Source organism: Rhamphochromis sp. 'chilingali', assembly GCF_963969265.1.
Source record: "Rhamphochromis sp. 'chilingali' genome assembly, chromosome: 2".
NCBI classification, from domain to species: Eukaryota; Metazoa; Chordata; class Actinopteri; order Cichliformes; family Cichlidae; genus Rhamphochromis; species Rhamphochromis sp. 'chilingali'.
The window spans coordinates 49,617,926-49,741,361 of record NC_137930.1 but is presented as its reverse complement, the minus strand read 5'-3'; the positions used below and the strand labels follow the sequence as shown (position 1 = coordinate 49,741,361).

At 40.0% G+C, this 123,436-nt stretch overlaps 2 protein-coding genes across 4 annotated transcripts; both read right to left on the bottom strand.

Moving 5' to 3' along the window:
• Positions 1–3,521: 3,521 nt before the first annotated feature.
• Positions 3,522–105,858, bottom strand: peak1 (pseudopodium-enriched atypical kinase 1). The gene is made up of 7 exons (XM_080876279.1): positions 105,663–105,858; positions 87,248–87,346; positions 54,596–54,672; positions 28,222–31,753; positions 17,964–18,208; positions 11,262–12,079; positions 3,522–8,104 (listed from the first exon to the last, which is right to left on the bottom strand). Exons 4-7 carry the CDS (start codon positions 31,623–31,625, stop codon positions 6,749–6,751), a joined length of 5,823 nt encoding a protein of 1,940 aa, XP_080732405.1. The 5' UTR covers positions 31,626–31,753; positions 54,596–54,672; positions 87,248–87,346; positions 105,663–105,858; the 3' UTR covers positions 3,522–6,748.
• Positions 105,859–111,472: 5,614 nt separating this feature from the next.
• Positions 111,473–121,979, bottom strand: hmg20a (high mobility group 20A; the record flags this gene model as incomplete). Of its 3 annotated transcripts, none has more annotated exons than XM_080876419.1 (9): positions 121,823–121,979; positions 119,780–119,869; positions 119,412–119,621; positions 118,197–118,329; positions 116,101–116,138; positions 114,998–115,070; positions 114,510–114,725; positions 112,185–112,317; positions 111,473–112,000 (listed from the first exon to the last, which is right to left on the bottom strand). In XM_080876419.1, exons 2-9 carry the CDS (start codon positions 119,843–119,845, stop codon positions 111,997–111,999), a joined length of 873 nt encoding a protein of 290 aa, XP_080732545.1. In that variant the 5' UTR covers positions 119,846–119,869; positions 121,823–121,979. The 3 variants fall into 3 exon arrangements, with proteins under 3 accessions (XP_080732545.1, XP_080732543.1, XP_080732544.1); XM_080876417.1 differs by having other exon boundaries at positions 114,998–115,073; positions 121,823–121,978; XM_080876418.1 differs by lacking the exon at positions 111,473–112,000 and having other exon boundaries at positions 112,181–112,317; positions 114,998–115,073.
• Positions 121,980–123,436: the final 1,457 nt, after the last annotated feature.

Sequence of the window (123,436 nt, the reverse complement as noted above, 5' to 3'; positions counted from 1 at the left end):
ATGATTCAGTGTGAAATTGCATAACTGTCTGTGCTGGAGGCTGGCATGGTGCAGTAATGAAACCTCTGATAAGAAAAACATGCATCAGTCCTCATTTCCCCCAAATAATTCTAATTAAACTATTTCCAACTAGTGTGCACTCACTACATGCTGCAGTCGGTTTTAATGAGTGAAATGCTGCAAAGACACAGCTCATATGATATGTGATTTTTTTTTTAAATGTTACTTTACAAGCCCAACATTGTAATTACAAACCATCAGCTGGTCTTTAAAACATTATTAGACACAAATAAAAGTAATTTTAATAACTGAGCTGAAAACTAACCCAGACAGTTCTTGCTGGAAATAGTTTTCATTCATCTCAGTTTTGCATATAAAATGCTTGAAATATGAAATAAGATCAAAGTCTGAATCTTAAAGGGGACATGCTTCACTCAATCCCAAATCCTTGAGTCCCATGCTCCACAGTTCAGACTACATTTTACTCATACTGGGCCTTGGCAAAGCTGTATATCTACTGTCAGCCTTCCAAAAAATGAATTTTAGTCCTTTAAGCAAGCTTTATTCTGATTGGCTGCCCCACACAGCAGTTGCCCAGAGCTGTGCGGGCTAAAACCAACACATAAGGTGTGAAATTAAATGTTTTTGTTTTACATGTGTTAAAGTGTGTAACAACACATTCTTTTCAATTTTTTTTTAAAGATTCTAAGAGTGCGGGATATTAAGGCTCTCTGTTCTAATCAACATCATAGAGCGCCACGATTAGAAAACTATGTTTAAAGCAGCTTGAAGCCATGACATCCAGGTTATGCGAGTTTCTATGCTCATGGCCACGTTTAATATGAACATCCATCACTGGAACACACGTGACAAAAAGAGAATAGCATAAAAGATCCTTTTTAATGCCTACACGATCACCTCGAGGACCTTCTATTTGCAAAAAGTTGCAAAATCCACTTTTGAATTTGCAAAAAGTTGTGGAAAACCTGCAAATTCCAGCTAACATCGTATAAAATAATAGCTATAAAACCGTTAAACAAATAACAAAACCCATAAAGGACAATTTAGGTGTTTATTCAGCAGTTTGGACAGCTACACTTTCCCAACCGTATAATAACTCTAAATTCTGGAGGTGTTGTCATAGCTCACCTGAATGATTGGTCAAACGCATGCCAAAGGCCATCGCCGCAGGATCCTCTGAGCACCAGACTGACCTCTTTGATCTCATTCAACTTGATTCAAATGAGCCAAAACTGTGTTTCAAAAATCAGGCGGAAATGCTATGTTTTGATTTGACCACCCACAGGACACACATACACATGCACCCACATCTTTTGTGATTATTCGCTGATACAGATTAGACACTGTGAGGGACCAAGCAGCCAAGGCATAGAGGACACAGGCAAAATCTTCAAAAAACTTTCTTTATTTTAACCCTCAAAAAGTTCAAAAATGACAAAATTCAAAAACATAATTAGCAGGCCCATAAAAGAGGTCAACTAAATATAACTCTGCAAAAAGTAATTTCCAGAAACTTAAATAAACAAAGTGGACACAACTTAACTCACAAACTGACCTAATTACAAAGATGCATGAGGGTAGCTTTTATAGTGGTTTGGCCAAACCATTTACACACAATAGGGGGAAAACAAACATACTAATATTACCTAAGCACAGATTAACCTAAGTAAACCTAAAACACCCCTGTTCCTGATAAGCACATGGTCTGTCCTGCTGAGCAGGCATTTTGCTCTCAGAGTCCTCAGCCACGCCTTTCGCCCAGACAGGAAACAGCCACCGCCCAAAACCAGGTAACTCAAAGAAAAAGAAACATAATTAATATAACAAAACATTTTTAGAAAAACCACACAATATTATGTGCGTGCCTCATATTATCAGGGGGTTTAACCAAATGATTAATGAATTATATTAATGAAGAAAACTGCAAACCAAACTCATAAAGTGAACAAATGGACTGATTTACCCCTGTGTGGCTGATGCCATCACAGACACTCAGCAGTGTGTTGATGAAGAACTGCAAAGTTGTTATTTTGGCCCAAAGAGGTGATTTAATTTGTTTATGTAATGTAAATACATGTACTTGCAGGTATTTACTCCTTTTCACAGCTTCACAGATGCTTGAATGTGGTACACACTACTAAACAGAGTCAGCCAGTAAAGAGATTTTGAACACTGGAGAGCAGTGCATGTTGTTGTTCTTTAGCATGCCGCCATCTGGTGGTGAACATTGGCAGAGAACTACATCTTCTTATCAGCTAGTTCCTTCAGGGGTCGCCATAGCAGATCATCTTGCTCCGTCACACCAACCCTCTGCATGTCAATACAATCTTCACTCCATCCATCAATCTACTCTGAGGTCTTCCACCTTACCTCCTGCCTGGTAGCTCAATCTCCTGCATCCTTCCAAACATCCACCATCCCTGCTCTGCACGTGTCCAACCATCTCAGACTTTACTCATTAACTTTGTCTCCAAGCTGCTCGACCTCAGTTGTCCCTCGGATGTCCATTGGAAAAACTTAGCATCTTTAACTCTGAAACTTCGAGCTCGCTCTTCTGTCTGTGTTTGTCGGTTTCACATTCTTTACACTATACATCATAGCAGGTCTCACTGCCATGTTACACACCTTCCCATTCACTCTTGTTATATTACAATAAAAGCAAAAATTGGAGGGGATTTTGCTTTAATTAATTCTGAAAGCTATCACGGAGGCAAGCAGACAGTACCAATACAGGCATTTGGGATAAACAGAAACTTGTTTAAAAAGAAATGTGTTTATTCCTTAAAACCACTTTCAATGTGGTTTTTAAGTAACAAAAACCTCATTTAAACACAAACTGCTGAGTACTTTACAGAGTAAAAAAACAACCCATGTTTCCAGTTTTATAATGCCCACTGTAAATAATTTAAAGGCTCCTTATCAGCATTGAGCTTGAGGACAATTCTTATTTTGCTGATGTGGCCGTATCAATTCAGGTCAAGAATGACCTGAAATAGCAGCACGGTGGCGCGGTGGTTAGCACTGTTGCCTCACAGCAAGAAGGTCCTGAGTTCAATTCCACCATCAGGCCGGGGTCTTTCTGTGTGGAGTTTGCATGTTCTCCCCGTGTTTGCGTGGGTTCTCTCCGGGTACTCCGGCTTCCTCCCACCGTCCAAAGACATGCAGTTTGTGGGGATAGGTTAATTGGATAATCCAAATTGCCACTAGGTGTGAATGTGAGTATGAATGGTTGTCTGTCCTTGTGTGTTAGCCCTGCGACAGACTGGTGACCTGTCCAGGGTGTACCCCGCCTCTCGTCCTATGACAGCTGGGATTGGCTCCAGCGCCCCCCGCGACCCTGAAAAGGATAAGCGGTAGCGAATGGATGGATGGATGGAATGACCTGAAATAACTATCCTGATTTCCAAGAAAAAAAAGTAATAAAAACTTTGGCAGAAAGACTGAAATCCTTCCTTTTCTAAACAGTTAAATCAAGCAAAAATGACACAGAGCACAAAGAGTATATATAAAAAACATATATTTATTGTTCTGTTACTGTTGGTTAAATTGAACAACAATAAATGGCTGCAGGCCAGGAGACATACTGTACACATACTTAGAAAGCCCTGGAGAGCTTCCGTTTTTAGATTCAGTGGCAGTTAACAATGCAAAAGAGAAAACCAGAGCAGAAAGAGGAACAGAAAACAACGTCCGCCGTATTCCAAACGGCGGATGAATATTATGGTTCAGTGGTGCGTTCAAAAGTCATCCTTCAGCCAAAGTGGTTTTTCTCCTACGCAGGTAACTTTACAAGAGGGGTAAAAATACTGTACATTGTTCTTTGCGTGGATGCAACTGAATGATTGGGATCTTTTACAATTGATTCTTTGTATAGGACAGTGATAACTACTCACCTTGTTCTTCCTCCAAAACATGCAAGGTGGAAGAAAATCAAGTAAAGCTTTTAAAAGATAAAATGATTATTAGACTCTCGTGACAGAAATAGAAGTGCTCCGTACGCCACAAAATAGTGTGGATTAAAATAGATAAAGGTTATATATATATATTTATACTATATTTAATATATAAAGGCTTAACTCTGAATACAAGGACAGCCACCAGTGCTGTCCCACACACATTCCTCAGTACACAAACCCTTGAACACAGTAACAAACTTTAAACCTGCTTTGTCTCGTTTTTTGCTCCAAGGACCACAAAGTTTTTGCACATCTGAAATAAAGTAAATTTGCAGCACCAGTCCTCCAAGTATTAAATTCTGGGATACAGATATTATTCGGGGTGTTTTGTTCGACACATTAAATTCAATGGTAACACTTTATAATACAGCCGCTGACTGAGGGCATACTTCCCTCGTAATTGAATGGAATTGTAATGTATTTATTTGAAATGACAATGTAATTATATTTAGATACAAATACTTCAAGATAGGTGCACTGGAATAATGGTGTAACACGTTAGGTTTTTATAGGAAACAGAAATAATTACACTGTAAGTACTGCATAATTTCTTGGTACTTTAATAGAAAAACATTATCTTACATTGTAAGTACACTGCATTTTCTGGGTCATGGGAGTGGCTTAACCACGCCAAACTTCTAAGTATTTTACAGCGAAGGAGACATAATGAACATTAAGGGTGTAAAAGGCGAGGTTCAGTCACTCCATAATACAGATACACTCCGAGAAGTAGAGCATACTTATGATGTAGAAAAGGAAAATACTGTTTGTCTGCAAAATTCACAGTTAATTACATATTGCCTAAAATTGTTTCTCCTGTCCTGTAAAAATATCTGGAAATTAAGCAAGGTCAGGGCACTCCATAACTGGGCCATGCCCTGAAAAGTACAGAGCACCTACGGTGTAAGATAGAGAAATATTGTTTGTTTTTACAATTACTTACAGTATGAATACTTCTTTGTTTCCAGTAAAAATCTAACTTTTTACCCCGTTATTCCATTATACGACCTTTTAAATATTTGTATGTGGATATAATTACATTGCAGTTTCAAATAAAATATGTTAAAATTCCACTAAATTACAGGAGAATTACACTCTTAGTTATGGACTGTGTTATAAAGTGTTACTGGTTGAGGCTTCTGTACATGTCTTGGTTTTACTGACTCCAGACTGGAAAGTCAATAACACAGAGCTCGTTTAATTCAGAGTGACAAGCAGGAAGCATCAATACAGGATTTACTCTCCTACTGGTAGAGCAAAGGGGGAAAAGAGAAGAGGGGAAACAAACAATATAGGAGGAATGGAAGCAAGTGTCAGTGGCTGTGTAATTAGTTTCTCTCCAAGATAGAATTTATACATGAAACTAGGTGGTTGAACTAAAAAAAGCACATTTGTAGAGCAGATGAGAACAAATGTCCGTTTCAGTCCACACAAACGTTTACATTCCACACGCTGCAAAACACATCAGATCCAGCTCCTCAGATTCACAGGAACTTTATTCAGTCTCACCGTGTGCTCCGGGCTCCACCGAGGGGCACCAGCGTTCCAAATGTAAATGTGCAAATGTCATCCGTAACGCAGAACCGTTCAAAAACAACTCGACAAAAAGATAAAACGATCGACAAAGAATAACTTTTTTGCAGTCCCTGAAATATCCCATCTACTATAAGAAGTACTTTCCACTGAACTTTACCTTGCTTCTTAAGTTGCAGGATTGAAATGAAACTGATCAGTTTATGTGCCACAAAACAAAAACAAAGGAAGAGAGTATTAGTAAAAGACTGCATAATGCTGTTACCTCAAAAAGAAATAAAAGACAGGTATTAATTGCACATACGCCAACAAGAACCCAAACCAGCAGCCAGGGTGGTCGAGCCTTTTCCAACTTCGAAGCGTAAAAACATTAAATGAAAAGCCAAGTTTAGCTCAGTGTTCGTCACCCACCTCTACAAAGCTCTGTGCAGAAATGTGTTTTGATAATTATTTATGTTTAAATTTTTTTTGTTAATTTCAACTTCATACTGGCTTTTGAATTTCGAAAAGCACAATGAGTAAATGAAGAAGTCTCAGCTGTGCAAATGTCAAGACTAAAATATATTAAATTCAATGTTCAGCCATGTCCTCATGTCTGGCAAAAGCTTGTTTTTCCTCCACTCCCTTCATTTCAAATCCTCCCTACACTCCCCTTTTTTCTGATTCAAATAAAACTTGCTTATAATACAACACTGCGTAAAAAAAAAAGAGTCAAATTATTGGGATGAAACTCCAAATTCTCAGTTTCCTTTCTAAATTCTGACCGTGGTATCCCTTTAGATGTCAGACAAAACTTGCAGAATATCAATATGCATCACCGTAGAAGCTTAGTTATTTCATTTCACACTCCCTCAAACCCTGTAGACAGATGGCGTGAAAATGATATTTAACACTGAGTACTCACAACTCTCCAAGTCTGGAGACTTGTCTCAGAAACACAAAATCTTAAAATAATTCCTCACACGTTTGGTAAAATCCTCAGTTTAGTACTGGTGGAGTGATAAACTCATGATATGTGAAGACGCGGGGCATTGATGACGAGAGCCAAAATGATTTCAATTAGCATAGCCGATTCAGTCCAAGAAGAAAACACAGACACAGCACAAGCAGCTGTTTTGTTTTAGGTGAGCACTGTGGAGCTGACTATTAGCTTACATCACACTTTTAACATCAGCAGAGGGACCACACAGGGGGGATATGTTGGCTCTGTTGCCATAGTAACAGTTGGGCAGAGAAACTCAGAGTGGCTGCGAAGGAGTCAAGTGAAAGGTGTGTGCTGGATGTATTTGAGTTTGGTTCTGTGCTGGGTGCACTGGCTGGTTCTCATTCGGAGATGGGGGATGCTGTTGGGGCTGTTGCAGGATGTGCACCACCCGGCCGAGGGTCTCTGTGGTGGCGAACGCCAGGTACTGGCAGCACAGCCAGTCCTCCAGGCTCACGCCACAGGCGTTGTCCAGCGAGCGCTCTGCGAACTTGATCATCATCAGTGTCCGCTTGAGGTCCAGCCAGTTCTGCAGGGTGGCCTCGCGTTGGCCCGAAGTGGCCCCGGACATAGGCCCGGTGCTGCTGCAGCCCAGCGCCTGAAACAAGTCCTCCCGAGGTCCCCAGAGGAGGCACTGGAGGCAGGCCCGCGCCTCGGCCATCCGGATTCTTTCGGAGGGGTTAACGGTGAGCAGCAAGCGCGCCAGCTGCTGCAGCCCCTGTGAGTAAAGCGATCTCACGGGCAGCGGTGGAAGGTCGGCCCAGGTGTACTCCCGCTCCTTCAACTCCGGCGTCTCCTCAAAGGGGTTGGGTCTGTGCAGCATCTCATAGATCAGAATCCCAGTCTGGAACTCATCACACTTGCGGTACTGGGTGGCTGTGATGATTTCGGGTGCCAGCCTCGACTGGTCGCGCAGCGTGCCGGGGTCAGTGGCCATGAGAGTGGTCTTTTGTTTCGCTTGGGAGAAGTTGCTGATGATGAGGCGTGCGGGGCAGGTGGAGTTGGCGGCAGCGGTGGCTGCAGCGCTTGCCCCCGAGCTGCTGCCGTTGCTGTTATTGTTGGGCTCCAGTAAGTCCAGATTCCAGGGGTTGCCAGGCTGGCATTGGACCAGCAGCAGGTTTTCGAGTCGCAGGTCACAGTGGGTCACGTGGAAAGGTTTCATGTGCTCCAGCCCGGAGCAAAGCTGCAGCAGCAGCAGACAGACCTGACGCTCATACAGCTCCGGGTTTTGAGTGTGCCGGCTCATGCCTTCTCTGACAAAGTCGGCCACTGTCTGGAAGGGCACCTCACGTGTGATCACCACCACTCGGCTCCTCAAGCGGCCAGCTGTGTTCATGTGACCCGCAGCCGGGACTTCATCTAGCTTCCCATTTGGAGAAGGCGATTTTGAATCTGCCATCTTAGCCTCTTTGTCCTTTACTGTCGGCCCCCCTTCCTCCTTATCTGCTTCTTCCTCCTCTTCTTCCTCTTCCCAGGGCAGCAGGCGGGCAGGAACATCAGCCAGGAAGTGGCCACAGTCCTGCTGGATGTTGAAGTGCACTGGCAGGCTCTGCCTCACTGCGAGGCTGTGGAAAAACTGCTGCTGGGTCTCCTTCACCTGGCTCCGACAGATCTGAAGAAGTACAAATAAATGTCAGAGAAAAATCACTGTCAGTCCAATGTCTTGAGTTGAAGATGAGAATTCAATCACCCTAAAGTCATTTTCAGATCTTATTTGTCCATATATCAGCAATGAAACATAGGGGAAACTTCAATGATATTCTAGTTTTCTTACTGTCACGAAATAACCCGACGATTCTGTGACACACAGCAGAAACGACACAAATGAGCCACACTGTTACCCTTAGTGTCGGCAAAAACGTCGGCATCGTTCCTTTATTTTGAGTCTCTGTCACATACACTGTCCTGCTGTCAGAAACGCTTACAGAAGCATTGGATGTGTATCGATCCATGGCTAAAAATACACCTCGAAATGCACCCCTTACCCCTGTCAGTGCACAGTTTGGTTAAAAAAAACAAGATGCTTAGCTGCTTTAGGAAATAACTTCGAGGTTTTAAACATGAAACCTGTCACAGGCGGGGACAGGGTTGTATATTTTAAGAACAAACACTTGGTTGGTTTCAGTCTTTTCATGAGATCTGTTCACAATATGATCATAAACAATGGTTTTACTGGGATTTATTTTTAAAGTAAATCCGTCAATACCTGACCTTTTGCCCATCTTCCTGTAATTCCTATATACTGTGTTTTCATATGGTCGCTGGTAACTAAATTAGATTCATCTCAATGAAATAAAACGGGGTCTACTGGCAGCAGAATTGGCCTTTTGGCTGCTGTGGGCGACCTCCAAACAAACAGCGACCTTCTGCAACACCAGGAGAAAACACAGAACATTTCAGTGGAGAACTCAAAAACATTTTCTGTTTCTTTCGAAACTCTCTGTCCTGCTCGGTTTCTCTCAAACAATGCAGCTAATGATACACAGCTGAAAGGGCAGAAAGCCGAGCTGAGGCTGTTACAGACAGCACTGAGAGTGTGTCTCTGTCTCCTAAAGCAGTTACAGCCTCCATAGCTCTCATTCTTAATCTTTGATCACAGCACAGTGAGAGGTGAAGCCGAGTCAGAGACAGAATCAGTCTGTGCAGGAAGCATGATGTATTAGATGTCTGGGGTTGAACAACATTCTGTCCCCTTGAAAATGAATAGTGTGGTTTCATTAATAATGATCAAATTTAACCTGTTTGTCTTCACTGATGTGCAACGTTTGCAGAAATTACTCTCAGAAATTTAATAAATGTCCCCAAAATACAAAATGACTCAAAGATGTTGTGAGGACAAGTGAGTTTGCTGTAATGCATAAGACTAAACAGTGAGTTGTAAAGATGCTGTAATGAGAAACCTCTGGCAGGTGTCTAACATTTGTTGTTTACTATTGTAGAATCTGATTGTAGTGTATGTATGGATATATATGTATATACGGGAGGGCAAACCTGGATGAGACTTTGTATGAACACCGCCAGACATACAGCGATTAACATATATATATATTAATATCTTTAAAAATATATACTATAAATCCCAATTGTTTTCATTTTCCTCCTATATATTATGCAAATTTCATCATCCCCCTGTGATTGTGACATAAGTTCTTTGTTTGTGTTTCCTGTGGCACTTTCAATGTATGTTTTAAACAGTAAAAACAATAAAAATCTACATGTAAAGACGAGATGCTGATTTTTCAAAGTGGCCAAATAGTAACACTCTAACGTTGCTGTAAGATAGAACTTGAAAAGTTTTCCATCTTGATAAAGAATATGTAAAAATATTACAGCCTTTTATTAACTGTATATAGCTGCAAAGTAGCTAATAATTATAGTACTTAGCAACTGAGTCACCCTTGATATAAATCAAGACATGGATTATGAATTAAAACCTGAACATGTTTTTATAACACAACGACAACCTCAGTCATTTCACTTTATTACTTCTATTAAAAGTTTAAAGTGTTTGTTGTGATTTATGTAGATTTGATTAAACTCTCATACAGCATGAATAACCGCATCAGTGCACTCCTTTCAGACGCACCCTGTAATTGTTCAGGAATGTGCAGCTTCACTTGATGTTTGTTTGAGCATGATGGCTCACGATGACTAGACCTGCCTACTTCACTTTCTTTGAAGACATCTGCAGATTTTCAAAACTCTGACACCGTACTCGTGTTTCTGGTTGTAACACAATCCTGCAAATTAGTAGAAACTCACTGCTTTTATTACCACCTCTTGTCTCCTTAATGTCGACTCTTCAGTGATACGCTAGAGCTTTAAAGCACAGTGAGGTGCTCACTGAATTCTTTGGAGAGCTAAAGTGAGTAATTAGCACAGAAGTAAAATATGAAAGTTCAGATGCGTCATCTGCACATAAAGGGTTAAAGGAAGGCAGGGGCATAGCTGGGCTGCATTCAGACAGAGTTGGGGAAGGTTTAATTGGGAAGTTGGGGCTTGTTTCTACTGCTTCTGGTTGCCTTATTTATAGATGAGCGTCTTTAAAAAAAACAAGAGTCTCTCTTAAGCCTGCTGCTAATACGAAGGCAAGGCTTTGAAGTGGTGTGGCGCACAGTGTTTCATATCCTGTGAATAATTTAACCTTCATCCATATCTGCTTTGTGTTTAGCGTCAGAACTCTTTCGGCAAGCTGTGCCCTCAAACCACCACATGCATCTCCATACACACTGAAGACAAAGCTGCTCCTCTCGCACAATCGCACAGAGGCGAAGAAAACAAACAAACAAACACAACAACGCTCGTTTTTATTGCACAAGGTCATGCCCTAAGGGATCAAAGTTTAAGTGCCAATATTTCACAGCACTTCAAGAAAAGAGGGGAGGAGATTCGTCAGCATAAGCACAAGGATTTTATGAATCTACTGCAAAGACAGCAGCTACCAGAGAAAGATATCTACAATACTTTTGATGTAGCAAGAATTCAAACCAATCCCCCACAACAAATAAACACACTAATTAAGAGAAAACTAAGAACAAGCTGAACAAAGAGATGCTGAAATATTTTACTGAGATCAGAAAACATCACTTCTTTTGGGGGGGGGGGAAACAGCTTTGACTGTAAAATAGGACAAACCTTGTTTTTCTCTTCTTTCCTACAAGTCAGTGTTTAAGGTTCTTTCGAGGTTTTAGGGTTTAAATATTCAACAGAATATGTAACACAAAAGAAGCTGTATTCATTTAACACCAAACTAAAAGAAAGAATCTCACCTTGATGGCATAATTGACCAGTGGGTCCTTGGCATAAGATGCAGTGTAGTAAACGGCGTCCCCCGCCTCACAGCAGGGTTTCCCAGTGGTCAGCCTGAAGTGGGACCAGCTTTCAGTGCCAAACCTCAAATGATCTTTCTGGCCAGCCATGAAACGGTCCTCGCATTTTGCTGCCAGTTTCCGTAGAGTGTCTGTGTGGAGCCCGCGGATCCTCCCCACCACCTCATCCCAGCTGTCCAACCCCCTGTAAAGAGCAGGTCTCTGGGGTTTGGAGGCTGCGCCGCCTCCGGCAGCTCCGCGACCCGCTGTCCGACCCCTTCCAGCCAGGGATTCTGAACTTGGGTAGACTCTCTTCTCTTTGCCGGGGGTTGCGCTGGCTGCAGCAGGTGAAGGCTGAGGGACCAGAGAGGACACGCTATTGGTCATGCGGGCCTTGTTGGTAGCTGTGGCAGCTGATGACCTCTCTAAGGAGTCACCGCTCTCATGGTCGTGGCCTCGATGTGGTTCGGAGCTCAGAGAGGAGCTCTGACTAGCTGTTTCCCAGGTGGAGTCCAAGTCATAAAGAGGGTTGGCTACACTAAGGTTGGTGCCCCCCGGTTTAGCTTCAGCTCGAGGCCTGAGGCCTCCCACTGGCTCTTTGCCTCCCAGGATGGGTTCAGTACTGGAACGAGGAACTGCTTTTTTGGGTAATGGCGGTGGTGTAGCTTTAGGGGCTGGCTGCTCAGCGAGGCCTTCGATTTCGATGGAGGCTAGTGTGTCATTGGATGCTTTCATGTTTCTTGGCTGTTTAAGTGGAATCATGCTGGCTCGAGATTTACCTGAAGGAAAGAAAACAGAAAACATTCATACTGCATAAAAAAGATCCAGTGAAACTAAAAGACTGTTGGGACCCTTCATATTGAACGGAGGGCGTAATGATATCCAGTTCAATAAGCAGGAAGAACAGCTCCTTCAATTTCCTTGAATTAAATTCACACAATAATCTAATGTTAGTATACAACAGACTTTATATGAAAAAATTAGCCCGTTAACTCCACAACAATGATTTGACAGCACAGTTATTACCTTAAATAACCTGCAGACAGAAATTTTATAACCAAAATCTAATCAGTCAATGAAAGCATTTGCACAGATTCAATATTTCACGTATATGTATACCTTTAAATACTCATCCAAATACATTCGATAGTTTGTCAACACCATTTCTGTGTTGTTGTTTTTTTAACTCCACACTCTGATCAGTTAAGACACCAACAGAAACATCGCTCTCAAGTTGTTTTGGTTTGGAAGGGAGGTGGGGAATCTTTGCCATGGGAAAAAAACAACTTAAAGACCCAGATATCAGTAAAGGATACATGAAAAAAATAAAACGACACAAAAGCTGCAATTCGATAAAACTAACGAAAAATCCCTCGCCACAAAAACAACGACACACCCTTACAGCTAGGGCTTGCCCTTTGCTCTCTGGCGTTTCCAGAGAACCACTAGCTTGTTGCGTCTCTTGAGGACAAAAGGATGACATGATGATGTGTACGACAGCACGTGATAGAGCTGGTGGCCCTGAGGCCACAAGCTGTTTCTATAACCATCCAGCTGCCTGACTCAATCTGCAGTCCTGTTCTGTAGTGAGGCTTAAAGACGCAGCATGGAGAGCAAATTTAGAAGTGGCTTGATGTGACCTTATTTTTTTGCTTGGATGGTGGAAGGAAGAATCCAGAAGGTTGGGAGACTGATTGGATTCCCTCAACGTTCTGTGGGGTTAATGACCACCGAGGCACACGGGTCAGAGGCAAGTGTGATAAAAGGAAAAGGCGGCAGGGGTCGTGCTGTTTGCATGATGGGAACAAAGCTCCCTGGTTTTTCTAACAAAGTGTGCATGTAGGGTTACAGATAACTCAACGTCGCGGCTTTAACTCACCAGGGAGATCTGAGTTCATGTCTTTCAAAGTCACCTCCTTCTACCAAATTACTTTGACCGTTCTTGAGGCAAATGCATGTTCGTGAACAAATCATTCCTCTTTGTGCAGCACAAATACTACTGATTATACATCGTTAAAAAGTATGGGCGACACCTCATGTGCAAGTCATGCTGACATCATCCTAAGAATGCAGGAAAAGCCTTAAGATAGAGCAGTCAGGATGAAGTAAATGAGTCTTGGTAATCCTCCGTGGAACGAATATATTAAATGTGTTCCTCCACCAATCTGCAGTAATCCATCCAAGAAAGCAGCCGTCTCCCACTTCCAGTCGTAGGGATCTTTTATTGCAGTGTGGCTGTGACTTAACTCAATTACATAAGACTGGGATTTTTTTTTTTTTTGCATGTGTATGATTAAGCAAATAAATCTTTAAAACTACATAAAAACAATAAAGAACACACTGTTATTTATGACACAGTTAATGTTTGCAGCTATTAGCAAAGTAGCAACTCTAAATCCCAGAATGTCGTACACCTACTGTAAAGGAACAGGGTAAATAGTTATTTGTGCATTGCAATTCAATTAAACCAAGGCCTGTGACGGTGCTCAACAGCATGCTTGAAGCAAAACCACAATTTGAAAAAAAGGGGGAACAGAAAAAAGCTGTGCACAAACATGACTACAAAGTTGATTTTTAATCATTTAAAGTCCACTGCTGTTAAACTAAACTTCTTTTACAGCAACATGAAGAACCTGATGTGTCTGAGCCAACTGCTCTGTTACTGCTCTCAGTCCAAATCCGAGTACCAGCAGATGTCAGTTCAGAGTCTCTGCTGCATCACATCACACTGTCAACAATCAGTCTGAAAACAGCTCAACAAGTGATAAATATATACACGCAAATTAGAGCACATAAAGCTAACAGTTAATATTTGTAATATAATGTGAAAACTCACAAATGCAGCGACTGATCCAACCGTTGTTCTTAAAATATCATGTCAGAGCCGTGCAGTCAAATTTCCAGGGAACAGCATTCATCAACTGGTTTGATGAATTCTGACTGGTTGAGGGAACTTGTTGCCATAGCAGAGCGATTGCTGCTCAGCTGCCTCCGAACTAACTCTGACACGTTAACAAGAGGCAAGCGATGGATGGAGGAGGTGGGTAGAATAAAGTAGAATAAAGAGGACCGGGGGGGTGGAATGGAGTGAGAGCGGTGGAGTAGGCGGTTAGAGGTGGTAGAAGTGGCGGTTGGGGTGGGGGGAGAATTTCAAAATAATAAATAAATAAATAAATAGGTGAGGGGGCTGATGAACAGAGAAAAATAAATATATGACAGAGATAAACACTGAGGAAAACGAGGGAAACAAGCTTACCTCAATTCCACTAACGCCTCAAAGTTTTTAGAGAAACGTGGTGCAGTTACAGCAGCAGCAGCAGCAGCAGCGCCCAGAGGCAGAATAAAACGCTGTTCTTTGCTTCCATCCCTGAGAGTCTGTGAGGAGTCGCCGGTGCCAACAGACAGGCTCAGCGCTCCCACCAATAATGGAGATTTCTCACTTAAAGGCAGCGAGCACTCTGCCTCCTACCGCCTGATGCTCTGATTAAAACCCGAGCGAGACTATACTACATGACAGTGAGTGAGTGAGAGAGCGAGAGCACGCAAGAGAGAGACACTTTCATTTAAAAAGTGAACCTGATTCCTCACAAAAAAAAGAAACGTGTGAACAGCAAATGTAGCCCACAGTAGTGAAAAGCAAAGCGATGCTACGGTAACAGCAGGAAAAACAGGAAACTCAAAGCAGGCGTTACACTGAGCGGCTGTGTGTCTTAGGTCAACACTTGTTTGTGTGTGTCTCAGTGTGTGGAAGGCCACACACCTCCTCCTCCCAAACAGAAACGACACGCTGTTCTGTGCGATGTTTGACAACACGGATACACAAACTTCTATCTAGCCCCTCATTAGCAGTATGCAGCAAAGTTAAATTAGGCTGCAGGCAGCTCGCTGCGTGCATCATCCAGGGAGCTTTTAACACAACCCATCCACAGGGCCCGTGTGCATTTCAAGCTTCACAAACAAACCCGTGCAAATGCTGCATTCCCAGTTTGCACATGCCTTCTGAAAAGAGAGGGAAAAAAAGGCCTAATTAGTACAACAGTGCCAGAGCAACACAAATATTTTGTCACTGCTGAATCCTTAAACAGGAAGCTGTATAGTTTAATTCTCTTAAACATCACACGTCCACATGTGCGACGACGCAGCGAGGCACCTCAGTTGCACAGCTGCTCTGCAAACCCACACTCTCTAACCCTTTCGCTTTGTGTTTCTATTTCTTGTTCTTGTTCTCTCACATGCCACTTGATCACGGAGAGATCCGTTTCCCACACAGAGAGCTTCGTGTGTTAAGTGCCCCGACAGTACTCGACAGCTGTGCCTACCTCTCTGTTATAGAAGCTGGGCTGTATGTGCTTATTGTCAAAGTGAGAGAAAACTTGTAAAGCGGAGCAGCTAGCAAAGTTGAAATGAAACCTGTCCATCAGCAAGACACTTTATTATCATGGAGTTACAGGAATGTGATGGACAAAGAACCTATTCAACTTCCTGTTAACACAGATATCAGCCAATCACATAGCAGCAACTCAGTACATTTAGGCATGCAGACAGGGTCAAGATGACCTGGTGAAGTTTAAACTAAGCAACAGAATGGAGCAAACAGTCCTGAGAACCTCAAAGATGGTTGATGTCGTGGGATTTTCCCACACAAGCATCTCTGTGGTTCACAGAGAACCTTCTGAGGTCACAGAAGAATGGCCAGGCTGCTTCGAGGTGACAGGAAGGCAAAATTAACTCAAACAGCTGCTTGTTACAACCAAGCTACACAGAAGAGCATCTCTGAATCTACAGCAGCAGAAGACCACACACGAAAAGTGTTGCATGGTCTGAATTTCTACTGCAGCATTCAGATGGTCAAAATTCTGAAACATTACAGCTTGAAAGCAGGGATTCAGTCTGAACCACTGATACAATAGCTCAGGCTGGGGGATATTTTTCCTTGGAAGATTTTGGGGTCCTTAATACCAACAGCATCGTTTAAATGACACAGCCAACCTGAGAATTGCTGGTGCTGATCAAGAACGACCATTTCTGATGCACAGAGTGTGAGTATCTAATATGTCAAAATAAAAAAATAAAAAAATTGTATTTAATATTCTTTTCTTTTATGATAAACTTATACTTTTATTTAAACTTATACTATACTTTTAACATTTCAATTTTTTTTTTTACATTTTCTGGCACTTATTTCATGGTTCGGGCATTAAAGGGTTTATGCCCACAGTGTGCCCATCCTCTGATGGCTTCTTCCAGCAGGATAATGCTCCATGGCACAAATCTCAAACTGCTATCTTGAATATCACAGTGAGTTCATTACACTGTGGCGTCCACAGGCAGTCTGCAGCAACTGTGTGATGCTTCAAGTCAATATGGATTTAAAAATGGAATCTATGCTACCAAGAATTAAAGCAGTTCTGGAGGTAAAAGTTCAAAACAGTACTAGAAAGGAGTACCTAAGTGAATGTATGTTGTCTTGTTCATGCAGAATAACTTTATTTTTTTTAAGTATCAGGGAGCAAATCTGCAATGTGCTGGCTGAATTTTTTTTCTGTGAAAAGAACATCAAGGCCTCAAAGAATTTGTTCTTGTGCCTCCCAATTGTTTACCGATGTCCTGCTGTTTCTAGGAAATGGGACAATTTTCAGAGAAAAAAATATCCAGAGATATTTTTATGCCGTTTCTTGGCTACAAGACATGTGATTTAAAAAAGAAAACATAAAAACTCCCCACAATATTTATCCTATTAACAGTACTGTGGTTAGCCATGTAGTCTATGCTCTTATACTGTGTGAAAGCAGCAAGGCAGGTAGCCCTATTACAATCTTATCAGTCAGTCATGATATAGTTTCAAGACAGAGACACAGGATATGAGAAAAGAAAACAAAGAGGAGGATTGTGATTAAAATGGGATTTATGCAGGTCCCTAGGGTTCTCAGTTTTGATCACCATCAGGAACTGAACCAGCTTCATGAGTAGGATCAATAACCCCAGGGCAAAGATTCTCCCACCTCCAACGGAAAAAAACAAACATTTTTTTTGTAATATGTTATTTTAGGCACCGAGCTGCAGGCTGTGTGTGAAAAGATGTGTCGAGATTTCGGGCTCCAGCTGTTTTTGCAGAGAATAAATTATGCCCTGTCACATGAGAAAGTGTGCTGATACAGGAAGAAAGTAAAATCAGCCACTCAGGAGTAAAAGAACTGCCAAAAAACACAAGTTCACCGGTTTGGCAAGCTTACAGCGACAGCAAAGGAGGGTCTTATACACTGACATGTCATACTTTCCTGTTTTTGTATTTTTTTTTATATACTAATTAGTGCAAACAATGTTGAATTCAATAATTTTGGTGTATAATCCATATTTTATTTGCAGATTAGCTTTCCTCATTACGTTATCTTCAGTTTTTGTGAGCATTGTGATGTGACAAATCCAGAATAAAAATCAGTTGAAGAATGCAATAGATGGATGCGTCTTAAGACATCAGGCAGAAAAATCTGTCACACACAGTCAAAACCTACTTATGTAGACAATTCAATCATCCTGACTAAGCCTACGCACCACAGAAGGCATCATCTTAAATTTCAGGTTTCTCCAGCACTAATATAAACATGAGTTTAAAAAAACAAAACAAAAATCCTTCTCTATCCATCTTTCATATTTCACTCTTACCCAGATTGCTGTAGGTGGCACTGCACTGGCTGGAGGCAGGAGAGTGAGAATAATGAGAGTGAATCCCGTCGTCCTCAGGCTCTCCCAGGCTGGCGCTGCCCTCACTGGCCGCGGCTGTACTAGCAACCTGGTTGGCATGGCCCTCCGCGGCCTCCCCAAGCACCAGCCCCAGATTCACTTTGGCAGGCAAGGAGGTGGCGCTGGGCAGCTCCCGATCCCTGGCGCTGGCACCGACTGGTACCTGGCTGCACATGACAGAGAGAGGCATGGTTCATTTAGTTTCTTCATCTACTGGTCTGCCTACACGTGACTGCACTTGCTGACAGTATTTTTTCCCAGTGCTTCCATTGCCAGACTCGACAGAGTAGCTGGTATTGTTTTAACCTTGTAAGTCTGTAAGTGCTTTTGTGTGAGCTCATGGCGCACTCTGGTTCTTTCACATTATGCTGTAACAGCGGATCAAAATGGAGCCCAAAGTCCTGAGATGGAGGTGTACTCAGTTATAACTCTGTGTTATAAAAATACCAGAATAAATACGATGATGAAGTTTAAAACAAAAAAAATCTTAAAATTAGTTTTACTGTCACAACAAGTGGAGGATCACTCTGTTTGAATCAGCTGGTTGTGTTTGGGGTGTTCTGAACACACATGTTGCCAACAGGGAAGCTACAGAGCGCCCTCTGCAGGACGAGCAAAGCAACATTAACACTGGCTGAAGGGCGTTTCTCCCTCTTTACTTTTTACATTTTTATTTATCGACAGTTACAAATAATTATATCAATACACCAACAATATATCAGAAAATAGCTTAAATCAGGCGAGATATTGGCTGCACTAATAAAGCTGTATTACAGAGTACTGATAGCATGACTATATTAACTCCTACTGAGTACTAAAGGGTTGAGACATCAATATGTTGATGGGTGTGGCGGCTGATCTGATCCTGTTGCCAGACTGCCTCGACTTTTATTAATCTTTTCATGACAAGCTTTTGCTCTTCAAAGAAATATCAGCAAAACAACTCATAAAAGAAGCAATATAATAATAGAAGGCTCATATTGGAAAGACACTAGTGCTGCAGAATGATGAATGAGTTGCTTATGATAGGGACTTTAATCTGTCATTCATTCCGTCTATGAAACTGTATCTAACATCTCAGGATATAAACAAAAACACATACGACATTGGTTTTATCTGGTCAGTCTTTTTTTCCATCTCTGATATCAGTATGTGCCTCACTCTATCAGCACACTTCATCTTCCTCAGCAAGAGATAAATTGGAGCCAGTGCAGCTGTCAGTGGGAGGCTTTTGAAGCTTGATGCGTTTTATATGCAACTACACATACGGCGCCTGAGGGAAGGTGTAAGAAAAAGGCAAAGCAAGTCACAGCACAGTATGATGACATGTTTTGAAGAACCATTCATCAGTAGGTGGCTCTGATTTGAGGTGTTTAAGGAGGTGAGATCAGAATATTTCGCAGATATAAATGCCATTATTAACCTTTTTTATTATTATTATTATAAAAAAATTTTTTTTTTAGCTTTTTTTCTTTAAACATGTCTTCACTAGGACTGTAACATTCGAATGTGTTGAAAAATACGCTAATGAATCCATCCTTCAATTAAAAAAAAAAAAAAAACTTTCTGGAACATATCCCAGCTGACATGGAGCTAGAAGCGAGTTATACCCTGGACAGGCCTTTGGTTCATCAGGCACACAGGGAGAGACAAGTACGCACTCTCACATCAACACTTACAGGTTATTTAACACCAATTAACCTGTCGAAGGAAACAGAAGGAAACTCACGCAGGCACAGGAAAAACATGCAAATTCCACAAAGAGTTATGGTAAAAGGTAAAAAAGGTAAGACTAAAGAATTGCAAAAAAAGGTAACGCTCAAGCTCAAGAACTTTAAAGATACGGTGTGCGAACTCTCACCACTAAATGTCAGTAGATTGCAGTTTGCAGTCGACTGAGTTTTGTTATATATTTTTGTTATATTTTGTTTTTCTGTTACAGGAAAAACAACTCTGAGTGCCGTTCATCTCCAGTGAGTATAGGCTGTCAGGTTGCTGTTTACCTCTGCTGTCAATATGTATCCTCATCTATTTACTCTCAAGGAGGCTGTAAAATTCAGATGTGAGTGGATGAGTCAGTGAAGCTCACTTCAGTGATACTGAGGTGAGCTGCTGAGGATATCCTGAACTTTTCTGTCAGTAATCACAGCTGTTCCTGCTGCTGTTAGTGAAACTGTGTTACTGTCTTTGAAGTGGATCTAACATCGTAGTACTCGGACTGAAGCATATGAAGCTTGAGGGAGGAAGAAGAGAAAGTGGTGACATAATGAGAAAGAGATGATAAAAATGCACCTGTTCAAATGCTTTTTGCGATTTGTAAATGAAAATTCACTTGTAATCCTTACTGGGGAAGTGGCTGGGCTCTTGCCACGTACACAAAACACGATCAGGTTTAACAACGATGTCCATCTATCACACTTGTACTTTTAATGGATTCATTTTAAGTTTATAACAATGTATGGATTTGTTGGAAGGCTTATTTACACACTAATCAAAGTATATTTCTTGGCACAACATTTTGTTTTATTCATTCAAAAGAAATGACTGTATCTTTGAGCACAACAGCTTTCCTTGTAATGGTGTGTTGCTGTGTGCTTTCACACTATGTAATAGTCTTCATTACAACACCAGACAATGACTTCATCATGTGCTAACCCCATTGAATTGCGGGTGTGAGAATTCTGGGCCACATCTGAAATTCACCCATACTGTGTAATAACTGTGATAACTCCACTCACCAAAGCATATTTGGAAGCACCCTAGTGCATGTTGTTGACAAAGATGCAAGTTGTACAGGCAATGTGCCGTCTATGTGTAAATAACAACACAGTACTGGGTACTACGGACAGTATTGCCTTTTCTGGCATAGCAGACAGAAACCAGAAACCATTTGAATGAATTAAAATGTTTTATTTAAAGCTTCATGAACTCTAGAGTGAAAAGGACTTTTAGTACTAACCAATTAATAGATTAATGAGTAGCAATAGTTTTCCTTCCTCTGATTGGAAATTACAGTGTCAAATATTTACAGCTGCTTGACATACTATCATCGTATTTATTACTTTACAAGAGAGGAAGAGGAATAACGGCTTTTTTTTAAGTGCGGGGGGTGGGGGGGTGGGGGGTAGTAGTGGACACTGAAATAATTAGTTTCACTACAGCCAAAATCAGTACGTCAGCTATATCTATAAAGTAGATCAGCAACCAACCCAAACAGGAAGTTTATGACACTTTTTCGTGCCCCTGTCAAAAGCAGTAGGAGAACAACTGCAATAACCATGCAGAGAACAGGGCTTGTACAGTGCTTTGCATTTTAGATATTATGGTGGTGGGGATATATGTCAAATTTTATCTTGAGTTTAAATGTAATGCATGAAAAAGATTCATTGTCAAAGACTATTTAAAAAAAACTTTAAAGGTCATGAAAAGTTCACACTTGTTTTCACAGCCGCAGGCAATGTCACGGGTGGGACCGGCTGGCAGTAATGTTTGTATTATGCTAAATCAGATGTGTCATTTCCTTTAACTGTAATGTTGATTGCACACTGGCATGACTAATGATTTGTGTGATCATGAGCAAAAGTCCCTAAAGTACAGCTCATGGGACAAAGCTCATCAAGATATTTGAGCTGCTTGATACACTGTAGGACACTTTTTCCTGAAACTAAAACAAACTTCAAGAGAACAAGTTGAAATTATTCTGTCAACAACTAGCCAGCCACTTACTCACAGCTGCTCACAGTTACTCATATTCTTTGTGTGTGCAAAGTATAGCATGACTTAAGGCCCATGTGTGGCAGGAATAATAAATTAGCTTTAAATTACACAAAACCACACCAAGTAGTTTTATATTTAACAAATGTAAAAAAAAAAAAATCAAGATAAAAGCAAAGGTTTCATTTCAAAGAAGACAGTAATAATTGTAAAAGTTAAATGCTTTCATGAAATGGGTAAGAAGAACAAAAAAAGGAAATGAGTGAAGCAAAGTCTGACACGCTTTTCACCGGGCTGATCAATTACATTTTAGGTCTAAAAAAACATATAAAACAAAATTTCCATGGCAGTCCAAGGTCAACCACCTTGTTTATCGTCTTAACATTAAAAATATTTGATATTTTGAGGGGGGGAAAGGAATTAAACTATTACATGATTTCCTAACAGAATGGCATGCTGTGTTATCTTGCATCTCGCTACAGCCAAATGCACTGGACGTTAATCTGTTTCTTTCTAATTGCCATTCCCCTTGTGTTTTGGTGCAGACTCATTGTTCATTTGGGAAACTATTGCAATATCTGACCGTTACATGAAAGAAAAGAGTCATCAAGACAACACCTAGCGGCTCGCGTTTCTGTCTCCACCCTGGAGCGCTGTGTTGAGGAAAACATCAGACGTGACACATTTATGATCTGTCTCAGCTGTCTCTTAAGGCTATAAACCGTCCATGTCTCTTTTAAGAGTTGATCGATAGTTCCCAAGGTACTATCGTGGATTACTTCTGCACTTACCAGCGGCTGACAGTTAAAATAAAAACATAACACAATGTTGTCGGCTAACAAGGAATCAAAAAGTAAGTAAACTGTGAAAAGATGAAGCAATCAAAACTGCACCCTGAAAACTGAGTAAGCCAAGACAGCTTATAGAACATTGTCGAGGCAAAAGATCTTCTGTTCTGCCTGTACACGCCAGCGTATTCTTATTCTTCCCCGTTTTTTGCTTTGCACAAAGCTGACACTGATTTTACTCAGATCCGGTCTACTATTAGCTAACAACTAGCTATAATGCTGCTCAAAAGAGCACTAAATCACAAAGAGCCCAATCTCCACTTCAAAATCCCGTATGAACAAAACATCCAGGGTAAACTTTGAGAGGCCTTGATACAAATACCTTTATGGCTGCTACATGTTCCAGCGGTCAGGACCTGACTTGTTTAGACATCGCAAAACTGCCTGGGTGCATTTTCACTCCTCTGCTGCGAGAGAAGAATAACGCCTCATCCAAAATGCAAATCAAATTAAATTCAAACCTCTCTTCCCGCTGTTCAATGTGACTTCAAATGACCAGGCTGGTCGTAGGTTACAAAGGTGTGCGGCAGAAGAGAGTTTAAAGTTCTTACCCGCTGTACTGGCTCACACAACTTCCCATCTAGAAACCCTGAACACAAACGTGTAGATGGAATCACATTCTAGGTACAGCAACCGCGCTGTTGAGAAGAATAAAGAAAGTCTTTTTCTGCATGTGTTCTTTCCTCGTTCTCTCTCCTGCTGCTTCCTCTTTGAACGCTGTTACCTGTCTAAGGTAATGTGTGTTTGCCAAAGCTGAAGAGCACACCCACTGTTCACCAATAAAACTGATTCAAAACCCTTCCAGGCTTAACCCCTCATCTGCCAAGCAATATGAAAGCTGTTAAAATGAACTCTGGAACTGGTTCATAATATGTGAGTTTGTTTGTGTATGTGTTGTATAGGTTTAAAAGAAGACTACAAAAACATGTTACACCTTTTCTGTCAAATGGGTCTTGTGTTTCTAGGTAAGTAATTAGTAAGTGATTAGTCGCAAAGGTTGCTGTTTTTAAAACCAAACATTAAATTTGGTGTTGGGTGTCTGTATACAAGACTTAAATCTATTACCCTGCAGAAGCAATCATTTAAACAATATAATTGAACTGGGATCTTTATGAATACTTCCCATCCTTTTATTATCCGTCACTAAAACAGGGTGACACATTTTTTATTTATTTGTTTTACACATTTTCACAACATGAAAGTAATCTCAGGTGCTAGGGACAAATATTTAGCTGCTTTTTCCTTGAAAAACACAGCACCCTACCACCAACACGCCAAGTGAAGAAATGTAGTAGTTTAGTTACTAATTGACAACTTAACAGCAAGGTCCCAAACAACTGCTTATCAATGTCAGGTGTGAAGAACGGTTAGACCAAAGGTGAGAAGCTTCTGAAGGTTAGGCTAGTTAGTGTTAGGATTTATATCATGCTAGCTTAACACAGATGCTTTTACAGGAACTCTGAGTCGAGGGTATACGAGTGTGTTTTACAAGGTGTGTGCATTACACCACTTAAATAAGTATTTTAAATCATTGCTTAATAATTTGGATAGGCATTGCAAGAAATGGGGAAAAACCTTGGTTATTCTTACAATAAATTAAGAATATTTGTAGTGCTGCGCAAAAGGCTTTTGCCACCATTTATTTCTTTATTTGCTTGCTTACAAGCAGCAAGACTTTCTTGTAATTTTAAAAGTGGTCTTGAGCAAAAGCTATCCAGGATTTCTGAAGGCATTTTAAAGGTTTTCTTTGGACATTGTCTGTATTTTCTCATTTCTTGTTACTCATGTTTATTGAACCATTAAATGCTGACCTAGGTTGTGTTGTGTTTACACACAACTTAGCCGAGAACCAATTAATCAGAATCAGAATACTTTATTGATCCCTAGAGGAAATTAGTTTTCGTTACAGTGCTCCATTATAAACAAACATTAACAGAGACAGACAATACACTAACTAAGAATAGCAATATTGCTATTCTATTATTAAAGCAGTGTGGGATCATCTTGATGTAGAAAGGAACAACACTAGCCAACACCAAAGAAAGAGCATTGGGATGCCCGTCAAGAACCCTGGAGAACTAATCCTGAGAAGTACTTCAGGAAATTACGAGAAAGCTTGCCAAAGGGAGTTCTGGCTGTGTTAAAGAATTGAGGTGATCAGACCAAATACTGACTTTCAAACTTGTTAGAATTATTTTTGCCTTATATACTGTATTGCCATGACCGTTTCAATAAAACACTGCAGTTATTTTCCATTTTCCTACCAAAATATAAAGAAATGGGGATAGCTCAAAACCTTTGCACTGTACTGTAATAATAAGCATATCGTCTGGATTTCTGGACTTATTATCTGGACACTCATTGTAGGGAGCAGGAATGGAAAGCCTTCTCACTTCATTTGAGTAATCCTTTGTGCTCTGTGCAAGCTTTGCTTGGACTAATTACTAGTAGGTATTGGCAACATGTACTGGGTGCTCTCAGTGGGTATATAGAGCACACCCCAATATAGCCCACTGCTGTAAAGCACTCAGCAGACGTGCAATAATATTATCAGAAGCAGTGCACATTTGATTCTTGCACATGTTGTTATAAGGTTAGGCGAGAGATAGGAGCTTGAGCAGCAGAAAGAAAAGAGACAGAATGGGGCTGAGCTTTTGACAAGATGGAGGAGTGAAATATTTAGGAGTTCACAGTGCTTCGGGCTCGAAAGAGAAGATTTTTGAAAGGAAAGCATAGAAGAGGAGTGAAAAACTACACTAAACAGAGAAAAGAATGGTGGGAAAACATTTTCTTTTCTTGGAGGAAAAGAAAAACAAAACAGGACATGGACAATATGAGGGTGGCACAGATATAAAGGGACTAAGCAGGAGGCGAGAGATAAGGTGAGAAAAAGATATAAACTGTGTCTAGATGTGATGCATCTTCAGTAACACTTATGGAAAGTTATTCCTAATAATGTGGGTAGCTGTGGGTTACAGTACATGAAACAGGAGAGGGAACGGTGCTGTTGTCAGTAAGTCTCCAGTAAAAGGTCCAATCCAATTATCCATCCATTCTCTGGACCCTATCTCAGCCACCATAGAGCCCTATGGACCCTATGGTAGCAGGTCCAATTATGCAAAATAATTTTAATGTGCTTTTTTTATTCAGTATTTAAACACAGAAGAAAGCAACCTTGGGAAGCAAGGAGGTCATTCAAATCAATTCAAGAGTATTTTCTAATATATTACAAAACATTTTTATAAAATATTTTCTAATATATGGTGTTTGATAGGTTGAAAAAAAGAAAGAAAAACCAATCATAGACAAATCACTGTAGCTGGTGAACTTCAAGCTCAAAAGCATTTTCATTTTCTATCTGTCAACAAATAGTAAAGAAATATGAAACTTTGACATAATTGCTTTTTAATATCTCCAAAGTCCAAGCCACATTTAGCTGATTTGACTATTTACCATCCCTACATTAAATGTAAAATTATACAATGCTTCAATTCTGAGTCACAAACAAGCTCACAGTTTAGTGCAGAACATACGATGCATCTGATAATATCTGGGTTATCATTTTTCAGCACCATTAGTCACACTGCAGGAAAAGTGCCTCAAGATATACTAATGGCAGGTCAAAGAAAAATTGTGAAATTAGAATACAAGAACACCGCACCTACACTGCGAGGGCTAATTAGTGTGAAAGAGTGCATATGAATGTGGTTGAAGCTTTGATACAGCCGCAGCTTTGACTAGCTGCAGGGAAAACTCAGTCTAAAGTTGGATTTAATAAATGTGTTATTGAACGACTTGCAGGAAACGGAGGGCTACTCTTAAAGAATGCACTGTGCGCAAAGCCTGCTGTGCAGGTAATAGAGGATATTACAGAAGAGATCACACCACAGTGGGCTGGGTAAGTAGGAAAGTAGACATGCCCGATTGAGATCAAATACCTCTCAAATCTGTGATGACTGATATGTATGACGGGGAGAGTAGCAACTATGACACTTGAAGCAGCAGCTGATAAAGGCTGAGCATGTTCATATTAAGCTGGCTCCCATGAGTACAATGAAGGAAACCTGTGTAGGTAATGGTAATACTGGCATAGCACTGCAAAATCATTCATTAATTCGCTGGAGGTAACAGAGGAAAAACATGTGTGAACATGAGTGATAGATTCTTACTAGTTCTACTCTGAGTCTTACACAAAAATGGACATCTACAACTAATTGGGTAAAAAATATTAATTTTGCTTTTAATATGTCCCAAGGGTTGAAATCTGTTTGTTTTTTAGTGGAACAATTTATCCTATATTGTTATCCTATATTAAAAAACCCCACATTCTGTCATAACCCCCACAATGCTGGTATTATTTCTGTTTTTGTACTTTAAGTAAAGAATATACTGTACACCACAACTGTATTAGTTTTTGGTTTTGAAATGATCACATATTTTATAGCAGTTGTTTGCAACACAATTCAACTCAAGGTTTAGTTTAGCTGAAAGTTAAAAAGGTACAATTAGTAGTTTTTTTTTTAGGTTATTTAGTACAAGAAAAGGATATTGCACTCATAAATATACAGTGATTAGTTGTAATTACATCCTCCAACAAACTGATGCATTCTCATAAACTTATAAATGAATCCATTAAAAACACACAGGAGGGGAAAATGTCATGTTGACCTGCTATTTCAAATACAGTAGCCTAGATGGACATTGTTGTTTTGCCTAATTGCGTTTTATGTATGTAGTTAGAGATCAGCCACATAGGTAGTAAGCTAAAGGTGGAGGAGTAGAGAGCTTGCAGGCAAATTGTTATTTCTGTCTGCATGAAGGATCACACATATGGTTTATCATCGGAGAAGGGGTCTCCTTCGTGAAAGAAGTGAAAACATGAAGGGAAGTGACAACACCACCAGCATCTGAATAAAACATCATCCTTGTCGATAAACATGATTATTTATTCCTGATATTGTCACAGTTACTTAATGTGACATGTGATCATCCCGTTTCCAGACAGCTGACAACAAGCCAGCTAAACAACGACAGCATGTTATAAGCTAACATTATCCAAGCTAATTTTAGGCTTGAGTGTCCTAAAAAAATTCACATTCCCTCCGACAGTTTAAACTCTCATACAATGTGAAAATGCAATTATTTGCTATGTGTAAAGGTCTAACAATGTCAGATCCACTTCAAGGAAAGTTTCATTAACACTGGCTAACAGCAGCTAACTGTGCCTAACAGCAGCAAAAACAGCTGATCTGACTGACAGAAAGGGTCAGGATATTCATCACAACTCACCTCAGTATTGCTGTCATCGGTCAGAAGTGAGCTTCACTGACTCATATCGACATGTATCGGGCTCATTTGACAAAGTTTTAAAGCTGTTTGTCAGCACGCTCCGTAGCTAGGATTATGCAGCTGAATTGAGAGGGGTAAGACAATAGAACTCAACACTGCAATCTGCAAACCTACTAAAATCTAGTGGTGAGATTTTATGAACATGTTTGAACATGAACATGTTTCATGTTCTGACAGTATTCTTATTGAAAACCGAAACTACAATTAAATAACTGCATTTTTTAGGGCATTTGCTGGTTTCAGAAGACTAAACAAAAATTTTAAAATACCTTAAATCCTTGCAATTTTCTCCTCCAGCCTTGGGTGAGGATGTTGTTTTGCCTGGACTCAAAGGCCTAGGATCTTTGTTTCCGTCAGGTTTCAGTATTGTAGTTTCTCTGCACTCCTCTACCCGTAGTTCTCCTTCATTGCCGTGGCTACTGCCAGTGTCTGGTTTATAGGTGAAGATAATGGTTGGTTTCTGGGTGGGATCTTCTGCTTTTGCCTCAGTGAACCAGTGCTGATTTTGAGCTGGTGGTGGTGGAAGCATGTGAATGACAGTTCCATCAAGCCCGACAAGCTTGCCCTTCTCCTTCTCTCTCTCCAGCTTCTCCCTCTGCTCATCCTCGTCTTTCCGCCTACGAAAAAAGCTCTTGAAGGAGATCCAGCGTTTAGGTTTGGAGCTTTCTGCTAAACTACGTCTCCCTTCCCCTCCAGGACTCGCTTCACCTTCGCCAGGTCGCACTGGTGAACTGGAGGCAGAGCTCTTGGTCCAGTTTCCAAAATGTCTCTGGAGTATGTTAGAAGCATGATAAGGAGAGGATGTAGATCTTGGAGGAGGGAAGGGGGCAGTGGGCTCAGGCTGGGGGCTTGAGAGTGGGGCAGCAGCAGAGGCACTCTGAGACTTAGACAAAACTTTTGAGGGTGTGTCTTTCTTTGACTTGGAAAGACAGCCATCAGTTGGGGAAAAGAGAGACTTGGGCCGAAGAAGGGTCTCCTTAATGGCATCAGGTGGGAGGGCATATAGCTCCTCGGAATTAAAAGATTTGGTTTGTGCTGATGGGGACTCCGGAGGAGATTGAGGAGGCTGGATGGAGGCCACAATCTGTGAAAGCACAGCACTGGCTTCCTCCCTATGGCTTACAGCTGTCCCAGAAGATAAAGCTAAGCTTGTATTATCATCTTTATTGCAAGCAGCATCTCCACCTGTCTTATAAGTGTGTGTAACAATACTGGCAGTAGTGCTGGCTGCAGGTACATTTGCATTTGCAGTAATGGCAGGATTGGCGGGAGAATTTGTTGATATAGTGGGTGAGAATGCCCCACTTGTCGAGCCCATTACAGTGCTTGTCACAGTGCAAGAGTCTGTAGTGGTTCTAGGTTGTAGATTTGGTGCTTTTGACACTGCTTCAAGTGGAACCTTTGTCTCTTCAAAGGAGGCTCGCTCTGATGTTCCTCTACCAGAGAGAGTTTTCTCTGTTGAGGCGGACTGGACACTCTCAGAGGATCCAATCTCTTCATAAGTATGGCTGGCTACCCTATTACCCATCCCTTTTGTCTGTGGTAGCTCCCCACTGAGTCCCAGAAAGCTCTTATACACAGCTAGGTTATCATATGCACTTGGATTAATAACAATAGGTACCTTGACAGCATTCTTGGCACTGCGGGCATAAGCAGGCTCATCTCGGATAATAATGGGAAAAGGAGGCATGCCTGCATTATTGAAACTGTTAAATTTGATCTCTGATAAATTGGGGGATTTCACAGGTACAGTTCGAGAAGAAGATAGCCCAGCAATGGGAGAAGTGGGAGCTGACTTGTGGCTGCAGTGCTGAGTGGTCAGGGCAGGGACAGGATTATTCCCAACCCCTGAATCTATTTTAGGTATTTTTTGGCGAGGGCTTGTGCTTGATGTCCACACTTCTTGGTAACGTATGCTGCTAATCTTCTTTTGGGATGAACCTGACAGAGCAAAAGAAGTAGGTGATGTTGGCATCACAGGAGAAGACACAGATATTGGGGACATTGGAGCTACGGCCTGGGCTGAAGGAGTGCTACTAGATGTCGTAGGGCTTGAAGGCATCGATTGGTTTTTGGGTTTTTGAGAATCTGGAATCTGTTCATCTTTATTGGCCATGGATGCTGAGACATCTACTACAGTGTAAGGCTTACAGATCAATGACTTTTCCAAATTTACTACACGGTATGGTTTAGCTTGCTCTTCTGTGGGACTAAAACTTATAGTGACTGGCTGACCAGGAAGCGCTTGGGGCATTGGCATCCCTTCTCTGCCATCCTGATCCTCTAATCTGATAGCCAGGACAGCCTTGTGTGTTTCAGCTACCTTTAGTGGACTCAGTGCCCTGTTGACAGATTCCTTCTTAGGAGGAGAAGTGCAGGTGATAGGTGGCTTACAAAATGTGGGAGAATGCAAGCCATTTCGAAGGACACAGTTAGCGCTGCTACCACTGCTGGATGTTGTTCGAGAATCCTCCGGTATTGATGACGATGATTCAGGAGAAGTGGCAGACTCAGAATTTGACAGGAAGCCGCTGCCTAGCATATCGTGAGGTCCGTAGGAAATCAGCCCTCCATTGGAATCCACAGAAGGATAGCCATTTAAGATCTCATCATAGCTATCATCATAGTCCACCGCACAAATTCGCTGTAGTGAGCGGTTGCGAAGCGGCACAGTATTCCACTTTTTCCCCGCAGCAAAGGGAACGGGAGACAATGTGGCAGCACGGAAATTAGCAAATCGTGGTTGTCCTCGCATACGGATTTCCATGGCTACCAACTCTTCATCGCTTTCATCCCAGCTCTCATGCTCTTCATCATCATCCCTTTCAGTGTCTTCCTCATCATCTTCATCTTCATCCTCCTCATCTTCACTTTCACTTGTAAAGTCCGGATAACAAAAGCGACCACCTTCTGTGCTGATGATCTTGGTACTATCGCTCAGGGATACCCGTTTTTGAGCAGTGCTCCCAACTCCACCACCACCACCACTACTACTTCCCATAGCCAGACAGCTTGAAGCTGGTATGCCTCTTTCTAAGGATCGTCGGTATGAACTACTGATCCGACCCCAAAACAAGTCCTTTGAGCCAGAAAGTTGCGTGGGACTAGAACCAGGGCCCAACCCAGCAATCTCTTTAAGTACATCTGTCAATCCACTGTTGTTGTTATTTCCACTAGGTGTCCTTGGGCTAAGTGGTCCATAACCCTCAATCTCATCATTGTCATCCTCTCCTTCATTGTTGTTGCTGGGCCCACCAGGTCTTTTGCGGTTCAGTCCATTGCGATTCCAGACTGTGAAGGCTGATGTTTTCCCCTGCTCTATTACCTTTGGTGGTTGCTGGAGATTGCCATCTGAATCAAGTCCTGCAGAGGAGCAGGGCAGCATCATAGTGGGCTTAACAGCGATGGTTGGCTTCTTGGCCACAGGTGGACGGAAGTGTCCTGACCGAGCAGATCCACTGCCAGTCCGCTGGGAGTTGGTGGTGGTATGGTTAGGATTGGCTCTGGCACCAGCAGCTGGAAGGTTCTGTTGCTGGGATGTTTGAGGTCTTTGCTCAGAAGGAGGCTTCCCTCCACTACTCTGAGCTAGACAGTGCAAACTCTTTGGTTTAAAGCAGTTCTTGCACTCGCCTGGTTTCCACACGTGCTCTGTGAAGGTGCTGCAGGCCGACATGGCTGCGGGTCCAGAAGGTCAGCCCTTTAGGTCAGTGGACAGGAAATCCCTCCATGAAGCTCCAAACTACAGTGAGTATCTGTAGATGAATAATGATTGAAACAATTCAAACGTGGAGGACCTCAGACCTGAAAAACACAACAGGAGAGAAAAGAATACATTCAACTTAATTCAGTTAGTTGTGCATTTAGATTTATTCATGCAACACTGGTAACAAAGAGTAGGATGAGGCAGAAAGGCAGAAGCAAAAACACAACAAAAAATAATCATCTGTGGGAGGGAGAGAATGATTCAGAAAAGCAGTATTTCAATTTCTCCATTAGGTGGCAAACTTTCTCTACTACCTCAGTCCATCCTACAGGGAGCTGATCTGTTTTCTAACCCAAAATGGTCCTACAAGACTCAGAAAGGCAAGGGGCAGAAGCAGTGGGAACTGAAACAGGTTATTTCTGTATTATTATGGACTGTTTGAGTCAAGCTTAAGTAAAATGAAGTCACTGATGTTGTTACTGAATCAAAATCCAAAACCCTATGAACTGTTACTCAGATGGAAAATGTGATTCAGCAGAGTTCACACATGATCAGTGTGACCAGTGGCTCTTGTGATACATCCATCCATCCATTTTCTTCTGCTTATCCAATTCAGGTGTGCAAGGGGGGGGGGGGGGGGGGGGTATCCCAGCTTCACAAGGTGAGTGGTGGAGTACACCCTGGAGAGGTTGCCTATCTGTCATGGGGCCAACACAAGAGACAGACAACCATTCACTCTCACATTCACACCTATTCACAATTTAGGTTTACCAACTAACTGAACCTCATGCATGTTTCTGGACTGTGGGATGAAGTCCGAGCGTGCAGAAAGAACCCAAGCAGGAAAAACGGGGAAAACATGCAAACTCCACACAGAAAAGCCCCAGACTGGACTTTACCAGGACCTTTTTGCTGTGAGGGAACAGTTCTAACCACTTTACTATGTGCAGGGCTTCTTCCGATACATATTCACATAAAATTTGATGACAATGAGGGATGACTGATGGCTATGGAAAATGTGTTATCAGGCCAGTGAGTGATTTCCTATTAACTGTCAATATTTGATGTTTCACTGCTGGAAATTAGACTGAAATCCACAAAATATCAAAGAGTAAAGCCTCAAGGCAAAACCAAGTAAAAATAAAAATATACAAGAAACCCAAGAACATACACAGTTCACAGCCTTTGGGGTGTGACTGAAACTTATTTTCAAAATAAGCATTCAATAAGACACCTCTGTCTGTTCAATATTAAATCACCTGTTGAAATTGGGTCATTTAATATTCTCTTCATGCTGGACTGAATGCAAACAACCAAAGACCTGAAAACTGGCACTGAACCACACAGTTACTGTTTTAAGTAAAATAAACTCTAAAAACAATGGCACCTATTAAAAAAAACAACCCACTTAAAAAAAAAAAAAGATCAGTGGTGAAAAATCCACACCATTCAATCTGTAAAATGACAAAGGCTGACATTTAAAACTCTGGTTATCAGCACAAGTCCAATTATCCGGTCATATTTATGTACTTCTGTAATTATACAATGCTAACAAAAAGTAGCAGAGTGATAAAGGCCCTACCCTAGTTGTTTACTAAATACATTCAAAGAAGGAAAGATGGGACTAAACATTTTTCTGGAACCCTTGTTATATCTGGTTAAGCCACACTTCAATGCAAATCATGAATCTAATGGAGGAAGAAAGACAAAGAAAAAGCCATTAGCATTTAGATGTGCTTTATCCTGATTGACCAGTCCAGCTTCTCACAGCCAATTATAACAAGCTCTGAAATACCACATTAACATCAAATCCATGGATAATAAGTGAAGTGTAACTCAAATAGCCAATTAAATTCAAGCTCAGTCCATGTTTAAATATTACACAGGAATGGTAGGTTACATAATCTGTTTATGCAGTTTATGCACCATTTCTAAAACTAGCCTGCCATCAACAGATTATTTTCAAGGAAAAAATAAAATAAAATACAATAAAACAGTTAACTACAAAAGAAGGTGCATAAAAAAAAAAAGCAATAAAAAGCAATAAATTTAAGTGTTGTTTTCTAAACCAATATTATGTCTTTGGCTGGGATTTAAGAGCTTATTCAGCTTTGCTTGACATATAGGGTCCACCAATGGACTATTTTAAAACACTTGGGCTGGTCTCACAAGTGAATATGCTTTATAGGTAAAAAGACATCCAAACACAGATTTTCAGAATGTTTTTTTAAGGCAACCAAATAACAATCATGCAGACATTCTACAATGACCACCTGTGAAACTTAAAATGCAATATTAACAGAACAATGTTAAGAGAACCTTGGTTTTTCTTCTCTTCTGACAGTTTATCACAAAAGCATTAGCAAATTAATATTTACCTAATTAAATCTTTGAGTATTTTGCACTTTTATGACTGAACTTAGCAGTTAACCAAATAAAGCTGTGGATGACTCATAGCAGAGCTGATATCAGCAGGGTTAGGTGAATCATGGACGTCAGGTCCCGTACAGAAGGATGTTACAATGACAACACCCCGCCCAGGGCCAGACACAATAAAAGAGGAACTCCTGAATCAAACTCTGCTGACCGAGTCACATTGGGCGGGAGAAGATTTATCCTGTTACACCGAACAGGCTGCATCCACACAGGAAACAGTGGCTGTAATTCACACAATATTATTCCAAAGCTGTCACAGTGTGACACGTAGGCACTGTGGCAGACTTTCAAAAAGTAACTTTCTAAAGCCCAAGAAAGCCCAGTGTGTCTGTGAAAGGACCTTAACGGTATTTCTGCTCGTTTACAGTGACGGCACGTATCATTGTTTTGTCCAATTCTGACCCTTACAGGACAACATTATTAGGACTTTGCTTTTTCACATGTGCTTTTAAAAATCGAAAGGACGCCCGCCTTATCTTTACAGGAGAGCCCAAACACCCCACACAGGAAGGTTATTCATGCCACTGGCATTCAGTACCCACAGGTTGTTGCCATACATGAGGGTGGGAATGTAGATCGATCAGTAAATCAACAGCTTCACTTTCATACTTAGACCAGTACAGCATCCGCAATACTGCAGATACTGCACCAATCCGCCTGCCACTCTTCCACTCCCTTCTTCCCTCACTTGTGAACAAAACCCTGAGGCACTTGAGATCCTCCAGCAACTCATTCCCAACCCTGATTTAGCATGCCACTTTTCAGACTCAGAACCATGGCCTCAGACTCAGAGGTGCCACTTCTCATCCTAGCTGCTTTACAACTGGCTGCAAACTGCTCCAGCGCAAACTGTGGGTCATTGCTCCATGAACATCCACGAGATCCTGAGACTTAAGGATCTCACTTTTTTCAACAATGCTTTGCACACTAAAAAAATGCAGCTAAGATGTAGACCTGGCAGACTTTGTAAGTGCATTATTTCTTCCCTGACAGACAGCAGATGGAGGGGAGGAAGCGAGCAGTTTTCTGTGGAAATCAGGAAAAAAAAGACTCCTTATTGTGTTTATTGACTCCAAATCAGTTTGGTGAAATTATGAGCAGCAGCTATCAGGGTGCTTTCTAATAAGATACTTCACTTTTCATTGTTGCCATAATTCTGATCACACTTGAGACAATTGGGAAATATCAGATATTTAATGTGTCACATCCACAAATCCACCAGTAGAAACCACCCGTGATGGACGTGACAACATATTTTACTTTTCTCTTCTCCCTCATTAAAATTCTGCTGCTGTTTGATTTTATTTTCAAATCCTGTCACAGTGGGAGCTAATATGACACTGCACCCAGCAACAAGTAAAACATATTTGTATATTATAGATTTTTTCTGAGCAAAACTAGATCCATGATGTAACTTACAAGACCTCCCACCACCTGTTCTTGCATGACTGCAGCACACTGCAACACTTTTGGTCAAAACCCTAAAAATTTACTATAAATGTAACACTAACAATCACAGATTATTTACATTTAATGATCAGAGCATCTGCAATAATAAATCAAACTGCTTGGAAAGAAGCATTTCTCTAAACCGTTTGCTCATTTTCATCATAAATAAAAGCTGATGCACAAGGACAAAAATTATAATGAAAAGTATTGACTCCTTCATCAATGAATAAAAACAAGATGAAAATATTCTAGAGAGATGAGATCCAATCAGAACTGAATAAGTTTTGTAGAAAGGCGGGAAGAGTTTGATCCAATCAGAATTAATCTCCTTGTTTAGTAATGTTGGAGGAACACATTTCAGCAGCCCTCGGGGAACAGTACAGCTAGCTCCCACACTTGTTTCTCATGAATACGTAACATGTTAACACTTAGGAAGAAAAGAAGAGTCAAGGGAAAATAATTTTTAAACCCATTAGAGCAACGTTCTCCAGTAAAAACAGGAGAACATTTTTACAAGTTATATTTTAGTCAACCGAATCAACTTTAGGTTTGGCCGACAACAATCTTATATTCTACAATGTTTAGTTGACTAAAACCAAAAGAACCTAGATGCCAAAACTAAATGACATTTTAGTCAAATTTAAAATTTAAAATTTGCTTTTAGAATTAACACTGGGGAAAAAAAAATAGTAAATGGTAAATGGCCTGTATTTGTATAGCGCTTTTCTAGTCCCTAGGGACCCCAAAGTGCTTTACACATCCAGTCATCCACCCATTCACACACACATTCACACACTGGTGATGGCAAGCTACATCGTAGCCACAGCCACCCTGGTGCGCACTGACAGAGGCGAGGCTGCCGGACACTGGCGCCACCGGACTCTGACCACCACCAGTAGGCAACGGGTGAAGTGTCTTGCCCAAGGACACAACGACCGAGACTGTCCAAGCTGGGGCTTGAACCAGCAACCTTCCAATTACAAGGCGAACTCCCAACTCTTGAGCCACGATTGCCCCCAAAAAAGAAAGACTGGACAGATAACATCAAGAATACATAATAAGTATTAACAAGTCTTTGCAGATATTTGAGAATAGGGGATGAAATAATAGAATATGTAGATACCAGGACAATCTAGGACAACCCAGGACAAATGAAGCACCGGATGACTTCTCTTATACCAATTAATCTTTTCGTAAACCACGAAAAGCAGCTCACACAGCTCAACGTGAGGGACACAGTCATTAAACTATAATACATCCGACTTGATGCAGAAAGAAAGAGAAAACCATCGTGACACAAGAAATCCCTCTGGCTTATGCAATCGACTTTGTTTCAACATTAACATGATCCTAAATGCAGTTCTCCTTTTTTTTGCAATAAAAGTGTTCCTACTTATGGCCATCAGCCAAATTATAGACATCTATTTTTGTGTTGCTTTCATTATGTAACAAATATTATGCAACACAGCGGAAATGTGATGAATAACAATACAGCAAATTGGATCCAATACTAATAAAAACAATGATAAACAGACATTTTGCTCACTAACACAGGAATGCTTTTCCCCCTCGCTTTGTTTGGGATTATTTTATCATAGACATTGCTTTATTGATCTCATCTTTGTGCGTTTCTACTATCTGAATCTGCAGCATTTCCATTAGTGTGGACAGTCATATTTTCTCTTTCTTAGAAGCTGCTTTTCCATTTATCCAGAATATAGGAAATAACCACCTTTTCTACCAAACATAAATACTGATTAATAAACGCATAATTTATCTACAGTCTACTGCTGTCTACTCATTTATTCTCCCCCATCTTGTGTTTTTGTTTATCACCGACTTTCCTTTCATGTATATTTGATGAGGCCAAGGCATTAGTGACAATTTAAACGGATCCCTTTATGTCAGTAAAGACAGATAATACAGGTAATGAAATGCTCTTCATCAAAATTGTAATGGCATCCTAGAAAATTAGATTTTTTTGTGCCTAGAAAGATAAGTGCATAATCAACATAAAGTTGAGACATCTTCTATCTCTAACAAATTGTCACGAGGACACGGGACATCCCTCACTGCTTGTTCGAAATTAGGTTACAGCATTACGAAAATGTTGCCATTTAATGAAGTAGCAATGAATGAAGGAAATCTGGCTAATCTATAGGATGGCTTCATGACTATTTTCATTAGCATAGTTATCAAACAGAACCAAGCATTTCATTAGGAATTTTAACCCAGCAACTCAAACTGGAATTGGAGCACGGTGTGGGTGGGAACAAGCTAACGCCGGGTGTTATGTGCTGTCTCAGCTCAGCAGAAAACTTTGTCAGCTGTACGACTGTTATTTTGTTTTGGAAACGGTCACTTACATGTGTCAGCCTGCTGTTCACAAATTATCTGTTGGCACCACATATTGCAGTCACTATTGCTATGACTGTAATCTACCAGTTGCCAGCCACTTCCAATGAAACTCAGAAGCGCACTCGGGTCACCTTTTCAAAGAATTTAGGATTCACTGTGAACTGCACATCAGCTTAGATTGCAATGATTTGGAAATCACTTAAATCTTATTTCCACTTCTAAATGGCACAGATGCAACATCACATGTTGAAACTGGTTGTTTTTATTGTTTTAGCAAAAATATATGAATTCACTTTTTATCTACATTTCACACAGTGTCCCAAATTTTCTGGAAAGGATTTGAGGTTGTGTTACATGTAAATAAAGAATAGATTATTACATAATTACATGGGGAAATATGTGTTTGAGCCAAATCCCCAAATCAAACTCAGATAATGCTCTTTGTGTCTTATAATTATCTTATAATTATGTTGCATCTCATAAGAATTATAATGTTTGTTGTGTACGAGCAGCTGCCCCAAAGTCTCCTCTCCACTCATTTCCAAAAGCTCTTCTGTCTCATCTGCATTTCTTCCTCCTCCATTCTTTTCCCTCGCAAAGTTTTTTTTCTTTGTTGTTTTGTCTTTTTCCCTGTGGCTCAAAAATTTCCCACTCTTTCTCCCTACCCACTCTCTTCTTATTCAGGCCGTTTACTGAAGGCTTTCTTTTTTCCCCACTGTTGCTTTGTCTTCTGAGATATGCAAATCTGTCTCTCTCCTGCCCCGCTTTATTTCAAACAGCACTTCAAGCAGAAGCTGTGAGACTTAAATTATGCAAACCAACACCACCAAACACCAGAGCTACAAGGTGTCCCACACGCAATTACACCATCCAACCCATTGCCAACAAAGACACCTTTACACTTTACTGTGAACACCAACAACATACCATGACTTGCATGTGAACACCAAATCTGTGACAAAATGGATTATGCATTCACTTGGTAAACTACATCTGTGATTACATAACATGTTTTGACTTTCGACTCCACCTGTCCACATGTCCGGAACCAGATGTTGAACACCAAATTGCTTCAACTGGGAAGGCCACCAACTTGCTAAAGAGCTGCAATGAGCTTTTGAACCTATGTGTGTCAAACTCAAGAGCCAGAAACAAGCAGTCCTGTCCAACTATGAGCCTTTTTATTTACATGTGTTTTATTTTCAACCAAAACTATTGCAATCTATAGATCAGTTCCACACTGAGTGATTTACTGAGGGACTAATGATTATTTTCAATATTGACTGACATCTGTGGTTTAGGAGAAACGTGAACATACAGTACTGTAAACAACAACAACAACAACAAAAAACATGTTGAGCTACCCCTGATTTCTTTACATTTTGATTTTCGGGTCATTGTTTTAAAGTGGTCTTTCTGAAAGACTTTCAAAGTTTTTGTTTGGACATTGGCTGCTTTTTCACTCACTTTCAGTCCAGTCCTTGTGCCTAACAATTTTCTGACAGAGATGCATCTGGCTCTGCAGATGAATCCACCGTCTTCTGAAGCTCATCAAAAATTGTCCCCATGGAAGGGTGGCTGTCAAGGAGCCATTCTTAAAGAAGGGAAAAACGAGGTATCCCAATTTACATATAAACAGGACTGAAAATCAGTGGTGACAGGTTTTACGGAGTGACAAATCCAAACTAGAAATTTCTGGTTCAAATTGTTGTTAACACAGGGACAGGAGAGAGCTGCAATAGTGAGTATCTACAATCATCAGTAAAACAGGATGTGTCACGGCTTAGGGGTGTATTTCAGCCAGTGGTGTTGGGGATCTCAGCAAAACTGATAGAATTATGAAGACAGAAAAAAACAGTCTGATTTGGACCCACCATGCAATACCATCTGCAAAGTGTCTGGTAAAGTGATCTCAACCACACTGCCAATGCAAAAAAAACACAAGACTGCCTCCAACACACAATGAAACACTACCAGTCACGGATTGGCCTCTCCAGAACCCGGACCTCAACGTTATTCAGGTAGTGTGGGATCATCCTGAGTGGAACGAAAGGCAGCCAACATCCAAAGAAAAGCTTTAAATGTCCTTCAAGAAGCCTGGAGATTCCTGAAGATTAAAGAAATGGTAAGAAATCTTGCCTGAGAGAGTTCTCACGCTGTGTTGAATACTAAAGGTGGTCATCCCAAATATTGACTTTCAAGGTCATTAGAATTGTACAAACTCAACAATAAATATGTTTGCAAACGACTCATTAAATTCCTGCAGCCAACAAAATATAAAGAAACAGGGGAGACTCAAGACTTTTTTCACAGTACTGTAACATGATGCGACTCCCCTATTCTTCTTGCTCAAAAATAAAAGGTTGCACAAAGTGAATCATGGCTAAGAGCAACATATAAACAACAAACAAAAGCCTAATTATCAAGCCTATTGTCCAGTGAAAATAATGGCAAACAAACAAATGATATTTAAGAGTATTAGTTCACAACAATGAAGATTTAAAATTTCCACAGCTTACTCTACACTATGCAGATCTGATGACAACACACAATGTAGAAGTCAGCTGGATTTCTGGAAAAACAAAACAAAAACAACAACAAAAATGGTCCAATGCAGAAGCAACTAGGATGAACAAGGATTCACTTGCATCAGCTCACCTACACACACTCTGAAGGATAAGACAGGGATTCACAAACACCCCCACAAACAATCAAAAAGGAGTAGAGGGACAGCTGCCAAACAATGTAAGCAAATATGATCCAGCGTCACAGCAATTTTAGTTTCTTTATAAAAGAAATGTTTTTTATACAGCCTGTCAGAAAATGTAAAAGCTACATAAGGAAATGCATTGTGGGGCTTTTTGTTAAGTTTTTTGTGGTACACAATCCAAATCTTAGCCTAATTAAGACTCATGTGTGTTTCTTTTAATTGTTATTATTTTGTCCACCATATAAAGTTGACTTCATCTCAAAGGGACTTGTGCTGTCAGTGATTCCTGTCAGCGAGTAGGCCGCAAGACAGTATATCGAAATCTGACAGCTCTATGAAGACAACCGTGGCTGCTGTCATAATGAGCATTCACAAGACAAAAAGCACGCACGCACGCACGCACGCGCGCGCGCACACACACACACACACACACACACACACACACACACACACACACACACACACACCTAAATGCATAATTCAATCCCATATTCCCACAAAAATGTAGAAATTTTGGTGGTGCCACTTGTGGCTTTCTCTCAATGACAAAAATCTGAAAACAACAAACTACTCATACCGATGATAAACATCACACAAACCAACAAAGCTTTGTCTCATTAAAAACAAAGACAGTCAAATAAGATGAGGACTGAGGGCAGGTTTCTGCTTTACCCTTCATTTTTTACATTTTTTCCCCCAATCAAATCAGTGCAAGGTAGTCGTTCATATGAGATGCAGTGCTGACCGATGATCTGTGACCATCTGCTCCTCATTTGATAGCAGCAAACACTGTCTGGTTTTGTGCCAGGCGAGATATCACACAGCACCTGCTGCTTGGTGCCACTACCACCAAGTCACAAGCCCCCGTGGGACTGCCAAGTGAGACCCAGATTTGTACTGGGATAAGAATAACTTCTCGAGAGGGTCTGGTGGGATAGAACTTTATTTACTGAAATCTACTCTAGGAATGCCTAAAACATTCATCTCAATGTGCGGCCTTTTAAAAAAACAAAAACAAAAAAGCAATAGTTCAAGGAGTCAGTTAAATATGCAGCAAACCAACACAGATGTTAGCAAAAAGATGAAATTGATTAGAAAGAAAACCTCTCTCTGGGACTCCTACTTCTTACACTTGAAAGCCCATTTTTTAAACTCCTATCTCACCACATCTCCCCGTACTTTTTTTTTATTCACCCAATACACCTGAGGCTTCCTCATCATTGCCCTCCATCAGTCACAGCTGAGTGAACTGACGCACCAGAGATATACTCATTCTAAAGAAGATAAAGCATGTGGGACCTGTCGGAGGCAGCCTGCAAGGATGTCACTATGTGTTTAGCAACCAGTACATCTAAACCAGAGCGGAGCCCAACCGGCCCAACCTCATCGCTCTTCCTGTTACCACCTGCTTGAGACTGACTCAGGTAGGCACTGGTGTCTAGTTGTGTGGCTGGGCTAGCTGAAGAGATCAGGATGCAGCAATTCTGTCTGTCTGAATGTGAGACACTAAGATAGAAAACCTACTGTTTGTTAGAAGAACAGTTTAGTTTGATAACATTTATGTTGAACTGAAATATAACCAATGATATATCAGCAAGTTTGAATGCAGTTTGTAGGCAAAAGTACACAGGCTCTGGGCTCTGGTTAGAATCAGTGATTTGTTTGATTCATGACAAGATAAAATACTGCCAGAGGTCTTTTAACAAAAACACTTGTGGGTAGAGAATGTAGAGAATCCATTTTCATTTGCCTCAATTTAAAATGTATTTCTTGTCATTTTCTTCACTGCTTATTCAATATATGCTTTTGATAACACATCATTACATCATCCTGTACTGGAGGCAATAATGCTGTTGCTTTTTACTCCTCAAACAGAGGTTTGAGGAATTCCGACGTATGTTCATACCTGGGCTGACGACCAAATATCAAACTAAGGGTAGATGATTTATAAAAACGGAAACAGAATCCACCCATTCAAAGGCTGAGCAAGGCATTCCACACATCTTTCTACCCAGTAACACTTTCTACTTTCTCCTGGGGGATCCTGAGGCATTCGAAGGCCAGACAAGATATATAATCTCTCCAGTGAGTTCTGGGTGTACCCTGGGGTCTCCTTCCAGTTGGACGACTGAGACCTTTCAACACCGAGCAGCAGCTCTACTCCGATATCCTTTTAGACATTCAAGCTCCTCACCCTATCTCTAAGGCAGAGCCTAGCCACGTTATGGAGTAAACTCATTTCAGTCCCTTGTATTTGTGCCCTTGATGTCTCAGTCATTACCCAGATCTCTGCTGGTACATAGATGCATTGGCAAATCAAGTTTTTCATGCCTTTCAGCTTGGTTCTTTCTTCATCACAAGAGTGGATGAGATGTCTGCATTAATGCTGACACTGCATCAATCAAATAAACACATAGCAGGAGAATTTTTAACTTCCAGGTAAGAAACAATATGACTGTAAACAAGACACAAGAACTTACCACCAACACAAATGTAAAGATCTACCTCATATTGTTATATCGTTCACATGAAAAGTCTTCACACATTTAAAGAATATCATGTACATATAGGGCAATCTGTTGAGTCAAAAAAGGCTTAATTTGGGGGATATGGAGACACAGAGAGCCACAGCATAGTAGTGAGACTGTTAAAAAACAGACAAACCAGTCAAAGATGTGAAACCGTGACCAATGAATGGGAGATGAGCGCTTGAGATGTAGAGAAGCAAGGCACCAGAACCACAAGCAGGAAACTCGTGTTAAATTTCTAAATCAGATTCTGCTACACTTACCTCTCCACAGAGAGGCAATGTTTTTCCCTTGAGAAAAATCAGAATACTGAGGACAGGAGCTCATTTCCCACCCAGAGCACGTTTATTGAGAGGGAGTGGAAGCTCGCTGAGCCTGGTACATAATAGCAGAATAACCAAGGCTGAAAGCTGAAGCCATGAGGAGATGGGATATGGGATTTTCTGCTGCTTTATGGCAGAGGGCTTGAATGATAAGACAGCCGTAGCAGTGGGATAGACAAGAGCAGAATAGATATGAAATAGGGATGGAACTGCAGAGCTCGATGCCAGGAAGTGTGAGAAAGCAGGGCACGCTGTTGTTTGTTAAGCCGAGAAAAAGTCGTCATCTTCTACCACAAGTTCATTAGAGAAGAAAACCACTGTCATATATTCTTTGAGTGCAACATCAAAAGCTTTCAAGATGTTATTTTGGAGGGAAGGAAAATAGGCCACGAAGCACACAGAGCATTACTGTTAGTGATGCTGCAGTTAGCCAATGTCACTTTTTACCAGGCTTCATGTTTTCGAGGGCCCATCAACCAGCCAGCTGCAAGGACAAAAAGCTTTATAATATGACTTATTTCTTGAGGTCAGAGATGGCTGACAAATGAAAGAAAAAATGTGGAACTTGTGGGAATCAGGTGACTCAGTTTTGCTGTGTTTGGGAGTGGTTTGTTCATTCACAGGGCACAGAGTCACTGAATGTTTTGATAAGAAATGACGATGAAAATGACATCATACGTTATGTTTTGAGGAAATGATCAGCGAAAACATAACTGCATGTCTATGGGAAATTTTAGGCCACCATGTTAGACACCACTCTCACAACATAAATGATCAAATAAAAGAATATTTCTTTTGGAGGAAGGGTGTTTTATCACTCCCTTAGAGCTCTAGGGACTTAAGGAGTCATCACTAAGGATCACTGAAGCAGAACTTGATGGATCAACACTTTATATTGATCTTCTTTTTCTTTGAGATCCATCGGAGATGAGTCCCTGGAACTCTACTGGACGGATAATCACTTCTCCAACATTAGTAGTTGGCTCTTCGGCTGCCTTTTGCCAGATGTTGAAGTTTTTAAGTTCAAAACAAGTTGGTTTTTCATGATGCTTTAATTGCACTAGCCTGGCAACTGCTAGACTGTTGGAGCTGCACCAATATTATTTTTTCTCTCTGACAAGCGTACACATCCATTCTCTTTGTTTCAGTCTTTGCTTCAACCAGTGTAAAGCTAACCTGCCTAAAGTGTTTTGCTGTATTGTACTGAAATCTGCTATTATTAGGCAGCTAACATATAAACTGACATATTCAGTCCTACAGTCCTGCAAATCGGAAACTTTATTGGTTGGTTCTTGTATAAATAATTTTGACAGCGTGTCATAAGCTATATTAAACATGTCCGTTTGGTGTACAGATAGTGAAAGTAATGGTTCTGAGCAGCAGTTTCAGCACACTGATGAAGTGCTTTCAAAGAGCAGCAAATGAAGTTCGGGCTTCACTTATTGCCTCCTTTCCACAGATTTTCTCTGCTCATCCAGGGATTTAAAGTGATGCCCTTCAAGCATTTCTCAGAGTTTTCTAAGTACTGACTCCTTAAACAACAGTAGTATCCAAGACTAATTTATTCACTTAGTCAAGGGTCCTACTGCTATGTAACAAGTTTCTCTACAATTATCTTTGGTTAAAAAAAATGGAACAAAAATAATTACATTGCAGGCCCACTAATATGGACTCATGTTACTTCTGTGGCAACAGTGGTTTAAGCCGTGTCCTGTAGATGTAGATGAGCGTGCACACAAGTGTTGGTACACGGCAGCCTTGTTTCAATTTCTCAAGCAAGTCCACTCCAAGTTATGGCTGACTCGCTCCCTAGTTCTGACCAAATTTCAGCTCGTTTTCAGCAATGCTGCCAAAATGACTTCACAGTCCGTATCTCCAGTTTTAAGGAGTTTTTCCAGGAAGCATGCCTCTCACTAGCTGCCCAATTGAACTTGTGTCCTAAGTACAGTCAACCATTCATTTTACTATACAACTGAGATGCAATTTTTCACCTCTCTTTGTTAACTTAAAAATCAGCTTCAGTCCCTATTACATCTCCTCTGGCATTAATGAGCTGAAATAAACATTAATGATCTCATTGGAAATGGAGGAGTTCCAAAGAAGCATCAGCAATATCACTAGCTGGATCTTACAGTGTCTTTATGAGGGATGTTTATGTTCACAAGTACTGACTCCAAGAAGGCAGGTCGAACAAAAAGATGGATTTTCACAGCAACTGGTGAATCCCATTAAAAAGACACAAGTTTCACATAAAAGGATGAATAGCCGAACATTAAAAGCAACCAGTTTAGGATTTATTAGCTAAAAAGATTTATGTGTCTTAAGTGCACTAATTTGGTTACACACCAGTAAGAGATAAATCATTCAACTTATGTTGACATGACCTGCAGAGCAGGCAACAGGGAGAAAACAGCCACTAAGGAAATACAACTCAGACACAGCTAAGTAAAAACAAAACTCAATTACAGGCTTAACTATAAGAGTTATGTTCCAACAAATGAGCAGTACTGAGAGACATGGTATGTAACCTACAGAATGTTCAATAGTCACTTTCACAATCCAAACAAGTTACAGAGCCAACAATATGCAGACCACCAAGGAAGCCAGACAACAGAAAGGAGCAGAGAGGAAGCACAGGCCTCAGTTTATCCACATAATTTCAACCACAGCTTTATCACAACTGATCCGGAATACCAGCAAATTTAACATCCCGTGACTGCCTTTCATCCTTTATGATTTACTGCAGCATTGAAGATGAACATTAATGAATGTAAATATAAATTTGACAGTCAAGAAATAACATTATTCTAGCTAACTGCAGACAATGGAAGTGTTAACATAAATCATAACATAAAACATTAAAAAAAAAAAAAAACCTTGCATGAAAAAAGGCTGATATTGCCTTTCATCCAACCCTCGCATAAGAGAGAGAACGAAACAGCAACATGGAAAAGATCACAAGCAGGAAGACGCAAAAAACAGACGATTTACGTCTAACAGCATTAAATCGTTGTTGAATATATGAAAACCCTGTTTTTACATGTGTCAACTGCAAAAACACTTAAACAGGCAAAACACTAAGACTCACTGGCTGACAAACAACCGTACTGAACTCTACACAAAAATATTGTGTACGGTGCAATGATTAATGTCTAAAGGGAAATGAATGGCTTTTACTGTGCATCTCCTTTATGGGATTCACGATGCATCAAGTCCCCATTCATGTGGCTGTAACTCAAGATGGACTGGGTGTAATGGACTGAGTCCACTTGTAATGTACTAAGCGGCCAGACGGCTCACTCTCTCTGAGTTTTGCAGCTGCTACTCTGTGTTTGTGTGAAACTGTCTGCTGCAGCTGGCCTGCTCGCATGAAGACAAGTCGAGTTGGTGAGGCACTCGCACAGCTTTGAAAGAGTGACAATAACAATGTGTATAAATAACACAGATACTGATCCAGAAGCTGTAACCTCCAGGGATGTGTATGTGTGTGTGGGGAGGATGATAATAATAAAAATGTAAAAAAAAAAAAAAGAAATTCCAGTTTCTCTAATGGCCACTTGAAGCTGAATGACCAACTTCAACAATGTAAAATAACATGTTTACTGCCTTGTACAGAAAACTGTTTTGGTCTTTACAGCCAATAATAACTCCATAACAACTCATTCAAAGCCACAACTCATCCACCTGGTTACTGTTAAGACCTAAAATTAGGGGCGTGGCTACTTTGAGTGACGGCTGACGATTTACGAGCTCATCCATGAAGTAGCAAAGCTGTGGATTTAGTGTACTAGTATTATTTCATCCACAATCTCTTATTAGCAACTATCTGTGAGTGGTTAGCGTGTTAGTTTTGATACCTTAGCCCTCCACACTTTGATTCAAACATTGGCTTTACATTCAGCTTTTAGAAACAGTCTGTGTGTGATCCTAGACTTGACTGCGACAGTGCCATGCCTCTAGTCTAATGAGTTGTGGCATCGGCAACAATTCAAGCTTCCACTGGGATTTTGTTGTTGTTTTTTTGTTTTATGCTGGAAAAACAGACAGTTGTGTCCATGTTTCAGAGATGTATCTGAGCTTTAAATAAATGGTAGGACACAATCAGGTATTTTCATGTGTTCTTTGAAATAATAAACATAATGCAAGCAGGAGAAAAACTGCAACAAGAACTGCATTTTCAAATCATTAATTGTGAAAACTCAATCTCTAAGAACATGATTTACTTGCAACGTGAGCACACATTTTATTCGAAAATTTACTCAGGAGTTTCTTCAAGGCTAAAGTCTTCACCAGACAGTAAACATGGGCCACATGAGCCCTTTAGTGGTAGGCGCTGACAAATAGATATGAGCAGTGTGACAAGTTCACCTCATTATGAGCTCACCTCCCATCGCTTACTTAGTGACAGATTTGACTAGGAACAGTCGATGCAAAACGAAATGACAGTGTCAAAACAAAGTCCTCACAGCAAGTAGCAAGGCTCAGTCATTATCTCTTAGCAGTTCCAACTGTCTCAAGTCTCAGTTGCTGTTGTTTACCTTCAATATAGCCACTGGTGACAGGACTAAAGTATTCCAAGTTAGCTGTCAATGTCAGCAGGTTGCTTTCCTATAACAAACGTTTGAGTGTTCCCCCCAAATAAAGCACAATTTTTTCTGATTCTTGTATAACTATTTTCATGTTTTTAATTCATAACTACTAATTATATTTTTGTATTTTTTTTTTTTGTTCCTATGGGAAAAAGTCAAAACACTGACAATGAAAATTGTAAATCAGTGCATTAATTACACTGGAATATTAGTCAATTGAAATCTGTAGAAAACTAAAACAAACAGAATAAATTTAGGAGAGAAAAGCAAAAGCACAAGGCAAAAACACAGAAAAGGAGACAAAAAACAAAAGGGGAGAAGAAAAAAATGAAGCCAACAACATTCCAGTGCAGTGTTTGGTATTGTGCAAGCTCTGGGAGAGTAGCTGCAGTCTGGCCTGGGAAAGAGCCACTGCAGGTCCCCTTGGGAGACCAACCCGCTGGCCTCCAGACAAACACCAGTGGAGTGGCAGAGCAGACATAGCCAGATGTGTGGGAGTGCACAATACAAACAAAAAGAACACATGCATTTAATGGCACGCACACACACACACAAATATACACCCACGTCCACTCACATCCACTAAATTCTATTGTAAATAAATAAAGCTGAGGGTTTTTTTTTTCTTTTAAAATAAAAAAAGGAATCATAAAAAAATATGACTATGATTAGCTATTTGGAAATTGTTAAACAGAAGTAAAATTAATTGTGCAAGAAAGCTGCTGATTATCATAAAAGCTGTGAAAAAACAAATAATGAGTCAGAACAGCCAGACCAGCAGGAAGCTGCTATGTACATACAGCACATGAAGCTTACATAGAAGACTGTTTTACTCTAATGCACTAGGGCCAAATATATATAAATTAATGTTGTTAAATATTATGTGTTCATGTTATGTGCTTCAAGTAGAATACAGAAAAGATACACGCCCCTAACCATCTAAAACTAATAGCAATAACTTCAAGAGGTCATTGAACATTGTTAATATACATACGGCTGCTTCTGTATCACTAATTGACTGCTTTCACATAGTTGTACTTCCAGAACTTCTACCTGATCACATGAATTCTGAACTAGAAAAATTCTTCTTAGCTTATGGAAAAATTCAGCAGTATGAATTTTGTATGCAAGTTCCATATGAGATTCATACTATTTCTCTGTATAATCCCAGTGGAGGCAAAACAATAGAGGACAATGAAAAATAAGTTCATCTCTTTGACTTTTCACTTGTGCTCATCAACAATTAAATATGTTTTTATATTTATCTTTGTTTAATCAATGTCTAAGGGCCAGCTGAGACTGAAAAGGTACAAAAATGTAAACTTAAATTTCACATAGTGCTTCTACAAAAAATGCACAAAAAATTAAAGCCTGAATCAGTTGCACACAAGCGTAACACTGCAGCTGATTTCTATTAACACAAAAATCTGCTGTAGGTCTATAAATAACAAGCGTCGCATTGGATGATTTCTCCGTTTCACCCACACTGCCACACCAACACGCACATATTCTCTCATACTCACTCACACTCTCCACACTGGTGTAAAACTGATACAGTTATTAGCCAGGGGCAGGCTGGTGATAACTGTGGAGAGCTCATGAAGGCTTTCTTTCCCCCTCTGACTAAAATGCTCCGCCTGCTTCCACTACCTCCACCGTGTGAAACAGAGGCTTGTTGGCACCAGGAAGCAGTGAGGGTAGTATCGTGCTGAGAGCTGGATATCCCTCGGGTACTGGGGGGGGGGGGTGAACAGCAATCTGTTGGGATCACAGCAAATTCTTTTGGCTTCAAGACTGTAACATCACACTTACACATGCTTGCTAAAAGTGCCTTCAATAGTTGCAGCATTTTGTGGCAAGGCGAGTAGTGAGAGGCAGACAGGCAGCCACACAGCCCCTCCCTGGCTAGCAGGTGAACTCATTTGCAGTAGCACAACTATGGAGTCTTATTTGTGTCGAAATAGGCGCAGAAGACAAAACACAATAATGAGCAATTCATTTCACAGCTGCAGGTATTCAAATTCAACAATCTGCACGCGTACAACTCAACACAGCTCAGCACAAAGACGCATCACACATTCGAGGGGGTGCTGTGGCAGATTCACGCTCACGCAGGCGGCTCTAATCTCAAAGATGAATTCTGCTTGCTCGACTCAATCTGACTTTTGGTAGCTTGGAGGGCAGAGTCCAAAGGAAGAAGGGCTTAATGTGATTGGTGGCTTTCAAAGCAGTGACACTGCAAGTTCTGTGATTGACAGGTTCAATTTACAGTGTTAAACCAAGTTACACTGTGGAAGTAAATTCAGTGCTATTTTAACCCATATAAGAATCTGCCGAAATAGCTATCATCAGATGTTACCACTGCTACATAGCAACTATCACTGGATTACCTTGGTGCTGCAAAAACCTTGAGGATTCAAAGCCAAGTCATGCAGCCTCTTCCCTCCTGTCCTATTACTCTGCTACAAAATTCTAAAACTAGTAAGAAACTTCGAAACCAGGTCAGTAAAGCTTTCATTTCAACAGCCACTTCTGAGGCTGCATTGAACAGCAGCTGGCTTTTTTAGGCCTGGCACTTCTTCTACTGTCCACTTGTCCAGTTTCCTAAGTTTAAAAAAAACAAAACACTGAACAGTATGCCGAGATATACCAAGTTTTCGATAGTTTCAGTAAATCTTTGGCACCTTGTTGGCATAAAAATGCTGTGTTATACCTGTCAAACTATGTTCTCTGACCTTTTTCATAGATTAAACAGCAGGAATGGGAATTAATCTATTTTAGTGACAGGCTGGTAGTAACAAAGGATACAAACTGGTTCTTTGTGAAGTTGCCTGTTATGTGTAGACAAAACACTGAACAGTCAGTTGCTATTGCTCAAGACCACTTTCAAAAAATTATAAAAACGACTGAATCATTGGAAGAGAAATGTAAAGAAATGAGGGATGCCATCAAAGCTTCTAGAGGGTACTGTATGTCCTTTTCAACTGCTTTCAAAAGCAGCTAGATGTTATACACAATACATCTGTTAAACTCTTTCTGTGGCATCCCCATTAAAAGAAACAATAATTAATAATAACTACTAAATATTCTGGTGATACAATTGTGTGAGACAAATAATGTATATACAGCAAAATACTAACAAAGAAGGAGGAAGATATAAAAAAGCTTATATAAAGTATATATACATTACATTACATTAAAAATGGTTACTCTTGCACAACTTGCCTATCCAGGCTTTAGTCTTTCTGGAGGACAAGCATTTCCATGTATAGGCTGAATATATAGGAAGCTCCAAGAGACAGAAACAGCCTCAAGACAGAACTGAAGCTCCTGGAAAAAATGTGTCCTACTTTCTTCAAAGAACAATCGCCTGTTTCTTCTACAGCGCTCAACTCTGGGAGAAATGAGAAGTGGGGGACAGATTTGATAACAGCTCCCAATTACCATCAATAAAAAGAAACTGTTTCTTTGAGTGAAGAAATTCTCCCTCTCTCTTCCCATGGTGGTTTTGGACTGTGTTAGGCTGATGGTAATGGGGGCCAAGCTTATTTCACTAATGATTTAACCATGCTTTTGTCTGTTTCTCTGCCTGCTAACTGTGTCCTCTGGAGAACGGCTATGCTAATCCAAAAATCTGGCTTCAGTTTAGAAAGCACTCACAGCTGTTTTCATGTGTTGTGTGAAATCCAGGAGTATTTTTGAGGTGACAGATATTGGTGCAGAAAATAAATAAATTAAAAGAAAAAAAAATCAGGAAAGTAAAAGTTAGAGAAAGAAAAGAGAAACTATATCTCTGATCAATTTTATCATTTTCAACATTTTCTAGCTTTTGGGGGACAGAGACCTTCGGTTTTTGCAATGTGAGCAATAATCTCTTTCTGTAGCTTTGAGGATGGTGATAAGGCACGGGCCAAGAAATGATGTTGGCATCTAGAGCTTGGAAGAGAATACCACATCATCCAATTAAACTGAACATAACACCATCCCAGCTCTCAACTGCCAAGTGCAAAACAAACTAACAGCAGCAGAAACTAATGGATGCTGGAGAAGGCGGAGGCATCAAGAGAGGGCTAATGCCATCCTGCGCCACTAACTTGTCCAGGTAAAATGCACACAGGAAAAAGACAAGAAGATCCCTATGAGTGGAAAGTTTTGAAAGAGACAGTCTGTGTTTGCTTTGTACAACACCTTTGCCTTCGCCTGAACAAGCATTTCCTCCCCCTTGCTTCCTCCGACCAGCCACGGATAGTTTGAATTGGTGCAGTGTGTGAAATTAAGCCTGACGGGTCTCATTAACAAAAGCCAGTCAGTATCTTTTCCCCCTTGGCATAGCTGAGATTTGGAAAAAGTGTCATTTCAGCAGCAATACTGGAATTTTTGCATTTGCCACATGATTCACTTTTTCTAAGCAGATTTAGGAATTAAGGTCAACAGCAAAAATTATGAGAATTTTTTTTTTACTGTGATTTCTTTTTCCTGCTAAAATATGGGGAGGATATTTGTTATTTTACTTGGCTTCAAGCCCATGCCTCGTTTCAAGAAAAGTGACCCAACACAGTGCGCATGTAGCCTTAAGGTCTCAGCACAATGCACCAAATAAAAGCAAGTGTTGCAGAGAAGATAGGACTAGTGGTTCTTTGTGAAAGGTTAAGTACAGCACATGAAGTATCTATTGTCATTATCCACACAAACAGTAACATCTGTGGTGGGAGCTGTGGAGATGGAGGCACATGCAAACAGACCAGGACCTAAACCTGCTGAGACACAGCAGCACAGATGGCTGCTTTTTATCCAGCTGGCACTGAGACATATGGAAACAGAGATCATTAGTGAGGTAATAAGTGCATGACAGTGTTAGCAAAGGTAAGTTAGTCATCAACAAAAGGCTTTTAACTAGCAGAAAAAATTGGATCAGCATGGATTACTAAGAAAAACACTGTTTCTGAATTTCAGCATTTCCCTGATCAGTCCCGTCCTTTTGATATTTGCAGTTGGTCAAAAGACTGTGTGTTTTACCATCTTTAAGCTCACGTAACAGTTGTTATGAATAGATTTTTATGAGACCTTAATAAGATAATATTTTTATTGCCACAAGTCATAGATTACTCAGCTACTCTGGCTCTGTTCGGATCACCTGGTTGTCATGTTTATGGCTTTCCAAACACATGTTGCAGGGAAGTTCTCTCTGGTGGGCAAAATACACAACATCAACAGTAGCAACATGAGCTCCTAATTTTTCTTTTTAGGTGTTCATTCATCAGCTGTACTGGCATTTGTCAGCAAATAGCTAAAATCGGCAGATCTATCGGATGAGCTCTAGTGCCAAGCACAAGAAATACATACCCATGTGTTTGCAAAGGTACAGCTGTGAAAAATATGTTGAGACCAAATGAATGAATGAAAGAGAGGGTAAATCAGGAATTAACATTTAACATATATAACCCCTATAAAATCTAATGTTTACTTTGTAGGAAATCTAGTTTTCATTGTTCTTTTTCAAAACATATGTGCAAAACATAATGTCACAGAGCTGTCGGATAATCACTATTTAATTTTTACTGCAAGTATCAAACTCATCCTAAACAATATACACATTAAATACAATCAATTTACTATCAAATCAATTCAAAACTATCACAATGTTCCTCCATTTAAAAGGTAATCGGATGCATGAATGCAAAAACGAGTGGTACTGAAAGGAAAAAGTAAGCTCATCTTCCATCCAACACCAGACTAATTGAAAAAGTGTGTCTAGCACTAAAGCCAAAGATAAAAAAAAAATACTGCTGCATTCACGGCTTCTGAATTTATATAGGCGGAGGAGGTGATGGCTATATTTTAAGTACTTTTTACTAGGAGATTTAATTTACCACAGGGGGGAAAAACAGCATACATGAGTTATTAAAGCAGAGTATTTGCATCTTCAAGTATGCCCCGAGATGATCTATATGCCTTCACTTCCTATACATGATTCCAATAATCTAATATTCCACTGCGCGCATTGGCTGCTACTTCAGTTATTCAGGTCAGTTTTCACAAAGCCAGTTATGAAAGGAAAAAGTGCTACAGTAGCTGTTATAGATATCTTACATGCCATAATATGGATAGAGTATTGCACTAATAGGCAAACTGCAATGCTAGGAGCTGTAATATGACAACCAGTAAGTCATCAAGTGGTGAACAGTGGCAGCGTGTATACAGTTTCTGCTTTGAAGAGAGACAGTATTTCAGTACAAATGCAGCACAGGGAACAGAAATAGCAAAACGGTGAAAGAAAAATAAGAGACGAATCACAGAAAGACTTCAATCCGTGGGGAGAAATCAGACTCTTTGGGTATCGACTTGAAGAAGTGACAAAACAGAACCGCAAATAAAACACTGGAGAGGCACACACTACAAAGGACAAGTCGAGACTTTGGTTTTTGATGAGTTAAAGTGTATTATTCTGTATGGGCTCACCTAACAACCAAGAAAAGTGCATGAGAAAAACACAGAGAGACAAACAGACCAACACACTCATTCTCAGACAAACCAGAAGCAAACTCACAGTGCAATGAATCAAGCAGCACCACTGCCAGCCATGGAGTCCCAGTTGGTGAAGCAGAGAACAGCTACTGCTGGAACCTGCAGATGACAGAGACACAGAAGGCAGAGAAGGACAAGATAAACAAAATGCACGACAGTGTGACGAAGGGAATAATAAGGGGTGGGCGACGGGAAGGGAAGACAGACAAAGTCAAACAAAGATGGAGGAAAAGAAGGGGAGAGAGCCTTTTGTTGCTTTGCCTAAAGCAGATCTCTAAACATTGAGGCTCATTTTCAGAGCAAGTCATTGTTCTGGCAGTGTAACAGAGCAGATATCAGATTTACTGGTACACTGATCACCCAGGCAAAGTCATCCAAAAGCCATAGACGACAATCTATTAAACAAATGAAGAAAACACAGTGAATATCAACTCATTTGAGTTTCAAGTCGCCCCGATGGCTTGTTCTTAGCATCAGTCTCTCGTGTTTATCCTACAGTTGGACGAACACTTTTCAATCAATCTTCTTGTTAAACAGTACAAAAAAGTATGTTGTTGGCATTAAGCTAACCTGTTTTACTGGGGTTTTACAGATATACTGTATGTACTTGACCTTGTAAGCGCTTCAACATGCATGTACAAGTTCATCAAAATATAAAAACTGTGGAATCATTTTTCACTGTTATGATTATTTATGTAGTTTACAATAAAACTCTTACATACTTTTTCCTTTCTCCACGCACCTTGAACTGAATATGATACCTCCATTTCTTCATTCTAACGCCCCTATTTAACTGTACAATCTGTTCAAGGTGTTGTATTAGGTGCAATATATGTGGCTGTACTATTTGTTGCTATGCGACTAAGGAAAATTTAGGAAAATAATGCAAAAGCATCCCCCCGTATTAAGAATTCAATCACTATAAACCGCTCTGCACCAATGCATCCGAGGACAATGCGTCTCTTTTAGGAGGATAAAAATAACAGCAGTCATCTCAGGGGCTCCGCTTTTTTTGTTCATTTATTCACTTTACAATGGAAAAAAAAAGATCTGTCAAAAATTGAATGAGGAGACAAGATGGAGAAAATATCCTCAGATGTTATGCTGTGAAAAAACTGCTAGCATACATGTTTGGTATCAGAGGCAAACCTTTGAGGTCACACTACTTTGAACTTAGATGTTTTTCCAGAATCATAACTGCAGAAACCTCTGAATTGTTTCTACTATGAGGTCTAGTACAACAAAAGACACTGGCAAACTTCAGTTTGCTCACTTGTTAGGAAAAAAAGCCCAAAAGTTACGACCCAAACTGCTGCATGGGTCTGGGAGTTGAAATGTGGTTCACATATTTCTGCCCATTACCAGTCAGGATGTCAAATTAAATAATCCAGCAGACTCATTTCTATGGTTTTAGAAAAGACTTGGTCACAACTACTTTTGTTTGTTTACTACTTTTGTGGTCTTTTTCTCCCTTGTGTTACGCCGTCTCTGGTACTGACTGCATTACTGGAGATAGACCAGATGACTGCAATTAGTCTGGTAAGTAAAATAGAAAAACAAAACAGATGGAATTTGCAGGGATTCAACTTTCAGTCAATCCCATGAATTTTGGGTCAGCCAGCAGCCAATCAGTTATGTCATGTCTGCATGTAAAACAGCTAGAGACAGTCCAGTAAAAGAAGAAATTTCAATAAATCTCCAGGCTTTCGGAAAGACATTTAAAGCTCTTCTTTGGATGTTGGCTGCCTTTTGTTCTGGTCTCTAGCCACACGATCCCGCACGTCTTCAATAATATTGACGTCCGGGCTCTGGGGAGCCCAATCCATGACTGATAGTGTTCCACTGTGAGTTTTTCTATCCAGATAGTGTTTTACTGCATTGGCAGCGTGTTTGGCTTGTCAAGATATGCCAAGTTTATAGTTAATAGCTGCTTGGGAATTCATCTGTTTGGGAATTCATTTAGTAATTTTTGTCATTTTAACAAAAGAAACGGGAACAAATTGTTGGTTTTTGTAACAGGCAGTCGGTAACAAAGTGTCTAAACATACAACACTGGTTGATGCCTTGAAGTCTGGGTCTCTTTTATATTTCAATGACTCACAGGAAAGTAGCGGAAGATGGCCCTCTAGATTTTTGCATAGTAGTACATATTGAGCATCTCATATGCTCATATGACTGTTGCTTGTTTTTATATCCAACATGCTGTTAAACTTCTCCTGCGTCACCACTGGACAAAGGCATCAACAAATTATTTGCTGACAGGTCAAAAGATTCTCAGTTAATCAGACTCGGATATATCTGGCACAGAACATAGTGGGTTTTTTTTACCTGACCGCCCAGATCCCCTTCACCTTTTTGAGCCTACAATCAAGTTCTGAAAGCAGAGTTTGCTGACTCACTCTCATCAACACTGTCTGCAGCGAGGCTGGGCTACGGGTCCCATCTGAACCACTAAAAATCAGCAGGACAACAATATATATGTTGGCAGCAAGATTAAAAAAAGTGCTTAAATTATTTAATCTCAACTGTGCCATGAAGCTGGGATTAAGGCGTAAGAGGGTAATCAATTTTGGCACAACATGATGACAACTGTCAACTCTTCTGTCTTGCTCAATCACATTTCAACAGAGCCTTGTGAACCAGCGCACTCGTTTTGTTAAGAAAATATCCCAAACAACAACACTAGAAACTAAAGTACAAAACTGCTAGGTTTGATGGTTATGCTCCACTTAATTTAAGGGATTGCGACATAAGCCTGCATTAAAATGTAAGGCCTGTGTTTTTCTTAAATATGGTGTGTTCAATATAGTATAAGTCTGTGGTTGAGTACAAAGAAACACGGGAAGCTTTTACACAACAACATGGCTCAGTGGAACACCACAGACAAGTCGCCACTTAAATCCTGAGCTTAGCGGCACAGTTGACGCCACACGGGCTGAGAAATTTGCAACTGACACTAAACACGCAGGTCAGTCCGGCTAGCAGATTCAGTCATGTGAACAGTCAGTATAAAGCATTGTATGGTCCCCGGTATCATCTTTACTCTTTCGTTCTGTCATCCGGCTCTATGTTGCCTATATTTCCATAACAACTATCCACAAGTTACTCTGCATCTTGAGCGACAGGGCTGACTGGTCTTGAGCAGATCCCCACAGTGAACAGCCAGTGCTATTCCCTATTTAGGTGAATGGTAACATAGTAAGTGAGCTAGAGCTAAAAAAAAAATTAAGAGTTCTCATATCAATCATGTAAGAAAACCCAACGGTATTTGTGTTTTTCCTCAAATGTTTTCACAGATCTTATTACAATGTCAAAGACACACCAAATAATTAGCGCAACCAGTGTACAAGCAATTACTGAAACCTGTCAGAACAGTTTTTGGTTACATTCACAGATCTTTCTTGTAAGATGTCTGCTACTGACTGGCCTTTAACCGTTGAATAAGTAACAAAAAGTATTTCTCAAGACTGCAGCTTGAAGAAAGGAAGGTCTGGAACTCTCAATATGACAGTTTCTGTGAAAAATCCTAATCTTTTCAGACTGGCTCCCTTTCAAAAGTTGTCTAAAAAGAATCGCTCAAGATAAACATGTGGATTTTATGAATAAAACCTCAGTGTTTAGAGATCATTATGCAGCTCAGCTGTTCTCCTGAAGATAATGACTGATTTTCTGCCATCAGCTGATGCTCAAAGAATTTCTGATCTGGTCTTCTTAAAGAGCATGGCAGCACTTGACACAGCAGAAAGAAAGAAAAAAAAAACCCTCCTTGTTGGCTAGCGCTCACTGAAAAGCACTGGCACAGCTCGAGATGGCTCAAGGCAAGACTTTGGGTGGGAGTTAAAATCACTGAAGTTTGGTTTTTTTGAGTCTGAAATCATTCTGTATGATTTTTTTACAAATAAAAATAAGTATTTAGACTGTTTTGCCCTGGATGTGCGCATATCAAGATGACCTCAAAACTGGAAGGCTCATCAGGTCAAAGACTACTAGATTTATTTCACAGTCCAGATCCAGCAAGCAGGAGAATGTGTTCATCATCAATTTCTCAATATTGTAGCAGTCCATGTGCAAACCATTACTCACGTCGATTATACGTGCAGTGTTTTAGCACATAACTATCAAAACGCAACTTGAGTATTTGTGGAAATCTCCACACACAGAAAAGGGTCACCCGGAACATTTCACTACTCTTTGTTCCCCCAAGTAAACTTTGTCTTCTGTAGTTTTATTCATCAAATGACTTGCAAATTGAGTAGAAAATATAGTTAATACAAAGCAAAGTTTATGACTGATTTTCTCCTTTAAGCTTTGGTGTCCCCAAATTGCTCATTTGGAGAAATTACAGGCTTGCAGACCTTTGGCATTCCAGCTGTCAATTCACCCCTGAGAAAGTTTCTCCTACACTTCCTGCAGCGCCTCCAGCCAGTTGGATTGGTTGGATGGGCTGTTCTAATGTACCATAGCATAGAGCTGTTCCCACAGCAGCTCAGCTAACGTCAAACTACAGGTCAGTGCTAGCAATTTTATTACAGGCATAATACCAGTTAACTGTTTCTTCTCTGAACAGTTTGTGTACAGTTTAAAGACACGCTGTGGGCCACAGTCCTGATGTAAGCTCCAACCAAAGGACATGGGAGTGTATTACAAAATGCCTTTGCTGTTTGAGGTCAGTTTAATCTCATACAAATTTCTCACGTTACCACCACCCAAAGTCAACACGTCAACATCACCATCACCACATTTTTTTTCTGTTTCTTTAATGTTTATAAATTCACCAGATAACAGGACATTGGACCCTTTTCTGCTTTTCACTCATCTCTATAATTTTCTTCCTAAAGTCTGAGATCCTTTGCTCAAACCATGGCTGTGGCTTGCCCTGAGCTGTGGATAGCTTTAGTTTTAGCCACTTTGCCTTTGTTAGCCTCTTAAAAATGAGTTATTTAGGTGTCGGTTTAGGTCTGTTGTTATAGGCTAAAGTAACCCCCCCCCCCCCCTAATAAAATTAGAAAAATTAAATTAAAGGGCAACAATTGGAGGTTATTTTAAAAATATTATAATGCCACCAGACAGTTACCCAGCCATGACAAACAACTGAACTTTTCTCTGGCAGGAAGCTGTAAATGATTTTGATGGAAAAGTATGCAGATGACAGTTATGCAAGAAGAAACATGGGCTGCTGGTGCTAGCACTGCTAAGGTTAGCTCCACACTCCAAACTAATCTGACACTGCATGCAATGCAATACATGATATGAAGAAATGCACATTTCAGCACCATTTAAAACACCTCTTGATTATTAAGGAACATTAATCATGTTCCTTAATAATCCTTAATAATAATCTTAAGCACACATGCAGTATTATTATGAGCAGTGTTTAATGTTCTTATTATACTGGCTTCAATTTGCAATACTTCTTTTTGATTCGTCCTGTTACTGGTGACAAAAGGAGTTTGACAGTAAATTTCCATCTTGTGCAGATAAAGTGCTTTCATGTTATAAAATAAAGGAAGCTTCCTCTGCTCAATCTTGACAGTCACATCATAACATTAGCCTTTAATTCACCTGCGAGCCAGATGAAAATTTTGAGGTTGAATAACTTGTAATGCAGAGTCACTGCCCATTAAAATATATGTAAAGATATAAAGAGTCTAGAACTGTGCACAGGGATGTGGACTGAATTATAAACAAAATTACATTTCTTTGGGGTCAGGCTGTGCAACATCAGCTAAGACACAGATTTCTTCCTTAATAGAAAGAAATCTGCTAGAGGAGGACTGTGATTATCCAATACACATAGAGCAAAAATAGTGACCAATAAACCACCAAACAAACATCAATCAGACAGAATTAGCATCATGACTCTCCTCCAAACACAGCTGAGCAAGTACTTTTATTCTTCACATTTGAGCAAACGGTTATTGAATCAGTCATTTCTCCACTTCAACAGAATGCTGGCTTTTTATTTAAAGTTTCATTAAAACTTCATTCATGCTAAAGAAAAAAACTTTTACTACGGATGCCACTCCCAAGCAGACAGCAGAGCACTCTGATAAATAAAGAGGAGGGGACCCAAGGAGCAAAAAGCTCATGCACTTTAATTTGAATTATTTAATTAATTACTGAAATTTGTTTGCGATCAGTATATTGGCACTAATATTAAAATCAATTTTACAAGATAAATTCAACACTCATACGGATCAGACAAAAAATATCAGGAAGCAGAACATTAACCTTAATTTTTGACTTGTAAAGCTTACGTTACATGAACAGAAAAATGTAAAGCAGAACAGCAATGAGACACTGAAACTGTCTCATTGTGCAACTAAGAAGGCTGCAGCTATTCCAGTGTATAAAGAGCTCTCATTAAAATGTGACCCAGCTTGTCCAAAGCCACACTTCCTTGCTTAATTAGAGGAAGAGTTTGGTCAAGCACCCAAACTCTCTTTTTTTCCAAAAGCTTGACACTCAAGACGGGAGACGGTAATGATGCGCACTCTGGCTCCCTGCCTTTACTTCATCTGATCTGTCCCTTTGCTCACCCTCCTCTGTGGATCACCCTGTCCATCTGTGTTTCTGAGCACATCAGCATGCTAGCAAGCCTCTGCCATTCTGAACAGACAGCAACAGTTGCTGAAGCCTTGGAGGATGTGAAGAGGAGAGAGTTGGGAGTGAACAACACCAACAACAAGAAAAACTGAGAACTACTTACAAAGCAGTGGTATTTATCCGGTCAGTGGATGAGCAGACGAGTGAGAGGGAGAGAGAGCTGCATAACTAATGGAGCAGAGATGAAGCCAGTGTATGAATGAGAGAGAAGGGAGGGACGCAGAGAGGAAAAGCTGGAGCGTAATGTGAGGAGCGAGGGAGGGAAGAGGTATGGGGGGGTTATGATGTGGGAGCCAAAACAGAACAGAAGAGAGGCAGAGAAAAGGAGACTGGTAGAGGAAAAAGAGAGGACACACATATGACAGTAAGAATGTAATCAGCTTGGCTTTTTACATTTAAAGAAGAGAAGGTGGAAAATAGAAAAAATGTGTAGGGTAAAAAAAAATGAAGAGGATGACAGCTAGAGGCAAGATAGACTTGGCCTTTCCCCCTTTTCTTTGAAGAAGTAATTCATATTCAGTCCCCAACGGTCCCGTTTTCCAGGCCAGCAAAGAACTCCTCATGTTGTTCAGGAAGATGATAAAAAAAAGGGAAGAAATTAGAGAATGAGGCTGAGCTGGATCCTTCCAGCAGAGTTGAATTCCCAAAGAGGCCTATCAAATTCATGATGCCTCTTAACCTTTACATTTTGCAGGCAGGGACAGAGTCGAGCAGCTGTCATCTTCCCCCCACATTGATATTGATTCCTTCATAGGCAACCTCTGGTCTGTTTTACAAATGTGATAGACGTTTCAGTAGCCAAACGGTTTGTATAGTGAATGAGTCTAGACTGTGAAAGTGATCTCCCCACTCTAAACAAGTACTATAAAATATTAAAAGACATGAACCAGTGAAGGAAATCAGTAACGCAGAAGAGTACGACTTTTCAGTGTCCTGAGAATTTGACGACCTCCAGTCGCCTCAGTTTCTATAAAATGTATTAATAGGTCAGTTAAATAAGCCATATTGAAACAAAATAACAACGAACAAAAAGAACTTAGGACAAAAAGTGAGGGAATCGGTGTTTGACTATTTCTTTAGTGTTTATTAGATTGGAGCCTGAAGAAACACTGGCAATTTATAGTTTATGTATTTAACAAACGCAAGCCTCAGCAGCATGTGGAAGAACCATACATAGCCACAACAGCCTGGCACCACCTCCTCATGCTGGTTACCAGCTTGGTCAACACACGATCACACTGCCTCCACCAAAAACTGTCACCCTATCAGTGCAGGAATGAGCATAATGGTCTCTGCGTCTTCTCTAAACTTTGATCCTATGATCCGGCTGCTGTAGGCAGAATCTGGACTCGTTGCTGAGCATAACTTCCCTTCATGTTTTTAGTTTGCCGACACCACCGCAAATGGGACTGACAGTGAAGGGCAGTTGTGGCAGATTCCTACATGCTGACAGGGTGAGGAAACTGTCCTTTTCTGATGTCTCATTCTTAGGACATGCACTTTGTCTGACAGGATCCTATATGGAACTTGGAGACGGTACTAGGACTTACGCCAACAAAACAACTTGGTTTGGCAGATAATCAGCTTGAAGTTTTCCTGTGGCACAGGCCCTGTCTAGATCATAGCATGACATGCCTGGAGCAGACACCAACTGACAGCTGTAGTACGGCCCATGCTCACAGGCACCTGATTAGCAGCACCTGGGGCACCAGGAGCTCAGAACAAGAGTCGGTAGCATAATAAGCTGTTTGGGATTGGCAGAGAAGATTTGGCAAGTTTTTCATGAGTGCTACCCACATACTCAACTCTGCTGCTCAACCCATAAATGCATTTTCGTTCCAAATATGGCACAATTTAAGGGGAAAAAAAGGCTTTGCAACAGGATAAGATTTATTTTCTTACCAAGTTTATATTTCATCGGTGGATTAGAGTACAGAGGTAGGACAGCAACTGTGTCTCAAGGTTTCAGAAGCCTACTAAAAATGTTCTGCCAAAGTATGAGCAACTTTTTTTTGTTATATTACTTGCAGTAAAACTATAGCAAAGTGTCTTCCTTACATTGACTAAAAATAAAATAACTTCTGATGATTCAAAGCTATGGATAATTATTCGAAGTCAAACTTGAAACCCATTTCCTCACAAGCAGTAGCCTTAAGTACATCAGGCCCTTTGGCAAAAACCTCAAACTTGATATATACATGACATACAATATCTGCATGCTTTTATTTGAAAATTCATTTCTAGGTCCAGAAAAGCGATTATCCACCCGACAGCTATGACAGGGGTGTCAAACTCATTTTAGTTTACAGGCTACATACAGTGCAATTCAATTTCAAGTGGGTTAAACCAGCACACCATTGCATAACATTTAAAAATAATATCTATATTTTTAAAGAAACTCTCTTTATAGTGTATAAAGCAGGTGATAAACAGTCTGAGAAGCTTTAAGAAAAATAAATGCTAAGAACATGTTTCAGTTTTTCTCACATTCAATCATAATAAAGAAAATCTGTCATAACTCAAAGAAATGCATCAGCATGGCTCCTCGGCCTAACAACGTTCCTCCAAAGTACCATGGCATGCCTTGAGTAATGGAAAACTGTAAAACTGAACATGTGTCAGACCTCTGGCTGATGAAATTAACCAATGCACCCACTGCAAAATACAGCGAAAAGCAAAAAAAAATTATGCCTCAATTTTCTCCAATTATTCAACTTTGCAAGGCCATAACCACTGACCCCGCCTCAGCGCAGTGAACTCCCCTAAATCTTCAAGTAATACACAAAATGTCTACTCAATCAGCAAAAAGCAAACACCCACGCTAAGATCATGTTACCACTGGTTTCTCTTTAGGGGTTGTGACAAGGTAACCAGTTGCTTTTACTTCAACGTTCCTTGCCAAGTCAAATATTGTCAAAAGAATGGGAAGTCTTCAGCACGGCCATCAACACGTCAGCGACTCAAGAGTCCCAACCCATCAGTATATTCCATCGCCCAAATCCCTAGTTTGCAGTGCTGCCTCCACAGTAACTCATTTTTGTGAGACTTGCAAGACAGTTTAAATAAAATGGACGCTATGACTGTTTTAAAAGCAAAAACAGCTGAGAATTCTGACTGAACGTTCCTCACCATTTATATGATGTTTGTAAGAGAGACAGTTTCCTACCAGCTTTTTCCAGTGTTTAGTCTCAATGGCACAGCGCTACTAATTTAGCTTAAAGAGGCCATTTCCTATTGACCACAAAAGGTACTCTGCATGCAGATGTCAGTGCAGTTGGCAGCTGATGTGGTGAGGTCTACAGGGACCCATCATCTGTGCTCACATCTGGACCTTATGCCTTTTATATTCAAGGGCCAGGGTGAATTTTTAGATCAATCTAAGGACCAACAAGGGCATTGTTCGTAAAGAGAGACAAAAACTGGAACGTATTTTATGAAATTAGAACAGCTGTAGACATTTTTACAATGGGTTACAGTGTGGATAGGATTTAAGCTGTCACTGAAATATGTACTTTATGGCATGCACTTTATCATGAGATTAATAATCCGTAAATATTAAAACTGAAAGTGGAAAGGAGGAAACCCAAGTAAAACTCAGCCTTGGCAATTCTTAGGCTTTATTTCAAAGGTTGATCGCTGAAGTAATGGTGTGCAGAGAAGGCAAATAAAAAACAAAATGATAAAGCCAGGAATGGAGCCAGTAGGACAGAAGATTATAAATGAAATTGAGCCACAGAGTTGTCAGTAATTAACCACTCTCACAAAAAAAGAAGAAAAAAAGGAGAAAAAAAAAATCTGAATCGAGCAGGAGGCCTTTGAAGCCTTTAAGGTCACTGACGCTCCTCTATCTCATGCATTAGATTAAATATATCTCTAAGAAAGTATTGCTGATCTAAGAACTAAAATATGGCTAAGATAACACTTGGTGATATATATATTTTTTCCAATTGCTCTTCATTGTAGCCGATAACGGCACTCATTATCCCTTGAAAGCCTACTAGGAGTAACTTTTGAAGGTTTTTTCTGAACGTGTTCAAACACAGAGTGCTTCTATCACATTTCAGGCCTGTTTATTAAATAAAATGACTGAGTTTCCATCAGAAGTTGTCTTTGGCCATTTTATCATTATAGGTACAAGGGGGGTCATCAAATGTCATCCTGACGAATGCTTGTTCGATTAATACTTGTAAGGGAATCTGACCTGCCTTTACTGTATAAAGCTTCCAATAACCTCCTTTTTTCCTTTTCTTTCAAATGTTACAGAAACTAAAACAACAAAGTTCTAATATGCTGGATTTTTTTGTTTCTATATTTTAAAGCAGATGTACTCCCAAGTTCAGAATATCGAGTGACTCTTGAATCTAACTGTTATACTCTAAAATACTTTATAGTATAAGTTTTAAGGAACACCTCATTTCTTTACATTTTCCTTCCGAGGAGCCAGACTTTGTCATTTGCTAAAGTGCTTCTGAGCAATAGTTCTCGAGGCTTTCTGAAAGTCTATTTTTCTTTGGACATTGACTGCTTCTTCTCTCTTTTTCCATGTTTTTTTTTTTTAAATATTTTGAGCAACTTAACTTTACCCTATGAATCATTCAAACATAAAAAAAGGCACCTTATTCTCAGGATGAAACCAGTGTTGTCTCTATGTATAACAGGCAACTCGGTAATGAACCATTTTTAAATGGCATCTTTAGGCACTTTGTTTCTAGCAGGTAGCAGTTACTAGCATTGTGGGATCATCTCGACAGGGAGCCGCACAAGCGGGAGCCAACATCCAAAGAAGAGCTCTGGGATATCCTTCAAGAAGTCTGAAAAACTTTTCCTGAAGACTACCTTTAGAAACTACAAGAAAGCTTGTCAAAGAGAGTTTGGACTGTATTGAAGTATAAGGGTGGTTCTACCAAATATTGATTTTCCAACATGTTTGAATTGTACAAAGTCTGTTTCACCTTATATGCTGCATTTCCATTTTTGTTTGCACGTTTCAGTAAATCCTGTTTTCATATTGAAATATTAAGAAAGAAGGAGTGGTTCAAGACTTTTGCAAAGTCCTGTAAACCAGCCTGTGAGCATATTTGATGTTAAACGGTTTCCAAGAAAAATGCCTGTGGTTAGACACCATTATATGTATGGCCAACCTGCCATTAAGGTTTACCGCCTTTCATATGCGAACATTGTGTTTGTATGTGAGGAGCTGCTACTTGCATAAATATTGCTGTCATGTGTGTATTCACACGCAAACACCGTCCTTCCCTAACAGCTGTTTTTCATCACCACCCTCGCAAGTTTGCACATCTCCCGCTTCGTCATCCTCATATATCTTCATGTTTGTGTGCGTTTATCAGAGAGACTGAAGGGGGGGGGCAAAACTGGATCATCCATCGCTCTGTCCTTCACCATCAGCTGCCCAGTTTCCAGACGGAAAGACTCAAGCGATCACAGATTTGTCACTATAATGACTTCATTTTTACATGTTGTGTTGCAGCAATAAAAGAGGTGATGGATGTGAGCCATGACACATTCTTTTTCTCAATGACAACTTACCCACCACCTGAATAAATCAGTTTTTTTTTTATTGAGTTGTTGGATCATAAAGTCTATTTTAACAGCACAGTGAATAACAAGGTTTAGCTATCAATCAATAATTTCAGGGAAAAAAGAGGGAGGGGCTAAGGCATGGCTTGGCTCTGTTAGTTATGTGTACATGTTTCTCTTGAGCGTATAGAAGAAAGGGTGGACTGAATCTCATAATCTCTCTTATTTATTTTTTTTGGCAATTTCTGACATTCCAGAGTCATGATTTGATGGGATTTGGTGAGGCAGTGATGTATTCCCAGGTCTGCTGAAAATTCACATCTCCATCCAATGGAGTGTGAGATGCTGTTATAGATTAGTGTGTCCCACTGCATTACAGTCTCGTCAATCAACAGTGGCAGCAAGGGGAATCTGTGGGGGTACCCACTCTGTGAATAACAGGTTCAGCTCTTTGTCTTATTGTGGTGTATTTCACCAAAGAATTCCTGTATAAAATAATTCTGTCTCAGTAAAAACATGAAGCCCTTTAGTTTTTTTTTCAGTCATGGCCCCAGTAAAGGTTTGAGGAATACTAAAAAATATATAAAAGGGGGGCCAGAGTCGACTTCCTCTACTGAGAAGGCTAGAACCTTCAACCCCAGCAGGATCATGTTGCATATGATGTATTACTCCGTGGAGACGAGTGTGGCCTTTCATGCAGCTGTGTGCTCAGACAGGGGGCCATAAGTATTTGATGCCAACAGACTTTAACACATCAGGAAGGCTGGTTCTTTTCTTGGAGCTTAACTAGAGACTCTGGTGGATGTGTCTGAGGGGAGTATACTCAAGAGACTTCTCAGCATCAGGCACAATTCCTCTCATCCTATTCATGGCTCCCTGGTAAGACACAATGAACACGAGGAAAAAGACTCATCACCCTAACACTACAGGAGATGTTTTCTCCCTGTGGCTAACAGGCTCTATAATCCCTCCAATTTCTGTAGGGGGGGACTTTATAATATAACATCAAGACAGAACTAGCACTACTTTCTTGTAGTACTATAGACAAAAAAAAAAAAGCCCAGCAGTCTTGTAGTTTATAGTATTTTAACCATCTTTTTTATTATTATTTAAAGTATCAGATTAATTGTACTCTATCCTTGCACTGAGCATGATATGGCACAGGAACTACACGCTGAAGTGATGTTATAAGATACAAATGAATATCAACAGTCTGGTATGAATTGCAGTAACTATGGAGGAATGGAAAAATGTTCCAACCCCAGTAGAGCGAGAAGGACGAAGAAACAGTTGAGCTTCTTGGCTTGCTCTCACCCCCTGTGCTTTCCTTTCTCACTGCTGCCAGTAGGCCAGTAGGGATCTTCATTCCAGTTCTGTTCTGAGCCCATCCAGAGCCACTCCAGATAGGGAACCAGCCCAGGAGGCAAACATCTTCCAACAATGATGGACGGCGTGGATGAGATAAAGCAAGGCCACTAAGAATTCATCCAAAAACAACATGAGCGATAGGAGAATATGTATGGTATGGAGGGCGCATTTAAGCATCAGCAACAGTATTCTTTTTTCTACACTGTATGTGAAAACAGGAAAAATATGTTTCAAGTTCCACAGCTGTTTATCTGTGGCAGGAATGTCACCCTTTGGCATAGGATCACGTCAGATGACGTCTTTGAGCCGTTCTCTGCTTTTTCATAATCGCTGAAAATGTCTGCGAAAGGAAAACGCAGGGCTGAAACTCCGATCCCTGAAAACATTCCCAGCCTCACCCACCCCCTCCCGAAACCCCCGTATGTGCCTATCAGTTTGCAACATTCTTTGCTTTTCCATTCTGCTTTTCTTCTTCAGCTCCATGGATAATAATTATTAACAGGATCAAAGCATATGAAAGGGCTTCTGCATCAGAGAGGTTGAGCTTGGGGAGCTGGGTGACTAAAAGCGATAGCAGCAAAGTACTGAATTGTTTTTGCCACTATATGCAACCCTGAAAGATTTCACTAATACTTGTTTAAGTCAGAAATGGTTTAGATTTTTCTAAGGAAAATCAATTCATACTTGTGCTTAGATTCTCATGATTTGTATTACCACACCATGTCTCATATAACCTTTCTCAGTTTTTCTGAACTGAGAAAATTATTATATTGCATTACATTTCATATATGCCACTAGTACATCATTTTTGAGGTAATTCAACTCCACACAAGCCACTGTACAGTAGTACTGAAAAGTAGTAAGAGTACTGAAAATTAATTGAAATGAATATTTCACATGGCCATTGGCGACAAAACCCACTGAATCCCTCGTGCTTTAAGGGGGAAGGACAGTGTTAGAAGGCAACAACTACAGATTAGCTCAGATGACACATTTCCCTGAGCAAGAGGAAGGCATCGTGTCATAAAATATTCAAGACGGGGATATTTGATAGCCTAACCTGAGTACAGAACATAAAGCTCTAAGAGTGATTAAATGGTGCAATACCAATCTGTGACCATAAAGTCAGAGTTTAAGTACGCATAAATGGGAAACAGCTTAAAACCCCATTATCTTTCAAGGAAACAATGAGAGCCTATGAGAAAAGGAGGGGGAATCCAAAGGGTACAGAGTAACTTTGAAAAGATTAAGCTAGAGGAGAGATTGTCTCAAAAATATAAATTCAATATTGTCTTAATGCATGCTTAATCATCCAGGTAAGGAAATCCCCAAAAGTTGATTCTGTTCATCTGGACGCAGCGTTTTCAGTGGGAGAAACGTTTCGTCACTCATCCAAGTTCTTCTTCAGTCTCAGCTGACTGCAGGTTTCCCCAACCTTATGAACAGTACCTTGACACAATTACTGAAACTAACACCACTGACGAACAACATGCTGTGAGGTCAGTTTCTTGATCATTAATATGCTAATTGTCAGTGCATTGATCAACAACCACTGTTCATTGATCAAGACCATTGGCCATGAGTAGCATTAACAGAGAGATTGGAAATGGCAACACTAACAGCATTATAAGATATTGAAAGATTTAAACTTAGGCCCTCTCTGCAATTCAGAGATGGTCTCTGTACGCTGTTAAGTTCAAGAAGGATTGGCGTGATTTATACATCGGCGAAACCAAACAACCTTGGGTAATCGGATGGCACAACTCAGAAGAGCTAACTCGTCAGGCCAGGACTCTGCAGTCTATTTACACCTACAGGCCAGTGGACAGTCTTTCAATGATGACGATGTACACATCCTGGACAGGGAGGAACGCTGGTTTGAGCGCGGAGTCAAGGAGGCAATTTACGTGAAAAGGTAAGACAATTTCTGAAGTCTTGGATGAGTGATGAAAAATTTCTCCCACTGAAAACGCTACGTCCAGATGACCAGAATCAACTTTTTGGTAAATTGAATATTAAGCATTTTCTGAAGCTTGTCTCCTCTGTCATATTACCATTGTTTACTGGAATTTGATCAATTATCTGGTTAGAAAAAATCTATACCCTCCTCTCTCACGGAATACAATACAGAATCTGCCAAATGCAATCCAATAAACATGGAAACAGTCTATCATGTCACTGCACATTCTGCAAAACACCCAAAAGTAAGTCTTGAGTGAAGGTTTATTCACATTTTATTTAGTATATTTTTATCTCCATGTCTGGTTATAATTCACTTTCCAAAATAGTGCAGGATAAAACATTTTCCAAATCTGCGAGGTGAAGTCTGTCTGCTATTCAAGATCTCATCTGTTCTGTGTGGAAAGAAACTTGTGAAGTGTGTTAGAGCTGACTCTCAATCAAAGAGTCAGCTCAACTGCTAGAAACAGAATAGCATTAGAAATGGATATTAGCACTGATCTCCCAATCTGATTTAATATGCATTTAAAAAGTGCAGAATCCGTACAATCCAATGCAATTCAATTACATAAAATAAATGACAATAAATAACAATGTTGCATAAAGTATTTACATGTAGAATCAATTTCTTCCACAGGTGACAACGTTCACTAAACTTCCACAGCCATATATCTTAAAGACAGAAGTAATATCTTTCAATCAAAGACACACTGATCAGTGACCAGAGCCTTTTTTTTTCTGGTGTATCTCTCAACAGTAATTGCGATATCTGGACCGGCTGTGAGAAAGCGAATCATCTTGGACCAAGACAATTATAGTCAGGTAGTAGATACAAGTCTACCCATCAAGACTGACTCGTGAAAAAACAAACTGAAAAAGTGACGGAGAATTAGGCACCCAGGAAAATGAAAGCAAGTGGCCTGGTCTGATAAAGCACTATGTGGAAGGTGGGTATACATTTGCATAGCTTAGGCTGGGAAAAGATCACATCGTTATTCACTGTGGGGAAAAAGGCAAGTCGGTGACACGCTTAGAAATATATTTTTACCTTAGTTCATGGCATTCATGTGGATTTTACTTTACCGTGCAGGATCTTACATTTTTGGACATCACATACAGTACACTCCTTTTATGGCACCAGCATTACCTGATTGCAGCAGCAACCTCTTTTAGCAAGATAATACACCCCGTCACACCATAAAAACTGTTCACAAAGGGCTGGAGGAGCATGACAAAAAGTGCAAAGTGTTGACTTCACCTTAAAAGTCCCCTGATCATTGACATCTGCGGGATAGGTTTGAATAACAAGTCAAATCCATGCAGAATCCACCTTGCAAACTTCAGGACTTGTAGCATCTGCTGCTAATGACTTGGTACAAGATAATGGACAAAGAGAGACAGAGACGGACCTACAAAATACAAGGATGGTAGGCCTATTGTTGTGACAATAACAGAGGCTTTGAAACCCATGTTATCATCATAGTCATGTGACATTATTCAGTGTTACAAAAAGCCAGCAACATGCTGTCACAAAAAAAACCAGCACATGCTTTGTTGTCTGTACTTGCTGACAAGCCCATACTAAAGATGCACATGCACAGAGTATTGTTATTCACAAAAAACTTCAGAACAGAAAAGTGTAAACGAGCTGTCATTATCTGAAGTCAAACCCTCCTGATTTGTTTAGATCTCCCTCCCACAGAATTTCTAATTTCTGCGCATTAGTAAAACACTTTGTTTTCCTACATGCCGTTACTTTTCAGAGAAATCAGTCACTGGAAATGCATCCTTCTTCTCAACTTCCACAACAAGGGCACATTTCACACTGATACTAACACTCAAAGCAACAACAGTCGGGAGAGGTGAACGAGAGGAAGAGGGGAGGGAGGGATAACAGGAAAGGGGAAGAATAGGTCATGATTGTTAAGTGCAGAATAATGCTCTCTGCAGAGCAGGCTCATGTTGGCTTCCTGCTCTAGCTGATTGCAGCAGGTCTCTGAGGACCTGTGTTAGACCAAATACGTGATAAGAACTTCTGAAGGGCCCACTAAGACAGACAAACACACACATGGAGCAAGAGACTCAAAAAAGGCAGACAGACATAGGGCAGAAAGCTAATCGACATAAAAATTAGAAAAATACAAAGAAATGGCAAACGGAGGAATGAAGAAACGAGGGGGGAATAGTAAAACATAGCACAGTACAGTGCAGACATTTAAGAACAGGAGCCTTGTTTTATATTATTTAGCCTGTATTGCACCATGTGTCTTCTTCAATTTCCTAATTACACATAGTCTTCCCTCTGGAACTTGAGGATGGGTGGCAGTGAACCTCCATAGTTTCATTGCAAGGCTTTGTTAGGTACACCTTGCTGCTTCTGAGCTATTTCAGAAGTGTCTTAATTCTTTGCGGCACAGACTCAACAACGTGCTGGAAGCATTCCTCAGAGATTTTGATACCATTTGACACGATAGCATCACACAGTTGCTGCAGATTTCCTGGCTGCACGTCCATCAGGCGAATCTCCCGTTCCACCACATCCTGGATATTTTTTTTTTTGTTTTTGACCATTCTCTGTGAACCCTAGAGATGGGTCTGTGGGAAAATCCCAGAAGATCAGCAGTTTCTGAAATACTTAGACCAGCCCGTCTGGAACCAACAATGAAAAAAAAAAGAAAACAAAAAAAACCCAAACCTGAAAATGTCCCCTAATTCTCTTTTCTTGCCCATTCTGATGCTCGGTTTAAACTTCAGCAGATCATCTTGACCATGCCTAAATGCACTGAGTTACAGTCATGTGATTGGCTAATTTTTTACTTGAGTTAACAAGCAGTTGAACAGATGTACTGAAAGTGGAACTGTTATATGCGCCATAAAAGACATATTGTCCTAGATGTGCAGATCTTCGGCCTCTATTATAAAACTGGTTGTAGGATCCATATTAAAGTAACACATGGCAAAAAGAAAATGAAATCTGCATCAATAAACTACTCAATGCTAATTTTGTGATGGTTTAGCAAATTGCACCCGGCACACCTGCACAACTGACCGTAAATGCTCAATTCAAACTCCTCAGAAGTGCTGGAGTGCATATTTTCCCAGTAGGAGAAAAGAAAATTCCACTTTAATTCCACCATGCAGTGCATTGGTGTTTCACTTTTAGGTGGCTAGAAAAGGCAGAGTCACCACAACACACCTGTAGCCTCTGAAAAATGCCATGTTCTGTCAAAAGTTCTTCTAAAAACTGCTTCAAATTACAGTGAGAGAAATATTCATATTCACGAAAGTTACCACTAACGACTATTATTTATTACTCTTAAGAAACTGAAACAGATTGACTAACATCACAGTATCAGTTTGTGTTTGATCAAAAATGATTCGGGACATTTAAGTTTCATAACTGGAGAAAGGTAAGCCAGACTTCCCTCATGTCATCATTTGGCCAGACTTCCTCCTCTGAGTGTCTGGAAATGTGGGGTTGAGACAACACTTTCACAATAGTCAAATATTCATCCATCCATTCTCTTCCGCTTATGCTTATCAGGGTCGTGGGGGGTGCTTGAGCCTATCCCAGCTACCACTGGGCAGGAGGGCAGGATGCAGCCTGGACAGGTTGCCAATCTGACGCAGGGCTAACACAGAGACTCAGACAACCATTTGCACTCACATTCACACCTATGGGCAATTTAGAATCACCGGTTCCACAATAGTCAAATAATGAATCACAAAAATAAATGTTTAAGATTAGAGCGGGTCTGCTAAAACAGAGAGGTAATTGTGGAGATGCAAATGTTCCAAAGCACAAACAAACTCAAACTAATCTTGCTGAAAAGTGCCAAGTTTGCAGTGTGAGTTTAATAAATGGAGTAATGCATAATCTCTGCTATCACTCGGAATTCTTCATGCCATAAAAACTCAGTCTGCCTGTGACATTTAAACAGGAATGGATATTTATTCCATAAAAGGGAGAAGGACGACAGCTGAGGTGAAAAGCACTGAGAAGGCGCGTCATTATGTCACTTTCTGAATGCTCATTAAAAAGTCACATGGCTGCCTTCAAGCAGAATACTTCACCCTTATGATGAGCGCTAGAAATGTGATGACTGAGCCCTCACAAGAAGCAGCAAGACATCAAAATCCATCAGTGCTGCTTCCAATGCATAGAAATGAAGTCATTATAAGAGTGAGCAAAGGCAAGCCCTGCTGTGTTTTTATAGCCCTGTGCTGTTCACTTCTATTTTTAGGATGTCAGGCCCAAATTAGCTCTTTGAAGTGTAATTCGTAACGCTCACAAGGTACCAAATAACGAGACAAGTAAGTAGTAGTTATGCTGCTGATCAGCAAGAGCAGGATCATGAATTTGAGCCGTGCTGTAGGCAAACAGAGTAAAAGAAAATCGCATTACATGTGTTTACGTCAAGACGATAGACAGGCTAGCTAAGAACGCTGTCTTCTCATTCATTTTTAGTATTACATTAGTATACAAAGGATAAGCACTTTAAAAATACTGCCTCAGATCATTATATTATCCAACTTATAAGTCTAAAGTTGGATAAGTTGCAAACAACTTATACCACTACCTTTGTTAGAACATTGCTAAAGCCCCTGTATATGCTCATTCTGAGCCTGGAGTGATGCACTCTGATGCTGCTCACACATGAATGCCAGTCTGCAGAGAAAATATTTCAACTCTACCAGCCTTGCATTCCATCAACAGCTGAGCTTGTAAGAAACATGCAGCAACAGGACGCCACAGCCTGAACCACGGATCAGGCGATGAAGGCTTTAAAAGCCAGATCACATTGCAACCTGACAGGTTTTTGGTGGGGGGATTCATAACAACGCCGCCGTGGACTGCGGTAAATTTTTACCCATTTAAAAGTCATGATGAGCTTAAGAGCTGTCATATGACCATAATCGTTTGAAATTGACTCTTTAATAGGTGAGTCACACTTCTAGACGCTGCATTGGCACTTTACTCCTGACAAAAATGTGAGAAAATACAGCAAAGCGCTACAAGCCACAGATACTAAGTCAAATGCGTATCTGCGTGAAGAAAACAAAGCTGGCGAGTGAGCTGCTGCTTCTACATTTAGCACAGAACTGCGACTAATGATCCTTGAACTGAATTAATGAGGAAATTAGGCATGCCCCATGCACCACGATATCTCTCAAATATAAGCCCGCCGCTATTTTTGATGTTAGTTTTCCATTTAGTCTTCCTTGTTAAACCCTCAAAATACTGATCCTTACAGTATGGTGTTCTTGACAAGTTCAACCTGGGCTATCCAAACAGTAGCAGATAAGTAAACGGAGTGGGAGGAGGGGGTATTTCTATTAAACTAGGACAGGGTGAAGAAAAAGTTGGTAAATAGGGGAGGAAAGCTTGTCACAGTCATGCTTATTTACTGTTCTACTAACTAGATGTAATATCACCATCAAAATCAGACTTGCATTAATCTATATCATAGACACAATCTATGACAGTAACATCTGTGTAAGCTACTTGCCTCATCTTCCTTCATGAAAGCACTCTCCATGAATACAACTGCAATCATTCCTGCTCTGCTCTATAGACTGGTCATAGTTCTGAAATCACTTTCACTTTTTTGTAACGCTTACTCTAGACTATATCTTATTTCACTCAAAGTTATTTATATTTATATCAAAGTTATAGTTGTTTTTTTCACCTTGATGGGATACTGAATGAGATATTATATTTCTGGTCAATTTTTTTAACCCTGTCCCACTTTTCTCTTCTAAAATAGTTTCTCCCCTGTATCCCTGCCAAGCTCTAAAATCTAATTTCACTTTGGCCATTTGGCATGAGAAGACAGATTTGGCTCTGTGGGCCTCCTGGCAAGAGGTAACACACACCATTTCTAAAGAAAGGGGACAGGCTATCAATCCATGGAGGGAAAGTTATTACCTTGTGACACACGAAGGAAACAATCATAATATTAGCATTTATGAGGTGCAACAGAGGAATTTACTTCTTTCACAGCAGACGTGGAACCTTCTTTCACGATCAATGAGAATTTGTGATCAATGCAGCAGCTTTTATCACTCTGACAAAAGTTTCATATTCATTTAAATACTTTAGTTTGCCTCTGGCTATTCACTTAAATTGCCAGCGTGGCCTGCAGTTACAAATCTTAACACTGACAGTTAACTTTGCAGAGAGAATCAATGATCTCCAAACTATATGCTTTGTGTAAATCTCTTTAATACAGATTTTTTTGACTGGAAGCATTAATGGTGGAGGTCGACCCTCAGTCAATATTATTTCGATGGCAATCATTATTATGACAACAATCTTTCCATTGGGAGCATTTCAAGTTGCTATACATCAATACAACTGTTATAGCCCATATTTTAATAATATATATGCATTAAGTCCATAGTAACTACATTAATTGCAAAAAAGTGCAATAAACTACAAAAAAAAATTGAAAATCATTTTTGTTTTTGTTTTTTTACATATATTTCTACTTGGAGAAATTTAAGAGGTTTATCCCTCAAAGCTTTAAATGCAAAAAATAGTTTACAACAACAGGGGATTTATTTTGAGTGTCTTCATAGTTTTATTTTGGAGATACACCAATTTTTATATACTGCAGGAAAAACAAAAAAACAATCCTATGATGCAAATTTGCAAAGAAAACAGCAGGTGTATCAAAATAAACTATTTCCAGCAGTGCAATTCGAGTTCTAAGCATCCCAGCAACTATTCAGAAAAGTCAAACATGACTTATAAAAACACCAGTACAGGTTTTTAAGGCCTACAAGTAAAAAACTACATTTTTCGCGAAGATGACGTCACTTCCGGTTTCTGGCAGGAAATGGCGGACATTCGATAGTTCGCGCTGACGTCTGTTTCAATGTGGGAAGTGTTACGAACAGCTGATCGGATCGGCAAAGCGTGTTTCTGGAATATTATGTTTTTGTTCCTGCTAGTGCGTTTTATGCAATTTTTGCAAAGCTTTATGTGGAAGGAAACCGTGACTTAGGACAAGCTGATGGCATAAGATGTAAGTACAACTCCTCCGGTTTCATATGCAAAAAAAATTATTGCGCTAGCTTACGCGGTTCCGGTTCTACAGGGATTTAAAAATAGTTACGCAAAACGGAGCGTGCTGCTCTGACCGGCTTTAAAGGGTTAACAATAACAATGTATTGAATAATGACTTTAAAAAATAATATAAAATAGTGTGCAAATACTGATAACAGTGCAAATGTTTGCAATATAAGAAATAAATGAAAAATGTAAACATTTATGTTTAGTGAACTTTGCAGTGTTGCTCTGTGGCGCAGCTACGACACCGTAGCAAAGTTTACACACTATGTCTACTTGATCCACGTCTGACTCCGCGAACCCATAATGTTTCCACACCACTGAAGTTTTTTTTACCTCTCTTTTCAACCAAAGGCAGTCACTCTCCTCTCCAAATAACTTCTGCTTAGCTTTCCGAGCTTCCCTCGGGTCCTCTTAATTGTTGTGACACGTGTTCGAAACGAGAGGTGCGCTCGATTTGCCACATGGAGCAGCGCAAGAGTAAAGCACGAGGGAGGGGCTAATAATCGGCTCAGTCACTTTTAATGATCGTTGAAAGCCCAGATCGTAATCATGATTAAAATTCGATTAATTGAGCAGCCCTACTACCTACCAAAGAATCTTGCAGACCATGGGAATAAGTATTCCCTGATGGCTGTGGACAATGGACCCTGCCACACAGCAAAAACTATTCATTAGTGGTTTGAGAACCACAACAAGAACTTTGAGGTGTTGACTTGGCCCCCAAATTCCCCAGATCTCAATCCAATCGAGCATCTGTGGGATGTGCTGGACAAACAAGTCTCATTCATGGAGGCCCCACCTCACAACTTAAAGGATCTATTGCTAAACTCTTGGTGCCTAGCATACAGCAACGTGTTACGGCTGTTTTGGCCGCAAAAAGGTGGACCAACACACTATTGAACCACATTATTGAGGGATGATTATGTTATCTGGGTAAAACAGGTGTCTTAAAACAAAAAAATCAAAAGAAAAAAAAAAAAATGGTACAGACGCAAAATATGTAGACTTGTAAAAAAAAAAAAAAAAAAAATCAATTTGGCTAATCCTCCTGTCTCAATCATCTTTCATTGTTTCCCAGTGACACAGCTTGACTACTAACATCTTGATGACTACATTACCCATCTGGTCCCTGTCTTTGTCAGCGACATCAGCGACACTCATTTTTCACAGCTGTCCCTCTTTATTATACAAATAACTGGCCATGTCGTAATTGCTTAATCTAAATGGCTGTATTAAACTATGATTGATGAACAGAATTTACCTGATGTGATATTCTTTTATCAGTTCTTCCACCCAAGCTAATCACTCTACGTATTCCATTAGCTTGCTTTAAAAACTGCCTCTAGCTTATTGAATTGCTAATGCATTGCAGTACATCCAATTAATATTCAGAACAGCTCCTCAATGACTGCATTACTCCACGCAGAGCTGAAATTTCAATCTAAATGAAACTACAGTGAATAAATGCCTATTGAATCTCTGCAACAGTCTGCTACTTTTATTGACAAACAATATGAGTAGTAATTAAATTATACAGTGAACAGTGTGACAGAAAAAAAATTATACTGAGGCAAAATTTACATTTCAACCCATACACACATAAAGGTACTGTCAGTTTTTTCTTTTTTGAGCATGAAGAGAGAAAAATTGTCTCCCAATACACTGAAGCATTCTCATAAACAAAAGATTTAAATGATTAAAAGTACTTGGGAGCTGGTGCTGGTCTGTGGAAGCTGCCATGTTGCCTAGCCATCTTGAATACATCAGCTTAGATGGACATTGCCGCCAAATCCCAATTTTTTGTACAGTATGTGGAATTACCCATGAAACACATTTACAGAGAAAAGCTGCACTTTAACATAAATGTGTCTCTAATGTTTAAATCAGCTTAAGACCAGCTTTTGTACACTATGTAAAAGCTATGTGAGGTTGATTCTGAAGTCAGGACATATGCAAAAAGTCATGTACAGAGAAAGGCATTCACCCCCCACTTTCAATTTTCACAGAGCTGTCATGTAATCACAGCTGAAAAAACATACGACAGAGGATGGGATCACTAGGATCTGGCTGCCTGCAGGGCAACTACAGCAACACAAGCAAATATAGAGAAAGTCCTGTTTCTTCACTCTCGGCACTGCCCATGACAATAACGGTCAGAAGTTACAGCCGCTGATATGAACCAGTATTTTAGTCTTTATAGTCTGAAAAGAAATGCCTATAAAGTGTGAGTGAGCTTGCCTCTTCCTTTTTCTGAAAATCCATGCAAGCGCTCGTTTGCCAGGTTTACGTCTTATAGACCAATTTAGCAAAGCCGCTAGCATCTCAGAACAATGTTCCCGGAAAACAAGATTATATGCTTTTAGCAATTTAACTTGATTGCATAACTCTTGGTTGTCAAACTTTGTGTGCCATAACATGCGTTTAGGTCCCACTTAGAGAAATACTGTGTTACTAATAGCTGCTAAATCCCTTCAGACCTGACAGGATGATAGAACACCCTTGAAGGCAGTGCTGTAGCCATAACCTTGCACATCAATCCCAGTACAGAGTAAATATCAATCATGTGTAAGTTTACATGTGCACACCAGTCCTATGGTAAAATTACGATTCTGTTAACATGTCTTTGAATAATAGCTGGGGGAAATAATTTGAAAAGTGCATGCTGAAAAATTCAAAAGGCAAACTTTTAAAGTTCTTCTGCACTGCATGCTTCAAAGTTTGCTTTTATTGGCAGTCTTTCTAAACTTTGCCAAAGGCAAATAAAATGTGTGAGTCTCAAAGGCCCAGGAGTAAGAAAGAGATGTTAGCTTGAATCCAACAGATTTAACACTTGGGCAGGTTGCACAGCAAGAACACATCTAAAGTGTTGAAAACAAGGTTAAGCAGGCTTTTACAAAATGTCAAAATGCCCTCATGTTGAAAGTCTGAATGTGTTAAAATCTCTACAAATTTCAAGTAGTGTAGTGCAGTGTTTTTTGATTAATACCACCTTATATAGTCATACAATGAAATGCTGCTCAGGTACACTCAAAGGTATGTTTTAGTTTATAAGCAGTAAGACTCCAAGAAAAATTCAATGCTGGTATTTGATAGGAAGGGATTTTGAGAACAGTGATTATTTTATCTTTTTCTACTTTACGTTTGGTATGAACTTGTCAGTCCAGAGTACAGTTTCCCCATCTTTAAAACACAAACCAGAGAAAGAGGACAAACAGCTGAAACCTCAGCCTACGTAAAAAGCCATGTGAGACAAGCTTGACTAAACAGTGAAACAATAGGTGGCCAGACTAAAGCCTTCAAACAGATCAAGTTAAATGTCTTTGGGTAGATTAGAGGATAATAAATCTGAAATATAGATGCCATAACAACACGTGCAGTAACTAGATATGTATTCAATAGTCAGGGGCTTCCTTAGTTTAAAGCAATTTTCATGGCAGATGAGTTTTCAATGTTAATTCTAATAATTTGAATGTTACTTTGTGAGTATATTTTATCCGACCCTGTAAACATGATCAATAAATCTAACCACACAGCTTGTTGTAATAATTAGAGAAATAAGCTGTCAACTGGAGAGTTGGCATTTGAAGTCCCTTAACTGTGAGTATAAAAACAAGTCACGCGTAGAGCTGAGGTTTTCTAGCTGACCCTGTACTTTGGCTTTTCAGAGTTTCCAGCAGAAATGTTGGAGCCATGCAATGAGGTGGTCATACTGTGTGGCACAGATGGAATAACAGAACGAACACTGTCCAGTTCCCGCTACTTCAGCTGATGGTGATAGTGCAGCAAGGCGACAGTTTATAAGATGAGTTTACTTTCCAATGCCAACATAAAATGAAAACATGACTGTTAATGAATATGAATGTTGAATAAAAAGTTTTTGCTTGGGGTAATTGGTGAATATTGGCAGACCAAAAATAAGATTCACTATATTTAAAATAGCATTAATTATACGCCAGATTATTTTTTTTCTTACATTTTTATTCTACATTTCCGAGCTGTTTTTATGTCTGCAAAATGGTTCACAGGGACAATAAGCTAATGACACATTCCTTGATATTACCAAAAAACTCATATTGCCAGTACTTAGGTGGATCAGCTTGCTTACTGATGGATTTATTAATCACTTTCAGGTGCAAAAATTAGCATGTAATACAAACAGAAACGCAGAGTAGCCAAAATAACATTATCTTTGTGGGTATACCCTACTGCCTCTTTATGCATTAGCATAACTTACTCTTTCCATTAAAAAGACGCATAAAAGGTCACGCGTCAGTCTTTAAACTGCTTTGATTCCACCTACTCTTTGATTTTACATCGTGGCAGCCAAACATTTGACAGCAACCTATTTACTGGTTAAGATGTGGACAAATCAATGTATCTGGGAAAAAATGTGACTTGTTAAGGGTAAACTAATAACAGTGTGGCTCATGGAAATGAAACAAGTTTATTTATGATATCTAAAAAAAAAAACGTGATTAGTAGTTTCATTGTGTCTGCACATGATCCAGGTTTGAAATCCTGAGTGACTCATGCTATTCAGTTGGTTTCATATTCATCAAGGTTTAGCACCTAATATGTTCATTTTTTACTTGTGTGTACTAAACTATTCTACTACAGAATATCTAAGAAAAGACATGTTTGATTGTGAAACGGTTAAGAGATCAAGTAACACTTTCTGCAGACAAAGAAAAGTGGGGAGCAGACTAAGAACCCAAAACAAGCATTGAAGCAATGAGATACAAGTCTTCACTTCTGGCCAAACTGGCCACTTCTAAACTGATGTAGAGATTGATTCAGAAATTGGACTGAATTTGCAAGTAGAACTTAGAGGATATTAATGAGCACCAGTATCTGGACAGAGCAAAGTTAAGATCACTAGATAATAATTATTTAAGTTTTTCATTGATGAAAGGGAATGTGATTCAGTGTGTGGGAAAATCTGTTTAAGATCTTGGCAACCTTGACTAAGAACTGCGGAGAGTCGTGGCAGGCCGTGAGGAATGATGACCTGTTCTCATGCAATGGCACATTCCTGCCATAACTAAGCTGGAACAGGCCTGGGATAACTATAGCAGGCAGCTTGGAGTAACAGCTTAGTGGAATTTATGGGAACCTACCACCCACTCCTCTTTGACCAGCCCAGTCCATCTAAATGAATCAAAGTGTCACTGGGACTCAAAGGTTCAAAAGCCAATCTGACGTCATTTCAAGGTGAGGAAGAAAGATTTCACAACACGTGGCAAGTTTACTTGGAATGCCAATTAATGGACTGATTTATTAGCTGAGAGATTACTATGTTTTGTGCTTTATTACTGTATGAATTTAACTCCGGTAGACAATTTCAAGATCCCAATAACTACTAAAAAAAAAAAAAAAAAAAAAAACCCAAACCCCCAAAAAACAAGCAAAAAAAGACAATAATGAGTGACTCAAAAGAAAAAGAAAAAAAAGGTTTGGGATTTGGTTATCCCTTTGTTATCAGTTTTTACAGATTATTGATAATGATGACATAAACTCGACAATGAAATTGTTTGACAAAAAATTTGATCCCACTGTACAATGGACAATACTGTTATAATGTTTTAATATAAATGTGAAACAGCTTTTAACTTTGAGTATGTGATTTATTTCTTACTCAAATGTGCAAACAAATGGAGTTAAAACACTGTGTGGTAGAATTATATCTTCATTTTCAAGTTTACTTTACATTCTTAATATTGACCCTCAAAGACTTTCATACTCACTTAATAATAGATAAAGAAATGGAGTAGAGAGCTGACCCACAGATCATTTAATATTAATGTTTCAGACATCTGTGAATCCCTTTGTGAAATTCATTCGTGCTCACTTTGTTCACTGATGGGAACTCCAACAGCTGCCTGCTTCCAAGGTCTACTTAGTGAGGTAGAGTGAGGGACTGAAAGAGAGGCAGGGAGGAGTGTGATGGGAATAAATGTTCTAGAGGCCTATTAATTTATTGATCTCTGTTGACCTCGACTCCAGTGACATGGTGGACTTAAAGGACAGAATAGCTTTAGCTCCTTCGCCTCTGCTTCCTCAATACATTTCCTGGAAGTTAGATCATTTGGTGGCTTAATGGATTTAAACCTTATGAAGGAAGACCTAATGGGAAAACTTGACATTGTTTACTTTGAAAGATGGTGGAAGGGCACTTTAGTGAATATTGTTGAGTGGTAAGTCCAGAGTAAAAAAAAGTGCAGAATACATTCTAATCCATTTATCAAGAAACCTCAGTGCGGAAATGCAACAATCAATAAGGTGAGCAACTTGAGAGCTTCAGCCACTGGATCTATACATGTGTACTCCAAGCCAATGTAGATTTACTTTCAGAGAGCTCAGAAACTCCTCAGGGACTCAAAACGACACTTGGCCTCTGTTCACTACAGGATAATCGAACATTCAAAAGTGTTAGCATGAACCCAAATCTTTTTTTTTTTTCAGGTCAGCACTGATACCAGTCATGTCTTCAGATGGAGATACTGTATGCAATTTCATAAGCATTATGCAACAGACAGAGCTAAAATTAATCGCACATAGTTAATTGACTTTCCAACTAAAAACGGGATCTAACTTCTTTTAATTTGTAGCTGTCTTATTTATATATTTGCTTGATTTGGGTTTACAATTTGTTTCTTAAAGCTTTAATGTCTTCTTAATTAACTAATTTTTAACTGCTGCCAGGATAGGCATAAAAACAAAATACCTAACCTCTGCATAGCAGGTCTTGTTGTGGGAAAACTAAAGAATTTCAAAGATTACATCTATGGAGGGTTTGTATCGAGATGCCATTACAAAATCTGTATTTTAATTCACCTGTGTTCACAGCTTCTGAGACCATACTTTATACTTGTGTATACTTGTTTTCATTTCTTTAAACTTTTAAACTTTAAAAAGTTGAACATTTTTATATTTTTCATGCCCAGTTCCTACTACTAAGCACGCTTTATTAATTGGAAATTAACATTATCTCCAGCAGCTCTGCTAACGCTCAGAGAATAACGAATCTGTAGAACCCCAGATAAATCATGTTAGCGTGCAATTCCCAGTTAACTCCTCTGCTTTAGCTAGACTAGACTTTAGCTAGACTCTTTGGGGAACTAACAAAACTTCACAAGGAATATTATAGCTATAGCTTTTTTTAAATTGTACTTGTGGCACACACAAACCTCTTGGAGATGTGAAATTGAGGCAAGTAAGCCAGCAGGATGGAGTCAAAGTCAGATTGAGGGTGTTGCAGTTGATTTTTCACTAAATGTTGAAGTTCTGAATCTACAAGAGTATACCTTGTACCTGACTATTTTCAAAGGAATGTTGTTATTTTTTTTTTAATTTGTTGTATTACTTAACACTGTCCTATGAATTGTTCAAGCATAAAAAAGGCATTTATCTCAATAAATGAACCAGTGTTGTGTCTACACATAAGAGACAACTGAGTAAAGAACCAGTTGTCTCCTTAGGCGCCTTATTACTAGCAGCCTGTTGCAAAAAACACATTTACCCCCCCATCTTTAGTTGAATGCATTAAAAATATAAAAGATAAATTTGTTTGACAGAAATAGCACCGACAAGGTGATCCTTGTTGAGCTATTAGCCAAAAATGTTGAATTGTGTGGAGTGTGTCCTTAAAAATATGAACAAAAAGAAGTGAGAGGCCTAAAAAGCCATTTACAGCAGATGCAGACCTAACACAGACCTGAGAGATACATCTCATTCTATAGTGTATTTCCATGCATGTTTGCGCATCTTTCAATAAATCACTGCTTCTATTTTTCCCAGCAAAATGACCAAGTGGTGATTCAGACATGCATAAATGCATAATTCCTATCTCTACTATAAAGTTGCAATATCCAGCAGACTTATCTGTTGCTACATATTCATGGATAATCATTATCGTACACAACCCCCCATTTTCCTCAAAAACTACTAATGAAGTTCCCCACAGGAAGTCCAGTGTGTGTCCCTCATTTAGATACTTCAATCAGATTAATGGCCACATTATCAGCGAATCAGCGTTTAGAAGACAATTATGTAAAATCCAAGCCTCTCAACTTTCCCCTCCCTAAAGATTCTCTGATCCTCTGTAAGACTAGATGATTTGGGATCTACTGATGAGATCCTGAGTCGTGACTAGCCTAGACAGAGACAAAGGACTGTCAAGACATTTCAAAATGCACACTAATCTTCTACCAAAAAAAAAAAAAAAAAAAAATCTAAATTCAAAACAAATGTAGAATTTTGCTAAGGCATCCATTAAGACCAGGCACTATGACATTTTAGATTCATTTACTATAACAGCTGAAGAAAAACTACCCTGATTTTCTAAAATCTGCCACCATTAAACAATGAAACACTCTGTTTAAAAAATAAAGGTGCAAAGAGAAAACTGAACTGCTGTTGCAGTTAACGGAAGAATTTATGTTTGTAAGACACACCAGACAATTTGTATCAAATCACAAAGCTCAGAAACAAAGGACATGGAAAAATATATATGGCTAATGTGGAAATCCAAAACAGAAATAACAAGTAAGAGCCTTATTATGACAACACAACAATAGTCCAAGTTGTCAAAGTAGAGATGGCAATAGGTACCAAAGAACAAAAACACAATGTCCAAAAATAGCTGCCAGAGCTTTGTTGATGATGTGAAGCTACAATTTTGAAATACCAACACTCATGAAGTCATGAAGTCAGGAAGGATGAAATCACTTCCCAGAAAAAGGAAAATGAGCCAATGCTGAAAGGAATGGCTGTATATCAATTGAATAACTTGGACACAGCTTGAATTAAACGCCAAGGGAGACAATCTTTAACACATAGGTCAACTACTAATAAAAATTTTCCAAAACTTCTTGAACTTGAAAACTTCCTCACCGTCACACTCAAAATAACATTGATTTTCAGTGTAGCCCTGGGAATCGGTGGGAAAAAAAAGAAATATGCCCGGACATGTTCTTGACCTCTTCCCTTGGTCATGTGTACAATCACAGTGTGATGCATGCCGGGCCTCTCAGTAAGACTTGGGATGGGCGTGTTTCACTCAAATACAGCTGTGTTGTGGATAGACTTACACTAAGCTACACATAAACACACCCATACTCATAGGAGCCGAGTTACCAGGGTCAGAATGTTACACAGTTTGAAAAATTTGTGTTTTATGTGGCACTTCTGTGTCAGCATGAGAATACTGGCCACAGAAGAGAAGTTTTATGGTGGGGCCACACACACAAAGACACTATTAAACATCAGCCCAGGCACTGAGCGCAAAAACTGAAGCACACAATATGGCGTACCTGTTTGAGCACGTCTAACCCCACTTATAATGAACCACGTTTGCTCGAGATCAGGGATGTCAAACCCATTGGATATTGTGGGCTACACACGGTCTACTTTGATCTTAAGTGGGTCGGACCAGTGAAACTCCCCTTTCTGTCAGGGTAAGGAAGTTTAACTACACATTTAATCCGTGAGATATCCTAATATAAGCAAAAGAGTTACAGTTTCAACATTATGTCTCAGTTTTTGAACATGATAAAGAAATGCTGTTGTAGTAAATGAAAGAAATCTGTTAGCACGACTACAGAGAAAAGTCCTGGCATGCTTTTGCCCAGACTGTCCTTCAACTGTAAAACAGGTTTTGTTTTTATTTTCCCAAAGCCACCCGGTGGGCTGGATTGGTGTCTGTTTCAGGCCAATTCTGGCCCTGAGGCCTTATGTTTGACCCCCCTGCTCTAGATACAGTGTTGAGTCAGAGCTATCAGAAAGATTATTACATCAATACAACTCTCTCCAGGTGGGCTGGAGATGCTAATTCTAAGTCAATAAGGAATTCTTACCAGACTTGGTGATATTTAAGCTCTACTCTTGCTACTTTGATCTGCTACAATTTATTTGTACAGCCCAACATAATGCATGTATAAATGGTATTTACTTGCCAGGATCAGCAATATTTTCCAACCCCCCAAAATGGACACTTCAGTAGAAGAGTACAGAGTGTCCAAGAAAAAAGACTAAAACAAACTGAAAACGCAGTTCCAATATAATCAATAATGGAGTCCAGCAGATGACAGTAAGTAAAAAAAAACAACAACTTAAGACTTAGCTTACCTGCCCAGCTATGTGGCTCCGCGTGGGCTGAAGTATTCTGAGGCTGACAAAAGCAGTGGTGTTTCAGAAAAAGGCAAAGGTCGTCTGGAAGCAATTTTCCTGCACAAAGGAAAAGCAAGAGAAAAGAAGACAGGTGTCAGCTTAATGTCATCATCACGCAGCCCAGTAAGCTCCTTTGACAAGTCAGATCCTGTATATAGGCTCGTGAAATTGATTTCTGTTTCAAAATGACAAAAAACTAAGGGGAAAAAAAACACAAGTTGAGAACAAAAACTTTATTTTGATAAAGTCTGAGTTCCACTAGAAAGAAACGACAATTGTGCAGTTTGAAAAGTTTGGAAATCAAGAGTTCACAGATAATTTTTTCTCTTCAAGAGACCGGTACGGCGCTGAGCGACGGCACGGTTAATAATGCTGGGGGAGGGAACGCGGAGCGCGAGCTGCTTCATCATCTTAACTACAGATAAAACTAACCTAAAAAATCTCTTAAGAGGAGGCAGGACTCTCGCCGCTATCCTGCTTTTTCACTAAAAGCACCAACACACAGTCTAAGGCAAGAAATAAAGAAGTGCTCTACTCAACAAGGGCAAATATAATTAATAACAGCAATAGTAGGAGCAATCAGACATAGTAATAAAATATCTTCTTTGTGCTTTGTGGTCAGTGCCTGTCCACAAAGCACCAAGCTTGGAATGAGGCTGGCAAAACACCGCTCCCTCTTGGTGTGTCATAATCTCCATACGCATTCATATCAACCAGTCACAAACCTCAGCTCGCATTAATTATGCCAACAGACTAAGCCAATCCAAACCCCTTCTCCACAACACATCACATCCTGATTTCTCTTTAAAAGCCATGACTCAACAGAAATTAGACATGAACCACTCCCCTGCCCTAAAGTCATCCCTGTAGGCATGGCATTCTGGATTTGCCCACTTATAATGTAGTCTGCTCAGGCAAGAAACCAAGCTATATAAGGAATTGTTAGGGCAGACCTCTGCTAGTGGCTCTAAACTGTTAGAGTTGGGGGCTGGGGAGTCTACACTGAAAGGTTTTTTTTTTGTTTGTTTTGTTTTAAGAGGGTCAACTTGCTAAACATGACTAGGCCCTTAATGTATAATCCAACACTAATATTGGCAAAGGGTGGGGGAGGTCGGCAGGTGTGAGTACTGGGAATGTGTCAATATTGGGGAGTACCCACAAGTATTTGGTGAACATTTATACTAGGAATGAAGCCACTTTTTTTTAATAGTCATTACTCTTTGCAGTATTTTTAAATTGTAAGGTATGAGAGGGACAATGAAGGAGAAACTGAGTCTGAGATGCCACAAGTCTCAATAAGCGTGACAAGTTGCATAAGAAGTCAGGGGGAAGTGCTCCACATATGAATTTAAAAAGGTCAGTTCTCCCCGGGTTTATGCTCGAACACTTCTTTCCTCTGGCTCTAATCGGCAGGGCACTACAGTGTTTCTACAAGGCAGACAGACACAAGGAGCTGCACAACTCTTTATGGCAGTTAAGCAATGGTAATGAGGCAAGATACAGAGCTGAGCACACTAGGCTACTGCCACTGCAAAGTGTTTTATTGCATCCCAACAGCACTACTGCACCCACTGCTTGTTCTGTGCCTATATTGTAATGGCTCTGCAAACTTTGATGAATTACTAGCGGCTGATTGCGCTATGGACATCTTTCATGTATAACGTTTGGGAAATCGTTACTCTAAGATCAAAACTGAAAGGCTGAATCGACCTGCTGTGTCGAGAGTAGGATTTGTAACAGGTTCTGACATGACAACTCGCATGTTCAGCAGCCCGTTTGATCAAAAGAAATCTCTATGGGAACGAAACATGCCAAACTCAACAGAACCCGAATCAAGGGCTTAGCGTGTTACTACCCCCCATATCACACATGACATTATGGTCTCTGAACAGAAATGCAAAGTTTTAAAGACACATGCATGATAGCTTACAGCAATCCTGTGAACAGGATCACTGCAAAAGTATTTGATTTACAGAGACACGGAGTGTAAAGCTATGAGGGCTGCCATGATGCTAAAATACCGATACGCAGGAAAATACTAAAAAAACATTTTCAGTACCACGGGGAAGATTTTGATCCCACCCTGCAACAACAGAAGTAATGATGAAGTCACATCTCGAAAAAGTCGACTTGCTAATTTTCAATGAATTTGCCTATTTTTCCCAAGTTTGGCTCGTCCCCACTCTTAGGTTTACTGCTAGAAGAATAAACAAGGCTGAAGGGAGTAGGGTTTGGTTTTTTGTAGTATAAGAGGAAACCCCAGTGCTTATTCCTAAACCGCAAGGTGACAGAATTCACAGAATGTACTCACATTTAGAAAAAAGACAACTTTCATTGTGTAAATTGTGGTGGGAAACTTGAGAAACTTCAAAAGGATTTTATCATCATGAGGCTCCTCTGCTCAGCTCGCTGTTTCTGTGAGAAACTCATGCATCCCAAGGTCTGTTATACATAAAAACCCTGCCTTCTTTATCTGTGTTTAACAGGTATTAATTACCCTTCACTTTATGCTGAACAAAGAACCTTGTGTGCATTGTCACCCCTCACAAAACACCTATCCCGGGAAACAGGGTGGACTCAAATATCATACAAATAAAACACCAAAGGACATGTTAAAGCCTTGATTTCAGTTTTAAGGAGTTTAACATTCAAAATAAGGTTCTGTTGTCTTCATGGGATGTGCAGATGTTTGTCCCTTTCTTGCATGTGTTTCCATTAGCTGTATGTCCAGGGTAAATAGGCGAGGAAGTCACAGGACGGGCAGCTGACTGCTATGGTCCACAGAGCATATCTTCAGGCCAAGACCCTGTTCATAAGATAACAACTTTACCATGACCCTCAGAGGAAATATTTGAGCAAAAAGAGGCTCAAATCCAGTCACTGGATAGTGCTAAATGCATTCACCAGGAATAAAAAAACAAAAACAAAACCCCCCCACTCCAACCTCATTCAGCATCAGCCAGCCACTCCGTCTCTCTGGTAAATGGATTATGTCATGACTCAAGCATCTTGTAACCTAAGCAGACTGTGACAAGTGACTGAGTAGATGTAATATGTGTGAAAGAATAACCATGCAATGCTAAACAATGAGCTGGAATGGAGTGCTACCAAGTAGTACATTAACCATGATGTCATTAATGGGCATCTTAGAGCCAGGGCAGAAAAAGCACCAGATCCGATCCAAGAGTCAGGGCCTTGCATTGTATTTAGATGGCATCGGTCACTATATTTAAATGCGATTCTGCAGGAGGACAGAAAGGGAGCCTGACGTCTTCCATGCTGCTTAACAAAATCCTGTTATCACAGGCCTAATGTGAGATGTTTCAATTGTCTTGCTTTCGTAGTATTTATACATTTTTCTCGATCTATGTTCCTTCTAAACTCCCCGGCTTTCTTTTCCCTTTCTCTAAATACAGTGGGCCCACTGTTCAACTCCCAGGGTGGGAAGCTGGCTCTACATCTGACACATCCAAGGACAAAAGGGAAACTCCAGATTGCCGTGGTGAGGGCAGCCACCCGTGGCAGTGCTCAGCAGGATTCCAGTTGTTTATGGTTGGCACTAATTACAGATTGGGAGACTCACCAAGCTCTAGAAACTTCAGTTGGCACAAAGAAAGGAGAAAACGCGCTTTGACAAGAAAAAACACAGGGTAACCATTAAGACTGTCTCCCCTTGCAGCAAGCCAGATAAAACATGGAGTGATGTAAACTCATTAGGATGGCTGAAAGGCATCACTCAGGATCGAATTGAAACTCCAAGGCAAACGTTCCCTTCTGCATGAACGCAATGTTTTTACATTATTGCTACCGTTATGTAAAGAGCATGCACGTGTGAAGTTGAATTCAGACTATAAGGTGTTGCTAATCAGAGCCTGACTGATACTGTGTCAGACGACTTTTGTTATGTGTAGTTATGACTCAATAAAAACATAATATGACAACGCAGTTTAAAAATAATCTTGTTTTGTTGTCAACTTTCTCCCATATCTGCTTTTTAGATTCTCATTTATGGATGCAGATACCAAATAGCCAACTGTGGTTGATATATCAGCCACGCTGATACATACATGAGATTAAGTATCTCATCCAATAGGAGATGAATTCCTCCTTTTTTCAAAGACACCTGTCTTTAAAGAGCTCTCCAAAGCTGTCTTCATCTTTCTCACTAAATATGGTTTTCTGCCCAAAATTCACCAGCGACAATTTGTCTCCTGCACCAACACTTTAACAGCATACAGCATCTTGTTAACTGTGCGAACATATTTTCTTTTCCTTTCAAAGACTTGACTTACAAGCTAATAGCCCATTAGGCCCCAAAAGGTGAGCAAGTTTAAAAATAGCATAAAGTTCAGACATAATGATTTAAAGGTACAGCTTATATTAAGTCAGAATAAAAACTTCAAAGAAAGAAATACAATTGTTGAACATAGCTGTTTGTTTGAGCTGACAAGAAAGGTATCGGGAGTCAGAGAAGGAAATTAGCAAATCAAACGGAGCGCTGAGTAAAATCCAGCAGACAGTCCCTTTGAAATGTACACTGCAGAGGAATGCTTTATCCAAACAGAGTAGCTCACTGCTTTGCAATTAAACACTCAAGTATGTTACACTCCCCTAAGCTTAGTGCTAGTTAGTTTCCCTTGTTTCAAATGAAACTAACAGCTTTTAAATTAAAAAAAAGAAAATGTAAACATAAAACAATCTTAAAAAAAATTTGAAAGTCTTCTTTGTTCTATCCAAATCTTTGATCACATCTATGATGAGCCCTGGAAGGTGAAACATTTGCTTTTAAGTGTTTTCATCCATTCATTTGGATTCTGGAAATTTGTTTGTTGAGCTCTTAATCAAGAAAATTAGTCTGATTTCCAACTAAGCTGGATACTATATGGAAGATGAAGCTTAGTTTTTCATGCACAGACTTAACTTGAGTGAGCTGGCTGGAAATATCTATTGTCAAAGTACACTTGGTAACTAACTTTAGCACTTTTTGAATAAAGTAGTATGAATAAATATGAATGAGTTGGTATGACTGTGTCAGTAAAATAATTCTTGATTTCTAAATGTATTGAAGTCATGTTTATTTTAAATGAGATTTGAATAAAGATTTTGATTTATATCTACTATTAATAACATTATTGCCTAATAACAACTTGTGTCCCACATCATTACTCATCGCAAATGAAACAAACTTTCTCTTATCTCTGATCTCCTATGCTACCATCAGCAGAGACTCTGTCACATGTTGGTGCAGGTGCTCTACTCTTGTATTTGGAGAGAAAAAGATGTGCTGGCAAAAAAAAGAGAAATTTGCAAGCCAGATACGCATGTACGCTCTATTTTTACATCTTTACATCTTATTTCCTCTTCAGCGAAGCGAAGAAAACAAACACTCAACATTTCTAATGAAACTCCTCCTTAATATGCCAAAGAAAACCCGAGGGAGGAACGAACCCTTATGTCTGAGCATCATATTTTTACTTTGATCTCACAATATGCCATCCCAGGACTGAATCCAGACATAAAAAATTAACTGCATAATGGAGCTTGTGCTGCTGTATCCTGTTTGCCAGCCACGTGCTCATTGGCCAGTTTGTGCACAACCTCTGTTCCTGTCAGTCAACAGTCCTCTGGATCATAGCACTCCCAGCTCCTCCTCCTCCTTCTTCTGTTCCTGGCCCAAATCTAGTGGCTGAATGCCAAAACCTGGGCTGGACACCGACCTGCTATCATGATCACCATGAAATTTCACAGGCAACGAGTTAGTTTAAACACAAAATCTGCAAACTTGTTTCTCTCATCCACCACTTATTCTTTCCCAACATTCTCAGACAGACACGTCACACTCGTCTCATCCCCTGCAGACATTTTGCCAGGGGTCCCCGATGAGCTGCTAGCCTGATATAGCTGTGGTATGGGCTGGGGTGTGGGCCAGAGTCTGAAGGAATGGGAGTGTTTGTTTTCTTCCCATTCAATCTTCATGCGATCAAGATCATGTCGCGCACCATGATCTTCATCAAGCCCTTGCACCACCAGGAAGGAGTTACAGAGATATGACATGCACTGTTATTGCTAATGAGATCACAGTGTGGATAGGCTGTGTGTGTGCGTGTGTGTGTGTACTCAGTGTGACAGAGAATGAAGCGGGGGGGCTTCGATGAGTTAAAAATGTAATTTGAGATGTTCCCTCGCTCTGCTGGGCAACTTAAAAAAGGGGTGAGTCTGCAAATTTAATTTGAGCAGCACCAACAGGATTATTTGTGGGAAAGAGTCTTGCTATGTCAGGCAAGGTCAGGCAGGAGATGTTTGTTTACAAGTGGGGAGGTGGTGAATGCTGGGAGACTTTTTTGTGAATGTTGTGTAACGTCGACGAAATGCCAGGTGACAGAATAAGGTACGATTGCTCTTCTCACTGTAAAGTGCACAGCTTTTGAAATGCTCTTCTGTTCAGTCCAAATGTAGATTTAACTCACAGGACTAAGGAAGGACAAAAGATGAATCATTTATGGGCCAAAGCCAACTTTTACTACCGAGCTTGACCTTAATTTGAAAATTTCTACTTCTCAGACCTGTGAGCGAGCGGTCACTCGCCACTTTACGAGGTTTACAGAGCCAAAAACAGTACCATCCACTGCAAAGGTCCTGCTATAAATCCAATGCTGCTTCAACTCTATGATGATGATTCTTCTAGATGTGGTTTGTGGTGCTTATTTCACATTTACTGCACTGCGGTATAATACATGCAGGATGTTAGGGTTGTGCTGATGGACGATGATGCCGTTGATCAATGATGGTCAAAGTGCGCAGTAACAGCTCGCCAGTCAAGGCGATGTTTAGCTCATCTCCACACTGATGCATTAAACAGACATTATCATTATTATGACAATCATAATAAATTGTGCCTTCCTTTTATCTCGCTTCTGAACTTGCGCACCCACACACCCCTAAATATATCTGTGCTGCATCAGAAGTTCACGTCGCAGACTTCAGGACACTTTGAAATTAATGTTTTGTGTAGAGCGGCTATACTGATTGATGGACAACATTAAATGACAGAAAACAGAAGGATATTTTTGACTGATGCGACTGTGCTCCTTGATCACATCTCCTTATTTTTGCCCCCATCCACTGTGAAAAACTCCAAGAACAGCAGAAGAGAGACAAGTAAGTAATCTTACACATTTAACAACGTGTCCACTTGTGTTCACGAATTACAATAAAGGTAATTAATTCAAGGCTGTATGTCTTTCATTTGTTTTTCCTCCTGCCCACAGAATCATTTATGCCACTATAAGTGCAAACATCAATGCCAACAAGCTATATGATCACTACATGTAAAAACAGCAGCGGGATGCCAAATAATGAAAATCTTTTTTTTTTTAATCTTTTATCAAAACCACTGAACAGATCGTTTTTATTGTTTTGGTTCTGTGGTTTCATGTTGTTGTTATTTTATTTCTGTTTTATGATGTAACTAAAGTGCTTTATATTTCATATACTCCTAATAAGGCGGCTGTGTCTGTTTATCCACCTTCACTCTACGATTTCATGTGATAGCAAATGTGATTTTCATGTTACTGAAATCTCACCAATACTGTAATATTGGGCATATTAACTGCCCAGCTATAAATTTTACTACACCGTCCACACCCAAATGGGTCTCTATTTTTGCCAGTAATTTATGTGCCAACTCTACACTATTCACTTTATGATGTGAAAATTGGGTTCGCTGACATTAAGTCTCCTTGATGGTCTATGCTGAACAAAATAGTAATAAAACAGTGATTAGATTGTAGAAACGCGACACTGCCAGCATACATTTCAGTCACCCGCTACAGTTCAAGACAGCACTTAACACAATGTTCCCAAAGCCCAAATCAGCTAAAGCCGAAGCAACTGAAGACAAATATTGAAGTCAGTCGGGTTCATTAGTGAATTAGAACAAGATTAGAAACAGCCCATCTGACTGTAAGAGCAAAAGATAAAAAACAGACAATTTCTACATTTCACATTTGAATGGGAACAATTGAGTCATGATGACCTAGTTAAGCATTTAGAACGCTGAAAGAAGGTTTAATGCATTTGCAATGTTAGAAAAAGAAACCATTACATAGCGTGGATTTGTAAAGAACCACGCTCATAGCCCCAGTTCGTCTCATCTGTCATTTATGAGACTAAATAATAGGAAGCACCTTAAAGCAACTATGAAACTCAGCAAAACCCTGCATCAAAAAGCATCGTTTATAAGACTTTTCTTTCTACAGGCAAAGCTGTATCACTGACAGCCTTTTTGATATCCAACAAAACCAACTGCAGTTCACCCTGAAAAGTTAACTTTCAGGTTCACTGCTATGGTAAACAAGTCCAAGAGCCTCGAGTTATGTCTGAGAGATCTTAGCACGACGTGGAGCAAGTTATTTTGAGATGCAAGGTGAGTCCACAAGAGTTACTGAGGTTAAAGGCTGGCCAAAAGTGCTCTCAACACATTCCAGCAGGCCAGAATTGTTTTGGCATCGCTGCAGCTACAACCCCTCACCGAGGCTTTGTCCTAACTCAAACAAATACTTGTGCAGATACATCACCGCAGATTGATGCCCGAAGAGGAGATTATCCTGCCATATATGGAGTTCAATACAGCTCATGTAACACTTCCTTTAAATCTACACAACTTGGAGCTATTCTCCAAAATTCAACATGAAAAAAAAAACATTTAAAAAAAGGAAAACTACAGACATGGAGACAGAGAGAGCATTTTCCCCCTCCTCTTAGACAGGTTTTGTCAGAGGGCTTTCTGTTTCCCTGTTCGGTAACGCTGGTCCAGTGTAAAACTCTGTCAGAGCAAATCCCCTAAAGCAGTCACTAGGCCAGCCTGATGCCAACACTGTCCTAGATCAAAAGCCGGCGCTGAGAAACACTGGTGATGCAGGGGATATTGTTCACCTGCTCCAGAGATGTATGATGACTGTGCCGAGAATGTGTGCAGGTGTACAGCACGCACATGAGCAGGGCGACCTCAGATGTATGAGCACGTCTGTATAGTTAGGAACGTCAGGTTTACATTTAAAACATCTTTACTTCAGTTATTGGCATTACCCCTTATTACCCTTCCTATTATAGGTAGGTGACAGAAAGAGGAAAATGATATATTTGCAGTAGGGCTGGGCCATATTATACCGTTCACGGTAATACCGGTATAATGTTAGGCAACGATAGGAAAATGAAATATCGCGATAGAATGGGAGTAAAACGCGCATGCGCAGTGCCTTTGTTTTCATACGCACATGGCCGATTGTTGAGTGAAACAGATGAACCAGAATTGGTTTGTAAAAATGGTGCAACTTCCGTGATGTGGAACTGGTTTGGTGTTTGTCCGTCAGATACACAACAAAGCACATTTTTTTGCAGAACATGCAAGCGGCCGTTGTTATTGTCATATTTGTCGGACTAAGATGCTCTTAAATCTGGGAGTAATCTGGGTCCTAAACTCCGTATGCTTCAGGTCAAACAACACTGCAGCATCACTTAGAGTTAAAAACTGTCTAAATTCTTTCATCTTTAATAAAACGATCAGCATTGCTGCTTTACCAGGTGTAACTATAAAGTTTAACTTCCAGGCATCCATGAAAACAAAAGTTATTACATTTAACGGAGTTAGAAGTTAGCAGGAAGCTAGCGGAAGTTAGCTCGCTAGTTTCGCTAGTTACCTAAGCATGATATAGCATGTTCTGACTGAGAGATTTCTGAAAAAATTCAAACGTACAGCTCTGCTATCACTTCCAACATAAATGAAGACAGGAAACTAAACAGCAGTGACGTTTGTAGGGTTACTGAAGTTGGGCTAGCTGGTATATAATGATGTGCTACGTGATCGCTAGCGACACAGCTATGTTAGCATAACATAAACAGTGAAGCTGGAGGACGAACACTAACACTTTTCCACTTATAAAAGTTAACGTGAAGGTTCTTCATGGTTAGAGACAAATGCAATCGCATGGCAGGATGCTGTAAACGGACCAAACTTCAGTCAGGAGAACAACTGAGATAATCCATCCACAATAGAAGGTTAGTCATTAATATACTGCAACAACATGGGAATAGAGCAGCTGCCAGAAAATTCAACATTAATGAATCAATGGTACAGAAGTGGAGGAAGCAAGAAGAATGAGTTTAATAAAGTTTGATTTATCTGACTGCTTTGTTTCGCTTAATGTGCCTTATAATCCCGTGCACCTTATGGTCCGAAAAATACGTACTGCACACTGCAGTTTAATGTTGCAAAGCACCTCTTTTTAACTTCAGTGGATATTATATATGGTCATGCTCAGGATATGTCAGCCCATTTCTACTGGAAATGCCTTTTGGTTAAACTTTCAGCAAGGAATTTGCATTTGCACTGTTACATTTTTATAAAGCTTTAATGTACATAAAAACCAGCTTCTTGTTTAAGTGAAAATAAATGGAAGGTTGTCTTTTTGCGCTAGTAATGTTGTGGAGTTGTATTTTGTCTCGCATCAATTATATCGTCGGTTATATCGTTATCGCAAATTTTCAAATATATATCGTGATAAATATTTTTGGCCATATCGCCCTGCTCTAATTTGCAGTAACACCAGCAATCTTCTATCTTATAGATCACATTCAAACAAGCCAAATGCCAGACTGCATTTTTGATTTATTGGCACAATAAATATGTGACACAAAGAGATTCAAGGAACTCTAGCGAGGTGAAGAAAAAAAGCCCTTAGTCTATTAGTCTGTGTCCAAAAAAAAAAAAAAAAAAAAAAAAAAAAAAAGTCCTAATCAAGATCTTCGATCAATGATCAAAGAGTACCTGAATATGGCAGAGTGTCTTTTCTTCATCCTGCCACCCCTAATCTTGAATGTCAGTTAAGTGCAACCTGTAGCTCAGTGAGCAAAGAAGAGGAATGATTCGACATCATGAGAACTGGAGGGAGAATAAATTTACATTTCCGGATTTAATCGTCACACAGAGAACCTGAACTGAATTGTGAGATTGCCAAAGCCAGCGCTATAATTCATCTCAGATTTAATCACCAGAAATGCAGAACTGTGGGACCGAGCCTGGAGGCACTCAGCTTCTAAATGAAATTGGAAACCAGATTCGCCCTGATTTTGATCTCCCTCTACATATTGTTAGCTTTTATTTGGCCGTCTTCCGTCCCAGCCTTAGGCAGCAATTTGTGTTAGTTCTCACAGTGAGGGAGGCATAAGGAGCTAAGACAGCAAAGAAGTTTAAAGAATACTTTATTGAGCTTCCTGGTTTGTTTCTCAGCATTTCCTTTATTATTACACTTTAAACAAAAAGTGCATGTGACAGCCCGCACATTTCTCTGACTTAATATAGCCCAGTTAGTATATAACACAAAGATGAACGTGGTCAACCAGTCACCAGTATCAAGACATGGTTGCTGGTCCATATAATCCCATAATCACTGCAGAAATACGTGGTAATTCCAAAGGGTTCCCAAACTTCTTGCCAATGTAAATGGCACTACCCTCCAGCCTAGCGCTATCTGACACACAGGAGTGAATTTAAAATCAAAACGGGTATAGCTTTCAGCCTCCATACTGCTCAATTATCATCCATCCACTTTCCACTAACCACCAAAAGCAATAGCTAATGTAATATTTGACATGACGCACATCAATCAGCTGTTAACTAGACATTAATGAGGCCCTGCATTAGTTTTTACAAGCAGTCGAACCGGTGAAAGGTCTGGAAGACGTCAATAATAAAAGGGGCTTTACGTCACCACTAGCCCTGGTTTTATGGACCCAACAAGACAATGATGATGATGATGATGATGATGACAGGAATAGTCTATCTCACACTCACTAGTGAGATCAAAAGGAGAATATCTGACACCATTAAATCACTGGTGGAGCAGCTTTAGCCCAATAAGCCAGTTTGGGATGTACTAAAAAGCCAAACATTTGCTGCTCTGTGAAGAGGAGACACACTTTTGAATGACACACTTTAGCGAAAGGGCAAAGTTTGACACGGGGCGAGCAGCAGCATTATGTTTTAGGCCAAAGTTATATGGGTCATAACTTAATATAATAGGAAAGTCTACAGTAAACTCTTTGTCTGATTGCTCCTGTCTCATGTTACTCGTCTAATGGATGAATTAAAAAATGCAAGTAATGTGCGTCTGTAAAACAAGCAAACATCGATGTTGGTGAAATCTATTTTATATGCACCACCGCTTTATAATAACACAAGCTCGGCTGATAGCTCGTTAGACTTACATTCTCAAGGTCAGCACTTGAGCTAACAGCTTATCAACAAAGCCACAGCCTTGAATTTCCCAGATAATCACAAATGTTTGCAAAGTCAACATTCTTCTAAAGGTTAAACTAAACATTTCAACAGTGAGTGAATGGGACCTCAAAATAGAAAACAAAGCCAGTGCAGTAAAGATTAGCAACATTAACATTGCGAATTACCGTTTGAATAATAAATCCTGGAGCAGATTTTGCTAGGTATTTGGATTGAGGCCCAACACAGAAACAAATCTTATTAGCTTTTTTAAGGCTTTGTCCCACTGCTTTAATGCACGTTTGAGCACATAAATAACACATGTATGAGGACACCAACTTTCACACAGACCCACACAAATTGGCTGTGGGTGAGACTTGAATGTCCCATTTCTAAATGATCCAACACCCAGGCAGAAGTAGAAGCCTTGTGGCTGACATACGATCCAAATGCTGCTGTGATCTTAATTATCCACAGTGTTCCCAGCACTGACTCAAAAAGTGGTGACACTTGAGCCAACTGGAATGATGACATGTCAGGTCACAGAAATCAGAGAAAAAAACTGAAAAATGTCAGTTGTATTTCTAGCTACTAACACTGAATTACTGAATACATGAAATATCTCTGATTTCATGAATGACAAAAAAAAATAACAATAGTCAACAATAACAATAGTTCTGCCGTTCATCCAGTAAATTCATTTGAACTTCTTCTGACATTTTCCTACCTGGATGACTTGGATGACATTACACTGACTTTTGGTAAGCGCAGTGTTATTGCCTGATAGCTGCAAAATGTACTCAGAAGAAGTCGCGACCTGGAGCTGCCAGCATGAATTACACCGAGACCAGACTTCCCAAACAAAACACAATCGGGCTCCAGCTTTGCCTCGATCATAGACAGAGCTGAAGATTTGGAGATGGCTTCTAGCCCACACTGCACTTTATCAGGATCCAATGACCTTCTAAAATCAGGAGTGTTTTTGCTGTGAAACAGCAACATGGCCAAATGCCTCACAATGTAACAAGGTGAACAAGGACTGTGGCATTTAATAAATAAAAAAATAAAAAAAGAGGTACGTGTGAATTTTAAACAAGTTTGCTACTTATACTGAAATAATACATTTTGACCAAAAAAAAAACAAAGATATGGCTGGCTAAACTTCAGTCCATGCAATCCTGGTAGCAACATGTACTTTCAACTAGTTTTCTTGATTGTGTCCACAACAAACACTACACATGCCCGGTCACAGGAAGCGTGACTGCTTCATGGCTCCATTACTCGACTGTTGCCAGGCTAACTTCACCACAGCTGCCTGTAATGTGTGTTGGACTCCTAAGTTAGCAGCATAGAGAAGAATTACATTAGTTGTTTCAAGTTTGCGTTTTGTTCTTTTCCAGGAATTAGATGAACTACACACATTGTATACTAAAATGTTACCAGTATGAAATCCTGAGAATGTCACTGATTCTCATTCTGATACTGATGTTTTTCCCATAAATTCTGTGTGCTTCAAATCACAAGTTAAGTACAGCCAGGCCTTTATTTGTGAATGCATGGACAACTGAGTGTGGAATATTGAAATAAATGTTAACGACAGTGGTGGGGGTTTCCAGATCCATTGTGTGAGGCTCAACTTTGGTCACAGAGGCACTGTGGGGGCATCCATGTGCCATCCATGTGACCGCAGAGCACAGTCACTGCAAAGCACATGTGGATCTTGTAAGCAGGCTCAGAAATAGTATAACAACTACTCCTTCATGGTGTGCCTGTCTACAAGAAAGTACTAAGCAAAATTACTTATGAGAAAAAAAATATTTACATCCTTATGGTAATCTGTATAAAGATAATCAATGCAGGAAAATAGTCCCAATCACTGATAGACTGTATCATTATTAATACTGATACATGAGTAAATCTTTCACCATTGTAGCTATATTTGCGCTGGACTGCACTAACTGCTCATCATCAATCCAAAGTAACTGTAGTGGCACTGAAGTACAAAATGGCAATAAAGTAAATATTCACATGAACGACAAGGAGTTTAAAGTACTTAAGTCAAAAGCCTACTGCCCCCAATCTCAACGTATATCAGGAATGCAAAGATGAACCTGATAGAGAGTGAAAGACATAAAATATAAACCTCACTTTGACGTAAAATCCAGGTTAAAAGCTGCAGTAATAAGATCTGAATCTGGTACCACTGCTACTTTTATACAACAGGAATGCCTTTGAGCAGCTGTATGTGTGTACATCTCATAACCCCTGGGTCACACCTGTTACCTTGCTAAACCTTTGTCCCAGAGCAAGCTCAGGGGTCAAGGATCAAAGGTCATGGTGTCACATGACACATCCTTGACAGATTTGTTTCGGTCCAGTCATACTTATACCTTCTACCATCTGAGAAATGACCTTTTTTTAGGTTGCTGAATTTTCTGCAAAGCAAACACCTTCATAATAACACCAATTATCAGCATTATTTCTTGTAAACTGAAACAAAAACAAACACAGGTTCTAATGAAATGACAGACTAAGGGTGTGAGAATAACTTTCAATTCATGACGGGTTTTCTGCAGTTAAGCAAGGATGATGCATACTGCAAATCTCTAACACTGACTTAACCATGCAGTCCCACATAACGCACTTCAATAACCTCCAAACAGCAGCACTAAAAGATCAAGTTGCCAGAAAATACTTGAGCTCAATTAAGTCCCACCCACACCGGAGGAAAACGACTTTGTATTGCATAAATGTGCCTCCGTGTCAATTCTGGCTGATAAATGCCTAAAAGCTGCAGCAGAGTGGGATGCACTAACAAAATCGTACAGAACCTCGAGGTAGACAGAGGCAGAAAGAAATGAGCGATCAGCAGGAAGAATAAGAAAGCTGTGGGACTGTAAGCAAGTTATTTTCTTACTGCTCAGACATCTAAATTTTGTGCACACAGCTAATTGAGTTTAAAAATTCCAATCCTAAACCCATATGCTCCAACTGGACACAACATGGGCACTCCCATATTGATTTGCTGTTCGACTTTGTGTTTTCACTTAAATATGAAAAACCTCATTACGGTATAGGTAATATTGCAATTATGCAGCAGTGTATCTCAGGACGTGCTATGAAGTAACACCAGAGTAATGTAGCACCTGTGTAAGTAACAAGTAATGTGTAATAAACTGACTTTTTTCGAATAATATCCAACATTAGGCACCAGGCACTGACATCAATAAAGCTTCATCAATATAGCGACCTCGTCATGAGACTCAGATTAATCCATAACATATTTTACTTTAATGTGTTCAGCGCTGTCACGCTGCTCTGTACCAGAGTAAGGATGTTTAAACACAAAGCTCATTAGCTCAAACTACAGTAATTTATGGAGAGCGAAATCCTGTTTGTATGTTTTCAATTTCATAAAACATTCAAAAAACAACACTGTAAACTTCCTATCCAGAGGGATAATATTACTGACCCCGTGAAATGAACAATCAGGCAGCACATACAGTGTGTGAATGTGTGCGTGAATGGGTGGATGACTGGATATGTAAAGTGCTTTGGGGTCCTTAGGGACTAGTAAAGCGCTATATAAATACAGGCCATTTACCATTTACATAATCTACTGATGAAGATTCTTCAGCCATTCTGAGTCATATTCTTGGTTACACCTGACTAAAGTTTGCACTGTTAAGTTTTCATACAACAACTTTTTTTTTGGAAATCCACAGGCTGTTTTATTTATTGAGAAAAAAAACTGTACCAGGATCCACTTTTTAAAAAAAAACCCCAAACAAATAGTATTTGACAAACAAATAGGAATGACGCCCAGTTCAGGCAAAACTCTGGGTCACTGAACTAACCAGCTAACAAAGACAACTTTCATTCCAGTTCACAACACAAAAAGATTCTGAGACATGTCTCCGAGCCAACGCATCATCCAAGGCATTTACAAAAAGGAGCCCAGTGTAACGTAAAAGGTCATTTAGATCCCATTTATATCATTTACAGTTTGGTAGCATAGATCAGCACCACACCTGACAATCTGTGATGGGCAAACAGCAAGGTCAAAGGCAAAAAAAAAAAAAAAAAAGAAGAAAGAAAATGCTATTATATCTTGCTCCAATCACCTCAGCATATAGCCCTACTGCCAGACTGCACCTCCATCAGTCAAACAGCGAATCATAAAACCTCTTGCAGCTCTGTCAACCAGAGAAAACACTATCTTCTTGTTGCTCACCACAAAGAATGTCAGGTATGTTTGCAACTCTGAGATACTGCAAACAATCCAACAATTTTGTGTTCGCACACTTCAGGACGGGGGATAAGCATCCACAGGGCACTTATCAGAAGGGAAATCTGAGATCGGCAACTTGGCCTCCCTCTCGTCTGCCTCCACCGGGTGAGGTAACAATCCCAGATGCCCACCTTTGTTGACATTGTAATCAAAACAAAAGAAAGAAGCAAGCAAAAACAAGGACCGACAACCTCAATCCCACATGAACGCACAAAGCAGAGCTCGTTTATCAAGAGCTCAGCGTCCGCTTCTGTCAACTTTTGCTGGCAGTGACTCGTAACACTGAAACAGAAGAAAGTTTTACTTTTACAATCAGCGATAAAAAAAAATCAAAACAAAAACACCAGACCAATTAATACTTAATTAGACCAAAGTAAAGGGTATTTTAAGAAATCTGGCAATTCTTGTTTTTCCTCCTCTTTAAAAGTAACGCAGAATCCATGACGATCTTCAAAAACAACGGGACAGACAGTTGACTACAGATAACACGCCTGGCTCGACAGATGGAAGGCAAAAGTATCACTTTTTTAAAAAAAGGGTGCTCGAGCTCAGTTTTTAGGTAGCAATTTAAGGAAGGTTTTCACAACACTAGTGGTGAATTCTGTATTATATTTAAAGCTGTAGATTATAATTTCAGCCTTGTGATTAGGCCATATTAAAGAAACAAAACAGAAAAAAACAAGCTGACACAACAAACAGATGCATTTGAAAAGCAGTCCCAGTGAAATGCAGGACAACAGCATCTATTTTGCAACACAGGTCCCACTGTTGGGTTTGATTTAAATGACTAGTTGAGTGGGATACAGGAGGATCGGATTCTCTTTTCTTTCTTTTGTTTTTTTGGTAAGATGATCATGTGATCATGAAGCCCAGTGTTAACAATCAGTTGAATCTCTGAGTGGGAAGAATGACACACAAACTGGTGAACCGACACCTGTTTATCAGTATTGCAAGGAGGACTCTAGCAACCCACTCACTCCAAACAACCAGGAGGTGATCTTTAAATACATGCAGTTTATGCATTAAAACAGTACAATCTATAGGGGCACTACATGCATGTGACAGAAAGTTGATTTCTTTTTTTAGTTTTGTTGCATATAATCTGCACATAAATGCACGAGTGTTCGGCGGGGAGGAAAGTAACAGTGCTGAGAATAGCGAAACATCCTCTTTCCACTGTGTTTGTTATCCCCATTCAGGGTGGTGACTTCTCTCTCTCTTTCTCCCTCGCTCTCTCTCACACGCACACACACGATCCCATCTCCCACTCCCCACTAAAAGACCCCTGGTGTTCCCTGGACCCCTGTTTGGTCAGCAGTTTAAAGTTAAGCTCTGCCTATCCTGTTCTGTAAACACGGCCAAGCTGTGTTTTGGGGATGGGCTCAATTCCACACCAGGTGTACGCAAAACCACACACGAGTGGCATCTTTTTGTTTGTGCGTTTGTTCTTAAACAAACTGATCTGTAGCCCTCCACTTCAGCCTTCACTCACTCAACTTATGACAGCAGCAGCAGCTATGTTACAAAGTCAGCACGCAGTCACTGATTAGCTCTCAGTTCGCTGAAGCCGAGCACGGCTAGCAAACTTCTCCGCTGGCTTCTCCTCACATCTCTATCCTGCACAAATCTGACATTACAACACGGAACCGCTAGTTTTTGGGGGGTTTTCCCTCCTCAAAGACACGACATACCTTCGCTGACAACCTGGAACTTGGGCAGCCGCAAGAAACTAGCGAGACTTGTGGCTGAGACACTTTCAATTTTGCGAAGGGGGGCGAAAAATGAACCCATAGCTAACTTTTCCATACCTTTTTTGAACGGCGAAGAGCTCCTCGTCGATACTATCACTTCTTGGCAGCCATGAACCCCGCTTCTGACAGCGTCGCCCTCGGCAGGAATAACGACAAAATCTGCCTGTGTTGTGCGACTGTGTGAGTGTGTGCCGCTCAACTCTTGCCAGTGCCCGTGATTTCTCCCACACCGCTCCTCTCTGCGTGGCTCCAGCGACAGCCTCTGCAGTTTTTTCCACCAGCCTGGCGCGGGAGCGAGCGCCCGGGATACTGGGCTGGCCTGAGAAGCGCGTGAACGCGCAGTTTGCAGGAGAGACGCCGAAGTGGGAAAAGTGGCCCTAAGAGATAAACAGGTCCGTGCGCTGTGACAAGGTAGTACAGATGCACACAGAGTAGTGTGTTAGCGACTGGGTAAAGGTTTTATCTGCCCTTGCGGTTTGTGTTTAGCTTAACCCAAATACACATATGTAGTCTTCAGGAAATCTGACTTTACTTTTACCATTTCTATATCGAGTGCGTGCATTTAAAATAAAGGTTATCTGAATACTGAGCGACTTCACTATATGTGAACTGAAAGAGTTATTTTCAGTAAAGCGATAAAAAAAACACCGATGCACTCTGCGAGTCTATTCTCATACATTATTTGAAGTGCTACTGTTGTGACATTTGTACAGCGCCATGTCCTTTCTGTTAATGGCAAACACGGTCATTATCGGTGACGGTAAATTATGACGTTACACTTCAAAGCACAAATTCATTTCCAATACTTCATAATCAAAAACTAATTATTCAAAACCTCATCTGTCTTGGAACGACAGTTTGAAAGGAGGAGGCAAACAGATGGATTCAAAGGCGCCCCGAGTGCATGCGTGCGTGTGTGTATGCACATGTGTGCATATGTCTGTTTGTGTGTAATAGTTATTGAAACGCGTTGAGTGCAGTTATTGAGTCTTTTGTTGACGTCATGCTTCTCTTAAGGGATGGTGACCAATGGAAAAAAAGAAATCCCCTCCTCCTGCTGCCTTCAGGCCCCCACAGCCAACTGAGTGTTAAAAACTAAACAGATATGAAACCACATGTAAGGAAAAATGTGTCATTTTTTTCTAACAGTTTGTACACTTGGCAACCAAGTGTGTGTGTGTGTTTAGGTTAGAGTATCAAACTTTGGTGTGATAGATTACAGATTAAGGGTTTTGGTTTGTGCCTAACAGAAAGGAAATAGGGTTTTGACAGGGGGTAACATCTGTGGCTTCGGTTTCACCTTGGAGGAAAAACGGTCAATTAACATAACACATAAATAATATCCTGGGTGGCAGCAACCTTGGTTTAATAGTACAGATCACATATTCTACCAGAGAATTTGGGAATAAGAGGAGAACCTGAAGGCAACATACTTGGGAAGAGGAGGAGGAACTGAGCCAGAAGTTGACATGTGGAAATGACTCAAGTTTTTTTTTTCCTCATCACATTCCAGGCATTGTTTCCTCCTCCTTACTGCCCAGGTCCTGGGCACCGAGGCCAAGGACTTTCCAGGGCTGGAGGAGAGTGAGTATGAATGAATGATGGATAAAAGGAAGCGGAAGGATGACTCTGATTTTCTTCTTTTTGCACGTGCAGAGTCACTTTGTCCTTCTCCAATTAAATAAATACAATGAAGCGGCATTGTTTCATCCTTTGTTGCCCCAGACCTTCTCTATGAGTGCCATGCTTGTCTGAGTAATTTGAAGAATATGAGCCTGTAAAATTACAAAAAATATTTTGGTATCGCAGTCACATGCGGCTCAAAAGTGTCTAAATGCAAGAAAAAAAAGAGACACTTCTATATTTTTTGGACAGCTTTTTATGTTGTAAGCAAAGAACATTTCATCAGAGTGGGAGCCGGGTTCAATGAGAGAGTGAGGCAGAGACAGGGAGATGTGAGTCAGGGTCGGCAAAAGAAAAGCGGTGAAGTTTGGACTGACTCATTGAAAGTAAGTGCACTGTCCCTGATAATAAAGCAGCAGAAAACTGACATGCAACTTTTTTCCCTATTATGGAACTAAGAGAAGCTGACAGACCACACAGGAGAACATCCATCATCGCTGTGAACCTCAGACACCATTTATCTTGCTACATTTCTGTCTCATACGTTTGCTCGTTATAATGTGTTATTCAAGTAAACCCTCCAGAAAAACTTCCTTTGAAATTTGAGGTGTTATCCATCCCCCGTTACTGTAAACCTCCTACTTCCAGACATAATGAGAATCTGCATCAGCAGATCAGAAACAGACCTTACAGAATGCGTCGGTTCAACTTTTTTTGGCACAAGACGACCGAGACCACAGCTGCAAAGAAGCTGCTCTGCAGCTGACCATAATAAAAGATCTTAATCTCCAATCTGGGAAATCAGCAGCCGAACATAAAAGTGATGCCAATGAACCGGTTTGATCATCTGAGCCCGTTTAAAGATAATGAGTAGTATTAGAAGTAAGGCAGTGCATACAAGCATTTCCATAAATGCATACCAGCTCGTGTAATTAAGCCAACACCAGCTTAGCTCAAGCCTGACTGACTGACAAAAGGTAGGCTCAATCTGACCATAATAGTGCATGTTATTATGGGAACAGAAGCCATTCAGGACACTGAGAGCGTCAAGTGCCAGTTCAGCACATGACGCCTGACTCATCCTCTCTCCTGTGAGTCACTCCCTCCTCCTTTTGGTCCAGGATCAGTGGCTCTCTGCTCCTCTCTCCTAATGTCAACCATTCTACCGCCTGGATACCGGCCAGCGATGCAGGCACTGCCCCGCTGAGGAAGAAGACTTTTTTTTATTTAATTGTTTTGTATTCCACCGGGTGTTTCTCTGTTAAGACAAAAGACTGGGTGTGATGACGGCGTGGCAAGAAGAGGGCAAAAAGAGACGTCACGAGGGACCGAAGTGCTGCTTATCTGTCCCAACAATTCTGTGATGTCCTAAAACAGAGGTTATCACACAAGGCAGACTGGCTGCTTGGAAGTAAGAGGGCAACATGTGAACCTCAAGGGAAAACGTGATAACAAGGCATCACAGGAGCCGCTACCGTCTGCAGTGTATTCCTTTTCCTTGTTGTTTTTACAGCTTTGGCCTAATATCAAAGAGAGAAAAAAAAGCTGTAGTTAAGCTCATTATACAAATGAGCTTATGACCTACTGCACACACTGATGCCATGTACATGAAAGGTGAAAGGTGATCCTCGAAGCTAAAAAGTCAAGCAACTCTAATAACATATGAGATCTCAATGTTAACAGAGCTCTGTAAGATAAAGTTTCTCACCCGTAGTATTTGGCATTGCGAATCAGTTGATCATGTTTGTTGACGCTAACAGGCGTGAATGTACACGTGGGTCAACAGGGCTGAAGCTGAAGCCAAGTGAGGTGGGAATGTGGATGTTTCCTGAGTTATCTCTTTGGGGGGTTTTCAGCAAGGAGAGGACTGAAGAGAAGACCAAAGCTATACTGGAGAACTCATAAAGGAAGACCCTGCTGTTAAATGGATGGATAGGTAGACGGTAACTTTGGGGTACCATGAGTCTATTTATCTATCACCACCAGCAGCTCAAGCTTTTCACTTGACAACTGGGAAATCTCAGGGTTCAAATTTTGTAAACATTGTTTTATCTTGCGCGATCCTGAATTCTCCTCTAGCACTTGTAGAAACCTGCAATCAGCTGGGATCAGGTTATATTCCAGTTTGCAAATGTTATCTGGAAACAGAATCTGCTAAGCATCAGTACCATAACATGGTCACTGTGAACACGTTTATTCTAACATCACATTAGTCATAGTCAGGTTAATGTACAGATTGCTTATGTGCATAAACAACATAAGGTCTTTAACAGTAAATATTACCCCCAAAAGCTGGCGTTTGATCGGCTTCTGGGCTGTAAAATGTCAGACTTTCACAATGACCTGTTTCCAGAGGTCTCTTCACCAGTGCTGTATAGTGTACAGGAGCCGGGAGCTGGACTTTTGCAATGCAGTGGTCAGCAGCTCACTAGTTCACTGTATGAAATGACATACTGTCTCTGGGAACAGGACATCTGTTCGGAAAAATGTTGGCTGTGCTGCTATGATACATTATGAAGAGGAAGTGTCAGTTGTCACAAAAGGAAACGGGCATCAGTGAAAGGAAACAGGAAGGGCTCACAATGTAAAGTCAAAAGCTAATATAGCACTAACTTAGCAACTTTAGACTTCATATCCAGGCCAGCCTATCATCAGAGAACAGAAACACTTGCGTTCAATTTCTATAAAAATCGCAATATAGAAGTTTTTTACTAAAAAGGATTTATGGCACAGCCTTCTCCTGCGGCTTAATATGATTATGAGAGGGTAAATTCACAAACGCGATACAGATGTGAGCCATTGCCCGTGAATGTGCTGCAGATTGCAATGTAATTGTATCTCTCTCTCTGCAAATTACAACAGATCTGCTCAGTTCGCTTCAGCAATCCAAATCTTTTTGACTTCACATATCAGCTGCAAGTAAATAGGCTTAGGTGCCAGCCAAGTAGATTATAGCAGATTAGCTTCTTGGTTTTATGTGTACAGTACACCTACTAAAATCTAGGCTTTTAGACAATGCCAAAGTCAAAGATCCAGAGTAATAAAACCAGCTGCTTTACCATCTACAGTTGTCTAAAGAATGAGTGTCTTCACATCTGACAGAGTCGGCGTTATGCAGCAGGTAAACAAAAAAATTATTCAGAACTCTGAGTCTGTTTTCCACTTGCCCACTAATCATAATTTAAGGACAAAAAGAAGTTCTTTTTCTAAATACTACATTTGTTATTTTAAAATCTAAAATCAAAAACTGAGAGACATATTCACTCCTTGATGGAGCACTCCAAGTGTGATCAGAGGCATCCTGCTTGCCTAATTATCCCACAGATGTGTCTACAACTTGATTAGTGTGCAACTGTAGCGAATTAATGGGTTGGATATAATTAAATAAGGCACAGAGTATTCCCAGAAGCACTCTGGCCTCAGTAATTATCAGGTCTGAGACAAAAACTCTACCGAACTGAACTCCAAGCAGAGTCTAGCTACATCCAGGCAGTGCTCTTTATCTGGATAATGAAGTCCCCAGCAGTAAAGCATGGTGGTGGCAGCATCACGTTATTGTGGCATTTCCCTGTTGTAACTTTCTGAAGAATGAATGCAGCCAAAAATGCAAACGCCCTTGAAAGAAGATGAACTGCTCTTGAACCTAGAGGGCAAAGGGAAGACAACAATGACTTGATATACCACAATGCCACAGTGGGTAAAGGATAGTGTTTAAACACCACAAAACGACTGTGGGACACCTGAAGACAGAAATTCAGTTTATAGACTTTCTACATTCATTCTGAACTGCAAGACCTAATAATGTAAACAAAATAATGTATGCAGAGCTTTTAGAGACTTGCATTAAAATTTAAGCAGCTATAGCCTCTTAATATTATTATAATGATAATACTTTCATGATATTATTGGAAAACAGGAGAAAGATTTCAGTGACACTTGTGTTTGCATTAGGATTAACAAAGTTCTTTCTTATCTTAAATATTTCTAAACATGCATTTTCACGCTTCATGTTGGTTTATTAAATACAGATTGCCCCATTTCTAAACAATGTGTACAAAAAGTAAGTGGTCTGAATATTTTCTAAATCCACAGAATAAACTACACTAATGCTAAAAGATACTTGAAAAGCTTGAAGTTGGAAATCTAGGGCAATGGTGTCTTGTGTATTTAGCTCTGATTTCAGAGCAAACATATGGTATTCCCCATCATATCACGAACCTCTCCAAACAAACTGAAGGCTTACGTGATGTAAATGCATTTATTGAAAACACAAACACTTTTCACACAGAAAAAAAGAAAACAAGAATGGCACATTTTTCACCTCAACAGAGCATGAAAGAAAGACAGTCTCTTCAACAGTATGTCCTGGGCATGTAAATACAAATCCACTGACAACACATCTGATAATGACTTAGATATTGTTCTGGAGGTTGCTATAAACAGACAGTGAAGACCGAACAGGAGCAATAACAACAGAAAAGTGTTGTAAATATTCTCTGATTACTTTATAAAACAAACTATGGCTATGTTAATAGTGTGTGAACAGGTTTACAAAAAAAACAGAAGTAAAAAATTATAAATAAATATGTGACGCTACATTACCCTCGCTTGTATCACTTTAGCAGAGTAACAAAAGTTGTTTTAAACTCGGCTGAAATGAGAGATCAACAAGAAGATTGGACGTAAAGAGGAAGGGCATAAACCAGGAAGGAGCGTCTGTTTAATGTCCTGTGAGTCAGTCCATTGCATCAGCTGAACTTGAATCCAATTATCTGAGTCAAACAGCAGTAAAACACATGATTAAAATTCTTCACAGATGAAACAGGAAAAACATTCAACTGTGGTGAAGCAGAAGCATAAGAGTGGCCTGTACATGAACTAGGAGAGTAAAGTGAAAATTACATCAAGTATGTAGAAAAAATCTAAATTGGAGTGGAGGATGGAGGTATCTCTTACCTGTCCAAGCGGTTGACCACCTCTCTCACATTGTTGATGAGATTCTCGTGTTCTTGAGGGTTACTGACAATGATGCTATGGAGCTTCTTCATGTAGGAATCAATGGTTTCAAGAGTGGGTGTCTCGCCACTGCCTGTAGGCCCACAAGAGTGTGTTTTTCAGGTCAAATATGTTCACAGAAAAGCACAGATATGACCAAATATGTCTCTCAAGCAAGAATAGATAACACAAGCAAGATTAATCACATCGTAGTAGGACGACTCATACGACACGGTCATGCTGGACACTGTTGACTTTATCAATGTCAAAAATGCTTCTGAACGGATTCCTGCATTTCCAGACACATGCTAACCTACAATTCCCCAAAGCGACCCTCATACTAAACCATAAATTTGGCTCTGTCCCAACTTCTGCGACTAGCAGAGGTGCAACAAACAATAGTAAAATCTACAAACATGAATTGAGCAAGTTCTCGTTCAAGAGACCTTACAGTCTTTGTTGAGCTTCTCAGACACTAGACTTGAGAGCGTTTTGCAATCAACTTTCAGTGCAAAGCTCTTAGGAAATAATTCCAGGAGTGTTCTGACTATTTCTGCTGTTTGCAGACTCAGTGTCTCTGCTGTGAGAAAGACATTCAAACAGGTGTGGGAGAAAACCAGGAAAACATCACAGCTGTGAACTCAGCATAGACTTTAAATGTAGATGAAACAAGAGTAAAGACAGTGGGAGCAAATTCCATTTCAACAATAAATTACATTAAAATAAAGAATTCCCTGATTCCCAGGCTCATTACAATATGGTCTACAAACAAAAAAATTGAGTTAGCCGTGTTTAAATGTGTGGATTAATAGAAGATTCTGGAGCTCAAGGAATAAATAAATACTTTGTCTATGTGCATGTATGGCTCACCATCTTCAACCGTGACTGTAGAACTAATATCTTACTACACTGGTTCGTGTGTGTCGAGGGATGAAATACTGTTAGTGGATCTTAAGTCGATACCAGTTTATGATGTGCATTCATCAGCATCACACTGAGCCCAAAAGTGCAATTGCACAATTTAAGAAATAAAAGCAGTGGATTTCTATCTTGTTTTTTTGCAGGGTTTTCCATTAGGTACCAGCTACTTTTTTATTACCTGCTCGGCCGGGGTTCCAAACAATGCAAACAGGTACTAAATACTAGGTATATATTTGGTTCGACGTCCACTGTATAAAAGGCCCCAAAGTTCATAGAATAGTTTTACTGGTGTTTATAAGTTTATATAAGTTCATTTAATATTCAGTCTTCTGTCTGTTTGGGCCAGCCCACCTTCTAGTGACATCATCCGGTTAGTAAGGTGGGCAGTTTAATGTCGGATCACCCTCATTTCATATGCTAATTTATGTTGTTAGCTTACCCCGGTTTAGCTTTGTTGACGCATGTACGGTCGCTCGTATGTCCATAATGTCAGTCCTGTGTTATCAGACCTTCTCTGTATGTTGTATGTGATGCTTGTGATTGTTTACTTTGAAATGGCGGAGTTTGTAGTGAACAATTAGGTATGTGGATTAATAAAATAGCGAAGTTAGACCGGAAGTATGGCGTCCCGCTTGCCCTTCACAATAAGAGCATTATAGCGGATTATAATGGGGGACGCTTTTATTTTGTACAACTACCGGAAGTAGTTCCTGTGTACTGACGGTTGCTTAACCTCGCACTAATACTGTTTAGTTGCATAGTGTGATCTGATCTTTATATTTGATTATGTTAACTATGTTGTATTATGTTTATATTTGAGTATTTGACTTGTCTATTCTCTTTATTTATCGTTATTTCCCTTGTTTATTTCCTTTGTAGGAAACCACACACACACACACACACACACACACACACACACACACACACACACACACACACACACACTTGTGTACACCCGCTGTGTTTACAGCCCCAGAAATTGAGTGGTGACAATAAAGTGCCTCAGACGGAACCTCAAGCTCCCTCCTCCTTTCGTACTCTGGGACAATTTAGCCTTAAGTGGTGTTCTGGCCGACACACCGGGGTGACCGTAGTGCTCAAAGACTGAATCAGTGCCACAGCCGTGCCTATCTTTGATATCTCCACTACATCCACCTTTGTTGTAGCGTTCGTGTCACATTTTAATTACGCTGCTATGACAACAAGCATGCAAACAAGGGTTGTGAGGGAAAACCAGCCGATCCAAGTCAATCCGTGGCGACTCGGCCCAAGTAGGTACTAATGGAAAAAGAGCTTTATTAACGCGATCTTTGTTTGACACCTTTGTGAATGCCGGATCCACAGAATAGTGCTGGGTGCTCTCACCTGGCAGGGGTATAGTGGAGAAGCTAGAGCTGAGAGCCTGGCGCAGGGTCTCCAGGTGTTGGTGAAGGAGCCCGTTGCGTCCCCTCTCCTGCATGACGTCCCCTTCGAGCCTCTCTACAGCGCCGCGCATGCTCTCCACGTGCTTCTGCAGGGCTGCGTTACGCTCCTCATACTCCATGTTTGTCTTACGCAGCTGCCGCAGCTCAGCTTCACGTGCTGTTCAGGGAAACGTATGCAGAAGAAAGAGTGGTAGATCACAGGGGGAGCTCTGGGGCAGATGATACATCTACACATCAATTTTTCATTTGCTCTGAGAGTTTAGGACATCAGTGAGTTGCAAGCGGAGCTATTTTAGGACAGTGGCCATAAAGTGTGGTGGTCCTTAAAGTAGCAGAAGAATGTGTTTAGAAACTAGACAAATGGACACAAAGTTTAAAAACAAATAATCATTTTTAAGAAGACAGCAGGTTGGGATGGAGCTCTTTTACCTTTGCTGTGGTTTAGAAACTCCTCTGTGAAGATCGGTATGTCAAACACAGTTCTGTCCTTTCCTTCTGCATCCTTCTGTTTATAACCGGAGACAGCGAGACAGAAAGAGATAAGCTCAACGGTGAAAACACTTGGCCACGCAGACTGACAGCAAAGAGGTGGTCATTTATCTAGCTGGGCTGTGTGTGGGTGGGTAATTGATTTTATACCTAGCCACTGGGGAAATACAGTGATACAGTATAAGAAATGAGGAGGTAGACGTAATCTCATCAGTGGTGCTTCTACAATATCAAAGGCTCTGAAATGGTTTGCAATAAATTTGCAATAAAATACATTTTGAAACAGAAGCGCAAGACGCAGCACAGCTTTAATCCCCTCCTCTAAAAGAATCATCTTTCCTCACATCTTAACATAATGACATTAATGCTGAATCCTCATTAAATTCAAAACACTGGTATTCCCTCAGGAATCTGTGATTCCAAGTCAAGTCACCTTGGCTGTAACCCTTCAGAGTGTGCTGAAAGACTTACAAAGGAAACCTCTTAAACACACGGAGAACTTAATAAAAACGAATTACACAGTTAGTACAAGGCAAGCGTTTGGATCAAAAAAAACACAGCACCAAAGAGGATTAAGCCCGCTTTAGTCACGCAACAATAGGCACTTAACACACAGAGCAAGATGAGGGCAAACAACCCAAGAAGTTTGCTGGGTGACAAAAGCCAGAAAACACACACATATTAAGAAAACTTTCAACTAATGACTAATTCTCTTTCATTTCATGCTATTACAGCTTCCTCATAAATACTAATAAAGAGACCATGATGGAAAAATTACATTAGCACCAATATAGATGTGATTCACAAAATGCCACATTTGCTTCGTTTTGCTGTAAATACACCATGACCCCAACATTTCTTCTGTTTTCTTTACAACCGCTAAAATGCTGACTAAGTACATAAAGTGCTCATGTCTTCCTCTTTACTCGACAATGATATCCCCCTCAACATAATGAGTGATCTTATCTCATTATTAACTTTGTGTTTGAAGTGTTTTAAAAGATAGAGTCAGAGTACGTGTGAACGAGCAGAGAGTCACTGACCTCGTGAAGGGCCTCGTTGGCTACCTGGTGTCCGACATCTGGAATGGAAGGAAAGAAGCAAAGAGGACAGCCAATGATTCATTTATCTGGAGAGGTGTGTCTTTACCACAACACAAACTGACAGAGTGAACAAAAGTAGTTCAAGTAAGGACAGAATAAATCCTCTCAGTGCACTTTGTATTGTGAATCATCGGGAACAAAGCAGGGCATCAAGTTCAGATCACGTTCTCGTATTTTTTTTTCAAGAGCACAGCTGTTTGTGTCGTTAACATTTCTGGGATTTAAAAGGAGAGAGCTGAAGGAGAGGTAATGCCGCCCTTATGTCGAGCAAGCAAAGCAACGGCCTCTAGGGCCTTACCTTGAACTGTTACTCATGAGCTCAACTAGGGCTGCACGATTTTGCATAAAATGAGAATCACGTTTTTTTGGCTTAGAATTGAGATCACGATTCTCTCACGATTCTCTTTTCCAGTATAAATATTTATTGCACTTATTAACTGCACATCAACTTCGTAACAGTTTAGACTGAACATAAAAACAATAAATAAACATAAAAACAACAAATGTCTCACATTTTGTCGTTGCCACAAAATATCGTACTGCTTGAAATTCCGTCTCCACCATTGCTCGACGCTGCGTGTATAGAGCAGGTAGCGCAACAATAGAAAAATAGTTGCGGGACGGCACTGTGTAGCGTTTGTCTAGGGTGTTGATCATTTTCCTAAATCCCTCGTTTGCACAGTGTTGATGGGAGCCATATCTTTGGTCAGGTGATAAGTGATAGCCTCCGTAATTTCTTTGTGCCTGCGGGAGTTCGACGTGTATAGGGAAGCGCTGTATAAGGTTCCCGTTATTGATGTTTGGGTGGTTGACAGGGACGGATTTTCTTCCTCCTGTCACTTTCTCGTCATCCCTGACGTGCTCTCAGTTGTTTTTTCCCTGCTAATTTTAGCATCACACGGCACAGCTTCTGTATCACGTGGTATAAGACTCCGCCCTTGTCATTTGTTGAGCAGGAAGAGTGAGCGCTTGTTTTCATGCAGAGTACGTCCCGGATCAAAATGCGGTACAATCGTCATCGTCTTTTTTTTTTTTTTTTTAATCGTTGTCATTTGGAAATGAGATCGCACATAAGTATGAATCGAGATCGCGATTTTCTAACGATTAATCGTAAATTCAACTAAGAAGTTGCAAAGTATCATTTTCGATTTTTCCGCTGAATGAGGAACAAACAAAGAATTTGTTGTGATTTATGTTTTACTAAATACTGAAATATGTTCAATTACTAAACTGTAAGCAGAAATATGTTAGGGGTCTTTGTTAATCAGAAAAGATTTGATAGTTTTGTTTTGTCACAATCGACTTAATGTGTATGCCTTATTAGTATTTTTATTCACTTAAGCAGAAAATCACAAAAGTATTAATGAGAATTAGTGTCCGACTGATATTAGCCATTTACTGGTATATCTGCATTTGTATTTTTAACGTCCAATAAATATAATACATTTAAAATTTTAAAAAGGAGACGGGAAAAACACACTTGGAGCATGTTACGAGTGTTAATGTTGCGTATTTTGGCTAGGGAGTGTTAGGGAAATCTTTTTATTTTCCTTTGTATGTGTGTGGAAAAAAGAAAAAATATCAGCCAAAAATCAGTATTGATATCAGTCTTATAAATCCTATATTGGTCAAAAAATATATATCGACTCTAATGAGATATGATTTTACAAAGAAAAGCTCTAAATAATCATTTGGTTCTCTGTTCGAGAACTCCTTCAAAACTCAACATTTTCAAACTTCCATTTTGTGTGATAATGATTTGAAAAGACAAACAGGAACCACAAGAACACACTGACTGCTCACTGTACGGTATGATTTTCATTAGATACACGTTTATGTGAGTCATCCTGTCTGGAAGGGATTTGCGCACCAAAGAAAGGCTGGATTATCCAAATATCATCAGACAAAGGAAGTAACTCACTTGCCAAAAGCTTTCAAACAGCAGACCCTAATGGATGGTGGGCCACGAGCCAAACTTTTGATTTTCAGCATTCGATGCCAACCAGCCACCCTGCTGTTTTCTGACCAGATCTCACCTCCCCTGTGCCTCTTGCCCTTCTGCTTCTCCTGGACCTTCCTGGTGAAATGTTTGTAGGCCTCCGTCTTCTGGTACTTCTCCAGCTCTCGCATGTAGCGCTCCTTATCGCGCTCTGCCTCGTCCAAGTATCGCTGCAGAGACGAGAAACAAAGGTGAGAAAAGCCGGGGAGACTTAGATGCAAAGGCTGGAAATAAGATTTGTGCAAAATATGATGGAGGATGATTGTGGGTTAGATTGTGAGATGAGTGGGAGTAATTATTCCTAATCAGTATGAATTCTTTTCAACAAACTAAAAAAAAAAAATAATGCAATTTTCCAATATTAATAACCTACAATCGCTCAATTCACAGAAGGGAGAAAAAGCATCTTGTAATATAATTAGTAGAAAAGCTTATTAAACCATCTCCATTCAGAGGTCTCGTCCCAGCGTACCGCCTAATCAGTCTGAGCTTTCGACTCTGTGTGAAACACATCGGCAGCAAAGTTGCACATGCTCTTTGCCAACTTTGGAAAACAAAACATGTCCAGACATTTCAAATATTCTCTGTAAAAATAGCAAGAAGAAAAACTCCCACACTGAATAGTATAAATACTTGATTAAGAATGAGGATTTTTCTTCTCTTTTGCTAGCATTTGTGAGCTGATCACGAGAGCTAAAGGGACTCCAAAATGATTACGGTTCTGCCGGATCTTTAAATGTGCATCTTAAGCTCAGTGGTCCATCTATAGATTGGGACTGGAATAAAAAAGTTAATCTGTTAGAGCAAAACTCCAAATGCTTCAATCATAAGACGATGCTCGTTTCTGCTGTTCTTGTATTGCATCTGAGGGCATCAAGCTTCGACAATACAATCTGTTAGAGGCCGTCAGAGTTTCTTTGTCAGCTGCAAACACACGGTTGCTATGGATTCTAAGGGAACTTTTTCCCTAAGTCGTTTTTGTGCAAAGTGAAAAACTACTCTGTGTTGGCATGTTCCAGATGAATATTGCTTGCTTCTGTTCTCTTCATGTTCTTCCACTGCTTTCTCAAAAGCTGCACTCCATAGTTGGACGTGAGTGAAAACAGAGATTTGTTTTTGAATGCTTTTGCAGGTAATCTTAAAACAGACTCGCATACAACTGGGAAAGAAATGCCAACAGAAATGTTTTGACACATGTCTCTCCACCACTGTGGGCTCACTGTGTAATCCTGTCTCAAACTTCTCTGCTGACCTGCTTCTCCTCGGGGGGCAGCTTGCTCCACTCGTTGCCCAGCATCCTTGTAATCTCTGGAAAGGGCACGTCTGGACGCTCTGCCCGTAGCTGCTCCCGTCTGTCGTTCATGAAGCGAACATATCCTGTCAGGGGGGCCTTGGGAGCGTTGCTGTCCTTCATTGGCTTCTTCCTCTTCCTCCCCTTGGTCCAGCTGCCACGTCGGGGTTTCTGCCAGAAAACAAAAACAAACATGTTTTAAAGGTTCACGTAGGGGTTCTACCCTGATGTGTACTGGCAAGACTTTCTTTTAGTGTGAACTGGAATTTTTTATTAATTTATATATGTATTTTTTTCGATCATTCGATATCTGTGTGTTCACCTCTTACCTCATCTCCGTTTCTCTGGCTGTTGTTGTCAGCATTGGCTCCAGGTGAGCCTGTCTGCTCATCCATGACTCTTACGATGGAAGATTAGATCTGGAGGAAAACACTAGATGTTAGAACAAAAAACATTTCACAGCAGACACAGCCAATAAACTATTTTAAAAAATGAATATACGATCTCAAAAGACCAATGTTTAGTTAACCTAAAGATCAGGTGAAAAACTAGGCCATAGATTGCTGCCCAAAGGTGGGTTAAGCATTTTGAGACTGATCGGCTTCTTGTCCAAACTCCACCCAGGTTTGGCTGCAAAACAGTCTCTTGGCCAGCCACATTTCCTCTAATAGAAATGTCTTGCTGCTATCAATCACAATTGAGCAAGTAAATGAAAAAAGAAAAACACAACACATTCACTTCTCAAGCACTAACGCAGCCTATTTTTAACAGCAGCAGTGTGGCAGTATTGCCTTAAACTTGGAGATAAGAGAACACCACTCAACGTGCTAAAACACTCTCTCAATAAAACCGCACTCACTCACTGAATATCAGTGCTTAAAAAAATGAGATTAACTTGGAATCGCCATATTTTGGGAGCCTCTAACCCACTTGAAAACACTACAAAGCATCGTTGCAAAAAAACACCAAATGAATGGCGATAGCACGGAATTAAAACCTGTGCTGATTCAGGCAGCTGCAGCCCAGGTTGAGCTCTAAATATAGGAGCAACACTGTGCATTTTAACCTTTGACCTCTCCTTTGAAATGGGAAATACACCTCTTTAGCCTGGATGTGGTTTCTGCCCTCTGCCATTAAATACTGTGGGAAAAGTCACAGAGGAATTAGTCAGTCTACCTCAAAAAGCTCTTATGGAAAGCCCCCCCCCCCAGAAGAGAAGGGTAAGCCAGGGTTTTCTTTCTTAGACTTTTTTTTAAGACCCTGAAAAAGTGATAATAAAATCCAGTCATTCTGCAAACTTATCCCCTGTCTGTCATCCAAGGAAGCTTATTTGATTTTACTTTAGGAGTTCTGGGTTAGGTTGTAAGACGCCGGGTTTGACTAAAAAAAAAAAAATCTCACAAAGAAGAAAAAAAGAGCACAGAAAAGACTAAACGATCCTCTGTGTAGCAGAAAAAGGCTATGCCACAGTGCCCTCTGCTGGACCTTAGCACATGATGCATGACTCAAAGCTCTTTTCTCCAGATAAAATGGTCCACTATCACAATCTGTGAGATAAAATATGATGTTTAATAGTTTCACTTTTTACATGGTGGCATATTCAAGCAGCATGTGATCACCACAAGGCATATACCAGAGTGCGCTTTGTCCTTTATTATAGTATACAGCTTTACCTTGGTACAAGGAGGTACCTAGGCCAACCGATGTTCCTATATTTTACACAGCAGTAGCTATAAATTATTACACACCACAGGAAGCTGTTAGGTTTAGGAGCTCTCTGTCAGTCGTAACGACGTTTATATACGTGTATGTGGGATCTTCTCTGTGTGATAATCAACCATTAGCGTTTAGCCATTAGCGGCCTATCCCCTGAAGCAGTATGTTTAAACAGTAACACGCTAGGCCAGATAGTGATTAGACTTACATTTAACTTACTGTAGCTAGATGTTTATGTGGGCTATTATACTGATGTATCGCTAAAATTAAATGAATAAACAATAATCCATTTGGCCAGCAGGAACAGCGAACTATACTGGCTGCTACATGATGCTAACATACACTTACTAGGCAAAGCTAACAGCTGCTACAGGCAAACTGCACTCTTTGGCTGTGTGTCAGCTGAATGGCAATCAATCGACTAAAAAAGGGAGACATATTCAAATGATAATTATCAAAAGTAACAAGCTAACACTAATACATTAAACTTCTTAGCTGATTGCGAAGTGTGCTCCTAGCTAGCGTTAGCAATCAATTAGCATGAAGATGGGTCATCGAAAGCCTTTGTTTTCATTTAACCTTGACATGTGATTTGATACATCAGGAATCTAAATATTTTATATGGATATAACGGAAGCCACTGTGTGGAAACTAACCTTAGATAACGCACCCTCTAGCTGGAGCTGCCCAGAATATTTTCCTAATCAAAACAATAAAAATGTCCACTCAGATAGAATCGCACCGGATAGACAGAAAGCAGCTCCTGATGTACTTAGTCCTACTACAGACGGTTTTCCCTACGCGTATGATTTGATGTTTCATATTATCAATGCTTTTTTGGCAGTTGTGAGAAAAGCGATGTATTTATAGCGCAATGCGACTTTTCTGAATATATATATAATAGGCAATAAATTTATACATTTGACTGTAACTGGGTGGTCTCTGATTCCACCCATGCAAAACAAGCACGAGAAAAAACAGCATAAGAAACGAAAATTAGAAAATATTTTCTACGTGATGTCTTTAAAATCCACAAAAGGTGATTTTCTTTGATTCTATACAGCGAACTGCTCTATGCTTTCTAATTCTTGGTCTCATTTTTCTTCGTGTACCCAACAGACCACCCTCATGAGAACGCTACCTCCCCCTACTGTTGAGCATAAGCATTACATGTCTTAAATTGATCCGTTTTTCAAAGTCAAATCTCTTGAGAAATTTCAAGCCTTAAGCCTTACTAATCAAACAAGTGAACAAGCTACAAACCAGAGCTTGTTAGAAGTATTTAATAGATGAGATGAAAATCTTTCTTCTGATTTGGGTTTCAGTTAGGAGTCTTTAGTCCTTTTGTAATTTATAAAACGATCCACATTAATTCAACCACTGTTATTTATTTTATTTAGCCTTTATTTAACTGGGAAATCCCTCAAGATTATTCTCTCTTTTGCAAGGGAGGCCTGTCCAAGATGGTGCACCATTGCAAAATTACAAATTATAAATGAATTATAACTCAGTACACATAAGAGGAAATAAAGCAGGTCAAAGTTAACACAACATGAACATAATATAAAAATAGAATGAATAAATACATAGAGTCCAGCTTATGAATAACACTCGCACTCTTCAAACGCAGAAGACTTTATAATAGCTCTGAACTCTCCAAGGGAGACTAACACATTCAAAAAAAGAGAAGTCTGCACTACCAAGTTCAGAAGAAATCCTACAGAGGAGTGCAAATTAGTAGCTGCTGTTTCAGGAGTTTACACAGATAAGAAAGGGTGTACAAATATACCAGTGCTGTTGTCTCCTTACAACAGCACAGCTTAATGAGGGACAAGAAACCAGATTATAAAATGATATTATTATGAAATGTAAAGTGCAGAGAAGGCAGCATGTATGTAAATATGTGAAAGGTAAAGGTGAGCATAATGAAGAATTTAAGAATGCACTAGGTGCTCTCTTACTAGGTGCATAAATACTTAAAAATTTGTTGGTTGATACTCTTTCAATAAAGTCTATGCCTAGCAAATAAAAAAAAAAAATTTGTAAGAGATCTGGATATGCTTTCTGGAAAGCAGCATTATGCAATGATGCAATGATAACTGTGGGTGGCTGTAGCTCATGAGGTAGAACAGGTCACCTAATGATCGGAAGGTTAGTGGTTTCCTGACTCCTGGATGTCAAGTATCCTTGCTTTATCCTTGTTCTGAAGGGTACTATCAAGACATTAACCCCACGTTGCTCTCCGATTCATCCATCGGAGTATAAATGTA

Bases quoted from the DNA above. Each gene is read 5' to 3' on its own strand.
- peak1 (XM_080876279.1), bottom strand. From the start codon at position 31,625: ATGTCGGCCTGCAGCACCTTCACAGAGCACGTGTGGAAACCAGGCGAG. The intron at 18,209-28,221 runs GTATTTTAAAAT...TGTCATGTGCAG, and splicing joins GAAAATTGCAAGGATTTAAG to CCAGGTACCAGTCGGTGCCA. The intron at 8,105-11,261 runs GTGAGATTCTTT...GTACTTCTTCAG, and splicing joins TGGTCAATTATGCCATCAAG to ATCTGTCGGAGCCAGGTGAA.